Raw genomic sequence first — 124,498 nt, 5'->3', positions numbered from 1 at the left:
ATCAACTCCGGCTCATAGTATTCTGAAGTCGTCTCTAATGCAATGAATAACGATCAACAATAATCTAATACACACATTGTAAATGAATTCGACAGACATAATCACACTTTTATTATAATAGAGACTCAATCCCCACTTCAAACACCCAGACCACCTGGAAGGTTTAGAGTAATGTTATAATCCCAAAGGTGTGATTGTGATAAATATCAGGCTAAACACTTACTTTGTTCTCACGTCACAGCTGCCTTTAAATCTATCAATCTTGATCCCATGAACTATGTGTTGATGTTATTTACTTTACAACACATTTTGCACGTTTACGAGAACTCTTTTGGTTTACTGCCACACGAATCAATGTGACAATAATATGAACAACATCAGTGGGGTCCTGATCCAAGGAGAAAAAAAGGACTGCAAAGGGTCATCCCGTTTCAACTCGCATTCCTAGTAAGATGGACGAAGAAGGAAATGAACGATAAAGTAGAAAAAAATGTGAAATTTGCCGACAACATGATCATAACAGAAACAATTGTCTTAACATATCTTCATCTTAAGTTTTTCCTTAACCAAGTGTAATTGTTTAAGTATTTCATTGATAATGCAATATAATATTTTTCTATAAATAAATTGTTAAACAAAAAATCTTATCATTTTAAATTAAATCTAATGACATCAACAAACTAATTATATTTAGTAATATAATTTTATTAAAAATAATTATATTAAAAAATTCAGATTTTAAATAAAAATATTCACCTAAAAAATATGTTAAGTAAATTAAATAATAAAACAAAAATAATTATATTTAATAATATCATTTTCTTTTAAAAAAATAAAAAATAAAATTATAAAATTTAATTTAACGAATAAATAATGTTAAAACCAATTAAAAAAATTATATAATATAATATTTATATTTTATAACATTTTAAATTAAAAAAAAGGAGAAAGTGTATTCACGTTTATTTGAGTTTGCAGCTGTCCGATCTCTTTGGACACGTAAAGTGGTGTGAATCAAAACACAACTGCAAAGTGATATATATGAGAAAAAAACAAGACTCTTTCAATTTTGCCAAATACATTTAAAATTCAAAAATAAAAATAAAAAACTTAGCAACACCCCAAAGAGACTCTTAATCATTTTTTAAAAAAAGTAATGGCATAACAAAATCACACAATTTGTAAGTGCGGGATTATGGGAGAAAAGTTATTCTACTAGGAGGTTTCTTAGTATTTAAGCACACGCCGTGGAAATCACTTTGATTAATTCTTTGTTTAAAATTATCTTTAATAGTGGCATAAACAATAGTTTACTTTTTTAGAGCTCAATAATCCCAATTTTGTATGCTAATGCTACAAATAATAAAAATAATAGTCCATGACATGGGCTAAAGTATTGAGGTTGTCTATCTTGGATGTTTTCTCCTTGATACCGGTCCAGTTACCAATCAAGAGTACGGGCCACGTCAGCATCGGCGTCTGTCCCATAACTCATTTTTAATTTTTATTTTCTGATAGGCCAAACATGACTAATTATTCAAAGAACCATTGACCCTGCAGCCACGCCCAAATGCCCTGCCATTTATTAGGGAGGCTTCTTCTTTCTTGTTTCTTCAACACAAATAAATGTTTTTACTTTTTTTTTTTTAATTCTGTTTGAATTCCTTTCTAAACTTTGGTTTTAATTTTGTTTCAAAAAGTAATTTGGTTTTAATTCTCCATTTCTTTCTTTCTTCCAATAAATTTTAATTTCTTTTGTCATTCTATTATTGATATAAAATATTTATTAATTTTATTGATTATTAATATTTATCAGATAACCTTATTGATCACTTTTTATAAGGTTTTCTTTTCTTATCTAGAGAAAAAAAAATATTATTGCATCATGTCTTTATTAAAACTTTAATAAATTAATTCATCAAGATTAAAAAATCAGTAAATTTAGTTAAGACTTGAAAGTAATAAATTTATTATAAATTAATAGTATTTATTTTTCTAAAACTACCCTTTGAACAAACTAACAAATATTAGTATATTATGTTTCTCTCACTTGTCATGTCACGTTGTTATATAATCGACATTAATTAAGAATATTTTTATAGAAGTATTTTAGATTAAAATTTATAATAAAAATCAAGAAACATTTTCAATTTAAACTTTATAATAAGAATATTTTTAATAACTAAAGTTTGAATCAATGTTAAGAATCAAATTTGAAAATTTTTCAAAGAATAAAAATATCCTTAATTCTGTCTTCTGCCTTTTCTTCCCAGATTCCCAAGCAGAAAGTTTGGTATATTACAGACGGTTTTGGTTAATAAATAAAGAGTGATTTAATATATAATATTTAAGAATTTAGTTTAAATATTTTTATCGTCTAAGATATTTTACATGGTAACCACTTGTATGGTTTTTGAAAGCTATGTTATGTAAGTTAAGTTGTTGAATTTTGTAAAAATTATTTTAAAAGCCATATCTAAAATGAATTCTAATTAATTGTTAGCATCAAAGTTTTTATGTGTTCAAAATTAAACTCAATATATAAGATTTACAATACATCGTGTGGTATTTTTTAATTAAAAAAAACTATTTGTTAATTTTTTAATAACTAATAACTTAAAGTAATCATTAAAAAATTGAATTGCGTATTTAATTTACTAGCTCGGATAATTAGAATAAAAAATAGTATAAATCATAAAATAACATAAAGAAAGCGTGTGTGCAACGACGAGATTTGCCCATGCTTGCACACCGGGCGTTGCCTTGACAAGAAAGTCATGCCTTTTTTATCTTTTGACTTTATTACGTAGCAAAAGAGAAAAAAGAGAGAGAAAACAAGGTTTGGGTCAAAACTTACCAGACCAGACGCATTTCAGCTTCGAGTTTAGACAATCTACAGTACTTTTGAAATATACATGTTACATATTTTCAATGGTTTGGAGTGGTTTTCTGTCAGGTCAAACGTGGATTAGGGGAGTGTTTGGAGTGGTTCTTTGACACGCTTTTGTTAACCTATTAATTAATAAATAAAAAAATCAGCCTTAGTGTTATTTTACTTTATTCTTTAATTAATAACCATCCGTGTAATTTTTTTAATATTATTAATTAACTTTGATTATAAATGAAAGCTTACTTTCAGCAAATAAAAAAAAAACTAATTACTCCTTTATATAGTTAATGAACGTCTAGTAGATTTTCTCCATTTTTAATTAAGGAAATTACTTTTATGCCAATGAAAGTGCGACGATGGTTCATTTCTTAGAATTGATGACAAGGAGTGGAGGTAGATATTTCAGCATATGTTAGCACGCGAAAAAGTTAAACTCTCCAAACTTTAAAGGGGTTAATGATCCAATAAATCGATCTATATATGGCTTAAGCAACCAACCCATCCATGCTTTTATTTTGTTTTTTTGTGTCTTGAGAATTAGTTAAAGAAAGAGAGGGGATGACAACAATCTCATGGTGTTTCGGTTGAGGTTAGATTTGGCTTCTTGCTCCTTAGGAATGACATTTGACTAGTTTGAATATTCAAGTTGTTTTCATTCACGTATATATACACTTTTCTGCACCCTTCTGAGGAATGAGAATGTGGGGATTTAGCTTCAGCTGTTTTGGTTTGAAGAAAATTGAGAAGGAAGATTATATGCCACTTTTCATATGCAAGCTAGCTACATTAAAAGTTTATTACGGAAGCAAAGCAAGGAAGAGCCAGTGAAACTTGTTGCAGGTCTTGAGAAGAATATTTCCAGCACGTTTCATCTCTCAGATTATCGAGTAAGTTATTTAGAAATGACAACAACTACATGCACTTCCACAGTCAAAAATGTTCTTTCCTTGTAGCCAACTCCTTCTATGTGTACGACAAACTTTAAAAAGTTCTAAGCAATTTCACCACGGAAAGCTGCTACAAGTGCACTGCACATGAGGAAGATTGCTTCTTCTATATGTATCCAATTAACATGCATATACATATTAGATCATGAACCATGGAAACTCCCTTCCTCTCCCTTGGTTGATTGCACATATATATTTCTAGTTCTTGAAACAACACGGTTATAGCTAGAAAAAAAATGCTTAGAGTTGAATTGGTAGGGAGAATATATGAATATCTTGGTTCTTATAATTTGGCAGGTTAAAGATGGTCATAGTCAATGTCACCAACGGCCTAGTATCTACAGTAGTGATTATAGTCTTGATTTTCCCAGAAGTTGCATCACAAGCACTCTCACCCAGTGATTCTGTTGCAGGTAAGATTTGGTTTCCTCGTAGACTCAATATATTCCTTCTTCAGATTTTCTAAAATTGCCATGCACTTATGGGTATTCAAGTATATACTGATCTCGAAAAGTTTGCATAGTTAACGTGGGATATATGAAATTGTTATTGTTAGTCATATGATTTTAAAATCAGTTCCTTGTCTAATGTCAGGAAATGCCCAAATGGGTAAGAATTAAATAACATACACGTCTACTAGACTAGACGCAAGGTGGATAGTAATAAATTGAGGATATTTTTTGTTTGCTCTCTTCGCAAATGAGTGAGTATATATATATATATATATATAGGAAAACCCAAATTGAAATTAGTCTATATAGTATGTAATATGAATATATTCATTAACGTTTTATACCAATTACTAATTATGTTATCCTTCACGCTTTAAAAAGCAATGAAGAGCAGATCTGATACTGATTATCAAAGTTAGTAATTTTAAATAATCTATTGTTATTATAGTATATAAACGTAAAGAACGCATTGGAGTATCATCAGTTTTAGGATTTCCTTGTCAAATCGTAATAAGTGCTAGAGTACAATTTTTGTATTTGATGGTCCAAAGTGAACAATAATGGTTTTTCTTGCACTATACATGATTTTGAAGTTTGTATGAACCCAAGTTTCATTTTTTTGCTTTTGGCTGTGGCATTGACAATGAGAAGTATTATGTCTATGGTTGATGCAGATAATGTGTCAGAAGCCATTATACAACCGGATAATACTATTAGAGTGGACCCTTTAGATCATTTCCAAAAATACAGAGGAGGATTTAACATCACAAACAAGCATTATTGGAGTGTAAATCTCTATTGTCCCTTTTCGTTTCTAAATGTAATTTCTAATTTCTAACATCAAAGATGTTATTAACATGTCCTTAATATTTTTGTAGTCTGCGATCTTCACTGGAGTATATGGATATGCAATTGGGGTGCTCTGCATTTTGTGTGGAATCGTGTGTGGAACTTTTTTGGCAATATCCACGGCTTGTCACAAAAATGACGGAGGAAGAAGGATGAAGAAGGTCTTTCCTTGTAATTATAAGAGTTGTGATCTTTCACTAATTCTTTTGGCTATATTGCTCACCATTTTTACTATGTAAGCGGCTCATCCTTGTCTCTAGCCTAGTAACAATGACATTTCTGAATTGGGGCATCTTTTTTTTACCCTTCCAAACCTGAAAGGGTATAAACCAGTCCACATATATAACATTCCTGATAGGCTTATTTTAAAGGTTTTAAGTAGTTGATAATGCATTAAATTGTGGACAAATTGCAGCCGTGAAGGCTCCAAAAACCTTGACATTGACCCTTTTTAAAACTTTAGGCAAGAGTTAAAATAGTCTTCCAAATTGAAAACGGAATGGTCATAGATTTATCACAACTTGGACACGGTGGACATAGATACAAAGAAAGGCATGAGCTGTGTAATATTAGTACCATAGACAAGTTTAGTTTTGAAAGTAACAGTGAAAGTGACCAGTACATTTACTTGATGTATGTATGCATGGCTCTTGTTTTTGTAGAGCTGCAACTGGGCTAGTTCTTGCTGGGAGTGCAAGGTTCCATTCTGAAGCAAAAAATTCAGTTAATATTATAATCAAGACAGCGAATGAGGCATCAGAAACGATACACAACACAACAGGAGTGTTAAAAGACATGGAAAGTAACTTCATGGAAGCCAATGTCAAAGCTGATGCTTCTGTAAATCTTGACTCTACAACTGAGAGACTTGATGATGCATCTGCAAACATTGAAAAACAAGCTAGGAAGAATAGGCGTCTTATTTACAAGAGCTTGAAACTAGTGTAAGACTCCCTTTGTTTCTCTTACTCCTGATGAAATGTAAAACGAATAATGCATTTCGTGGCAATAAGGAAATCTTTTTATCGCAGGTTTATAATTACCACGGTGATTATAAGCTTGAACTTGGCTGCTGTAATAGCTTTGTCAGGTATTCTAAGTTGTTCTATATGCTTAACATGAATGACATGTATCTTCAGATTCATGAGAATTTCAAATTTGTACATCTTTTTTTCTTTTTATTTCTACACATGATACATGGTTCTCATAAAATGTTGGAATTTTCTGTGAACAGTTTCTGGAGTACTGAGGTTAAGGCGGGCACTATACCTGTAAGCAAGCTAAATTTTATCAGCTTGAAGCCATAGAATCAAGTGTATTGACTACATGTATGATATGCGTCAGAAATCTAAAATCTTGTTTTGTTGTTTTCCTCTTCTTTTCCACAGGCTTGTTGTATTATGCTGGCTGATGACAGTGATATGCTGGCTATTCTTTGGAGCCTATTTCTTCTTGGAAAAGTAAATTCATGCCCTTTCTGAATTATATTTTTTCAACACTTACATTTTTTTTCCAACAATGAATATGTTTATAAGGTGGAAGTTTGAGTTTAATTATGAAGAGTTCTTTTTTATTGTAGATTTTCTGGTGATGTATGCACAGCTCTTGACAGCTTTCAAGAAAATCCCTATAACAACAGCCTAAGCTCAATCCTCCCTTGTGATGAATTGCTCTCGGCAAAGTCAGTTCTATCTGATGTCAGTGCTGGAATCTACGTCCTTGTTAATAAGGTAACTTTTGCATAATCACAATTCAAAACATCAGTTCTTGTACATTATGACTGCACATCAATCAACAGAGCTAAAAGCATAAACTGAGCCTTCTAGTCTTATAAATAAGAGTATAACATCAATTTGTTCCTTCAAATGACACCACCAACCAATTTGGTAAAAACAAACTTAGTTCCTGACTTTTACAACTGTCTATCAATTTGTCACTAGTTAATTTGGTGTCTAACATCATGGAAAACAAATTTAGTCCTATTTCTTACAATAGTTAGTCAATTTGGTCCTACCACACACTAACTTCAAAGTACCAAATTGACTAACCAGCACCAATGCTAAGAGCCAAAATGTCTCAAAAGTTGCCAAAGTGAGGGACTAAACTTATTTTTTCACAATATCAAGGACTAATGTTTTAGTGTTGCAATTCTACTGTTGTACTATATTATTGTTTATACAATATTGGCGTTCTGATGAAGGAATAATGTTTTGGTTTTGGTCATTGTCCAGGTGAATGCAAACATATCAGCCATGCAGGCAACATCAGCTGTGAATCTTGTTCAAGTTTGCAACCCCTTCTCAGCCCCACCCAAGTATTCATACCAGCCAGAAAACTGCCCTGCTAACACTATACGAATAGGAGATATCCCAAAGGTAATATTGTCTTGATGAATTATATTTTTGCCCTTTATTACTACAAGACCAAGATGTACTATAAGTACTAACACCATCATTACCCTGATGCATTCAAGGTTTTGAAGCCTTTTTCTTGTCTAAATGTGACTGATGGAACCTGTGACAATGGAGATTTAATACCCGGCAGTGAATACATGAGAGTTGAGGCTTACACAAGTTCAATTCAAGACCTACTGAACGTGTATCCGAGTATGGAAGCCTTGTTGAAATGCCAAGTGGTGAAAGATGCATTCTCTCAAGTCCTTGTTAACCACTGCAAGCCTTTGAAGAAATATGCTAAGATGGTATGGCTAGGATTGCTGTTTCTTGCAGTGATCATGGTGTTGTTGGTTGTGCTATGGACTATAAAAGCTAGTCATGAGCACCGTTATCATCTTTCAGATGGTTCTGTGGAGCCTCATAGTGCACCAACCAAAGCCTTGGAATCGGGACCAATTAAAGAGATTGAGATTTGACAACAACTAAATTCATCAATATTATACTTAGTCCAAAGAACTTAGGAACCGGGTACTGGAATGCAAATGCGCAAGCATCTTCCAATAATCCCGTATAGTGTAACATTTTGTAGGTTGTACATACTACATAGTCAATACATACACAAGTCAAAAGATAGACCAAGGGCATCTAGAATTTGCCTTTGGTGATATAATTTTCACATAACTTTTTGTTCAAAAGAAAAAATTCACACTGGGGACCAACCCAAAACAAAAGACCATCCAGATGCACGAAAATCATCAAACAACAAATGAATGAATCATCTACATTTACAAGTTGTCCTTTTTTTCCTCCTGTTTTGCTTAAATATATTTAGTCTGCGTAAATAAGATAATATTCATTTTTGTTCCCATAAAAAATATTTAGTCAGTCTTTTATTTATTAACAATTTTTTTTTTTATCTTTTGTTTATGCAAACAAGAAACGCACGCCACATTTTCATTTTTATTTCTAGAAGAAGGCAATATATTTTCTAGAGACTAAAATCAGGCATGTTGTTTCCTACATTCTACTGTTATTTTATGCATTTTCCATTACATTCTGGGAAGCTCTTTCCAGGATGAAATAGGAAGTGCAAGAAGAAATAGTGGAAGTGCAGGAAATAGTCCTAATCAAGCATTCACTGTTAGTCAGGACTGATAACATATTTAGCTTCATTTTTTTTTATCATGCAATGTGTCCAACTTCCTCAAAAAACAAAAACTCAGTATCTTTACCGGGCCAACCGAAATTTGGGCCTGCTCGTAATCTCGTTTTACCCGAAATTCCATGAAAATGAATGAATACACAATACTAATATACAATACACCACATGAGGCCAATGATGTAATACAATAATACTAGAATTGAATGGAAAATGGAAAACAAAGGTAATGATGACGATGAAAATGGTGATGGGTGTCCGTGTCCGGTGAAGCTGAGTGATTGTTTAGAGGAACTTGTGAGGTTGACTCTCAACTCTCACTCGCACCATCTCAATCTTTCTTCCCAGTTTTTCTCCAACTTCTCAAGGATGACCCAACGCACTCATCATCTTCACACTCACAATCACAACCAAACGGTTAGTAATTTTCAATTTGTATTCCTAAACTGCTTCTGTTACTTACATCCTTGTCTGTTCTGTTTTTAGTTGAAAAGGTTGTTTTTTATCTGGGTATCTTCAAGTAAGAAGACAATAAACTCACGAGTCAAATAGTCAAATTCATTATAAATTTCTCTCTTTTTTTTTTCTTCTTGGTGGGGGTGATTTGTATTTTTGAGTTTAATAGAGATGTATTGTCATGTCATCTAGTTAGAAATCATTTTGATATGATTTTTTAGGTAATTATTATAAAAGTCAACAAAGATATCATTTCCATTGATGAAGTGTATATTTTATTTATTTTAGATTTTTTTGGCAAGACAATGTGTATGCGTATTTTTACTATCTTGCAGATTCTTTGGAAGGAGTGCCACCGTATCCCTTATACAAGCGCATTGCTTCAGCTCTGTTGAGGTGCATGGAATCTGAAACATTTTGTAGGATAGGCGGCAATTTAGCCATGACCAATGAATTTGAAGATTCTTCCATTCAGCAGAAGCGTAATGAGTGGCACAAATTGATTGTAGAGAAGGGGTTTGAAATAGAGAATGTAAATGCAGTGTTAAGTGTCGCATTTCTTTGCTATGCTCTTGTTCATCTACCGCAGAAGCTGGTTTTAATAAGTGTACTTTTGTTTCAACAGATTTGAAGAATGTTTTCTTTGAACTTCATGTGCAAGAGCCTTCTTTTCACAGCTAAATGGTATGTATTTATCACTCTGTACCCTATATGATGAAGTTCAATGTAATCACGTCTGGAAAATGTGTTCTTTTGCATAAACCGTGCTTCTTGGTAGAAAAATTATCTATTGCCACTGAAAAATTATCTATTGCCTGCAGATGGCCTAAAACCAATTGAAGGGAGGTGTGCCAGTGGGAAATACAATAGGTTTCAATATTTTTTTTTTAATTCAAAATATATTCTTAGATATGTATAACTGTTATTTCAATTCCTAATCTTTACATTTCCTCCATTATAAAAGAGTGTCACACTATCATACGTTAACATTTGTGATTCACATTGAGTTGGTATTAAACCACCAAATTAAATGTTTTGTTGTTTGGATTTCTGGAATTGAGTCTTCTAGATGTAAAAGACATGAAAGTAACATTGAGTAATCAATTGGAGGCAAACTCAACCAACTGAACAAACAGTCGGCTTATTTTTTGAAACTTTGAGGCTTGTTATAATCAAACCAATTGGATGTCCGATTCGGGACTATATGACATGACCAATCAATAAAAATACTCTAACACCAAGAACAAAATTTGAAAGGGTTTGTAGCTTCAACTTGTATGGGCTCAAATTATTAAGATTTGGCCTTTGAAGATATGAGCGGTTTGATTCTCCATTAGGCCACCTATACCCCTCCCCTACCTAGGTGCATGTCCTTCCAATATAACTAAAACAAAAAGGAATCAAATGCCTTTCCCTCCTGTCTAGGGAGCGGAATTATGTGATATTTTCATATTTTAAATTCTCTCAAAATAATCTTCATAACGAAATCCACAAATGCACTCAATACAATATTATATCATAATCACTTGAGCCATATCATATGGACCTTACCTTACTTGGATCTTATCTTCTCTTAATATTTTGCTACCAATCTACTATGAGCTATATGCAGCCCATTTTATTTTTCCATTCACTTTTTCATTTTTGATTTATTTTTCCCCCTAATTTGGTTTCCAGGATTAAATCAGGAAGTCTAATTCTCTTTAATAAGTCTGTGGTGTTTGAAGTTCAGGTAATGCTTTGTGTGGTTAATAATTAGTGCTTCAGTCTTAATGGCTTTGCTCTCTTAACTTCACCAGTATGTCGGGAGTAAGACAGTATCCTACGTCCTTTGCCTTGTTGGAGGCAGAAAGCCTTGGAAAAGTTCTTCCTGGAGTTGAAAGTAGTGAAGAAGGTACTGAACATCCTGATTATAGACAAAGAAGTGGAATGAGCTTGTATAGCTATACAAATAATCATTCAGAGAGTTGTTCAATTTCAAATGAACAACCAAAATAAACAAAATAAGTACTCCAAGAGGTAATTTGTCCTCATACTGTATTTATACATCCAAAAAAGTTTTTAAAAGGAAAGAACCACCATTTAATCTATGCCTAAAATAATTCCAGATTTTATACTGATTTTTCCACAGTAACACTTGCATAGCATTACAGGTGTAAAAGTCTACCGGAGGTTTTACACAGAGAAGGAACAGGCAAATGGTGTTCTTGCACTAATTGTTTCAAAATTCACCCCTCAAATTGGATTTTAAAATCATCTACAACTCCCTTATAAGACTGCTTCTATCTTGTCCAAATGATTAATTATTAGTTTGATGTTGTCTTTGATTTGTTAGTTTTTATTACTTTCTGATGATCATAGTATTTATTACATATGCTGAAAAAAATGGTTTACTTAGTAAACAGTAATTAATATAATCATACATTGATGTGTTGCATAAGAGGGACAGAAACAGATAATAACAGCTACTAATGTTTTTGTACCTGCATATGTTCATGTTTCACCTGACTGCAGGTGAACTAATACTTAGTGTTCTTATATGAGGGTGAATTATGTTTCTAAGTGTAAGAACTAATTCTCAAGTGTTCTGGCTTTTATGTTGTTCTGCTTTTTTTCAGGAATTAAGGCATGAGGGTGTTCAAAGCCTTCTAGGTCTGATGCATACCACAGGGACAATTCCTAGCGCACTTCCTCCACCAATATCAACTCTATTAGCATCATTTAATTTGCCATGCAATCCAAATGTAAGAACCTTAGGAACAAACTGCTCCACATTAACAATAAGTGTTAATTTTGTAGGACTTTTCACTGTTTTCGCTATAATAAATTTTTTGGGCCTCTATAGGATGACTTTATTGATGCTTTATGTCAAATTATATATGTAAACTTGTGATCATTATTCAGGAAAATGGGTTGACTGAAGGAGCTCATGCATTGGCCAAGCATGCTTGCAGGAGTGGCAGTGGTTATTGGGATTCTCTAAATGGAAACAGTAAGGATTTTTTAAATAGAATTTTTTAGATTTATCTTTGTAATTGCCTTTTGATCTCCATTCTGTCTTGGTTATCTAGGTTTGTCAGCACATGGAATCTGTTTCCCATAAGAATTTGATACAGTTTAAAATCAGAACTTCATTGAATTCCGCATAGACTCCACACAGATCTAGTAGATGAACTTCCCAACCAGCCTTAGATCCAAGGCTCTCTGAGAAAACAATTCTCGGTCCTGCAAAACAGAAAAACAGGATAGGCATCAAGCCATCAAGTACTGTTAATCATGTTTGGAACTCCCCAAACAAAAGATCAATAATAGGAACACATACACACTAAAAAGAAAATGATAGACACAACATTTATGTGATTTGGCACCTCTTGCCCATGTCAACAAAAGCACTCCAATAAAATATCCACTATCTCAACAACATCATAAGTTTTGTGGAAAACTTGAAAACCATCCCCAAATGTGTATCACTCTATACACCCGAGTATCTCTCCACTCAAGAGTTATACGGAATGATAAATATTCTCTTCTCATTTCACAAGAGACTCTCCACTACTCAAGTGACCTCTCTCACTTGCTTGTGGATTCCTCCTCACTCTTCTCTTGGGTATATAGTGGATGGCATGCCTTCTTCCAAGGATGAAATTAATTACTCTTTACATTTCTAAGACCCTTGAAAAGTAAATCTCTTCTTCCTAGAGTCGTGAATTAATTTCATAACAATTACTAATTGTTATGAAATTACCCACTCATTGGAACCATCATCTTAACCTTATCCTTTTTATTTTATTTCATTTGAACAAAACATACTCCCTAGTCCATATAACTATACCACATACAGTTGAATAACTGCTACACAACTTTCCTACCATATTATTTCCCCATCATATACAATTAGATAACTCTCCTAAAACTAGACCTATTTCTAATTCTGGCCTGCAATTTTCTTATTTCTCCTAGAGCACACAATCCACGTTTTGGGCTTGGTCTTTGGATGATCCAAAACCTAACATCTTGACGTTGGGGCTCGGGCGCCGACATAATTTTTCTGTAAATGTTTTCTGAGTTAGGTTCATAAGTTTGCTGAAATGTTAAGTGAGTTTATTAACAGTGTGTTGCTTTCAAATAAGTTGATCATGCTTTCATTGATCCGGTCTTTTTCTATGTTGTTTCTAGATTCTAATAAAAATAAGCTTGCTATGATTGTTATTAACCGCTTAATGGCATATTGTTGTTGGCTGAATGTGCATACTGTCCCACCACATGGAGTTGTCTTTGAAATAAGGGTTGCTGGTGGATATGGTGCACGTTGGACAGAAGATGGAAGTAAGGTGTGGATACCCACTAAATTCTGGTATTTATCTGCTTCCATTACAGGTTTATGCACGGTATACTGTCCTATCTTGTCTCATAATTTGAAGTAGGACTATGTTCAAAGTTAAGCATTTGATGTAACTTGTGTTAGACTCATCCACTATTCATTGGCTGGGAATAAGGTTTCAACCTGGAGGAAAGTTTTGTACTTTTCAACTTGCAGGATTCATTGTTATCAAACTTGGTAACAGATAGTTCTTGTCTATTTAAAATAAATTCTCTACCCATTTCTTTTGAATGTTTTTCTTTTTCCAGTTTATTTGATTTTTAGAGCCCTACATGCAAGATGGTCACTCAAAGGGATGGAAGCACTAGTTCTGCTGGCCAGGCCACAACAACTGCACCTTTGTAATTGAATGTCACACGTTTTCCTTTCATCTTGTGATGGAACTGGGTTTATGGCACAGTATTTGTTTTTCTGTCTCTACTTTTCAGCTCTGGACTTTAGCTAACAATCTAGTCTAATATCTCAGAGTGATCTACTTAAGTAGATTTGTGTATAATGTATATAGATGGTGCATTCAGTATAAGTGTTGCTTGTTTCATCCTGTACTTTTCGGAAAGAAGTATCCGTTTAGCTCAAGTTGATTATTAAAAGTTGCTGACAAGTTCCACTATGACTCCTTTTTTATTGGGTCCGTAGCTCCTTTTAATCTTTATCCATTTGACTTCTAGTAGTTATGGGTCCTTGACATTGCCATATTGGGGCTTGATGGTCGGTTTTATATCTTCATGCCTTTTATTCTTTTTCTTGTCGGTGTTTTACATGAGCACATCTTGTGATACATTTATTTTGCAACAATAAAGACCAAGCCTCATTTCACTAGGTAGAGGTGGCTAAATAGATCAATTTTCATTGGAAAAAATTACTGTGAAAGAAATAAGTAACTTTATACTCAAATATTGCGGGTGTAAAGGTGGTAAAATTTTATTTCACTTATTCATAAATTAGCATTTTGAAGAGTTTTTTTTTTTTTTTTTTTTTAGTTTTGGGAAATGTTTTTATTTTCTACCAAACGTAAGAAACTTTTTATTTCTGTCACTTTTCTGGAAAATGAGATTCTTTTGATATTATAAGTAGGATTGACTCAAGAGTAAAGCAATTAAAATTTAAGCTTTAGTGTTAACTAAAAGGTCTTATATATTACTTTTTTCTTTAAAGTAAAATAAGTCTTAATTTTTGTTTTAGACCTCAAATTCTGTTGGATCAATCTTGATTGTAACAAAATGAAACTTCATATGCAAGAAACAAACTGTAAAACTTGATTCAGGGATTACCATGTGTAGTTTATTTTATTTTTATTTTATCTTAAATGTGATTTTAATACAACTCACAATTTTATTTTTTATTTTACATTGGTGACATTACAAAGTATAAACTCCTATAACCTGGTTCACTGATGAAGGTTGCAAGCAGTTTTCCTTGATTTTATTATTTTTAAGTGGCATATGAAATTGTTCTTCAAAAGTGTTGTTGCTAGTTGTGGTGGCAATTACTAAATCAGACGACCTTGGCCTGTGTTTGAGCCATTGGCACAATAGCTGGAACCTATCACCATCATTACCTTTAACTTAGCCATGGCTCACATCCATATTCTATCCGTCCCTATTGTCCCGCCACTCCAGTGAATTACAGTTATACATACACACACGAGACACCAGCTTCTGTTTCCTGTTTGTGGTTGTCATGCATACCTAAAACTCTTGCATAGGGTTGCACGATTGTTGTAGTACAAGCTGGGAGGTAAACCAAGTTGTACTTGTCTATCTTTGTTGCATGTAATTTATGTATATTTGCACGACTAACAAGCACAAGCAAGTTAGTTAAACTGTCTCTAGCACACTAGCACCACGCATAGAGACATCTGAATGAGTCATCAAAGTCGATGTCTTCCATTCTCAAAATGTTACACTTTCAGTGTCCTATTTCATCATGTTTAAACCAAGATTCGTGGAAAGTAATAAAAAAAAAGAAACAAAATAAAACAAAAAGTGCCTTAATATAATATACAACGTTTTAGTGAACTTAGGTAAATTTTGTATAGGAACAATCCAGAGGAAAATTTAAATTAGATTTGGACACATATCCCATTCTTGGATGCATCAATCTGAGTTGTTTCCTGCACTCTTTTTGGAATTTTTCTTATCTTTTGGATTGATAATTCTGAAAGTTAAAAAGAATTATCTTCTTGTAATTTTACATTCTGAATTGAAACATTTCGAAAGGAAAAAAAAAAAAAAAAAAAGATCTGTGGGGGAAGTTAGTGGAGGCATGTAACGTCAGCCTCCCCAAAGTGCTGCCTCGTTATGACAATCTTTGAAACAAGTCATGTGACTCCAATTTTCCATCAGCACATGTAATTATTGCTTGCATATGAAGATAGAAGACTTTGATGAGATATTGAGATTAGATATATATATGCAACACATTGGTTAGTCTACACCATTGCTGATCGATCTCCATTTTTGGGAACAATTTTTTTTTCTTCAAAACTATTTCTTTGCAGAAGTTCTACTTGGAAATAATTATTTTTCAAACATAAATTAAACCGAACACATAAATCACTAAAAAATTATAGGAATTGAAAAAAGCAACTGACCTCAGTATGCTAACTAACGGTTATTCATATTTTATATGCATCTTGGGTTTAGAGATTTATTACAACTTTGTAGACCCACAATTGAATCACGTGAAGGACTAATTTTTCATCCACAGTCAATCTTGTTGCCTGGCAAGATTCGGACACGTTTTCAATTTTTGCATATAGTTAATGGCAGTTGATCAATTGATGAAATACGTTTTGTGAAAAGTTTTCAAGCAGATGCAGCAATTCTCTTTGTAATTATTTTTCCTGCACATTTACTGATAAGAAGATTAACTGATTGCCTCTTAAACTGGAGTGAGATAAAGAAATTTCGTGATCCTTGAATTAGCTAATTAATTATTTTGTTAGAGAAGTGACAATAAGTTTAATTAGTCTAAAAGTCTTATTAAATAGTGAGTGACGGAATTATATCATCAATATTACGTACAAAATCGTGAAATTTAAAAAAGTTAAGTTGAAAAATCTTGTCAAAAAAGTATAATCCTTTACAAACTTCGTGACATAACTTTATATCTTGTAGAATGTGATGAATAAGGCGACACATGTAGTGGACAAGGAAAGTTGCAAAATCATGGACCACCATCAATAGGATCGCCCATAAACCTTTTTAACAAAGTAAAATAATTATTAAGAAACGGTTGAGCCTATGGCAAAGACATTTTCTCCAATGATTAGATGGTATGTTGGTAACAAGAGCTTTTCTTAACCTTGTCTTCTTGCCTAATCATTGGTGGGGAATAAATTCCATTTGATACCATATCATTTTGAGCTATTGTTAAATGCAACTTAATGTAAACACGCATGGATGCTAAAGTTCCTTATTAATTATATCCAACAACATTTCAAGTGTTGTAGATTTTTTTATATATTTATTTTTATAATGATTAAAACAACATTGTTTTATCTAGAATCTATTTATTTTTCAAAAAGATTTTTTTCCTGAAAAAATAGCTGAAAAGGACAAATTTAGTTTGTCCCTAACACCCTCTTGGTGTGCATTTGATTTAATATTTATTTTAAAAATAATTATTTTTAATAATTAAAAAAAACAAGTGATTATTTTCAATAAATATACATTTTTTTTCTATTTGCTTTTCTATCTCATTTTCTTCTTATCCTTCACTTCCTTTCCTATTGCATCAGAAATTATATATCACTATTTATCTCTCTCTTCCTTCTTATACACTAATTTTGAAATGTACGATTATTTTTCCTAGCTAGACCATAGCAAATATGTCTCCAGGCTTAATATATAATTTCATTTTATGCCTACCAAAGCTTACAGTTTTAAGCTTTTGAATAGTATCTAAGTTTAGTTCATAAACAAACAGCCCATGTCCTCCTCTCTGTCTTTTGGCTTTTGATATTTAGTAATAGGATCATACTATATGCAGAAAAATTAGGCAGCGATAACATATTGGGTGTTCTAGAGTAGAATTAAAGAGTATATCAAAGGATGACCACATGCCTGAATCGGAAGCATATTTTTCTAGACTAAATTTTTATGCATATGCTATATAATTTATTTTGATATCTGAACTTTAGAAGGTGACATATATGATACACCCTCAAGATGCCTATCCAAGCGGGAGGGAGGTCATCAGGCATCTCTGTCGTTATCATCATCTTCTTATGGCACCACATTTTGTTAATTAGTAAGCAACCGGCAATATATATAAGAACATTGTATTAATGCCTAAGGGGAAGAAAAAAAGAAGACAACATAATAGTAATTCCTAAAAGAGGGAGCTAGACATTAAGAGAAGATACAATTATTAACCTAGTGCCTGGAATGGAGTATATATAAGAGTAATTTAAGATTAATAGCGAGGTCAACAAAGTTTTAAATATCTAACAGCACAAGTACCATTATAATATGTTATATAGTATTTATCTATATCCTTTATCATCATCTATTTGTTTGCATTCACTAAAGAAATATGTTGTTTGTTATTTTTCTTTTAGAATGATCTGATTGCCTTATCGAGTGATTGAGGATTCCTAACCCGCATATCTTATGTGCGGGAATTTATGTTCTATCCCTTCCAAAGCAACTTGTGGGATTAAACTAGACACTAGCTACGATGACAAGGAATTGATGGGTTCCTTTCGTCTGCCAATGTCTTGGCCATCTTTATTCCTATGCATGCGACACATGTATTGCAAAGTAAAGATATTTGATTTGTGATCAATTTTGGTAAGTTTGTGACTATTTTGATTTTTTCTATTTATTATTATTGGCTGAAATTTCTCTCATGCTGATTCCGTTATTATAATAGATAATAGACCCAAATCATTGTTTTTTTTGTTACAAGAGTACAAGACCCAATTAAATCATTTAATAATAAAACTTAAATAAAATTTTATTTAATAATAAAAGTATATTTTTAAAATATTGCAATACTATACATATACACATATATTATTAATTCCTCTAAATTTAAATTAAGTTAATCATCCGTTGACACTATATCCTGTTCCTATCTAGCTACCACATCTTAATAATCTAAACAGTGGGTTACTTTATATCACAATTATCATAAATATAATGTAAAATATCATTTAACGTACAGAGTGCAAGAGATATACATATGCATGCCTGGCTTTTGCAGTAGTGAGCCTTCGATATTCAGAGTATCAAAACTCGGAAAGCGAGGAATATATAGTAACCGGAAATAAGGAGCAGCAATATAATAAGCTTTGTCAGTGTCGCTGTTTTGTTTTCCTAGCTTCTTTCTAGTCTGCAATTCCTTTTCCTTTCTTCGAAATTAAAATAATTTGAACAATATAAACACAACTACTATTGAAAATTATGTAAGTCTATAGTGATCGTTTATATCACTTCACCAATCCAACATAATTGGGGTTAACATAATTAAATTATAAATGGACTATAAATTTTTATTCATAGGATGATTCATTTGTTTTATTAAATAAAAGGATGATTCATTAGTTTCAATAAAAATTCTTTGCCTTCCAAAAACAAAATTCCTTGTGTAATTTTTGCTCAAATAAGATATAACTAAGCTTAACTAATGTCTCGGGATTCAATTCAATATAATTACAACAAATATCTCTTTATTGTAAAATGTATTTAATTTTCTTACTTTATATTTATAAAAAAAGGCATACATAAAATAAAAAGGAAGCATAATTCTTTACTAGTACAAGATAATAAAATTGTGAAAGTTTGAATAAATAATAAAACAAAGTAAAAGAAAATTAGTGTATTTTTTTTCAAATAAAAACAAAAGGCTTAATTATATATATGTGTAATTATCAGTACATATACAGACGCAAAGTGATTAAAATACTAACGAGAGCGATGACAAGTTGTGAAAAGGGCCCTGTATATAATTTCCAAATCACGGTTTTGTGTTGGCCATTCCTCCATCCACCTTTTGATTAAAATAGTCAAAGGAAGAGGACTAGTCCATTGTTGTCCACCATCCTCCATATGCATAATTTTCCACAAACATCAACATGGACATAAGTCCTTACACTCCTCCAAAGAAGCTATCATCACATTCCACCATCCACTCCAATAACCATAACAACATCATTGCCGATGAGGCTACAACGTTAGATCATAACAACATCATGCACCGCAGCAACCACAGCCACACGTCCACGAGCCGTTCTTCTGACTCAGGTGAGCTTAGTGAAGACGGAAAATGGGCCCCCAAACTTCTCAGAGAGTGTGCAAAAGCAATATCAGAGAGAGACTCAACCAAAACACACCATCTTCTTTGGATGCTTAACGAGCTTGCTTCGCCTTATGGAGATTGTGATCAGAAACTCGCCTCTTATTTCTTGCAAGCCTTGTTCTGCAGAGCCACGGAGTCTGGTGAGAGATGCTATAAAACTCTTTCCTCCGTGGCTGAGAAGAACCACTCGTTTGACTCAGCGAGGAGGTTGATACTCAAGTTTCAAGAGGTAAGTCCCTGGACCACGTTCGGACATGTGGCCTCCAACGGGGCGCTTTTGGAGGCCTTGGAAGGCGAGCCAAAGCTCCACATCATCGACCTCAGCAGCACCCTTTGCACGCAGTGGCCAACACTCCTTGAAGCGTTGGCCACGCGAAATGATGAGACGCCTCATCTTAAACTCACAGTGGTGGCCATAGCTGGGTCGGTGATGAAAGAAGTTGGTCAACGGATGGAGAAGTTTGCAAGACTCATGGGCGTGCCCTTTGAATTCAACGTCATTAGTGGATTAAGCCAAATCACCAAAGAAGGCTTGGGGGTTCAAGAAGATGAGGCTATAGCTGTGAATTGCGTTGGAGCATTGAGAAGAGTCCAAGTTGAAGAGAGGGAAAACTTGATTCGTGTGTTTAAGTCTCTTGGTCCTAAAGTGGTAACCGTTGTTGAAGAAGAAGCTGATTTTTGCAGCTCGAGGGGGGATTTTTTTAAGTGCTTTGAAGAGTGTCTCAAGTTCTACACACTTTACTTCGAGATGTTGAAGGAGAGTTTCCCTCCAACGAGTAACGAGAGGTTGATGTTGGAGAGGGAGTGTTCGAGGAGCATAGTTAGGGTTTTGGCTTGTTGTGGTACTGGTCATGAGTTTGAAGATGATCATGGAGAGTTTGATTGCTGTGAGAGGAGGGAGAGAGGGATTCAGTGGTGTGAGAGGCTGAGGAATGCGTTTTCGCCAAGTGGATTCAGCGATGATGTGGTGGATGATGTGAAAGCATTGCTCAAGAGGTACCAATCAGGGTGGTCACTTGTGGTGACTCAAGGAGATGAACATATCTCAGGGATTTACTTGACATGGAAGGAGGAACCAGTGGTTTGGGCATCAGCATGGAAACCCTAGAATATACTTACTTGAATTCAATGAATGTGTGTGTATTGATGATCATTGTATCTATATATTATTATATATATATATATATATATATATATATATATATATATATATATATATATATATATATATATATATATCTGTGTTTGGTGTATGGTACCATTACTATATATATATATTGGGGGGCTAGGCTAAAGCTAAAGCTAGCTAACCTTAAAACCAAGGGACTGAAGAGAAGTACACTGGAAATTAAGGTGCTCTCTGGGGATATATACCAATACCAAGAGTATTATTATTAGATGGAGCTAGCAATGGATGGATGGATCTGGATTTTTCTTTTAACTTTCTCGTATGATTCTTGCACACTTTGTAATTTTTCTCCCGTCCAAGTCTCCTTTAAAGGGCAAGACTTTTTGCTTGGGAGTTTGTGTTGTTAGACTTTTACACCTTTTTATTATAGTTAAGTTAATATATTGCTGCTCTTGTTTGAAGGTGTTTGCACTTGTGCTCTTTTTGTGAATTCCATGCCCGGCTTCCTTCCCTTTTTGTACATGGATTGTTTCCCCGAGCTTATTTTCTTTCAGTGCTTTGGTACGCGTTGTCCGATTTCAATAGATGATTATATATCTCAATAATGTTATCTCTCTGCACAAAGTATTTTATGCATAAACTCTTAGAAATTCAAGATACTTATGTACAGTTGATGAGAGGAGAGGAAAAAGAAACCAAGAAAAATGGGTGTTGGTGATGAAATTAGATTTTGCAACTTCAGTTAGAAACCAATCTTATCCATATGGAAGTACATTGTTGATCATATGTACAGTAATACTAAGAAAAATACTAGACACTAATTACACGAATTTCTTTTGAGATTGACACTCGTCATATTAATATTTTTTTTATCTAAAATTATACACTTTTTTCTTCTTATTATTATTAGTATGACTTTCTCTAAAGAAATTAGATATATTTTTCTACTTTTAGAGTGGATCATGCATAATTATTTTAATAACAAAATAAGAGAAGTGATTATGTATAATTTCCAATTAAAAAGTTGCAATGTAATTAATGTTAATATTAATACTGTATAAGTTAGTGTATATAATGCTGACAAATAAAATATATGTTAGTATAATACCTTTTTGAAAGGGTAGGGCAATGTTTTATTCAATGTCTCTTTCCATTTTCTAATTTATTTATTCTTATTAAAATTTTAGAAAATCACATTTAATAATGGTTAGACGTTAATTTGATATCTTTTATCATACATTTATTAAAATTTGATTCTTATTAAAAAAATTACAAAATGTACATTTATTAATTTGTGTCTCATTATATAACTTTTATCTTAACAAAAAAAAAATTAACTATTTGTATAATGTATCATTCAAACAGATAATTTTATCAATATATAAAAATTGGTATATTATTGATAAATCATATTGTTAATATAACATATTACACAATTAATATAAGTTTAATATATCTATACTAATAATTTAATTTCATTAAACAAATATTATATTAACAAAACTAATTCTAAACCTTGTATTTATTATTGATTTTTTTAGTATATAATGAAAGAGAAATTAGTTTTTGGATTACCTATTGTTAAAAAAAAGTGTAATTAAATAAAAATATATCTGATGGATTATATATTTAATCATTGTGACATTCCTTATCAAATCATAAAACTTACATCTCTTTCTTTATAAGTACCATATATATAATGGTCCTATTACAAATTAAAAATATCACATCCAGTATCATATTCGTGACAAATTGCACCATAACTTTTCGCTTAAGACCATTAATTCCAAAACATCTCATTCAGTACCTAATTAATTCAGATCGAAATAGATAGAAACATTATGTATGACAAAGTATTCCACACAATTACATTCTTGGAATTCAAATTTAAGATAATTAATTAGGCCAAATAGCAGAACTTTTAAATAGTGTTTTAGGTGTTTTTAATATATTATTTTCAATTAAAATTAGAATTTTATCTAAGTAATTAGTGTTGACCTTTTTTAATTATATAAGTTATAAAGGTAAAACTTAAATTCAATTAAAAAATAATATCAAAAGCATTTTAAAATATTACACATAAATTTTATATATCCTAGGCTAAAATGGTACGTGGCATGCCCACGATGGTTACATTATCATTTTTTATCCGATGGATTTATCATGGACAAAATCATATTAAATTGTAATAAGTTTTTTTCTATTTTGTTAATTTAATTTTCCAATTATAATTTTTTGTTTAATTAAAATAATTTATAATTAAATATTTTTAGGGGGATTTTAAAAAATCAAACAAATCCTTATATGCATAACAATACAGCAGAAATAAGAACAATGGGTTTCCAAATTTTGAAATAAATAATCAAATGATTTTACACACTTACATCATAATACATTACTTTATATATCACTATCACCTCATAGTAAATTAGTTTCAATTAGTTCTACACAGAACAAAATACGAAAATAAGCTAAAATCTCGATTAAAATGGGATGCAAATTCTTTCGATTATAGGTAATAAAGTTTTCTGCTAGAGTTTTTTTGTTTTAACGACGCCAATAAGATTTGAATGACCTAAAACTTCATGTAAACTGTTAAAATTAAATCTCCTGTTAGAGTATGACTCAAACTTGTGCATTGATCACCTACTACTATATGATATCAATTGGTTTCTAATATCCAAAATCAAATCTATCTAGTTTTAATATTAAGGCACCTGCATATGTCTAATCCTACAAAGTTGAAGGAAGGATCCTAGTAGAATAAAATGTGTTATGTGAGTTTTACACAAACACATGAATATATCTGAGATAGGCTCGAAAGAGTTTCTAATAAACTGTTCAATGATTCTACCCTTCTACAGGCTTTCGCTTTAAAGAGGCAACTTGGTGAAAAGAGAGAACTCCATGAGTGGGAAACACGGAATCGTACATGTGCTGTAATTTTCAAAAGTTATCCGCGTCTGGAATTTTTATTTTTATAATTCTTATAATTTAAATTTTAATTCTCTTTTAGTCTCTTTAGTTTGAAAATGGTTTTTTAATCCTTATTATTTATATTTTAATTCTCTTTTAGTTCTTATAATTTAAAAGTGATCTTTTTTATTTCTGTATTTTATATTTTAAGTCTCGTTTAGTCCTTACCATCAAAATATGAATAATATTATCAATTATAATTAACCACAAAAATATTAGCAAGTAATTCGTAACTAATTTATCATAAAATAATTTTTAATAAAATAAATAGTTGATAATTTATAACTAATTATTTTTATATATTTTTGTAATAAGAACTAAAAAATAGTTAAAATACGAATTATAAGAATTAAAAAAATTATTTTTAAACTATATGGATTAAAAGAGAATTAAAATATAAACTATAAAGATTAAAAAACTATTTTTAAATTATAAGAACTAAAAGAGAATTAAAATATAAATTATAAAAAGTAAAAAAAAATTATATAAAATAAAATATACGAAACTATAACAAATGAATAATTTAACATCTTCATGTATATCATTCCTAATTAATTACGTGTTTACAGTTGGGAGAGGTAGAATTAATATAATTAATGAAAGAAAAAAGAAGAGGGCCCCATGAGAGACCTTGGTGGTTAGCGACTGAATGGTATGTGTGGCTTTTGGTTCAGTGATTTGAATAGCATATTTGCTTTAATGACTGAGCTCTTGCCATCCCTGCTTTTTAGTTTCTATAGGCCAACATTACATAGTGGCAAGCAAACTTTTTGGATTTAGATCGGACTTGTTGGTACCATTAGTACTCTTTTATACGTTACTTGCTTATCACACCCGCAGAATAACTTACATTCTTGGTTTCTCTCCTTCGTACACATAGATATATACATGCACAAGAATGTAAACCACAGCATAAATACATTACATGCATGACAACCGATATTTTTTTTTTTTTTATATTTTCTTATCACTTCTAACGTTGCTTATAAACCATGATTGCTTCATCTAATGGTCTATAAGAAAACCCAGAGGTAGCTTGGGTGGAACATAAATGCTTCCATGCACTATTCAAACAGTAAACGAAGAAGAACAATATCAAAAAGGAGTATATAGATACTTAAAAAGAATCTGGGTCAAGGAAAAAGGAAATAGTAAATATGTCACTACATATAAGGCTTTTTGTTCCCCTTTTCCAAAACTCGATTACTACAAGCTAAGTCACGCTCAATTTTCGAAAGTGAAATTCCCAACACACAAATGGCATATATTATGGTTTGGTATTAGTGTATTTTTTGTCAAATAAAAACTATAAATTTGTATTAGAAGTGTAATTTGTCTTAATGACAACTTTATTTGTAGGAAAACAAACATATATTATATTATTATATCACATGTTTATATATGTAACATGTAGCTAATTCATCTTATAACATTATTGATCTTAAATAAAATTTAATCATTTTTTATTTTAAAAAACTTCTTTTGGTAGTACTAAGAACCAAACATAGCATTGGGTGAGACTAACTAGTACAAAAGACCTTCGTATGTTTTAATTCTTGTTCTCTTATCTCATACCTATATGTTTAACATTGTGTTTCAAATATTCTTTTGATTTGGGTTTTATAAAAGTTTTTGGTAAGAGATTTAAAATAAAGCTTGTTTTACAGCGTATTTGCATTGTCTTAAAAACAGACGATATTCTACCTTTTGAAAAAAATTACGAAAAATTAATTGCTTCAAAATTCAACCCATTTCTTATTTTCCCTATGTTGTATAGTTATATTAAAAAATAACCATGAGACATTGAGCCATCAATAATCCCGTTCTTATTTTACCAAGAAGAGACATTTTCAAGATGCAACTTGAAAAAAAAAATCATCTTAACAATTGAGACGTAAAAATAGAACTAAACTATTAAAAAGGGGGAAGGGGGAGGAACAAAACATAATGTTCATGGTGAATAAATTAATCATTATTGAAAATAAAGACCTTAGCATAAAAAATATTTATATTCAACGAATACCATATTAAACTTGTTCGATCGATTGTAACAAAAAAAAAAAAAAAACTTTTTTGATCACAAACAACAAGTGGAGCTTTGATGATGTGGAAGCGATTTTCAGCCTAGCAATGAACGGTGGAGACCACTTGCAAATATTTGACACTCAAGTCAATAAGAAATCAGAGGAAAATCAATAAAGTTCTAAATCATATTTGGAGCGCACTCCTCTTAAGTAATCTCCATCCGTAAGAAGAAACAATTATCATATATATACATGCATGATAATGTTGTTTAGCATATAAATGATTGACTCATACTTAATTTTAAAGTAGAAATGAAAGATAATATTATAGGATTTATATTATTCATGCATTATTCATGCACATTACTTAATTAAACTAATTGAGTTAGATCTCTTAGATGACTCGTCCTTGATTTGGATATCAGAAAGTTATTTATAACCAGGTGTTCAAAAAAATTATAACTCTAAATCGAGAATATATGAAATATAAATAAACTCAACCCAAGAATTAAACAACTAAAATTCAAGCTTTGAGTCCACTAAAAAGAAATATTTGCTATCAACCTTTATAAGACAAAAAAATGTTACGTATTATAAAAAGACCCAACATATCTTTCTTATTTAAGATAAAAAAAAATCATTTTAAATTTTATTTTAGCACCTACTCACTGTTTGTTTATCATAGGAGGTCAGACAACTAGAGAAGAATGAATTGAAATTATAAAAATTGACTGGGATACTCATATTATATTATTAAATAATTACTAATCTACAGGTATTAAATAAGTGCTCTCATTGTGTAAAAAAAAATGCTCTCATAATAATAATAATAGAAAAGTGCTTTGTATGCTTGGTGGTTGGATTAATGTTTCTTTCTTTTTATGTGTTGTGTATAATTGTTTGGGCCATAATTCAGAAATCAGCTGTTGATTTGTGCATCCGACATAATTGTTTGTACACCTAGCATAATAGTGCAATTTCCATTTTGTCCTTCTGTAAAATTGATACGGATTGAACAATCCGTATGAGACTTACGGATTGTGCTTAAGTAAGATCCGTATGAAGCTCATGGATTGCCCAATCAGTAAGTGGCCCATACAATTTTTTAAAAAAAATTATTCAAAAATATGTTTTACGAATTAATTTAAAATTAATGGCTCATAAACTTGTAACTTTTGCATTATTAACATGATACTCTAACCAATTGAATTAATAGGATAATTATGTTATAAAATAATTAATGTCACTATATGTAACACTAAATTTTTTAATATATATTTAATGTGCATGTAAAGTTAGATAATAAATTTTGTGACGATTAATTTTGATCCAATAATTAATTTGTTTACATATATAAATTGTAAATAAAAATCATAGGTTTATTAACATAATGCTACTAATGTATTTTTTGACCTTATTATAATTAATTTTGATTTAATAATGTATTTTTTTACATATATAAATTTTAAATAAAAATCATAGGTTTCATAAAATTTCATATATGTAAACATATTAATTATTAGATCAAAATTAACTATCACAAAATTTATTATCTAAATTTGCATGTGCATTAAATATACATTAGAAATTTTAGTGTTATATATAACGACATTAATTATTTTATAACATAATTGGTTTATTAGCATAATTGGTTAGAATGTCGTATTAGTACTAATGTAAAAGTCATAGGTTTGATTCCTGCTTGAGTCATTAATTTTAAATTAATTTGAAAAACATATTTTTGAAAAAAAAATTAAAAAATTGTATGAGTCACTTATGGATTGACCAATCTTTATCAATTTTATGAAAGGACAAAATGGGAATTGTGCAAGTTATGCTGGGTGTACGAGTAATTTGCATGGTGCCTGGCAACACCCAAAATAGCCCGAGCTATCCGGACCGGAACATTTCGAGTTAAATGAGCCCAGGTATTTTTGGGCTTAACCTAGATAGAGCGAGGCCCATTTTAGTGAAGGATGTCAGGGTCGAAAATGGGCAAGGGGAAATTTTAATCTAGGGTTTAGTTTATAAACCCTAACAAGGTGTATTATGAATCTGAAGTAAGGGATCGAGCCTCGGAGGAGGGAATCGCAGCGAAGTCCACTATGGTATTTCTTTCTATTCTGATTATCTTCACCTATTGTTTTAGCATTTTGTAGTATTCTATCTGTGATTGTTTCGCATTCTACGATGTGAAAACGAATGCTTTCGCATTTCACCCTTTCAATTTTTTTAATAATGATCAGCCTACGCCTAACTTGGATTTATCTTGGACTTGTTCGTTTTCATGAGTTCCCCAGTGGTAATGTTGTTGATAAGTACAATTTTGATTGTGAAGCTGAGACACTGTTTTAATTTTAAATTAATTTGTAAAACATTAATTGCTCCAGGTCAAGCCATTTTGCTCGTGTAATTCTTTCAGCGGTAGAGATTAGATACCCTTTAATTTGTAAAATGTTTGATTTGGATTAACATCTCAGAAACTGAGCCGAATGGCATCTTGTGATCCATGTTGTGGACTTCACCTAATGGGATAAGGCTTTGTTGTTGTCTTTGTTTGATTTGAACTGTGATTTAGTTTAGTTATGGTGAATTTGACTGTCATTGTTTCTGTATGTTTGTTTGAATTTTGCCTTTTCTTTGATTTTATACTGTGTTTTGGCGGTTGATGCTTACGAGTTACGTGTGGTGTGTTGTGTTTTATGCAGCCGAAGCAAATTCACGAGATTAAGGACTTCCTCCTCACTGCTAGGAGGAAGGATGCACGCTCTGTGAAAATCAAGCGGAGCAAGGATGTGGTGAAGTTCAAGGTCCGTTGCTCCAAGTACCTTTACACCCTCTGTGTGTTTGATTCTGAGAAGGCTGATAAGTTGAAGCAATCACTTCCTCCAGGTTAGTTACTCACATCACAACTATTTCTGCTGACACTTTTTATAGCTATATTATGTGATTATGGCACTTGGTTTTGAGTGTTTTCTCTTTTAATTTTGAAAAAAAAAAACAGAGTGAAAATACATTTATTTAAAATTTAGAAAACATTTTCTCTAAATATATTTTCAAAAACAGGTCCAAAACTAAAAACAACAAATCAACTTTTTCTGTCTTTTCCGAAGAGCTGAGAATGTTGTGGCACGGTGACACCGTAAAGTACTTTCTTCTCGATAAATGATTTCTAAATCTTGAAAATTTGAAACTGAAAATTATTTTTAAAAAATAAAAACAGAAAATAAACGCTCAAAGCCACACTAGGTAGCTGAATTACATAAATTGGTATATTTCTACTTTTGATTGTAAGTTGGAATAATTCTTCAAATGGGAAAGCAAAGGAAGATTGTATTGTGGACAAGAAAATGAAACACCTTACATTGCATGTCTCAAAGTTTTGGATGATGTGCTTGATGAGGAAGTTCAAATGAATATTTTATGTCATTGTCTTATAAGTATAATTGTATATGATTCATCTTTGCAGGTTTAAGCGTGCAGGATGTGTGATTCTTACTGCTGTATGAAGATCAGGTTTTTCTCTGGATTTTGGGGATTCATAGTTAGTAAAATGGTTCAGAGAATTTTCGTATTTGTTGTTACATTCGGGATCATGTTAGTATTTTGTTTAAGACGGATCCAACTTGCTTGGGGATTATGTGGCTAGTTGATTAAACCTCGTTAATTTGACGTCAATACATTTCCAGTCGTTTATGGATTCGTTTTCGGCCGAACTGTAGATTAGGATAGGATCCTTCTATCCTTATCTACAAAACTGTAGATAAAAACATTTTTTGGTCAAAATCTATTGCCAACTTGTCACCTCAGACTAAAACAATGCTTGTCTACAAGAAAATTGACTCGAGAATTAGTAAATGAATGGTGTAAAAAGATTTAGAATTATTCTTCTAATTGCACACACGTCATCTATTTGACAACTTATCACCTCGTTGCAAAACTGTCAAAATCATGTTTCAAATAAATTTTAAACAAAGATCAATAGACTCATTTACTTTTACCAAAATACGAAATTAATAAATTTGAGCAAAATTGATATCACAATTAATTCTTTTAAAAATCAAGTTTAGATAATTGAAACATACACTAAAAAGTTCATTCGCTTATAGTAGTCTAGGGAGCGTGTTATAAACTTATAATTTCTGAGATAACATTAACTACTGAAATTATTTACGGATTGTCTAATCCGTATTAGTTTCGTGAAAGGGTAAAATATCCGTGTCAGTTGTATGAAATTGCAAGATGAGAATCGCTTACAATTACTACTGAGTGTACCAGCAACTTTGCCTTAAAAGGATGTTCTGCTGTAACAATTTGTTTTGGAGTAGATTAAATCAAATATGGGCCTTTTTACATATGGACCCAAAGTGTGTTGATGATTTATTAACGGTTGTGTTCAGTGTGTTGATGCTTTGCAAACTAATCTACTAATCTAGAATAATTCTTGCATTCTGACATCATTAATTCAAAATAAAGATGTTTCAAACTCTTTATTTTTAATATATCTTAAATTTATAAACTATCGTATATAGTTCCTCAAATAACAAGACGCTAAAAAATTGGCAAGGCAATGGAAGATTCGAAGTTATATACTACAAAACTCAAGACAAACATGGAATTGTAATGGGTGCTCGGAAGAGTTTGTTCAAAGCTTGTTTGAACTTGTAACAATGATTTATGACCTTTTTAAGTTTTTAACAAACTTTTTTTAAATCATAGGAATTGAAATCCGAGGTTTATAACATTCACCTACATTGTTCAACCAATTGAACAAGATCCCGTGGTTAACAAGATTGTTTCTAAAATGCTGATTGCAACAAGTTATCTTTGGCTATTTCATTTTCAGTATCAAGCACGTGATCTGTGCTTCAACAAGGATGGATTTAAATGTTGTGATTTTTTGTATAGGAGACATTATCCAGACAGAACACATGGTCAGTGAAACGTAACATTAATACTTTTTAGTTTTTCGTCACTAAATTTGATTGCTAATTCTTTAATTTTTAACAAATTTTTTTTTCACATGAAGGCTTCTTACTATGGCTGGCTGATGGCTCCTTCACCTTCTCATTTTGTCACATTTGTAGTTGTGCTGTTGTTGGCACCATGAACGTACTGTAATGGTTTAGATGTTTTTCCGTTGTTGATTGGTTTTTTTTTTTTTGTGGAGAAAAAAAAATTATGGTTGGGTTAAGACCTACTATATGTTTAGGTTTACCATTTAATTTTTATTTTTATTTTCCCTACCTATCAATTTGATACAATTATGGTTTTTGATCATGATTTGACTTTCCGAATGTAACTTTTTAATTTTGGGTTGAAGCATTAATTGTATTAGATTAGATTATTGGGTGTTTCTTTGACCATTCAGCTTTCCACTTTTGTATTGAAAATCGCAGGGATGGATTTTCCACCCCATGTGCTATATGCGACTTTAAGCAATTCAACATTTAAAGTTTATTATTCATGCTCATGCTCCGGAGTCTGCCAAAAAGAACATTCAGCAAATGAAATTTATAACTAGGAAATGGTAAAAGTAAAGGCTCACACACCGCAAAAATACAAATTTATTGTATTGATTTATTGAGAATTCGGTTAAGGAATGAGGATCTCTATGATATACCTAACAAACAATGGTTGTCCCTGCATACAAACCAACTGCATTAGATAAGGGCGATGATTGAGCCACAAGTTATATGAGTACTCAATATTCCACGTTAGTCACGAAGATATTTTAATCAAATTTAGTGAACTAGAATTATATTTTATTACCTTTGAGACTTTGATGCATATGGTTGTAAAATTCACCGCTTTTATGGATCACACCAACATTAGCAATAAAAGCGATCACACCACACCGTGCTCATCCGTCCCTAAATAATTACCTCCGCTCCGCAGCATTTCCATTAGCAAAATTATTAGTTTTTTACTTAGTCTCTTTTTTTTCATGCCAAATCCTTAATTGATTTGATTCCTAAACAGTTTTACAGTGGATTTCGATACGAATTATACATAAATAATGGCAAATCCTACTAGAGTTTTAAATGCTCCTAACTTGCTCGGTAGACAATCTCTTCAGGAATATCTCATGACACTTGGGAACTTATTAAGTAGCTGTGATCTGAGTTGAATTATAATAGTTTGAGTATTATAATAATTCTCTAGGTGAGGCTTGTACTAATAACAATTGGAAATGCTTTCCTGTGTTATCACTTTTTTATACTTCAATGGAACATTTGTTTTGTGCATACTTTATGGAGTATGCGACGCAGGCAAGTAGTGATACTCCTATGGAGTTTACTAGACCTGTTTCTATGTTAGTGGGGCATTCATATATCCTGATTGAGATTGATTTCATTCATAGTGTTCATGCCGTGGAAGCTAACACTTGTTACTTTACCTTTAATTAAACTTTTAGAGCAACTAATAATGACAACTACCTTCATATGATTCGTTATTTTACTAATTGCTCATACCCGCTTTCCACTATGTGGATCAATTTGGTCGCCCCCGCTCAGAATAATTAGGTAATCAATCACACTAACTCAACCAATAAGCCAATGTTTTCAACTAAATACTACTCCTGGTGTGTATTACGATCAAACATAACTAATTAATTAATGCTTCTAAATGACGTTCCTTGTCAATTTTTCTCAGCACATTTAATTTAATTGTTGAAACACTTTTTATTTTACATTAATTTCAAAAAGAACAGTGGACAAACTAGAAATTAAATCCGAACCTTCTATGAGCGAACTTAGTTGTCTCGTGTAAGCTCTTGGTCTTAGCCTCTTAGGTGATCAAATTTTCTTGATGGTCTTGTAGTTATTCAACAAACATGAATATATATATATATATATATATATATATATATATATATATATATATATATATATATATATCTTCTAACATGTTAGAAAACGATTATATCTTAATAAATATTCTCTTTTTTCTCAAAAAATTGCAAAAGTGGTTATTTATTTAAAAATAAAATGAATTAAAGATGCATCTTTTCCATGTGTTTCAATTAAAAATAATATATAAGGGAAAAAAAACTCTTTGGCATTTAAATGGAGTTTAATTGTTTATTTTTACTTACATGTCTTCGTTTGATTCAAGAGAGAAGAATATAAGCATGTAAAAAAAGAAACAGATGGTTTGAAATAAATTTGCAGAATTTTTCTTAATCAAAATCAGTTTAGCTAAATTTTAATTAGTTAGAAGTAATCTCGCAAAACAGAGCAACTTTAAGGCAGGTTTTGAGAGGTACGGTGTAATTTTATTTTTTTTTCGATATCCGGTACGGTGTAATGTATCCAAATATAATTAGACACCGTGCCACTTTTTAATATGTAAGTATGTAACTGTAAAACGCGAGATTAACGATAAAGGAGGAAGATACTTTTTAGCTGCTTAGTGGGCTTAAGTAAGCAATTGCTTCTGTACTTTTTAAACAGACAAAGAATGCATGTCACATAAAGAATTTTTACAGCTTGATGACAGATACATTATTCATTTTTTGTATGATCCATAGACGAAGTTACAAATGCTCAATTATATTCATTATATATATATATATATATATATATATTATTTGTGTAAAAAAAAACTATAATATTAAATGATGACAAGTTGTCACATTATTTGATAAATTATGTATTAAAAGTAAAGTAGTATAGTTTAACATGTTGCGTGCATCATAGAGTTTGACTCGTTCACGTCGTGAATATGTGCCCCTTATGGATGTCCCTAGTGATGGATGGTTGAGGCAGCCTTTCTTTCTAATTCCTATTTCTATATCATTGTTGGCAATCTAATTCTCTCCATTAGCCATCTTTTTCTTCCTTCATGTTAACTTAATAAATGCAATATGGGTTCTTCTCACCCAATCTTAGCTTATATAAGAACAGTTGTAAAAGTATGATGACAAATTAGTGCCCACGTTAATAGTGTGGGAATCAAGTGATGCTAATTGTGTTTTTTCCTTGTCCACAGTGCTAATTGTGTTCTAGGCTTAGCTAAAAGGAAAATAGAAGAAAAGCGGGTCCCGATAACATATATTTATACCAAAACTGCTAATATTAAAATATGAACTTAAAAACCACCCAATCACCTATGCATGAAAACACATTAACACGTACGTACACTGGCTAGTAGTCTAGTACAACTACAATTTATAGAAAATGGTTGGAGAATTATATAACACATTAGCATATCAAATATCCTCTAAAAAACACACACACATCAAATAACTGACTGACTGCAGAATTAATTATATACTTCCCATCTTAATGGTTTGATGCGTGAATATAATTATAATATTATTATATATTATATGCCATGCCAGTGGCTTTGGATGCCAGGTTGATCAGGTAGTAGAAACTTGGTCCACACTCATACCATCTTTTCTTTTTATTTGTTTTTCTCCTCTTCTTTCCTTGCTTGTTCTTTTTGGCTAATATATGGTTCCATTATGTGTGATGTGTATGCTAAATCCCATCATTTTTCTTTTGTAAAGTCCCATAATCTTTTAGATTATGATAAGTTAAAGTTGAAAAAGTATAACAATTGAAGATGTATGTTAGGCAAGGATTAACAGCATATATACCTTTCATGATTTTTCACTTCGCTAAACTATATGTATAATTATATATATTGATAATCTTTATAAAAAAAATGATATTTTTTCTCCCTAGTATTGTAATAACAAATGACGATTTTATTGATTTCATAGAATAAAAAAATAAGAGTAATATAGACTAATTAAGACGTTGACCTTATAATAATGTATGGAATGAGTTACATTAAAATTTTATACAAATTTCAAATTATAAATTAATATTAACTATGCATTGATAAAACAATTAGGATCTACTCTTTTGAGGTGTGACTTTAAAAAGAAAACAACCCCCACCCTCTCCAATATCCTCCTGTCAAATGTATTATAGTTATTTTAGGTTCGAAATGATAATTTATATCCTTAATATTTTTAAATACAGATTCCTTTTTTTTTTCTGTACCTTAATTATTATTTAGTTGCTAGATTCATGGTCAACTGTTGGAGATAATGTCATTCACAGGTCGGATATAATGTCACAGGGAATGTATAATCAACGATTTTGTGTTGGTATCTAAAAATGTTAATTAAGTTCACAAAAAAATTATAAATGTAAGGATATATACCTAACATGTGTAGCTTTATAAAATTTGTTTGTTTGGTTTCTTCTTAATATTTACCTTTTTTAATTATTTTTTTCCTTAACCACGATCCATTAGGGAAAAAATTCTAGTTAATTTAAAGTTCAATCAAGAAATAATAAAATTTAATAAAAAATATTTTTATCAAAAATTAAACTTAAATAATATCTGACTGATTCAATCTTAACTTTAATATATTAATCATGTTCAATCATCTTATTTCTTTAATTGTTTATTTAAAAATATTTTATTTTAATTTAGCAAAGAATTATTGTAAAGATATGATGATAGAAAATCGTGATTAATTTACATTTACATATACAAAATTTGAAAGATGTGCAAATTTAAGACTCTCACGTAATCAATTTTCTAAATTTATAGTTATTTTTAATCAGTAAATATTAATAGAGTTAGTATTAATATGTTATGTTAGTGAGGGAATTTGAACCTATGACTTTTTTTTTATCACTTCAGCTCTTATGTTTCTCCTCCCAACCACCTTATGATTCCACTAAATTTACAGTTATAAAATCTAGGCTCCATTTTGGTAAAAAAAATTGTTTAATTTGATTATTTATTTTTAAAATTTTTTATTTTGATATGTTATCTTATTAAAAATGGTATTTTTATCTTTAAAAAATTTATTTTGATATTTTATCTTATTTAAAAGGTTCAAAATGATTTTTTAACAATTTAAATATATTTAAAATGATAATTTATTTTAGTGTTATTCAAATGACAGTTGAATATATTTAAATAGTTGAAGGACTATTTTAAAACTTTTAAATGATATAAGGTATTAAAATAATTTTTTTTAAAGATAAATGATTATATTAAACCTTTTAAATAAGATAAAAAAACCAAAGTAAATTTTTTAAATATAAATAATCATTTAAAAAATAGATAAGATAAAGGATCAAAATGGTTGTTTGGCCTAAAATTTATCCCTATCAACCCACTAATTAATTAATTAATTAATTAACTATACAAATAATAAATAAATAAATAAATTTTATAATAGAGCAATTAATTTCATTCAAAATTGTTAACAAGATAAACAATTAATATACTAATTAAAATTCCACTTTATACATCAAGACAGGAGCTGGAAAGGAATTAGAAACAATTCAAAATTTATAGAAAAAATTAAAATTCTTTTATTTATTAAGTTATTATTATTTCCCCTATACAGTAGTTCAATCCGGTCACGAAATTCCCAATCCTAACTTACCAAACATTTTTATTACTTATATTAGGAATGAATAAAAGCGCATTGTTTCCACACGTTTTTATTTACTAAATTAATATTGAATTTAAATAAATATTAAAACTAAGATAATAAGAGTTTTAGATTGTTTAAAACATATGGAAGGATTGAAAAGTGTCTTATTTAGACTATAATTTAAATTTATTTTTTTTGTGTAAAATTTTCTTTAAGTCAATGATCATTATATATCATAAATTAAATTAATCTTTAATCTAATGGGTTAAGAGACACTTATAATATATGAATAAAAAAATATTATTAGTAATAGAAGGAGGTTGGTACTTAAAAAAATCTTTATATCTTTTATTTACAGAACACATCTAACAAAAGCACCCCCGAACACAAGATATTTTAAAAAAAAAAAATCATTTAAATTTATACATGAATCAATTCAATAAAAGAAGGGCACTCTAATTATATTTTATTTATACTACTAGGAGGTGACCCGTATTTTGTTGGTAGCCGACACCCCATTTGCCTTGGTCCTAACTCCTAACACTAACGCTACATGGCACATGCACCCATTTGCAATCACTCGTATGGAAACTTCAATGATAATCATTCTACATTATAAAAAATAAAAAAACCAAAGTATTCCTCATTTTCTCAGAGGATAGGAAAAAAAAAAAACATGTCAAAATTAGAATGAGATTTAGAGTCCCTAGCTAGCTAGCACAGTACCCTTTTGTCCCTCTTAGAATCAATCAGTTACAACCTTTGGATTGAGTGGCTTGGCAACACCTCCATACGTTTGAACTGCCCCCACAATTGTTCTGGGTTCAATCCAACGCAAATTGAGTGGGTCAGGTCGCAAGTGTTGAAGAAGAGCATGTGTGTAGAGATGTGTTTGTCTGACACTGACACCTCTTTGCGTATCAATCATGCAATAACCTGCCGCCAATTATACCTCTTCTCTTCAGTCTTTTTTTCTTTTTCTTTCCTCTTCCAAAATTCATTCCCTCTTAATCTTATTTTATTTCTTCTTCCAAACAAAAACCGTACCAACCCCCAAACAATTTCTGGAATTTCCACGAAAAATTTGGCGCAGGTTGTTAATTGTTATGTACACCTAGCTGTACAGTACAAGTCCCATCTCTTTTATTTATTTTTTACTTTATTCGATATTAATTATATTCCTGTTTAGTGAATACTGTCTTATTCCTTGGTTTTTGTTCTCCATTTGAAAATTGCTACCTAAACCAGCCTATCCAACTCTGAATATTTTCTTAAACTGAATCCCTCTGTCCTTTCTTGTTAAACTATGAATTAGGCCATATTTGTTACAAAGAAAATTAATTCCCCCGGGGTTTTATTATAATTTTGTGCCAAGTTTGTTGTCTTTTTTTTTTTTAATCGAAGAGGGTTTGTTCTTATTGGGGATGCATATTGAGGGTGGTGGAGGAAAACAACAATGGCGAATCTGGTTCCGGGGGTGCTTCTGAAGCTTCTTCAGCACATGAACTCGGATGTGAAGGTTGGTGGCGAGCACAGGTCTTCGCTTTTGCAAGTTGTGAGCATTGTTCCGGCACTTGCAGCAGGGGGTGAGCTTTTCCCAAACCAAGGTTTTTATCTCAAGGTCTCTGATTCCTCTCATGCTACCTACGTGTCACTCCCTGATGAGCATGATGATCTCATTCTCAGTGATAAGATTCAGTTGGGTCAGTTTGTGTTTGTTGATCGCTTGGAGGGTGCTTCTCCCGTTCCCATTCTCAGAGGGGTTAGGCCTGTTCCTGGGAGACACCCTTGTGTTGGAACCCCTGAGGATATTGTTGCAACTCATTCCCTTGCTTTCCTCGATAATGGTAATGACAAAAATGGGGCTTGTTCTGGTGGGGGTGACGTGGATAGGTCCAAGTCTCCGAGGAAGGTGTTTGGTGGTGGGGTTGGGGAGAAGGAGAAGAAGGAGAGAGTGAGATCAATTGTTGTTGGTGGTGGTGGGAGTGGTAAAGAGGATGTGCAATCCAGCAAGGCAAGTGCTGTTTTCGGTAGGAGCAAATCTCAGCCTCAGCAACCACAGCCAATCAAGCCTGCACTCAAGATTCAGGTCAAGAAGGAATCCTTGGCTAGATTGAAGTCAACCAATTCGCGGTCCATTCCTTCGTCGCCGAGTAGTTGCTACTCGTTGCCGAGTTCTTTTGAGAAATTTGCCAATGGGGTCAGGCAGCACCAGGGAAAGGTTGGGGCTAAGGTGGGAGTGGCGGAGACGGAAAAGGCTGTTCGTGGGGCTAGTAGTTTGGTTGGGAAGAAAATTGTGGTGGGAAATCCGATTAGAAATTTGGTGCAGGGAATTGAGCTGGGGACAAAGGCTCTAAGGAAGAGCTGGGAAGGGAGTATGGAGGTCAAGACTAAAGAGTCTTCCAAAACCAGGGTTGCAACCAAGTTTGATTCTAAGCCTGAAGCAAGTGTGAGTCACCATTTCTCCTTTTAAGCAACTCTTGATGTCAAATGCCTGGGCTTGCTGGATTAAATTGTTTCATTTTGTCTTGTTTTTCCTTTGAAAATTTATGTAGAATACTCTGCTATAAAGTTTAGTTGGTTTCAGTCTGAGAGACCTGGATTTCAATTCATTACCTCCATGGATTGAGTCAATTAAACAATTTTATACATTTTTTCTTTCATTTTATGGTCTACCAGACGCCTAGGAGGAGAAGCATTTCAACTGAAAAGTTTCTATCTAAAGAGGAGAGCAGGATCCAAGCACCAACAAAGCCCTCTAAGGAACAACATAAGATTCAAACACCTACAAAGAAGGCTAATGCTAATGGAATTGTGGAGGAACCAGAAAAGTCTAGTAAGCTAAGAACTTCCATTGGAAAGAAATCAGCTGAAGTTTCTAACAGCGGACTCCCTGGAAACTTGGTCAAAGTTTCTCTAAGTAATAGAAAAGTGACAGATGCAAGTGTTCAATGGGCTTCACTCCCATCATCTATTTCAAAGATTGGAAGGGTATATCCATTAAGAACTCCTTTGCTTTCACGTTTTACTTCTTTGATTCTTGGCTGTCACAGAATATATTTGAAAAAAATGGTCTCATGAGTTACACTGAAACAACTCAAATGAGTATCATGTTAGATTCATGAATACTACTATATAATAAGTATGCCACAGGTATAAAACTTGGTCATATGATCATATCATTGTTCCTAACTTATATCCTTACTAGATGATTATTCAGAAGATTATATAGCATACTGAATCCTTCTGTTCAGATGAGAAATTCTTTAACTGTATTTTGTTCTTATTCTATGTTGACATTTGTGACAGGAAGTAATGAAACACAGAGATGCGGCACAGATAGCAGCAACTGAGGCTATGCAAGAGGCTGCTGCTGCTGAGAGTTTACTGCAATGTCTAAGGTATGAATAACTCAAATCAGGAGAATAACTTTAGGCAATTAATTACGGACAATTCTTCTGGACTGCTGAAATGTTTAGAAGTCTTAGTTTACACTGTTACTCAATGTGGTCAAGATTGTGAACCTAGATATATGACTGATATCTGTACTTCTGAGCAAATTCTTTCTTTATCTACTGAAGCAAAGCACCTCTTTCACTGAAGAGGTAAATCAGTTTCATTCCAAAAAATTATTGTTGATACTTTCAATGAATTGTGTTTTCCAATTTCCATCACTTCTTCAATATTCTATTTAATCATCAGATAGTACTAACAAGAATATTGAAATTGAAGTATTTGAATTGGTGGCATAAATCCTATACTTTATTATTTGCATTGCTATGTAGAGATTTTCTTCTTCATTCCGTCCTATTTTGGAGTTGCGTTTTGCCTAATCTATTATCAACTATCAAGAACGTATTGGTTAACAGGCATATATATGTTCTATCATTCCTTGGGTAACTCTAAACATGCATACAGTTGTATGTACTGTCATTATAAATTCCTACTATTATAATTGCTCAATTCATTAAGCCAGATCTGATGGAAGTTCTCTTTACATTTGAATTATTGTGCTTGGAGTGATATAGCATCTAATCAATCCATTGGCCTTACTCATTGTTCCCAAGTACAAGTAGTTCATTCTTGGTGTTCATTTTAGCTATGCATATCCCATATGTAGTTAGTGGTTTAGGGTTATTCTCTTTGAGTATCTGTTTTTTCTCCATTACACATTGCCATTCAATGGTAAAAATTAAGAGGTGGGTAATTTTAAGTTTGAACTGACTTGTGGAAAGGAGAAACCACATGTGGAGAGTGTGACATTTTTTAAATCAAAATTAGGCAAAGATAACCAACTCCAGATCACATTCAGGTTACTTGTAATTTAACCTTTATTTATTGTGTGTAATCAAGGCAGAGATTTCTTGGACGCTTGTTGGAAATATTTGGACAGAAAGGGAAGAAAGTGTATATGAATGCTATTTGTGTTAATTGTTATCAGAATTGGCTTGTAGTTTGATTTGCAGGGATACTTTTGATAGACATATCATGTATATATTTCACATTTTTTAAGAAAAATTTGCAATTTAACCTAAAGTAAGATGCCTAATATACAGCAGGATTTCAGGTTTATCCATAAATATTGTTGTTGCTACATTTGATAGATTATTATGTTAGAATGTTCTAATTCTATGCTACATACCAAGTTGTTGCTGACACTTGTTTGTGATGTTTTTGGCAGAACATATTCAGAGCTAACTAATTCTGCTAAGGAACATAACCCACAGCCAGCAGTAGAGCAGTTTTTAACTCTTCATGCTAGCCTGAATAGTACCCGGACAATTGCTGAATCCTTGTCAAAACCCATTCCAGATGGTTCATCTCCAGATTATGAAAGGAGCACAGTGGAAGAAGCTCTAAAAGTAAAATCAGATAGACAAAAACAATCGGCTTCCTGGGTCCAGGCAGCCTTGGCCACCAATTTGTCATCATTTGCTGTTTTTACAAGAGAATCTCAATCATCCAAGCTTCCAGCTTCAAGCAATTCTCAAAATCAAAAGACTGTTGTGGGAAGTCAAAACATGTTAGTCCTACACAATTCCAGTGAAGATGCTTCATCAAAAGTTCATGCAAAAACTCGTCTGACAGCTAATTCCAAGCATTCCTCACAAGGAACTCTTCGCAAACCAGGTGATGGGTTATTAAATGGTCAGAAGCAACTAGTGCAACTTCCCCCAGAATGGGTTAGAGGAAATGGTCTCAATGAGGTAGTTAATTTGGCTGAAATGTTACAGTTAGAGTCCCGAGACTGGTTTTTGGGATTTGTTGAGAGGTTCTTGGACAGTGATGGGGACACTACCTTGTCAGATAATGACCAAATAGCAGGTATGCTCACTCAACTAAAGAGTGTTAACGATTGGTTAGATGAGATAGGATCGAGCAAGGATGAGGGAGAATCATGCCAGATATCAACAGAGACAATTGACCGGTTGAGAAAGAAGATATATGAATATCTTCTTACACATGTTGAATCTGCTGCTGCTGCACTCAGTGGTGGATCACAATCGTCACCTCAGATCCAAACAACACAAAGTAAAGCCAAAAGGTGAATGAGTACATAGCTTAGCTTAACGATGCATGAGTAGATAGGCAGAGTGGGACTAAACTCGGTCACTAAAAGTTGTCCAAGGTCCTCTTTAAATTTCACTTATTTTTTGCCCCCTCTTTCGTCTGTTTGTACATAAATCCTACATGGGGTTTGAGGTATAGATGGAGTCTAATTATTTAGTAGGGGAGATAGCAAACATGATTTATGAGGATATTTTCTTTCATTTTTCTGAATATTGTTCAGATGAAATTATACAAATTGAAACAATGGAAGATATAAGCAGATATGATCTTTTCTAATGCCCTTCCTTGAATTTTGTGGTTCTTACATAGTTTCCCAAATCATGTACGATATAACTTCTGGTGCCAAAGTATAAAGCCTAAAGCATATCCATTTCATATTTCACCTGTCAACTCTCTATATCATTTGATTTTGGTGTCTTTTTGGCGCAACCATAAATGGCATTTTCACGAAGAGAATTATGTACCAATCACACGCATCATCTTAACTGCTAGGCTGCATCAGGATAAATGAAAAGTGAAAATATCTCTTATAGTTCTAGATTTGCCCCTTTGGAAATTCTCTCTTTTAATTGGGTTGACAGTATAGGTTGAAGATGTGACAACTTATAAAACTACAGATAATAAGATAAAATGTAACACTATATATGAAATTAGGTGATATTTGCTCCACTAGTTGTTTCGTGACCAAGTTAATGATTTATGAATTCTGAAGTATAGTTGTTTACCCCCAACAATACTGCATCAGCTCGTCTAACAAGAAAATAGTGCAAACTTTTACCAAGAGAAGGATGGTTATTGGCTGCAGGAACAATTCAAACGTGCAGCGCAAAGTCGTATCATGTAAAATTAACTTTGGTTAGAAAATATGGAGAAGGTCAAAGTCAAAGGATGATAAAAATGTATGCAATGGAATTTTGGAAAACTGAATGTTTCTTGCTGGCCAGTGCCAATCGGGCTGACCCAATTTTCACAGATATAAAAATAGAGTCAGCCTGTTCAAATGGGGACCAGAGTTGATTTTGACTCACTTATTCTTAATAATCATCTATCCTTTTAGTTGTTATCAAGTGTTTATCTAAAGTGGAATGTTGCGTAAAAGAACATTAAAAAAATGATATCCCAATTAAAACAGGAAAAACATCTTTATAAAAAGTCTCGAAATTTGTTCGAATAAAACAGGATCCTAGTCGTCTCGTCTCCTTATTATATTTCAAGTAAGGCTAATTAAATTGAAGCACAAGAAATATAAGTATTGGGAAAAGCCACCATTGAAGCCGCAATTCCTTTGGCTGCATTTTTAAATGTCCCTTGGTTTCTTGCCATTGTTGTTTCTCGTTGTCCTTAATTCAGGAGGAACTCTCTTCTCCACTTCTTATATATCAATCAAGAGTATATGTCAATTGCGGTATCCAGATACTGATGAGCTTGAAGATAAATCATAACCCCTTATTTTTCTTTTAGTTCCTTCTACAAATACTGTTAGTCCTTACTCAAAAAGTATGTAGCTAGATGTTCCCAAAGGGATCGGGATTTTCACTGATTACAACACAATTTTATCTCAATTATATAATTAAGTGTACCACTAACATAAAATCTAAAAGTTTTTCAGAGTGTATGATAGTGGTACACTTGAAAAAGTGATTAGAATTTAGCTTCATTGAGTATCTGAAGCCTGATAAAGTTTTAATTTGAGTTTTCAGGTGAAGGCTAGTTCATTGATGACCCGCAGTACACAATGTGGAAGAATTCATGGCTTAAGCCTAATAACAGGAGATGAGCATTAGCAATTCTAGCAAGGGCTTTGATGTCTTTTTTCAATAATTATTTTACTGTTTCTTGAGTTATGATTGGTAATGTGTCTTAACAGGCACCTGTTCATACTAGAATTACTAGCATAGAGTCTGCATTCTTATAGTGCGTGTAATTTCAGATTGAAAAAGAATCTTTTGGCAGCCCCTTGTTCCTCCTTTTCCTTCTTTTTCTGCCTCTTCAAAAGCTTTTTTTTTTTTAGAATAAAAAAAAGTGGTTGACCAAAGACTGATGCTTCAGCACTATTTTAATCTGAGCCTTAGCTGCATTTGATATATCGCTTCTGAATGTTACCATTTAATGTTGATGATTACGTATAAAGGATCAAATAACAATAGAGGAGGATGGAAGCGAGGGATGATAAATATGAAAGTAGAAGGGTGTTTTTCCTCCTGATTGTTCCCCACTATTTTGTTCATGACTGTGCATTTTTATTTTGAGTAGAAGGTAGCAGACTAGCAGTTATTCATTTAATATGTTACTCCTCTTAATTGTGATTTTGCAACTTATTTCGTTCTAATGATGGTTTGGCACAAAAAGTGGTCTTGTAAATCGTATAAAATAATGTCGGGAGGACTAAATTATTTAGAGATTAGAAAGAGGAAGGAAGCAACATAATAGAACACAGTTTGGAATATAGGACGGGGAAGATGGAAGTAACAATCCAATAGCAGTAATCTTGCTTTTGAAAAATGTTTTGTGAACACAAAATTGGAACAACGAAAAGCTGTTTCTTTTCATTTTGAAATGTATTATTAAGATGCATATTAATGAAAAAGATAAAGAATAAGGGTGAGATAATTCAATGTCAAGTACTATGTTCATTTGTTGATGTTTGAATAATGAAATTGTTTGTGTTTTCCTTTCTTGAGTCAATCACCAGGCTTCCTAATTCACGTAGGATTCTTGTTTGATAATAATTGATAAGTTCTGAGTTTTGATTTTGAAACTTTTTTGCGAACAGAACCCAATATACGATGGCATTGATGATTATGTAAGCCGGCAACTGTCTCTCTTAATCTCTTTTCTATTTATGTGGATGGATCTTGAAATACTTTATTGTTTTCCATATTTCTTGTTATGATGTGTGACGCATGAATTTCTTTTGCTAAAGACGAGAAGTTGCTACTACTAGTAGTCTACTTGAGATGGGTTGAGTTGGACCACTGTCCCCTGCCCCATAATTATATGCCATTAAGAATCCTCCTTTTTCATATGTAACTAAAATACAACCTAGAAGATATTGGTCAAAAGAAATATATTAAGCTTGTGGAATTGTGAATTATGTCAAAGCCTAACTCTATTAGGGACTTCATATGTGGTTGTGATGCACAACACATCCAAAAAAAAAATCTTTTGCAAAAAGATCAATTAGAGAGTCTAATAATAACTTATAAAAATGGTAAAATATACAATTGAAAATGACTAAGAGGTATAAGATTGACTTCGTAGTAATAGAAGATGAAAAAGAAAAAAATGTCAAAGGTTTAATTTTCTCAAGCTAACAAAAAACTAACCATTAACATTATGTAATAACATTTTATAATTAGTTTACATCGTTGGTTTGCTGCATCAAATGAAAGATTAATTCAAGGATAAAACAACTAAAACTTAAATTTTAGATCTACTAAAATTTATTATTAGTTTTTTAAAGTAAAAAGGTCTTAATTTTTATTTTAGGCCCCACTTTTTGTTGGCCCGGCTTGATCATATGTGAATGTTGTATAGAAATGTTAATATCACATATTTGCTGCATTAAAAAATGCCAGAAACCTATCAATTTATAGTTTTCCCTAGCTCCAATACTGAATGAACTCTGAGATGTGCACCATGATTGTGGCAAATTATGCAGCAAGCAAATCTTTATTTCCACCTTTCGTTGTGTTGTACATCGTAGGACCCAAGCTGCAATTGCACTATCCGTGCCTAACTGGCAACTGTAGTGGATATGGACATTAACCATAAAGTTGACTAGAATCATCTTATTTCTTTTGGATCACAGCTGCAACTTCACTGGTCGATTGAATTGAACTCTCTCTTACATCAGATAATTTGAATTTACTTCTGATGAGAAAAATATGAAATGTAACAATCCATCACCCCTTTATTCATTACACAAATTCAAAGCAAAAGCTGAAAAAGTAAAAGACCAAATGAGCGTAAACAACAAAGCAACAACAAAGTGTCGGGGAGTAAAGAAAAGAACACCATTCTGCAAATTGACTAATGATTCGGTTAACTCTCTTACTTAGTAAGGAACTATAAGGTTTGACTTAGTTATTGAAAAAAAAGAACGTGGGTTTAAATTATTGTCATTGATAAAAATTAGCATATTAATAACTAATATTTGAGGATAAAACTCAGTGTAGCCATCACATTTGGGACTTTCAGTAATTAAAATAGAGAAAATAGCAATTAAGATGAAATGAAAAAAATATATTTCATTTTTAAATAATGAAAATAATAGCGTTCAATTTAATTCCTTTTACTTATGTTTAACCCAAACATAAATTAACATATTATCTCTTCACTCCCCTTAATAAAGCGGCCGGTAGTGCGACACGTTTGCCAGATACGTTATGGAAACAATTAGCCATCCAATTTTATTTCCCTTTCACGCCCACTCCCCAACTTGGGCCAAATCCACTCACAATAATGTCAACTCGTGCAAAATTTAAGTCAATATTATTATGTTCTTTAAGGAAAGATTTTAAGAATGATCGTGTTATTGTTATAGAATAGCATGTGTAAATATGGCCTAAAAAAAGCGTGTGTAAATATTGTCCAAAGGCTTTTTGTAGTGTAGTTACCATGTAACACCTTTTTCAACAAAAAAAGAAAAGAAAAAAAAATATAATGTCCCTTAAAATAATTCGCCAAAAAAAATAAACACTTTTATCAAACAACAATGCTTAGTTAGAGCTTGTTCGATATAGGAGAAATTGAAAGGGGAAGAGGATCAGAAGATAGAATTGTTTTTTTGTTTGGTAGAAACAAAGGAGAGGAAATAATTTCAAAAATGGTGAGACTTTATTGTATTATTTATCTCTTCATTTTTTTATTCCTCTTCAACCTATCAAAGTATCATCTTTATTTTTCATTTTACCCTTCATCTAATTTCAATCATTATTTCTATTTTTATTTATTTAATTTCCCTCATCTCTATCAAACATGATATTAGGGAAATGACGTAAGTATTTTGCAAATAATAATAAAAAAAGACAAAAGCTGCAAAAGACGTCAACAACTACGTGAAACATAATACAAAAGCGATACCCTCCTGAACAATCTTTTTTGTTTTGTTGTTGGCTTTGAAACTATTTTGTTTTTACCTTTCGCAATGAACGAAAAATGTTCATCACATAAAGTAAAGAATAAAAGAAAAAAAATCCATTGGGGCATCAATCAGTAAAAGGCTGATATTAACCGGTGTAAAATTAAAAGGAGAAAAAAAAACTTTTTGGAATAGATAAAATTGTACTCTCCATGATATTTTATAAGTTCTTTTATGATTTCTATAATAATTTTTTTTAATTTCTTATATCAATGTCCCAACCGGTATTCTTTAACAGGACTCTTATGTAATGTGTTTAGTAAAAGAGAATAAAAATAAATAAAAATATGAAGAATGCAAATAAATAAGATTTGAATTAAAGTAATGATAAAAAATAAAAATAAAAAGTTAAAAAAAATAAAGATGAAGCAAATATCAATGTTATATTCATTATATTAAAAAGATTTCTACTTGTTATGTGACAATTTTTTCTTTTTAGAATTATACTGTCAATTATGAAAATTACATTATGTAACTTTTTCTTATCATATAATTATTTATATTATAAAAATAATTAATTATGCTGCAAACCTAAAATTAAATGTATATAATTTTTGAACAATTAAATTGATACAAATCAATTATATTGATAAGATAATCAATTATGTGACTAGCCTAAATTCAAACCTAGCAGGATCATGAGTTTTTGGGGATAATTTTGAAAGAATGATTCCTTCTCTAAGCAAGTTATCCAAATTATGTCTCTTTCATTTGGATGTGAAAATTATAGAGGTGCAGAGGATTCAAGGAATCTCGGGGAAGGAAAGCGTTGAGATTAGTTGGCCACGTGGCACACATTAAGAGTCACTAATATCTGGTATTGGTATTGCCACCTCAGAAAATAATAAAATGAATAATGAAGAAGAGGTGAGGTGAGGAGAGAAAAGCAACTTCCTTTTCAACCAAATAGTGCCAACCCCTTTTCAACCATAGATAGCTTAGATGCTGCATATGTTCTCTAAGGCTTCTTCTGCTATGGCCACTTTTCCTTGTTCCAGGGTTTGCCTCTCCCTCTTCTGCTATGCCCAATTTTATTCTTTGATTCCGTCTATTGTCTATCTCTTTCCCTTGTGATTATTTATTGCAATATAATTCTGAAATTAGTTGCTTCTTGGTTTGTCATTATAACCTATCTGCAAGTTTGTTTTACTTGATATTTTCGGTCCAGAGTTGGCTATTGATTATTTGCTTGTTCTGTGTTTCTTAGGTGAAAAGTGGGTTGTGCGTGTGGCCAGATGTGAGACAACTTTGCTTTAGAAAAGGCATGCTATATGGATTTATGCGGTTGTTTTCTACACCGTTGAAAACGCTCCGTGGAGCTAGCCGCTCGCTGAGAGTGACTCAATTTTGCAGTGTTGCCAATATGTCTTCCTCATTGCAGATTGAATTGGTGAGAGCAGGTCTCTTATCAGTCTTTTCTGTTTTCATAGTGCTATTGGATTACAATTAGGTCACCCGTGCTGATAAGTTTTCTGAAGAAATATGATGAAAGCTTAAGTTCTGACGTTATTGTGTTTTAAATTTTTTTTGTTAGGTACCTTGCCTGAAGGACAATTATGCTTATCTGTTACATGATGTGGACACGGGTACAGTTGGTGTTGTTGATCCTTCTGAAGCTGTGCCTATCATAGATGCCTTGAGCAGGAAAAATCGAAATTTGACATACATACTCAACACTCACCATCATCATGATCACACGGGTGGAAATGTAGAATTGAAAGCAAGATATGGGGCAAAGGTATTTATATGACTTTTATGCTGAGATTTATTATACTTTGTATTGATATTCTCCGTGTATTTTTGGTGACATCATTTTATAATAATATAATAAAGATGATGATGACTATGACAATGATCATAACAATAGTAGTACTGTTTAAAATAGCAGATCAAAAGTGAGGTTTACACTTTGCTCTGTTTGTCTTTCTAACTTTTTATCATTTCCATGGTACTGGTATCTTTTATATCTTCCCTTGGCAAGTAGAAACATCTTTTGGTTTTTAGGATTAAGACTTAAGAGATTATTACCTTTACCTTTTAAAGGAGAAGTTCTCTTGGTACTTTGTCCAATCTAGCATTCATGTTAGACAATAATAACTGTGAAATTCAGCAAAATAATTTTTTGCAAATTTCATCTGATTATCTATTGAAAATTTTGACATATTAGGCACTTTGATGATTGATGAAGCACTTTAGAACTTAGAAGAGTTGAATAGTTGATTGCTCTTAGGGTGTGTTTGGTTTAGAGGATGGAAATAGAAGAGAAATTTTTTAATTAAAGTAGAGTGTAAAAGGTGTGGGTCCCACAAAAAAGTACAAAAATGCTCTCAAATATTATTTCTCTTCTCTCTACCAAACACACCGCTAGAGTGCTACTTTGTGTATTTTTATTATGCCTATTCAAGCAAAAGGTCTGAATTTTCGAAAAGCAGTTTTTGATATATTTTTTATATGCTTACTAGTTACTACTTTGTGTAGATGTTAACACTTCCATGTTGCATTACAGGTGATTGGTTCAGGAACTGACAAGGAAAGGATTCCTGGCATTGATATCCACTTGAATGATGGAGATAAGTGGATGTTTGCTGGCCATGAGGTGCGTGTAATGGACACGCCTGGTCATACCCGAGGTCACATTCATGCCCTATTTGCATTAGTAATTCTTCTTAATGTTGTAAAGTGTTAAAAAAATCTGTTTTCTATTGTGTGGCTCATTTTTCTAGTGTTCTATTTATTTATACTGTATGCAGGCCATATAAGCTTCTATTTTCCTGGATCTGGGGCAATTTTTACTGGAGACACTTTGTTTAGCTTATCATGTGGCAAGCTCTTTGAAGGAACCCCACAGCAGGTTGGTTTTAATTGTACCTGTCCTTTTTTTTTTTTCCTTTAAAGGTTTGAGATTTCTATCCAGTGATAAGTTGTTGCATCTTGGGATATGTATTATTTTTTATATCTTGTTTTATCCCCTTGCCAGAAGTGCTTGAAATTTTAAAATAACCACACGAAGGAACTTGTTACTGAAATTGCTATTAGATAAGGACTTTGTGATAACCACTATCCTTTTGTGTAACTCAAAACTTGTGAATGTAAATGCCTTGATAAAATATGGTACAATTATTTGACTTATTTCTGGAACGCCTTATCTAAAATCAGGTTAGGACTTCCCTATGTCTTTTCCATAACCAATATTATATGCTTTTGTTCTTAAGTTGCAGATTTAGAATATTCCTTAGACAATTTCCCCCAAGTTTGCAATCTATATGTATGAAAAATTGAATCAAATTATATGTTGCTATGGTATTTATCACTATATATTAGAAATTGATACAGGAATACATATTTGTTTAGTTATTGTTGCACTAATGTTTTTATTTTTAACTTGCGTACCTTTTGCCAAATAATGTTTGGCTTTATAAACTTACCGTGTTGTTGCTGATGCAAAGTGTATCAAGTCAGTTACTTGATAAGCTTGTAGTTCTGGTTGCATCTTCAATTATTGAGAATTTCGTCCATGTTGCAGATGCTATCTTCTCTTAAAAAGATCATGTCTTTGTCAGATGATACAAATATATACTGTGGACACGAGTATACATTGGTTAGTTACATTTACTCTTGTCCTTCATGTTCTGTGCTTCCCTTTCCTGGCCTAACTGCCGTGACATTGACTTTTTTGCTTTGGTGTTTGGCAGAATAATATAAAGTTTGCATTGTCTATCGAACCTGAAAACGAGGAGCTTCAATCCTATGCTGCCCAAGTAGCTTACCTTCGAAGTAAAGGCCTACCCACGGTAAGTTTTACACTGCACCTCTTTTTCATTAATGGTCTGAAGTGTCCTCCCTCCATCTTCCTCTCTAACAATTCTTAACTAATCTTATTCACTAGTCAGATATCATTGTTACTAACCTTATATATCTTTGTTTGTCTCATTGTGTGTTTGAATCCTTTGCATTTTGCTTGAACCAAATTAATATGTACTGTTTGTGCAGATTCCCACCACACTGAAGGTGGAAAAGGCTTGTAATCCATTCCTTCGTACATCCAGTGCTGCAATCCGGCAATCACTAAAGATTGCAGCCACAGCAAATGATGCAGAAGCCCTTGGTGTCATCCGGCAAGCAAAGGATAATTTTTAGATTATTTACTTATAATATTTTGAAAGTCTGAAGAAACTTGTTCTATGTAGGGTAGGGTATGAATCCATCCGTGGCATAAAATGTGCTTGATGCTATGTTCTCAATATGATTTCAGAAATTTTGTTTCCATTTGGGAGGGTCTGTATGTACTTGGTGCCTTAGAAAGTTGTGGTGCGATTTAGAGGTGTACAATACATACATGACACTCACTCAGTTGAGGATATGTGGCGGGAAGAAGGCTAGCTAGCAGTTTAAAGTAAACTCCTTGGCCAATGGCGACCCACCCCCACTTCCCTCAAAGGAACAAGAGCCATATATGGGTCTGGACTCTGGACTGAGTTTTGCTACCAAGAGCGCGTATAAGTGGCTTCTTGAGGATCTATCTGCAAGTCTCAACATACAAAAAAATTAGTAATATAAATTATTATTATATTGACTTACCAATTATATATATATATATATATATATATATATATATATCTGAATAATTATTATTAATATAATAATAATTTATATATATTACTTTATATCTCTGTAAAGTATATATCAAAATATATATTAGAGAAGGAATTAAATTATACATGTGTAATTTTGTTTAATTATTATACCGTTTAATAATTTTCAATTGGATAATATTTTTATAAAATTTACCGTTGGATCGAAGGTTTCTTTCACATAAATAATATATACAAACTTTTAATCTAAAATTATTTGTTACCTCATTCATATAAATTAAAAATTAAAATTGATGTAATATAAATTTTTAAAATATGAATCATTTAGAGTGTGTTTGGATAGAGAATTTTAACTGAGAAAAATAATTTATCAGAGAATTTAAATTTCTGTAATTTAGAATTTATTGTTTGGATGTTTTTTATGAATAATTTAAAATTTTGAAATTTTAAAACTGAATTTTAAACAACTATAAAACTGGAATTTCAATTTCCTTCTAAAAGATGAGAAATTAGAATTCTGGTTTCCTAAATTAATGATCCGGTGTGAGCATAAAGGAACACGTGTAATTAGCACATCAATTATATTTTTTTTTTCATTCATTTTTTTCATTCTCATAATTTTAATTTTTTTATCCAAACACAAAATTTTAAAAATAAAAGAATTTCAATTGAAGTATTTGAAATTTTTAAAATTTAAAATTTCTCAGAATTTTAAATTTTTCCATCCAAACACATTCTTAGGTATCTTTTTATTAATGATTAATTTTGACAAAATTTGACACAAATAATCTTGATAGCATATAGATACAATTTATTAATAAAAATTATATTTTAGATCAAGTTATAAAATAATGTACTAGTTAATTAAATTATATCGGTGTAATTTAATTTCTATCCTATTTTTAAATCTTTGATGAGACGTGAATTTGAATTCAATTGTAACACTTTTTTTTTCACACTTTTTTTATGCAATTTCAACATACCAAATTAGAATTTGGAGGTTAAACTTGTAAACTTTGAGAAACTATAATCGTGCAATTATGATTATGAAAAATTCAATTCGTACAATTAAAATTTGAGAGATTAATTTTTTTTTTACACTTGCTATACCTAAAGGATCATAAGTGTTCTGTCTAAAATAAGAAAAGGACCACAAGTGTGTAACTACTGTGTAAGTAAGCTTTATTACATTTAGTATTGGGGTATCATTTATACAAACAAGTGAGATGTTGCTCGGTCTTATTCTTCTATCTTAACAAGGTTAAATACAACAATTTTTTAAATCTTAAATGTATCATCTTATAATTTTTAATTTTTAAAAAATATTATTTCATACAATTTCAAAAATTATACTAATAATTTTTTAAGAAGGGCATTAGAAAAGTTTATGATATAATCTATCTTATTCTTGAAATTTTAATTTGTTTACCAATAAGTCATTGATTTAAGTAATATTGAACTTAATTTCTTTCAGTAATTTTTTAAGTTTAAGTTTTATAGGAAAAAAAATATGATAAAAAATAATATCTCATTAATGTCAGTTAGGTTTTTTTTTTTTTTTTTTTTAAAGAAATTAATCAAAAAGTTTTTGTTTGTTTTGTTAAGCGACGGTGCAAAGCTCAAGTCAATAATCAAGCTGAAACGCAGCGTCGTTTAGGAGGCAGCGAGCATTTGGTATTGCCGTATTGGTGACGTGGCTCATCGTGACATGCAAACTGCCACGTAACAAAACAAATCTTCGTCTCAAGCAAAATCAAAATCTGAAGTCTCTTTCATTTCTAGGGTTTCAAACGCTCACAAAATTTCTTCACAGTAATTGAATCAACTACTTTTGGGGATTTCGTAATCTAGTTATCCATTGTTGCTGCTCCCGGATTACAATGCCGCCTCCTTCCAAATTCGTGGAAGGCGAGGAGTTGGGAAGCCCCACCAACAACCTCTGGGTCGGAAATCTGCCGCCGGAGGTCATAGATTCCAATCTCATGGAACTATTCGCTCCGTACGGTTCTCTGGACTCACTCATCTCCTATTCCTCGCGCACCTTCGCTTTCGTCTTGTTCAGGCGCGTCGAAGACGCTAAGGCCGCAAAATCCAACTTGCAAGGCGCATGGCTCCGTGGGTTTCAAATCAGAATCGAGTTTGCCAGACCGGTTTGTCAAAACTGAAAATATTTTATTTTATATTTTATTTCACTATGTGGCTTTGTGTTGAGAATAATTAATTAATTAATTTAATAAATAAGTGATTGTGTGTTTCAGGCAAAGCCGTGTAAACAATTGTGGGTGGGTGGTTTTAGTCCCGCTGTTGCGAGGGAAGATTTGGAAGCCGAGTTTTGGAAATTCGGTAAGATTGAGGATTTTAAGTTCTTTGTAGACCGCGGTACTGCGTGTGTTGAGTTTCTCAATCTGGATGATGCTGTTCGGGCCATGAAAGTCATGAACGGGAAGCGGTTAGGTGGAGGCCAGATTTGTGTAGACTTCCTTCGACCACAATCTACGAGAAGAGTAATGCTTTAGTTTTTCTTCTTCTTAAATTCAATTACCTGTTATGTTACAAGCATCCTTATGCCTCATGGTTGTGTCTGTAAAATTAGTCTCAATTTGGTTAGTGCCTTAGTGGGCTGTGGTTGTTTTAAACTTATGTGGAATGAGAGGGAGGGAGGGAATCAGGTTTGATAATCTTTACTCAAATGCTACCAAATTGAATTGGTGTATGTGACGCTGTGAAGATCATAAGGTTGCACTATCTTACGAGTTAAATAGTAAATCTTTACAACCTTGATCAATATTCCATATTTCAGTAGCTTTTTAAATTTTAGTAATTATAATAGAGGACTTTGGTTGCTTTAATTTAAAGCTTTGTCTGATTTCTTCAATGATGTTTGTTGGATGTGAGCTATGCCAGCTTTGATCTATTTTCATGTTTGATATAGAAATTGTTGAATTGGGTTGTTTCCTTATAAACCTTTCTAAGCCTTAGTTACTTTTTTTTTGCTATTTAATATTTTCTCTTCTGCCTGTTACTCTCATGTAGCTAATGTTCCCTTTACTGATTTCTATAGGATTTTTTGGTTGATCATGGGCAGTTTCAGACTAGACCACAGGTTAGAGTCCCACTAACCTAACTGCATTTGTGTTTTGTCCTCTTTATATGTCTTTGGATAGATGTTATGTATTTATGTTTTGGTTAGATGATATATAACTCTTACTTGGAACCTTATTAGTGTTCCTTATAAATGCTCATTCTTGTGTCACAGCATTTACAACCTTCAATTGGGAGGAATAGTCAACCCAGCAAAATTTTGTGGATAGGTTTTCCTCCTTCTTTTCAAATTGATGAACAAATGCTCCACAATGCCATGATTTTATTTGGTGAAATTGATAAAATCAAGATTTTTCCTTCTAGACATTATTCATTTGTTGAATTTAGAAGCACTGATGAAGCTCAGCGTGCCAAAGAGGGTCTTCAAGGACGGCTTTTTAATGATCCTCGAATAACGATTATGTATTCAAGCAGTGAGCCGGCACCTGGAAAAGATTACCCTGGCTTTTATCCTGGAGGTAAAGAGCCGATACGTGATGGATTAGTTAATGAGTATCCATTTCGACTGCAACAAACAGATGTATTTGGTCATAATCGTCTGATGGTTCCAAATAATTTTCCTGGACAATTGCCACCCGGACATAATGTCCCAATGGGACCTTTTGGTTCTCAAGGTCTTGAACCTCTTATTTCCGGTCCTGATTTTAATGAGATGGGTCCAAGCTGGAAAAGGCCATCTCCTCCTGCCCCAGGAATGCTTCCTTCTCCTGTGCCTGGTTCTGGTATTGGGCCTCCTACAAGATCCACCTCTGGTGCATGGGATGTACTTGGCATAAACCAATTTCAAAGAGATTCTAAACGTTCGAGGATACATGATGCTTGGCTCATTGGTGATGCTCCATTTCCTTTAAGGTATATAGATGACCGTGGATTAGGACTAGAACAACCATTTGCAATTGATCCAGTTATTGATGGAGGTGGTTCTGGTCCAAACAGTCACCTTGGTCCAGTCGGCACTAGGATCACATCTGGAGTACCTGATTCTGTCCAACCTGATATTGATCATATATGGCGTGGAATTATTGCAAAAGGGGGAACTCCTGTTTGTTGTGCTAGATGTGTGCCTATTGGAAAAGGGATAGGAACTGAGATGTGAGTATAATTTTCCTTTTGCTTGAATGTCTTGGTCAAATTTTAGAAATTCAAGGGATTGGATGAAGGAAATTGTAATCATCCTTAGAATTGTTATTTTTATCCCCTGTTGGTTTCTTTTTGCATTTACATTTCATTGTTGCTAGCTTGGTCCTCATGCAGCATATAATTTTTTCTTTATTGTGCGAAATGTTTACCTTAACATGAATTTTTATTGTTTTGTGCTGCATGCAAGCTTTTCGGTTGTATATTAATGTTCTTCCTGTCTATGACTGGGAAGCATAGTGTGTTTATTGTTCTTGGCTTCTTGCATATTGTTCGTAAAAATAATGTTTTATATCTTTTTTTCTTCGGAAAATACTGATTTTTAAGTCATCTTCTTTTGATTCTCCATAGTCTCGTGTTCCTGAAGTATGGTTTAATATTTGTGGAAAAATTATGGTTTACACTCTCCAAATCAAAGTTTGGATGGTGCAAACAATAATCCAAGCGTATACTTAATGTTTTTGTTAGGGCTTTGGATAACAAATTATTTTGAGGGTAATTGCTAACGGTTATCACTTTGTTCACACTATAAAATCTGCATGTGTGCAAATGGACATTTTATCCTTCTGTATATCCTTATGCCCCCACCCATTCTTGTTTTTCCTGCATAATGTTTTGATGTCCCTCCTCTATTTTGCTGCTGTAATTAAAGTTTGTTCTGTGCTCTTGCTGCAGTCCTGGTGTTGTAGATTGTGCTGCTAGGACTGGATTGGATATGCTAAAGAAGCACTATGCTGATGCAATTGGCTTTGACATTGTTTTTTTTCTTCCTGATAGCGAAGAGGATTTTGCTTCATATACTGAATTCCTTCACTACCTCAAAGCAAAACATCGTGCTGGTATTGCCAAGTTAGTTGATAACACCACTTTATTTTTGGTACCACCTTCTGATTTATTGACCAAGGTTTTTAAAGTCACGGGACCTGAACGTTTATATGGTGTGGTTCTTAAATTTCCATCAGTTCCAAGTAGCACATATATGCAACAAGCAATGCATTTGCCTTCACCCTCTACTCAGTATATGCAACAGATTCCCCCTTCACAAGTTGAGTATGGTTCAATATCTGCAAAGGAGGAACAGGTTTTACCAATGGATTATAACAGATTGTTGCATGAGGATTCTAAGCATCTTCCAAAACCACTTCATCCGGCTACAAGTGTCCCCTCTTCATCTCATTCTGTTCCTTCTGATTATGCTCTTACTCATACTGCTTCTGTATCCCAAGCTGGAGTTACATGGACACCTGAACTTATTGCAAGTTTAACTTCTTTACTCCCTGCAACTACACAATCATCAACCCCTGGCGGTCAAATGGGAATGGCTGGTCCCTCTACTGTGAAGTCACCTTTTCCTTCTGTTGCACCTAATAATGGAAATCAATCTCATTTGTGGAAACAAGATAAGCAAATTGCTGATCCTTCTAGTCATCCTCCTCAACAGTTTGGGAGTATTCATAATGCTCAATATCAACCTTATCCACCTGCATCTTCTACTGACAACCCTGCTCAAGTGGTCTCTGGCAGTTCTCGTTTCCAAGATACTGCTTCCAGTCTTAAGCAGCTAGGTGCTGTTTTGTCTACACCCATGACTAATTTCATCTTACCTCCTCAAAATGGACAGGTAGCTGTGTCCCTTCAAGTCAGTCAACAGTATCAGGAAGTCCCACACGGCACTGAGAAAGGCTATGGAGTGGTTCAGGGAACAGATGCCTCTGTTTTATATAGTTCTAAGGCGTTCCAACAACCTAATAATTTTATTTCCTCATCTAACCAAGTTGCCAATGCTGGATCACAGCAACAATCTGTGATACCCTATACAGTGGACAAAGTTAATTTAGGGCCCACAAATCAGCAACTTCAACCTGCGTTATTTGGAGTTGGCCAGGGAGTGTCAGAATTGGAGGCTGATAAGAACCAGAGATACCAGTCAACACTACAGTTTGCTGTCAACCTTCTCCAGCAGATACAACAACAGCAAACACAAGGAGGGCATGGGCCAGGAAATCAACAATAAGAATTGTTTTCTGTAAGTAATTATCCTATCACTAATTCTTTTAAATGAAGAAATCCTTTATATCATAATAAAATTAGGTTGATTATTTTCTTCACATCTTGGGATTGTGATCATATTGTATTATTTTCCCAAATCAGTTAAGCCATAGGTGTAAACTACATTGCTTGTGACCTGTGGCATAACTTGATTGCAATTTTTTTGGCTAAATTATCTCTAGGTTCTAAATCTGAAAAGTATCTAGTAATGTGAGAAATATGTAAGTCTGAGAGTTTGACCTAAAAAGGATAAATTAAGCACTCTTTGGCAAATGCCTGTGTTGTTATCCAGTTCTGTGAGGATTGAGGGTCTTTGGGAACAGGGTAATTTTAAGGGGTTGGGTAGGGAGGGACTTGAGAAAATGCAAGGCCTAACTTGTAGATCTTGTTAGCAATTTTTTTCAACATTTTATGTTTGTATTTGCCTGTGACCCATATTCTTGTGTTCTCCTGAAATTAGATCTATGATGCTCTCCAAGAAACAAATAAGTAATTATTTGCATATAAACGGGTAATCCATCTCATTTTTTTGAGTAATTGCATTTCCCCTATATGGAATACTAGATTTATTCAATATAGAATAACAGATACAATAGTTTGATTAAGATGTCAACTATTGTAATCTATAATTCAATTTGGAACTGTGGCTATTACCTCAGCATAAATGAAAATGGACCTCAGAAAATGGAATGCCCTCTAGTTATGATGATGGCATAGATGAAAATTCTATAAGCAACAAGTTAGCTCACCTTTGCAAGTTGATGTGTTCTTTCAGGAAAGCATTCTATGGGAAAGAACTTGGGTGGTTCTGCATGCTGTTTTCTTCCTAATTTTGTGTGCAGGGAAATTTTTAATCTCTTTAGCAACCAAAAGGGTCATTTATGTAGAAATTTATTTTATTCTCTCTCTTTTAAGTTTTAACCGAGAAAGGGTATTTTTTTGGTGACTAAGTATTATGTTGCTTTTTCATTTTAATTTTGACTGTGGATTAGTTGGACCTGAATATTTGTTTCTTTTCTCATTTTACAGACATTTCTCAGTTTCTTCTTCTGCTGATGGTGCTACTACTATGATGCCAAGGGTCTCAGTTATTGAAGATGTCTGCTATTGGTTTTTTTACTAGGATAATTGGCAGGCTTGACTTTTGGCCATATAGGTCATTTTCTATATTTATCTTTTTTCTTATGGTATCCCCTTTATTACTCGTAATTTTCTTACCATTTTTTACCCTGAATGAATGCTATGTTTTTGACAAAAAAATTAAGATTTTAATTATTTGCTTTTATAACATTTTTATATCAAGTTTACTTATTGGTTCTCGTAATTTTCTGAAATGGCCAACCAATGTTGGTTATTATATCAAGAATGGGTACTTGAAGGTAGTTTTTCATCTTCACTTTTCTTACCACAAGTTCTGAAAAACTTGTTCTTTGTTTCAAATATTATATATTTTTTTTCTAACTCATGTTGCCATATCTCCAGAATACGAATACAAACCACTTCTTTTCCCATCACTTCCTCTCTACTGCACTTTTATACGCACAATTTTTTGTGCTATTGTTTAGTTTTTTTTTTGGTCAGCCAGTGCTGGCGTCTAGTTGACAGAACAGATTTGTGTCTCTCTTTTGAGTAGTTCGCTAACTGTTTTTTTCATGGCTATTTAAAGTGGGATGGCAGTGTTTCTCTTCCCATGGAATCACATGCATAAAAGTTTTCTAAAATGCATTTTAAATAACTTGGATTTCTCCGTTCAAATTATGCTTCCCAATTCAGTCCTATTAGTAGCTATCTTTCCCACTGACACTCTTGCTGAATTATTGTAGTAAATACGCTTATAAATGACTCTTAATGTGCCATTCTAACCCGTGGTCTGTAGTATGTAAGTGTTTATTCTTTCTTTGGTCCATGAGGGCCAGAACCTTTTACTGAATCCATGTTGTGAAACTATTGATACAAGTTTTATATGAACCATGTGAAAACCCCAAAGCCACCCATTTTGTTGGGAGAGTCCAAGGCCGTATAAAATCCCATGTCCGAATCCCATGCTTTCAATGCATGTCTCAAGTCCACTATAGCTTGCACTTGGGTCATAATATTCCATTACACCTGGTGACTTTCACGTGAGCTGGTTGTACACTAACACTTTGACTAGTCCTGGGCTCCTGGGCTCGTGAGCTGGTTGTACACTAACACTTTGACTAGTCCTGGGCCCTAGGCAAATACTACTATTCTAGTATCACCACCCTTGATGCTCATTTGCAACTAAGAGATGGTGGAAAGCTCTAAAGCTCAGTTTGGATGAACTTCTCAACAAGGAACTAATGATGAAAAATTTAATCTGTAGAATGTAAAATGAATATAACTTTTCCAATTTGTTAAAATCAACTTATGCGTCGCAACGACTTTGGAAACTTTCTCATTTAACTACACAAGTTGAGCTGCATAAGTTGATTTTCACTTGTAGGAAAAAATTGATTCAGTTTACTTCATTAATTTATTTTATTTTCTTTGCTTTGTTGGAAAGTCACCTTAAGTGCGGTCACACATGGCCTGCCTTAATTGCAACTTTGAGGGGGTTTGTTTAGTAACACATTGGCAAGAGATATTGCTTAAGTAGAACTTACAAAGTTTAGGCATTGTAATCCTCGCCTCCCAAGCCGCCTTTGTGGAGTTGAGTTAAGCCCTAATCCCAAATTTTAAGTTGTTATCAGAGGCTTCCTTAGAACCATTATTGGGCAACTTGCATTGCCACATTCCAAGCCTATATGGCATTGGGCATGAGGGGTGTTTTGGAAAGCCATCGTAATTGTGGTCATTCTTGGCTTGCCTTAATTGCAGCCTCTTTGGCTGCCTTAATGGCGGCCTCTTTGGGTTGCCTTTAATTGGAGCCACTTTGGATGCCTTAATTTTGGCCTCTTTGGGTTGCCTTTAATTGCAGCCACTTTGGACTGCCTTAATTGTGGTCTCTTTGGATTGCCTTAATTGCAACCCCGAGGGGTTGTGTTTAGTTCCACATTGACTTGAGATATGACTTAAATAGAGGGGGTCTATTTAAATAGAACTTATGAAGGTAGGCTTAAATTATAAGACGCTTGAGAAATTTATACAAACTAGCCTCAAGTCTGATACCAATTTGTTAGCAATGGATGCTTAATAATAGAAGAATGGAGGTTATATGTATCTACGGGTGCAATGCTTACAATTGGGTTATATATATTTGAGATAAGCAACATAAACTAACCAAAAACAGGAAAAGAACTCAAGGTAAAAAGATGAACTTCTGTGTAAATACAGAAGCCCACAGCCCTCTTAGTCTCTCTCCTAGCCTTCCTACCTTTTATGCCTTATTTTCCCTTCTATATTTCTTTCCTCCATAATTCTGACTCCAGAATGTTAATTTTGCCCACTGGCTTGTTTGTTACCCTCTTTTCCTCCTTCATAATTGGACCTTCCAGTGCATGACCTTCAACTGGCTTGTAGTGCTGTTTTACTGCTCCCCTTATCATTTTCATTTTTTTTTTTTTAAACTTCTGCACACAAGCACTTGCTTTCCTTTTTCCAAGCAATATATACTATAGTAACTGGAAGAGGTCTATCCGGGTCAGCATAATTTTCTAGTATGTGATGAGTTAATTTTATAGAACAACCTAGCCTACAAGTTACAACAGGCTGTATTTAATCCCGTTGCCACTTCTCTATAATGCCCCTCCTCCAATGGTAAGGTTTGCATTTTTAATTTTTCTTTCTATTCTTGGTAATCTCATTAGAGATCAAAAGTGGATTTTTTTTTTTAAAATTGAAAATGAATGATCCTGTCACAACTTGGGTTCCCCACATATTATGCCCAATATGTCACCGATGGGTAACCATCAGTTATATATATATATATAATCCTTTTTCTTGTCCTGTTTTGATCAACACCATCTGTTCATTGTTTTTGAGTTTTCTTGCCGTTACCATTTTTACTTTTGTTATAATTACATCTTCCATCTACCGCTACATCTCACTTAGTAGTTCTTGTTGCCTTGTTATAATTACAACATCCAGTTTCTAAACCTCGTTCTGTTTCAAGCCCTTTTCTTTTCCCTCCTTCATTTGGGATTGCCAGTCTGTTTCACTTGCTTGAAATCATAGTTATCAGACCCATAATAGTGGTGTGGAGCAGCCAACACCAAAAATGGGGTAGTAGATGGTAGGATGATCGATAAGCCAGTACTTTTTACACATTAAATAGTTAATACTATATATATAAATGCTCAAATATAGAAAAATATTCAAAATTTATAATTAATAAAAACTCAGTACCTAAACAAAACATACAAGTAGATAGCAACAAATATCAAGGAAACAAAGAAAATTAACCCTCAAGAAAAAAAGAAAATTGATAGTGGGTGAAAGAAAAAGAGGAAAACATCAAAAAAAGAAAGGAAAATAGAAGTAAAAGAGGAAGCAAAAGGGAAGATAAAGCACAAAAAGAAAAAAAAAACCTGAAGGAGTGGAAGAGAAAGAGAAAATCAGATGTGGGTTGCTGGAAAAGTTAAGGGGGTTGCCAGAAAAATGAGTTGAGCTGGGAGAGGTTGTGTCGCATGAAAGAATGGAGCATTAATTCATGAGGGTTTTTCTCCTTTGAAGCCGATGCACTAAACCCCCCAATAACCCACTATCGATCAAAACGTAAGGTCATTTTAGGGGTTTGATCTGTATTTCACAATAGTACCTGCTCTGCCTCTGCTATTCCACTCCAAGGTAGCGGCTGCAATAGTCGCATTATTAAAGTGCGACACAACAGTCTCGCCGTAGCGACCTAGGGCTAGGATGCGGCACTATTTGCCGATGTTGATAAACAGCTTGAAATGCATTATTATTCTGTTAACTAATTGGGAAAATATGGCACTATAGCGGCTGTGATGGTCATCATTAAATTGAGATGCAACAGTGAGAATACATTATCACGTAACTCTAGTTAGCTCTATATGTTAAGAGAGCAGTGTTAAACTGACTCTCAGTTGGAATACAATTAGTTAGTTACAACTGTATACAGCTGTCAGTAGAATAAGCTCTACTATAAATACACCTGGTAACCTAGGGCTTGGATGCACCGCTCTGGCACTATAGCGGTGCTATTTGCTGCTATTGATAGCATAGCTTTAAATCTCATCATTATTTTTTTAAATTGTAAAATATATGGATGCTAAAAATTTGTTGTGTTCCAAAAAGAAAAGGTACTGTGTCTTCTTGTAGGTAATTAAAATAAAATTTGCAGGCGTGTGTTATTCCACTGTCGGATAGCAGTGTGTTCAAGTTGTATCTGAATTTCTGTGTACAGGTGAAAATAGTGCGGGTGCATCCCTGGTTATTACATATCTAGTAATTGTAAAAATTGTCATAAAATTGGCCATTGATCAATAAAATTATGCAGTTTATATCCTGTCTTTTTTTTTCATGTATAGTATTGATATGAGGTATTTACGTTATAAATAGAACTGGGATCTTTTCATGTATAGTATTGATATGAGGTATTTACGTTATAAATAGAATTTCACTGTTAGTTGTAGGGTGGCATTTATTTTCTATCCTTTATTGCCTATGTACTTTGAGGACACAACAATTTGCACGGTCCCTTTCTATGTTTGTCTCTTATTCATAATTTTTTCTGATTGCAGTTACAACACATTATCTATTAAATTCCCTGGAATGCTGCTTGCTAAGTGTACATGTTTCTCTCCCTTGCCAGCTTGGTTATTCTTGATTTGCTACATAGTCACTAACATTTCGAAAGCCTTGTCCAGGTATGTTAAGAAAATTGGCAATGTTATGTGCATAGTGATGTTAAATTCTGTTCATATTTATGCTGTTCTGTAGTAAATTTTTGTTCATGGCAACCATATATGCTGATCTATAGTCTGTCAAATGGTGCAGATTCTGTTTAAATCCTGTTATATATATATATTTGGTAATGTGCTTTAGCTTTTCATATTGATTGATAAATGTTAAAACATTTAAACCTAGGATACATAATTTCTTGTAGTAGAATTATAGGTAGTGTTTTAGGATTTTGATATTTTTTTTCTGCAAGCATCTATGGAAATACATCAACATTAGCCCTGTATTTGTGGGAATGATTCAATTCAATGGTCGTTGGATGATTGATGTTATAGTTATATTTATCAGTTTGCACTTCCTCTTCAGTCTTCAGTGAAATACATTATGTTTTAGGTTAGAAGCAATTGCTGTTTTTGTGCATTGCAGTTGAATTGTCATCAATAAGATGGGGATTGTCTGTTGAACTTTAGTTCTGTTAGTGGTTAGGAATCTTATTGATAGGGAGAATTGACAGTATTTGGTCCTTCGGAGAATTAGTAAGTATTTATAATGCTCCCTCAAAATATGTGTACAGGACACTCCGTGGTAGAACTATTTCATTAAGTGACTTTGTCTCAAATATGATTTCACATGATAATGGATACATCGACTTTGTAGTATGTAACAATCCCCATCGTACACATCTTAGAATGCTTGCATAATGGTTAAGATGAGTCTAGTAAATACCTCATTTCTAATAGACCTACTTTTGCTTATTTTTGTGCACTAGCATTAATTTTGTCCATTATCTTATTTCTGATTGGTTTAAATTTTATTTCTCTTAATTCCATCATATGCTGTTTCATTTTCTGTCTCCAATATTTGTCATAATGTTTCTGTATTTTTTTTTTAATTGCATTGATACCAATGTTTTGACATAAAATGTCATATTACAAATATCCTGTACAAATAGTTCAAGACTCAATATCTGTGCTTGAACTTCACTATACTGCAATGCATGATGATAACTTGTTTTAAATGCTGTTTCCCATTATTTTTAAGATGTAGGCTTTAGAGCACTTTGTTTGCCCTAGAAGGTTAATATTAGGGTTGGGATCTCAATCACACTATAACTTATTTCACTGATTTGTAATTTGAACTATGTAAGGATCTTTAATGTGCATCCAAAGATTATGTGAAGACACTTTCTGTTCAATATTGTAAATTTAGTTGGCGCTATTTACTGCTTTACCAGCTATCATACTCGGGGATCGGTTATCAGAAAAATTTTGGTACCAAATGCCAATTCTGACTTCCCCTTGTTTCTCCTACGCTTCCTTGTTATCACTCTTTCATATCCAATAGTGAGAATACACAATTTATATTCGGGTTTGGACTATTGAAGGGTTTTAATTGTATTTCTTTCTATTCTGAATATAAAAAATCTTTATATTACTCGATTCGCATTCAATCTACCAACTGTGAATCTATCCTAATCTACCTACTGGCTTTAGAGTTTCGAGGATAGGGCTTTTAAATTGATTAGAAGCTTACGAAAATTTCCCTCCTAAACGTCCTTGTTAATTTTTTGTTCATTTTAGGAAGACACGTTAGATGAAAAATACAAATCCTTCTATCTCCACTTTCGATGTTTATGGGCAATGCGTTAATATCCACGTAATAGCAATAAATGTGTATGATTTGTCTTGTATTCAACCTTGTAACTCCTAAAATAATAAAGGATAACTTTCTTTTTAGAGATAATAAATAAAGACTAACTTAATCAAGGATGATTAATACATATTCATAAGAAAAGTCAACACCTGGGCTGAACTTTTGCTCATTAAATGCCCCGAAAAAAATACTAATGGCTATTGAGAACTTATGATTAGATTTGATTACGTACGTTCTTAGTAATGTTCTATCCTCTGATGCCTTAAATGCAGATTAATGTGAATAAAATAGAGGCATTGCAATTCCATCTGTAATGCTGGCCCAGATGGATTCTGTTATTAATGCAGGCAAAATTCAACAGGATAACGTTTTAAAATGAAAATTATAGTACATAATTTTAGTATTTATTTGGTCTCTCTCTCTCTCTCTCTCTCTCTTTCTCTCTCTCTCTCTCTCTATCTATCTATATATATAAGTGTAGAGTTTGTTCTATACCTAATGTCGAGTATCAGGTGTTTTGACAATTGATGATTTCTTAGAACATGATTACTTTGATCCTATTTTAGCTTTATGATCCCGAAATTTCAATCTATTCTCACTAGCGTTTGGTGAGCGCACAGCACCTAGGAATCTTGTTAAAAGAAATTGTAAAATTTTACTTCAAAACAATTCCTGCTGCTTGTACACATTCAAAGTGAGAAACAAACTTCCAAGTTTATTCCCATCGTCCATTACATTTTCAGATTTTGTGTTCTTGTGTCTACAAGGATGGATGGGTGCTAATAGTTGCAAAAGAGTGTTGAGTGCATTAGTGCAAGGTACTTAGTATTAAAACCATGTTTTTCTGCTCCCGATTAACTTTTTGCTACACCTGTCTGAATCTCTCAAATATTCCCCAGAGTATGAACACATTTTGTTTATTCCTTTTTATTTTTAAAATCCCATCCAAATCATGAATTATAAGGTAAGTTCTGGGCTCAATTAAAGTATCGTAACGTAAAACTTATAAACGGATAAGCTGAGTTAAAAAAAATTGATGGTAAAACTTCTACTTTGTGTCTCCCAACTTCATTACGGATGTATCCTTTTGTTGCTGTTTCTGTGAATCTTATGACATGTGAGTAGAATATTTTTCATCACGTTTCATTACGTATGCCTTAGAGATTCTGATGTGGTGCAGTGCGATTGTTAGTAGTTCAAAAATATATGAAACGATGCAATAAATTACTTGCTGGGACCTTGTTGACATAATTTTGTTTGCATCGAGTGAGTTGTACGGAAAACCTCTGCTAATTCGGTTTTTGTATTAATGACGAGTATTTCATGATTAAATGGTAGAAGTATTAAAATCTGTAAACATTTCGACTTATTAAAAGCCGTTTAGCTGCACATTAATGGGCATGCAAAGGAGTGTGATAGCAATGTTGTGACCTTCAGAACTTCAATTAGACTCATATTATGATATTGTAGGCCCAAATTTGCTAATGCCATCTGGTTTGCCTTTTCTTTTGTTAGCTTTTTTCATTTTTATTAACCCCTCTTTATTTCAGCGTGTTTTTTAACCCAGATAATAATTTACTACGAGTTCCTTTTTTTTATTGGCCTAAATATTGATTAGTGATAAGATTTACGCCATACAGAAAATGAAATGAAATGAATTATTAACAATAATCGACATAACATCCCAATCGATTCGTTTATTCTCTGTATTAGGTTATTGGTACGTGCGTCTGTACTAAAAGAGATGAATGTCTGTGTGCCGCATGAGGTGACGAGGATCATAATACAATGAAACTGATTATCTTTTAGGTTCGGTAGCCATTACCAATTTTTTATCATTTTTTTTTATTGCTTTCTCCCTTTACCCATTTTTTTCCCATGCTGAATTTTTTTTTTTTTGTTCCTTGCGGAGAATGTTCGCAACAAATTTTAATCTCAGATCCTGCAGTGTTTTTTGTGTTTTGTTTTTCCGAAAGGGGGTTGCGTGCCAGAGGAATTGAAAGCCCATGTGACTCTCTGCAAAGTGCTACTGTAACAATTATTTTTTAAAAAAGGAAGAAAAATCAACGTTTCGGTGATTACTTACCTAGCGTGTCGTTTACTTTGGTTGGGAACCACGTGATTACAAATAAAATATTTTTCAAGCATTGACAAGTATCAATTATTATTATTATTTATCCAGAGGAGCTTGCTTGAAAAAGACTAGTAGCATATAATTGGCGTTCAGCGCAAAACTAGAGCTGCACATTAGCAGTTATTTTTTAAAAAATCGGCTATGGATAATGGAACTATAATTTTTATTCAAAAAACGAAGATTTTTTAGGTATTTTTTAAAGTTTGCCATTCTTGGAAGATTAGCAATGTCGTTGTCCCATTTTTTTTTTTCGGCGTGAAATTCAATTTTCATAAATAGAATCGAGCGACTAAGTATAATTATAATCTTCTGTGGATTCTGTAGCTAAATTCAGCAATCAACGCTTGTCTGGTAAACAGTAAAAGCTTTTATAAAAAGCATTTTTAAGCATAAAACTAAAATATGTTGTTTTGAGTTTTTGGTATTTTTTTTATGATAACATTTTTAATTATGAGTATAATTTTATAATTATTAAAAGCCATCAGTTTTTTTTTAAATAATAATTTGTTCACATTTTGTTCAAATAAACTTAATGTAGTTTTTCTGAATTTATTGCATTCTGGCGATGTAAATTCACAATCAAAACTTAAAGTGTGCTGAATAAAAGTTTTTCAAAGATGTAATCTAGTAAAATAATGCTTCAAAAATAATTAGGTGTCTAATAGAAGAATAAAGTTAATACAACTGTTCTCGAAATTAAAGTAGAATCGATACATTCACAAATGTGTATACATAATAATGTTGTAGTTTTCAATACATTTTTTTTTGTCTTTACTGTCGATCTATTGTAATTCCATATACATAGATGGCAACCCCACAAGTACAACTGATATATGGACTACTTCTTGATTGATGAACTGGAAAGATATGAAACAACTTGTATATCCAAACAACTAGAAAGGATCAAACAAGCGTTTCAAAATGAGCATTCCAAAATAAGATATTTTCATGGTCCTTTCCAATGCTATCAAACTATTTGTCACGTCAACTCTCATTTGTTTTATTTGACTGCCAAAATTAACTTTCAAATTATGCAACTCATATTTTTTTCATCATTAAATATTAATTGTTAATATATTAATTTTTAGGTAAAATTATATTTTTGGTCTTTCATTTTATCTCTAATTTCGAATTTTGTCCCCTAGTAAAATTATTAATGAATTTTGTTTTCTTATCTAATCAAATCAAGTAATGTTGGTTCCCCGGTCCATAATTGAATGATAACGGTCACATGTTTGATTGGATGTCAACTCCATAGAAGATGAAATACATTGTTGTTTTCATTGATCGATCAGAACATGACACGTGACGGTCAACATTCCTTTGTCAGTCAACATTCATTCAATTATGACTGGGGGCCAACATTATTTGATTTGATTAAATACGAGAACAAAATTTATGAATAATTTTACCGAGAGACAAAATTCAAAATTGAAGATAAAACAGATGATCAAATTTATAATTTTGTCTAATTTTTATTAGTAAGAAAAATGAAATGGATAATCTTTTTCTCCTTCTCAACTAACCTTATATCTGTTATGGAAGTCATGTTAACTTACTACCTTAGTCTTCAAGAACCGGTCAATTTTTATTACATATAAAATGAGTGCGCAAAGTTTATAGACTTGCAACATCGGGAGTTGCTTACCAACATTTGTTGATCTATGCTCATCCTCACTCCTCAGTAATCATTGTGACTGGTGGCAAACTCCATTATCAGGGCGATTAAAATGCAACATAGATGCCGCATTGTTCAAGGATCAAAACTATTTTGGTATGGACTTTGTATTATGAATGAATGGAAATATTTTGTGAAAGCTAAAACATCTTGTCAGGTTGGCTCTCCAGAACCAGTTGAAGTGGAAGAATGTGGCTTACTACAACATGCCTTAACATGCATAAAGGATCAGAATCTTAACAATGTTGATTTTGAGATAGATGCTAAAACCATAGTGAATGATATTTACAACACCTCAACTGGATGCTCAGACTTTCAATTCTTAATAAGTAAATATACAAGTGTTGTTTTTAGTTTTCTAAACTCCATAGTGTTTTTTGTTTTCTATTCATAGGAATAGATTATGATCCTAAGAAATTTGGAACATTCAAACACTTTATCCAACCCATTAAGTTTAACTCCCCTGATAGTGAGTTTTGTAAGATGAAATATAAATTATGTCCCTCACAAATTAACTAAAGCGTCAAGATGTGAAATGCCTTTTATTAAAAAAAAAAAAAAAAAGCTATGCCTCACATGAGACATCATCCCCTCTTCCTAATTTTTTTCTATTTAAAAAGTTTGAATAAAACATGGCCTTAATGACGATGAAATATTTTGCACATGAAGCGGGTTAAAAAAATAAACTTCAATATATAAGTATATAAGTATATAAGATAAGATGTGAAATGGCCAAATTGGAATAGGCGCGAGTGTTTTTGATTTTTGACATTATTTTGAGTGCATTCAGATATTTATTAAATATTATTAGTGTCGCAGACAGACAAAGTGAGAAGAGTATGGTCTAATGTCTTGAGCTGGAAGCTTCGGTTTCTCTCCATTTTCTCTTAGGGTTTTCACTTTCACCCATTTCTCTTCTCTTTCGATCTGCGCCCAAAGGTATAACCTCGCATGCATTCGTTCCTAATCCTTTCAAACTCTCCATTCAACCAACTTTAACTTGATGCTGCTACGCTTAATTGAATTCCCAGTTTCCAAATTGTCTTCTCATTTCTTTGTTTTGTTCTGCAGTTAGACATTGCTAGGGTTTTGGAGTAGTGGATTAGCTCTTTTAGGATTAAGGAGTGTTTCTATCTTCATGGATAAAGACAAATCTCTAGGTTTGCCACCTCCGTCTGGACGTTATTCCGGTTACTCGCCCACCAGAAGTGTTTTCAATGTGAAATCTGAGCCGTCGCCGTCGTCATCGTCGACGACGTCGTATCCGCCACTGGCTCTGGGAACCACCAGTTCCGAGTCTAGTCATTTTGGACATGGAATGTCCACGGATTCTAGTGGGTTTAGTCATGATATTAGCAGAATGCCTGATAATCCCCCGAGAAACAGAGGTCATAGGCGTGCTCATTCGGAGATTCTCACTTTACCGGATGATATTAGCTTCGACAGTGACCTTGGTGTTGTTGGAGCTGGTGATGGGCCTTCGTTCTCCGATGACGCCGAGGAGGACTTGCTTTCAATGTACCTTGATATGGATAAGTTCAATTCATCGTCGGCGACATCCACCTTTCAAATGGGCGAGCCGTCTAATGCTGTGGGAGCATCGGCTTCAACGCCGGGGTCAGGGGCACCCAACTATTCTGCAGAGAATGTTGTTTTTGGGACTATTGAAAGGCCCAGAGTTAGACACCAGCATAGTCAATCCATGGACGGGTCAACCACCATCAAGCCTGAGTTGCTGGTCTCGGGTTCGGAAGACATGTCGGCGGCTGATTCCAAAAAAGCAATATCAGCTGCCAAGCTTGCTGAGCTTGCCTTGATTGACCCCAAACGTGCAAAAAGGTGTGCTTTATGATTTCCTGGTGCATTATTTCTCATTCATAAATTAGGCAATATATCACTTGTAAATGTCATGTTTAGCACACTTATTCTCAAATCCATTGCATATTTGTTAACTCATTTGTAGTTTATACTCTTTTGACCAAATTAGGAAGGAACTTAGGATTTAGAAAAAAAAAAATTCTAGAAAATATGCTAGAAATAGAATTACAGATTAGTTATTGAAGATGTATTTATGACAGGAAAGTTCCTCCCTTATGAGATTCAGAAACACAATAGATGGGATGATAAAACTTGAGTTGCAAGAAATGAGATGATGTTGTATAAGGATGTTTTTATCTAGGATCTCTAAAGTGAGGGAAGTGTGTACCTTAAGAAGATTCAATGCAGTTATAACTGTTGTTTATAAAATCTATGCTTGAGGTTTTAGCAACGACATAATTTGTTATACATGTTTGTGTATTTTATCACAATCTCAACCATTGATTTTTTCATCAATGTGTATAACTTCTCTTTATCCTCAGAAGTTCAATTTTTTCTCTTTGTAGGAGCCAACTTCTTTTAACTAATATGTTGTTTGTTGCTAGATGTTGCAATCCTTTGTGGTTGTCTGATTGATATTTATATGCATATTTTTTTTGTCGGCACTCGGCGAAAAACTTGTATATTTATATATGTACGGTAACAACAAGTATAAGACATATTAAAAGCTTTTAGAGGAAAAGAACAAAAAACACTGACCTCCCCCAGAAATCCTCGTGAAAAGGTTACTAAATATTTAATAGTAATTGCCATAAATATAAGATAACCGCTAACAAGAAACCCCGTAACTAACGGTCATCCCAACACAAATGTTATCAGATCTAGAGATATAATAACCAAAATAAATCCCCCAAAATTAATGGCTCCACTACTGAAGCACGTCCCGACAAAAAAGCTTTAACTGTGCAACAGAATCCCATGGGAATTTGGTGACCAGCACAAACAACAAAATGTTGCATTCAAATCAGCAATAAAGTACCCAAATTATCCTCCCACTGACAACAGTCCTCGTGAAATTATCCCTTTCAAAGTCAACCAAGACCAAGATTGATGCATTTGATCCCTTTCTACAAATATGCTTCATCCATAATGCAGTACCAGGCAGAAGTCAAGAATACACCCCTCATCACAAAGCTTAGTTACGCATGCTCTCACCGAGTAAACGAACAGATATCAATATGTCAATTTTTTTATCCAGAGCCAAAGATAGAAGGTGATGTCCTGCAAAATTTTATCATGGTCAAAAAGTGCTTTCTTGAAGACAACCATTTCTTGATCTCCAGATATTCCACACCACCCCTGCTTACATGATCATCTTGACTTCCTTCCCCGTTCTACTTTTTAGATGAAGCTGGTCCCTCAGTTTGCCAGTAGTGGGATGAAGCTGAACTAGGCAACACTGTCATTTCGTTCAGCCAGGAGTAGTATGTGTTCCAGACCTGTGAAGATGCCGAGCATTTGACTTACATGACACTAAATCTAGTTAACTTTATGAGTTATCACAATTAAAGGAAATAGTGAAAGATAGGAAGGCTTAAAGCTCAGTCTTTGAGAGTCTATTAAAAAGAAAATGTTAGCATCCTATAGGTCATATCTCTAATTGGCTATGCAGTAACAGTGTTTTGGATGTACTGACATAGTATGTTACTTCCTAAAATTGTGTTTTGGGTCATGATGATTACTCTGCTTAAAATGTACATTTTTTGGCCTTTTGATCCTCTGTCCAGTGGCCCACACTGAAACACCCCTAGAGTAGAGGGCACAAATGCAGAGTGTGCTGGACCTATTTTGTTTTATCTCTTGAACTTGAAAAATGGAATAACGATCACTGCTTCTAATCTTGTGTAACAGGATATGGGCAAATAGGCAGTCTGCTGCGAGGTCAAAAGAGAGAAAGATGCGATACATTGCTGAGCTTGAAAGGAAGGTGCAAACATTGCAAACAGAAGCAACATCTTTGTCTGCACAATTAACTCTCTTGCAGGTATTGACTTTTGTGCCTATTATTTAGATGAATGGTGTATTACTACTGTAATACCATATCACCTTCCCACTGAAAAGCTAATGGAAGGATTATAATTAAAACATCTTTGTTGATTATGAGCAGAGAGATACAAATGGCTTAAATTCTGAGAACAGTGAACTGAAGCTGCGGTTGCAAACCATGGAGCAACAAGTTCACTTGCAAGATGGTAAGATCATATGTAATAAATGTTTTTTGAAGCTAGTGCTCGACCACTTTTATTGCTCTCCTTTTTGTTACTATCTTTGTACATATCTCTGTTGGCTGGTGAGCTATTTTAAACCATATGATCTTTGTATGTAATATCTTGCTCACAATGGAGTAATACATACATATGTCTTCAATGAAAGTACTAGTGTAAAGCTGGCAGCTAAATTTTTGTGGTGAGTTTCTAGTTTTTTTCTTTGATGAATAAAGATGAAATATACTCTCTTGCCTGAAAGTCGAGTTTCATGATTTTGTCTGAAATATGTAAGTTTGAGCATATGGGAGGTCAACAGTTCATATTGATTATCTCAAATATTATGAAAATTGATTGAATCTTTTTCTTGTAGCATTAAACGATGCATTAAAAGAGGAAATTCAGCATTTGAAAATATTGACTGGGCAAGTTATGGCACCTAATGGAGGACCTATGATGAAGCTTGCTTCTTTTGGAGGGGGGCAGCAATTCTATCCCAATAATCATGTCATGCACACTCTTTTAGCTGCACAACAGTTTCAACAGCTACAAATTCACCCTCAAAAGCAGCAGCAGCAACAACATCAGCATCAGTTTCAGCAGTTTCAGCAGCAACATCAGCATCAGCATCAGCAGCACCAACAATCAAGTGACTTGAAAATGAGAGAAACTTCACCTACTCCATGCCCCAAAGACAATACTTCGTCAGATGTAAATCCTTCTGGAGCCAAGGATTGTTGAGAGTTGAGACTGCTCATTGTCTTCTCTATTTGCTTCGTAGATTTTCCTTTGTCTTGTGTCTTAGTGTGTTTAGCCTTTGTTATATTTTTTCATTCTTAAACAGTACAAATGGTCCTAGTTAGAGATTGAGAATAATACATTTGCATCTTTGGTATTGTGTAATATTAAAGTTGTTTAATACTCTAGTTAATTTCTATGGATATATAGGGGTAGGTTCATGTGTGTTTAGTTTGCCTTAAAAGCAGGGAGATATAGGTGAAGGAAATCGTAGAGGCTGCAAAGGAAAAGGGGGTTTGGTCTGCCCACTGTCTTCTTGGATAGCAAGTCCCCTAAAATGCTATAGCAGGGTGGTGGGGGCAATTATCAGGATAAAAATCATGATGTTTTTGTGTGGGTTTTGCGGTTTTCAGCCCAGGAATTGTGTCTTGTGCCTGGAGGTTGTAGTATAGCTTTGCGTGAAAGTGCTGGGTGGCTGAGGCCTCCGCGGTGGCTATACAATACTCATTTCATGTGTAACAGTTTGAGTTTGTATGCTTCCAGAAGGTATCAGGTTAGAGAGGTAGAACTTATGCGCCTAAGCGTCTGGGTACACCTTGTACACATCCAATGCTTCCTTGCAATGATAAATATCTTTTGTTGTTAAATAAAAAGTAACAATTTAAAATATATCTATACTTTTATATGCTAACAGGCTATTGAAGTATATATTATTAAAATAAATTTATACAATCAGTAATTATATTTACATGGTGTGAAGTTATTTTAATTTAATTATTAATCTTGAATTATATTATTAGGTATATAACTATAAATATTTGAACAGAAAATTTCATTATTTCATTGTCTATAATAATTTTATTTGACTTCATCATATTACCTCTTGCCAAATTTTATACTTAAAAAATGTATATATTTTACTTAAATAGTTAATAAAAATTAATCTTTCATTCTGAAAGGGTACAAAAAATCAAAGTTGATTTATTCCAATAAATCAATTTCAATTTTTTTACGAAAGAAAGTTAAAAATTATTTTAGAAATTTAAAACTTAATTTAACCAAACATAAACATTTTATAGGCGTGGAAGTTGTAAAGTCTATCTTATTGATTACCATTATCAATGTACTTTTACAATGAGAGTGAGAGAGTGAGATAATGCGATTCCACCATTTAATATGACTAGAGGAAAATCCTAAATACACACACTACAACATCATAGTTGAGAAAAGAGAAATGGATAGACGAAAGAACAAATTATAAGGTTTTAATTAAGGGTAAGATAAGGTGGCAATATGGTTATGAGCCACAGTTCCAATCCAAAGCTTCCCTTGCTCCTCTCTGACTTCGCTGACCAGCTTCATGACCTCACCCTTTTGATCTTCAAGAACTTCCAAAACCTCTCCCTTGTCGTCCAGAAGTGAAATCACAGTGTACATTTTCATCCCCATCGCTCTTGCTAACAAGCTCATTCTTATGGGCAAACGGAAGTAGATGTTCCTCAACCATGGATTATGACTAAGAACTTCTTGTGCTGGAGTGCGACAACAGTCTATTGCCACCCAGAATTGTCCCTTTTCGTTTATTCTTACGTTGTCTGGAAACCCCGGAAGGTCAGCTAATAGTTCCACACTTCCACTTTTAGGACCCTCTGTCCAAAGCTTCATTAGCCTGTCATCGTGTCATTTTGGAATGAATGTGTTACGTTATACATATTACATATAGAGCACATATTGTATATATTCTTATCTAATTACAATATATTTTTTCAACCCAGAGTATCTCTCACTAATTAAGAGCTAAAGAATAATTTCTCTATATGCTAAAATCTATCCAAAGGATTGATTTCTTTTAGATATTTTTCTATATATATGGACTTTAAACTCAAATTTTGATAGTATGTTTAAAGGACATGGTTACGTGGACTATGTCACATTATATTGATAACCTAAACTATTATGAATGATAACGGTATGTAATATGAACCATGATTTCTACTTGACTGGTAATGTAAAATTTTGATTGGAAAGTGCATACAAAGGAAATTCGTGCATTCTTAAAACCAATTTTTTCCTCTAATCCATTTTCGAATTTATCATTAATTTTTAGCTGGGATTTGTGTTAGGAAAGATATAATCACCTGCAATTGGTGGTTTCAGTGTAGAGAAGGAAGGAGTGGTCTTTAGAAAATTGCACTCCATTAGGAAAAGCAAGGCCATCCAATACAACATGAGTTGTTTTAGTTGGAGGATCATATCGGAGGAGCCTGCCAGTAGCTTCTCCTTCCAATAATATAAAGAAGTGTGCACTGTAAACAAGTAAACAATAATCCATTGAAAACAATAAGGAGTGCATGAATATATTAAAATAATGAGTGAATGGTATATATAACAAATGCTTACACTCTGTTGTATCTTTTGCTGGTGTCTGTGAAGAAGATGGATCCGTTCTTATGAATGTCAAGATCATTTGCGAAGAGAATGGGCTTTCCTTCAACATGGGTTGCCAATGATGTAGCGAGTCCCCCATTAGGTCCAACCACAAGAAGTCCATAGTATGCGTCTGCTATGTATAGATCTCCATTCACTTTGTCAAATCTTAGGCCTAGGGGACGCCCACATGTTTTCTCATGCTTCCATTGCTTCGCAGTGGTCGAATCATTGCCCCTAAAGCAAAGCTTCTCCGTCCTTTAAATTAAGACACAATAGTACTAATGTCATCAACATCAAATATGAATCAATAGATATATAGAATAATAACGTTTTAAGAATATGTTTAGCTATATAACATGTGAATTAATTTGGTAGATTGTTAAAAAAAATAAAATTGTACGATACCATTTATGTCATTTACTGAAGATAATATTGTTTGAGTGAAGTATGAACAGAACAACAAAACAAACTTTGGACTTGAAACTATTGGTTTAGCTAAAACAAACTTATGTGAGTTGATTCAGTATTGGGGATTGTTCAATTTATAGACTGAATTTTGGGTCAAAGAGAAGAAGAAATGAAGGTTTTGGTGATAGTTACCAATTAGATGTGACAACTGCAAATGTTTCCCAACCAAGTTGCTCCCCCATCCATCGAACAACGCGTCCATCGGCTAAACCAGTGTAGGGGCCACGACCCATGTGATCGAACTCGAGTGACTCTGGTCCAAAGACTTGATTCTTGAATTCTGATTTCCCATGAAGTGCTAATCTGCTCATGTTGTCCCTAGGCCAATTTTTCATGACTTGGTGGTATGGTGCAATGCTATGCTTCACGGGTCTGAATTCATGCTCAGACACTGGACCCAGATGAAAAGGGTCCATCATAACAAGGCCTAAAACCAGAACAACAGCAAGAACAAAAGGGTGTTGGAGAAATGTTTCATCCTTCATGAGTAGTTTTATTTTTATCTTCTCCATGCTGGAACGATGTATATGGACTTGATGGCGAGAGAACGAGAAATTAAAGCGGAGAAAGCCAGGGTTTAGGTGCAATGCTGATTGTCTAACTTGGTAGAACTAGAAGCACTCGGTGGAATTTCGTATTTGAAAGATTTGAGAGAGTTGAAAACATGCGTTGTTCATGACAGCATTTTAAGGTTGGGAGTAGGTTGGTCTATCGTTGTCCATGATGATCGCATTGGAAAACAACATTTGCTTTGCTGAAAGTGTTGTTGTATTTTTATTCCCAATTGTCATTTGTGCTGACTCATGAATAGACAAAATGACATATAACCGTCAGGATTATGAACTTATGATGCTGTTGAGCGAATCTCGGTGACGAATAATGTTATATGCAAACAGGTTCTTTGCAGGTTACTTATCTCGATTTCATGAACTAACAGCAACATGTGTAGCCCCAATTGCTTCTACCAACAACCGTGCTTTAATTGTGAACTAGGATTTGGTACGGACATTTCTGACTATGCACTATGCTACACGTATACGTATTTAGGCAAAATGAAATTTGACCCTCACCTTAGAACTCTTGTTTATACTCACTATTGCTACCTAATTGTAGCAAAAGCAAGAAGAAAAACAAACTATAGAATTGGCCATTTTATCAAAATAAACATGTCTAAAAGTGAACAATTATAATAAGAAAAGGCAACGGAGTTGCCATGATCTTCTTCTATTCCATAAAGGTGATTCATTTTCTGTCAGACAAACATGAATACATTTTAAAAACTGCAAAAATGAAGAGTGGAACTGGTCGTAGTTGACTGCTAAAAGACCGAGAAGATGGGATGACTCTGCAAGTACAAATATCTTACTGCCTGTCCTTACCACATTAATAAGTAAGTATTCATTTAACTATCCATTTTCAATCCATATGCTAACAACTACCTTAAAGCAATTGTTAGGAAGAAGATGTTCTGTCATAGAAATCTGTCATAGGGGCAATTATCATTCTAGTAGTGATTATTGTAATGGGAGTATGGTTATTATAGTGGTTATTATAGCGGTTATTATAGTGGGACTGCAAACTTACAATTGCGTATAAAAGTTCTAAGAATCAATGAATAAGACAAAGAGAGAGAAGAATTTAAAAAATTAGTTTGTAAGGAAGTTTTGTCCTCGAAACCAAGTAATATAGTTTTTTTCCCCTCTCCTAACAACACACTGGATCAATACAAGTTATTTATTAATCAGACAAGAGATAATCACTTTTAGATATGAGACGAAATTGATTATATTGTTCTGGGTTGAGGGAGTGATGGCCTGGTGGAGGAGGTTTGTCGGTGTGTTGTGCTTTGCGTGTCTGAGGAAGACGCCGAGGATGAGGGGATGGACTGGGACAAATCTGCTAGTTTTTTTAAAAACAATTAATGATAATTTTTAGCCGTTATTATTTTACATTAATTAATTCAAAATTATAAAATTGACAGATTGACTAACGTTGCCGACGGAAATAGGAAAAAATAAGTAAAATAAGATATTTTAAATTAAAAATGTAAGGATTTATCTTCTTTTTATCTGATGAGCTTGGGCGTGTGGAATGGAGGTGAGAAGCATGTGGGAAGCTCTGCAAGTCCACGGGCAAGTAGTGAAATTAGGGATGGGGCACAAGGATGCGTCGCGTAAGTTGTCTAAGGTCTTCACCTTCGCCGCTCTCTCCCCCTTTGGCGACCTCAACTACGCTCGTCTTCTTCTCTCCACCAATCCCACTCTCAACTCTTACTACTACAACACCCTCCTTCGCGCCTTCTCCCAAACCCCCCTCCCCACCCCTCCCTTCCACGCCCTCTCCCTTTTCCTCTCCATGCCCTCCCCACCCGATAACTTCACTTTCCCTTTCCTCCTCAAATGCTGCTCTCGTTCCAAACTCCCTCCTCTTGGTAAACAGCTCCACGCTCTCCTCACCAAACTCGGCTTCGCCCCGGATCTTTATATCCAGAACGTCCTCCTTCATATGTACTCCGAGTTCGGCGACTTGCTCCTGGCTCGCTCCCTGTTTGATAGAATGCCTCACAGAGACGTTGTTTCCTGGACCTCCATGATTGGCGGCCTTGTTAATCATGACTTACCCGTTGAGGCCATCAATTTGTTTGAGAGAATGCTGCAATGTGGTGTAGAGGTGAATGAGGCCACGGTTATTTCTGTTTTGAGAGCCTGTGCTGATTCTGGAGCCTTGAGTATGGGGAGGAAGGTCCATGCTAATTTAGAGGAATGGGGAATTGAAATTCACTCTAAGTCCAACGTTTCCACTGCTCTTGTTGATATGTATGCCAAGGGTGGGTGCATAGCGAGTGCGAGGAAGGTGTTTGATGATGTTGTCCACAGAGATGTTTTCGTTTGGACTGCAATGATTTCTGGCCTCGCCAGCCACGGGCTTTGCAAGGATGCCATTGACATGTTTGTTGACATGGAAAGTTCTGGGGTAAAACCCGATGAGAGGACAGTGACCGCGGTTTTAACAGCGTGCAGGAATGCAGGCTTGATTCGCGAAGGTTTCATGTTGTTCAGTGATGTGCAAAGGCGTTATGGGATGAAACCTTCAATTCAGCATTTTGGCTGTTTAGTGGACCTTCTTGCTAGAGCAGGGCGTTTGAAGGAAGCTGAAGATTTTGTTAATGCAATGCCCATTGAACCTGATACAGTCCTTTGGAGGACCCTCATATGGGCCTGTAAAGTTCATGGCGATGCTGACAGGGCCGAGCGGTTGATGAAGCACCTTGAGATACAAGACATGAGGGCTGATGATAGTGGAAGTTACATACTTGCTAGCAATGTTTATGCATCCACGGGAAAGTGGTGTAACAAGGCAGAAGTGAGGGAGTTGATGAATAAGAAGGGACTAGTGAAGCCGCCAGGAACTAGTAGGATTGAGGTTGATGGTGGTGTGCATGAGTTTGTGATGGGAGATTACAATCACCCTGAGGCGGAGGAAATATTTGTCGAATTGGCTGAGGTGGTGGATAAGATAAGAAAAGAAGGGTATGATCCCAGAGTTTCAGAGGTCTTGCTTGAGATGGATGATGAGGAAAAGGCCGTTCAGTTGCTTCACCATAGTGAGAAGCTGGCTCTTGCTTATGGACTAATCAGAATAGGTCATGGGTCTACAATCCGGATTGTGAAAAACCTAAGGTCTTGTGAGGACTGTCACGAGTTTATGAAACTAATCTCTAAGATATACAAAAGAGATATCATAGTAAGAGACAGAATACGTTTCCATCATTTTAAAAATGGAGAGTGCTCTTGTAAGGATTATTGGTAGCTTCAGAATTGTCCTTGTGAAGAATGCCCACTGTACTGTCACATTGACAAATGCAGATGCCAAAGAATGTTCCACAGTAGCATGGCAAACAAAACATGCGAACAAAAAAAAGTTGTGAAGAATGTCCCGTGTACAGTCACATGACCTACTAGCTTTGATGCCTAATACGGGCATTGATGAATGCAAATGCCAAAGCTGAGCCGTGATCGCAGATTCTGATCAAATGTCAATAAACGGGAAATGTTGTTATCAATAAGGTTCGTTATATTGGATAATGAGCATTCCAGATCGGATATACTTCGATCTATAATCCATGACAAACGTCCACGTTCAGAGTGTATATTAGTCATCATAATAATTTTTGGGACAAATTCATTGGTTTCTAATTTCTATTCGGTTATGCCTAATAAAACTAATTCAGAAAGTATATAAAAGAGGAGCAGCTGCAATCATTCTTTGGAGGTTCTTTGGTCAGATACTGTGAGCAATTTACAGAACTGCAGGTATGGGGTAAGGATGTGTTTGTAACGCTACGCTGTGCTTTTGCATAATGATAATTATGTAATTATGTGTATTGCATTCTTTTTTTAGTTAAAGATGTTGACAATAATATTGAGTGCATTTAGTAATCATGAGGGCTTTTGCATAATTATGTGTATTGCATTCTTTTTTTAGCTAATTTGTATTATTGAGTTTATACTTTGATCTAATCGCATATTGTCAAATCATTAAAAGGTTTAACAATTATTGGTTATTATTTTCAAAGTTTTAACTTTTTGGTTAGCTGACAAATACTTATGTAGATAATATTGTCAAAAAACTTTAAGAGTGAATCAAAAGTATACTCTTTGATAATTATTGGACCCTTCTTCCTGCTGAGACATGCCTAATGTATTCATGAAGTTAAGAATAAGAATGCAAAGCTGCGTATTCTACTAGGACACCTTTCTGCTCTTGGTGGTTTATGTAAATATTGTATTGTCTAGATTGAATGCTTTTACAATATATTTGTTTTGGTGTATGGCGTCACAACTTTTTTTCTTCACAACTTTAGGCATCAAACGATCCAAATAGTCAAGTTAGGAAGGTCATTGATAATGAGTTTCCAGCAGGTGATAAACCTTTTGTGTGGGCCTTCAACCTTCAACTCCCAACCAAGGATAACTATAGTGCCATCGCATATTTTACAACCAAAGAGACAGTCCTTGAGGATTTGCTAATGGACAAGTTCTTGAAGGGTGGCAATGCATTCAGAAACTCGAGACTTAAGCTGATTGCCAACATTGTAAAAGGTCCTTGGATTGTCAGAAAAGCTGTTGGAGAGCAGGCTATTTGCAAATTGGGCGTGCCCTTTCCTGTAAATATTGCACAGGGGAGAATTTCATAGAAGTAGATATTGATATAGGGTCTTCCATGGTTGCAAGTGCAATAGTTCATTTGGCATTTGGTTACATTTCAACATTGACTGTTGACTTGGCTTTTCTTATTGAGAGCCAAGCTGAATCAGAGCTTCCAGAAAAAATATTTGGTGCTTTCAGATTTTCTGAACTCGATCCTGCTTCAGCTAGAACAATTGAGCCATCAGATGTTGTGAGTTGTGACAATGCACAAACATCTTTACCTACTAGATTGTGGAAGTCAATTGGACAGGGCTTTTCCCATATTCTTCATTCAGGTCCTCAAGAAGATGGCTCTACTTCTGGTTCAGAACATACTAACGATGTAGATCACAAAGATAATCCAATTGACATCACGAACTGGTGAGTTTTATGTAGTTGTGATAACCATTTTGATAACTTGATCACAGATGCTTTGTAAATGTAAGTCCACTGCTGAAACATTCTGTGTTTAAAACTTCTGCTTCTCAACTCAGAACTGATTTATAAACATGCCCGGTATGTACATAGGCTGGTTTAGCATTCTCTGTGTGTTTCTAACTGATCTTGATAGCCTTTCACGTCAAACTACAATTACTATTACAGCATGCTCTCTTTCCTTTATAATGTGGCTTTATCTCCAAAGCTACATCACTACAAAAGACATTAGGAATATAAGTAGTCGACATATACCTAAATCATTGTTTTCCCAAATCCCAAGTATAAACATTACCTTAAGTATCTATTAAGTTAGCTGTCCCCTTACTTCATATGACCTTAAAGGCCTTATATTTCCTACATGTTTTAATCATTTTCTATTAATGATTTTGTTTGCAGATATACTGGAGGAATTGAAAGGGGTATGGAGTTCCATTTGAGGTCATTATTCTTTTAGCCATTTTTTTTTATGATTCGGTTCATAGCATCTGTTGTATGTCTTAATTCTTGCCTATGGCAGCATTTTGCAATACTACAGAAAGGTAGAAAACTCAAGAGTGGCCCCATTTTTTTTGGCTGGATTATTATGTATATCTTTAAAGTAAATTCTTCTGTTTATAGTTGACGAGTTAGTCTTTGTCTGGCAATTAAAATCACGACATTTGTTTGTCTGGGGTAATTTTGTGGCTGTCTGAATTAGAATTGGTTCAACTTTTTAAGCTGGATATTATGAATATTTTCCTTGACAATTATTCAATAAATGCTTCTAAATGGGAAATAAAAAAAAATTGACGTCTAAAATGGACATTACTTGGTCAGCTGGGCATAGCATAGAATCTAATCTATTATTGAAATTAGTTGTACCTAAAAAACCGAACTGGACTAAGTGTGTTTGGTTTCATAAGTAATGATATATTATAGCATTTCATAATTTTTGTTTACTAATTTAAAATTAATTGAAAATTAGAAGTATGAAAAAGATTCATTAAATAAGAAGTGAGATGAACAAACAGTTATAATAAAGAATGTGCAAACGAATGTGTTAGAAAGTAGTACTCCTGTGTTGCTGGCATTTCTCTATAAATTATATTGAAAATGTTGAGGTCCTATCCCCAGTAATGCTAATTACCTTCCATATTTTGTAACTTAGGCCCATGTGTGAATGCCCGACGTTTTTATTTAAAACCAAATGGAAGTATGGCTAATTTTGTAATGGAACAAAATAACTAGAGTAGTCTATTCGACTCAACTGTTTTTCTCTGAAAATCTCATGAACCTATGTATTTTTATTTAAATTTCTATTGTAACTGCATTCTTAGAAAATCAAATTCATGTTCCCTGAGCAACTTTCATTAACTAATTTAGGTATTTAATAGAAGCAATATTTTATTTTTTTAATATTAAAAATGAGAAAATAGTAATTAATTACTTTTTGGCCAATAAATGGTTAATTATAAAAATAGATGAGTTTTGTTGTGTTAAAACAATATAGATTTAATCACACAAAAAAAAAACAATTAATAGATTTAGAGCATCGCCGATTAAATACTATGTTACTCCACAAAGATCTCCAATGATCTTAATGAACTCATTCATAATTAAGACATATTATGATCATAAAATGGTCACTATTTCAAACATACTATCTATACTAGTTAAAATTTATTAAAAAATATAAAATTGAGACAAAAAATCGTTAAATAAAATACAAGGCCGACTAAATTTTATTATTTTCAATAGATTTTAAGCAACAAGAGAGAATACTTTTTAAAGAGTGTTAGCATTTCTAAAAACAAACATTTTAATTTGAAGTTAGATAACCTAAAAAAATAAAATAAAGTTGGGATTCCTTATTATGAAGATTTTAGTTTCGTTGACCTCAGCTCTATACAACAATGGGGAAAAGGAAAATCAAATTTTCTCTCATTTTCATACTTGCAACACTTTTTTAGGTATCGGAATGTGTTTGCAAGTATATTCTCAAACTACACACTTGCCAAGGAGCATAAGCATAACCTATTACTAACCTTCAAGGAGAATCAAGATTTGTCTCCGGTTGCAACAATTATTTTAAACGAGAAAGTTATTTTCTCAATGTATATTTCGTGTTTAAAGAATAGAATGTTTTTTTCTTATCTGAAAAAGAAATAAAATTTATGATAAAGAGGGGAAAAGAAAAACTATGGAACTTTCACATGTACCTTTTCCTTTTGAGATTACTGATTAAAAAGACTTGCATGCATATTTCTAAATATTAGCCGCTAGTTTTAAACAATACTACCAGCTTATTCATTCATTCATTTATTTATCATAAGCCACAAAAGGAATTTCAAGAAACTAATTGTTCTTGTTGTTGACAAGAGTCAACTAATTGTAATTGGTAGCGTATGTGTTACGCTTGGATATCTTTGTTACTATTTTGTTGCCAGCCACGAGTTGTAATGTAGTAGTTTGTGCATAAAATTCCATATACATGGTGAATAAAATTCCAATCTTGAAAATATAATCAGAAAAAAAAAATAATACTCCATGCAACTTTTGAATTTCGTTATTCATTCATTCATGAAAGGAAAGGAAAACCGCACTGCAAGTTTGTGCATTCATTGCCTTTCAACGGTAGTTAAAATTACCTACGAAAAAACACCTCTCGGGAATAATTAATTAACGTGCCAATTTTCAAGAAGAATTTATACGCATCAAACTAGAGTATGAGGTTTTGCTAATTAATCTTGAGTGAAACCAAGCTACCAACCCGGTTACATTAATTTCCTCTATGGTTTAACCACCAAGCCAAGGTTATCTAAAAAATCAAACCAATATGTGACTATATAAATCCTTTTGTAGTGGCCAGTGTTTTTTCACGGCCACACACATGTGATGTGGTTCTCATCATTTCTTAGTTCTTTTCTAATGAGACACTCCAAAGTACGTCCCAATGCACCTTCTGATGATCAATCACCCCAACTAACGTACAATCCGCAACTTGATCATGGAGGGTGGTCTAGGCGTGGTCGTGAATTTTGTGAGGCAAGAAGAGCGTTTCTGAATAGTTACCATTTGAGTTTGGAAAGAAAAAACAATGGTAGCTTCAAGGAAAAGTTGAAGAAGTCAGTGAAAGAGGTTAATCAAGTCGCAATGGGAGTTGTTTTGGGCATGCGTCGTGGGGTCTCCAAGAGAAGGGTTGGCATCAAGGTTTTTAGGATCAAAATGTCTTCACAGTCGCTGGTTCTTGTTACCTTAAGATGTTTTATCCCATGGTTGAACAAAACTAAGGTTATGTAAAGATTATAATATATATATATATATATATATATATCTTTTTAGGTGTTGTTTATATTGTTATTTGATTAAAATTGGAGTTTTGTCGATTAGCAAGATGAAATTACTCTAATTTTAATTAGAAAATGACACTAACAACACCTATAAAATTGTATTTAAATTTTATCCATTATATAATAATCACGTATCTTGTATGTGGACGTAATGTTTTATATTTTTTTATCTGTAAAAATAAAAAATCATAAAAATAATTTACATAGTTAAATCTCTTTTCATAAATCAATCTTACAAAGAATTATCAACCTATAACTAGAATAAGTTATCTCGATCATGCTTTCCTAATCGTTGAACTGTTGCCTACTAGATTTGTGACAACACATGTGTACTTAAAAAATCTGTCCAAAACTGTTTTACTTTGTTTCTCCACGGACCACCACTTCATTTTAGATTAATTGAAAATTTCAATATTTGAAAAAGAAGTAACCGGCCAGGTTCCAAAACCACTTCATATAAACTAGTAAGTTTTCCATAGACTATAATTTGCAATAGGAAAAGTTAAAGAACACGAGTTAATCAACAATCTTTCTATTTAATCCATACAAACTAACATGATATAATAAATTAAATTATTATCTTTTAAAAATCTAAATTATTATAAGAAACATTTTAAAAAAAAAGAGAGATTTTTTTTTTCAAAACAAAATTGTTATGAAACTGTGGCCGTGTGATTCCTGAGTTTGATAACGATTCATTCCATCCAATCATTTAGAAAGCATGGGATGATATGCCAACTTGTTGACTAGCAAAATATCAAATGCAAGGATAGTTAAACATTTAAGTGTCTCTTTATTTCAATGTTGGAAAATTGGCAAACACACAAATTGATAGTAATTGAGATTAATCCATATTCACAATTATTCAAAATAATTAGTTGTATCCGATTTTAAAACATACATATAAGGCAGCTGTCTTTACTAGTGATAGAATATCTAGAAAATATAGTGGCCACTCAAACATGGTTTGTACTTTGTTGATGCTTCCACAGCCACACACAAGTTTGACAAGTTAACCCCACTAATCCGTGTTGTTTTTCTATTTTCCTTACAGAAACTGATATGCAACATCCAAATCCTTATCTTTGCATCCCCACCAGCTCTTAATCCTCATCCAGACACTTCCTTTTCTGTGTTCAACAGTTTCTTCCCACATTAAATACCAACTGTGTATTGTACTACAAATGTTAACTATGTTCTTCTTCTTTTTTTGTTCTCATCTCCACACCATGTCCTAATCTTTCTACACCACATCGTTCTTCATTTTTGGCTTTACAAAACTACCGTGTCTGGTAAAGGGTTCGTTAACATTTCCAGTGAAAAAAGTTGTTAGCTAAAAGAAGACCAAGTTTTTAGTGTTGTAGAAGGAAGAGAAGAGTTAACATGAAAATTCAGTGTGATGTGTGTGAGAGAGCTCCGGCAACAGTGATTTGTTGTGCGGATGAGGCAGCTTTGTGTGCCAAATGTGACGTTGAAGTTCATGCTGCAAACAAGCTTGCAAGCAAGCACCAAAGGCTTCTTCTTCAATGTCTATCAAGCAAGCTTCCAAGATGTGACATTTGCCAAGTAAGCACCTCAAATATATTTGTGTCTCTTCTAATTTTATGTTATAAAGTCATCTCTCAATCAATTCATGTGCTAGTTTTATGTTGAGCTTGTTAGTTTTTACTAATAAATATGTTCATGATATTATACCATTTTACTAAAACTGTGTGTGAGACTGCCGATTACTGTGTTAATTGAAGCATAAGCACTACCAATGAAGTGAGTCTCTCTCTCTCTCTCTCTCTCTTTTGTTTTCCAATTCAATCTATTTAAGCATCAAGTGAGAATTCTTTTTTGTTTCTTAAAGACATTGTTAAATACACTTTCTGCTGGTGCATGGTGAGAATGTTGCTTGCTATTTTCTAAATCCTTGTGAAATGTATTATGTAGAAACTTGTAGACTGAATTATACCCTTGACACTGGGATCTTGAGTTAGGTTAACTGATGAGATCTGGATTAGGATATTTCGTGTATAGTGTTATGAATTAATACCTCTACTGATGGATATTGTAATAAGTTTCTTAGAAGTATTGCTCATTTTGTTCTTTCCTTTCTCCTACATATACCAACAGGACAAGCCAGCATTCATATTTTGTGTTGAAGACAGAGCACTCTTCTGTCAGGATTGTGATGAACCAATTCATTCAGCCGGAAGCCTTTCTGCGAACCACCAGCGCTTCCTTGCTACTGGTATCCGAGTGGCATCGAGTTCTAATTGCACCAAGGACAATGAAAAAAGTCACTTGGAGCCTCCTACTAGGAATGCACAACAAGTTTCTGCGAAAATTCCTCCTCAGCAAGTGCCTAGCTTCACTTCCTCTTGGGCTGTTGATGACTTATTGGAACTAACAGCCTTTGAATCACCTGAGAAAGTAAGACAGCTTTATTTCATAATAATAATTTGAGTTACATAATACATATACGTGATGAACTAACTCAACTAAGTAATTGGAGTGTTATAACTGAAAGGTGTTAATAGTAGCGTTACATGTTTCATTTGTTGTCTATAGACATCTTTGAACAGCCATATAGAACAATAGCATAGTCGTATCCAATCATCATGGTACATGTGAACATTATAATTGTGTTTAATGTGGCTGGAAAATGTGAAAAAATTGATTTATTTTTTTCTTGATTGTATCCCATCAATCCAATTAGTTTTCCGTTGATTCTTTGTTGATCAAGAGATTGATAAGGACAAAAATTACATTGAAGAGTTTTCCTTGAACTGATGCTGTATAAATGATTGTCTTGTGCCTCCTTACTTATTTTGGCACTGCCTGTGCATAATCAAGCATTCAATTTTATATGAAAGAACCATCAAGGTAGTAGAGGCTAGTTATGTTTACAGAATAATTAGGCAGCAGTAGGTTAATAAATAGTAAATAATAAATAATTTTGTATTGAACCCCGGGACTTGATTTCAGTTTTATTTTATTTTTGATAATTTGATATATACTTTGAACTATATGCATCTGCACTTTATTCTGTTGAAGGGCTAATGACATGGAAATTTTGATCCTGGCCTTTATGAATAGTTAACTAGTTACTTAATGATGATGTGCCTTTTGCCTTATAATATTTGTAACTCCGACTTTATTTCTGTGTTCAGAAGGAATCTCTGCAGTTTGGAGAGCTGGAATGGCTTACAGATGTGGGTATTTTTGGTGAACAATTTGCTCAGGAAGCCTTGGCTGCAGCTGAAGTACCTCAGCTTCCAGTAACTCATAACAGTAGCAGTGTTGCTTCATACAGAACTTCCAAATCCTACATGTCCCACAAAAAGCCTAGGATTGAAGTCCTAAATGATGATGATGATGAGTATTTTACTGTGCCTGATCTTGGCTAAGTGTGTGGCTTGCCATATGGGATGGTGCATGCATGATTGGAAAAGATTAATTATGGGAAAATAATTTGTTTTTTCTTTTTTTAAAAGCTATTTAGTAAATTGTCGAAAAAGATTATTGTTTTCTCAAAAAACTATTCCATTCAGACATGTTGATATGTTGTATATTCAATTATTCATACTTCACTAAGAACAACAATTTTCACAAGTTGTGTGGAGTTGATAAGTATTGTACTTGAGGTGTTTTTTTTGCTGGATAGCATAGAATCTATGCCTTTGGGGAATAAATTATCCTTGTCCTTATGCTTCATACACTAAGGGGGATTCTCCCACGGTCACATCTTCCCCAATCCCCCACCAAATTGAGACATCATCTTCCCCAATCCCCCACTAAGGGGCATTTTGTTTGTATGCATCCCTAATGTCTGGAAGAGCGTTTGTATGCATCACGTTTTCACAATTCAGATGTTTGCGACGAGAATTAAACTCCTACAATACTTAGCATGTCTTCTTATTTTAAATTTAACTTAATCTTGGAACTATATCAATAGGAACCATATAAATAGTGGTAGAATGTATATTTAAGCAAACAATGTTGTTGAATTTACTCTAGCGGGGATATCCAATCGAGCCCTAGCGTTAAATTATGAAAAAATAAGGGAAGAACCGACAGTTATACTCCCTTTTGTTTCTAAATATAAGATATTTTTAACTAATTCATGTATTTGGAAGAAATGTGATTAATTTAAATAATAACATTGAATTTATTAGTAATTTTTATTATTCTTTTAAAATTACACTTAAAATTATCATGATTCCATCATCTTTCTCTTTCCACTTAATTCTCTTTACACTTAATTATTTTATACTAATTAATGATTGTGTGTGCTAGTCTGATTCTTTAATCCTTGTTATAGAGAGATAATTTGTCTTTTTAATTCATAACATTTATCATAAAGTAATCAAGAGTATATTGATTAAGAAATAATTAATGTAAAAGATAATTTAAAAGAGTCTTTATAAGAAGGGACAAGTAGATTTGAGAAAAAAGTGTTATATACAAGGGTGATAATCAAATTTCTTTAATAATTTTTTAGTAGCTTCTAACTATGTTTAACATAAGTCATGTTCAACAAAACATTTAAGTTATGTTCTAATTATTTCTTTTGATAATTGAAAAGTTTATTTGATTATTTGGTAAACAAACTTTTATAATAACTTCTTAGTAGTTTTAACATTTTTTGAAACACTACTTCAAATAAAAATTTTAAAAATTTTATATTTTTTTTCATTTTTATCCTCTATATATTTATTCATTTTCCTTATTACCTTTTTAAAATAAATCATGATTTTATTATTTGTCTATCATTTATATTTTTCAACTACTTCAACAATTAGTTTTATCAAACACTTTTAATTTAATAAGTTAGTTTTTTTAGCTTCCAGTTATTAACAAAATTTTTAACTTTCAACTTCTAATTAACTTTTCAACTAATTTTATTAAACATAGTCATAATATCATAAACAAAATCTTCAAACCCTATTAGCATTTTTTTTCATATCATTAAGCTTATGTTAAAGTTTTCAATACTATTATTATACTTCTCTCATTATATTAGTTTTACTAAAATATTTCATTCTTATAAAATTATCAGTCCATGTAAATTCTTTTCGTCTGATTTTCAATTATGAAATTATAATGTTTTTTTTTTTTGGGAAGTTAGGTTTGAGTGATTCCAACCCAAGTGTATGATATTTGTCAACTAAAAACTTAAGAAGAGAGATACGATTTTCTTTCTACGTTTCACTTCCGCTTATGCTTCTTCTTCATGTCCGCCCAACTCTTTCTCTGCCTCCTCAACCATGTCATGCATTCACCACCACCATCACCGCGTGTGTTCAGCACCACCCAGCGTCGCCATCACCTATTGTTTAAGATCTATTCACCTTCATCTTCTTTATTATTTTAAGGATATGGATTAAAAAATTAAAAATCATATCATTTATTTTAAAGTGTACTTCTAATTTAATTATATATGTTGTAGTTTTAAATTCTACCAATAAATTAAAATATTATATTTTTTATGATTATTGTTTATTTTTTAAGGTTAATTATGATTACAACTAAGACTTACTGTTTGATCTGTGTATCACGTGCAATTTTGAATCGATTATGTCTTTTGAGGTATAAATAAATGAGTAGAAAACAAAAGGCTAATGAAAAAAATCTAATTACTTTTTAAGATAATTAACTTTTTTACTAATTAAATCTATTATTGATTAATATAATAATCACAGTTATGTAAAAATATAATTTTTATTTAATATTTAGTGTTTTGTAAATCTTTCCTTTAATGATAATAAAAATGTTGTTAATATTTTTATTTTGTAATCAATTTTATTTTATGTATTAAAATACCTAAACTGCAAACATTTTTTTACAACCAAAAGCATGCATAATTTATTTGAGCTTTTCAAATCCGGACATTTTATCTGATATCATTTTGGATTTTGTTGACAGAAACAAAATTAACAGCTTTGGTTCATGATCGACTATTGAACACAAAAAGGTAAATGATTTATAGTCTCAAAAGAAGAGAAGCTAGCATAGTCGATTGGCAACTTTGCAAAAAGAAATGAACGACAAGGTTAGTTTGTCTCTTTACAAACTTGATGGAATAATTTGGATTGAGAGAGAGAATCTTTCTACACTCTCTCTAGTCTCTAATGATAGCGCCAAGCTCAGAAAAATCTTGGTCAGCCCTTTAGAATTTATCTCCACTGTGCTGATGCTCTTTCGGAAACAACAGATTCTCTTTCTCATTTTTTATTTATTTGTTCGCTTTTCTTAATTTGCAATTTTGGATTTACTAATCTACCTAACTTTGATAATTCAAAATTTGTAAAACTTTTGGATTGAATTGGGCCCGGGATTGGATCCAAAAAATCCTTCAATTCCTTTCTCTCTCTAAAAAATCTCAATGTACATTTTTATACAAAAATAAAAAAATTGTGTAAATAGAAAGAAAAAATAAGTGTTTTCTTTTGGTATGGAAGAATACTATCTTTGTCTCTTTATATTAGATTCATTTAATAAATAACATTAAATTTAGCAATATTATATATATATTGCTAGACTACGCTGGAATCATGCCTCAGCTTCAACACCATCTGTGTGTTGTGTTCACTCTTCAGATGATGACACAAATAGAGTAAAGCCAATTAGTATCGATTCAGCGGCTGTTTTTAACGATATTCTCACCGCCGCAGGAACCAAAATCTACGGATGATCCTAACGCCAACGCCACGTGTCAGAGCTCTTCCTCTCCTTCTGCTCAGTAACTGCATGGACATCACTGTGCCAACCTTGAATGGGTAATCCTCATTCCCTTTCAACCACTTTACACTCCATAGTTCGTAGAACTAGCATGGAATATAATGTTGCACAGATTGCATTTAGTAGTATGTAGTATGTTACAGCTTATACTTTTTTTCTGTTGGAGATTCTTTCAAGGACTGAGTTGATTCAAATAAAATGGTTGGATACACTGTTAATCTGTTATATTTAGTTACCCTGAATGAATGTCAATGAAAAGTAGTTAGTTAATACTGTCACATTAGTATGTCATGGTAATACACTCAGTCACTCCCTAAAACTAGATTCTACATAGCTATTTTCTTTTTCTTATTCCTTATTAAACATGTAATTTGTGATGGGACTATCTCATTTTAGTATGTTTTATTTGCTTCAGATGGCTTCTAGGCTACCCGGTGGTCTATCTGTTTGGCAAGGAGCATATTTCTGATGCCATTTATAATCTTGCAACCAAATATCTTCATATTTTTTATGCCATTTATCCATGCTTTACGTTATGAAACTTCCATTATATGTTTGATGTAGAAATTGTTTTAAATTCTCCAGAACATAGTTTGTGTTGAAATTTTTGTTCAGAAAAGCAGAGTAGGAAAAAAGAGATAACAAGGATAATGTGATATCCACTTTTAGATGTTTTATGCCAAGAGTCAAAGAGGTGTGATGTATATGCTTGCCAACTATTCAATGTTCAAACTAATTGGGATTTGGAATTGTATCATTGACTTACAACCTATATTGGATTAACCAAAGGTGGCAATCTTTCATTTGTTTTTCTTGTTAAACAATTTCTCACAAATTGAGTACATTAAAATTTGAGTTCTTGCAGGAATAGTACTCTCAAGAAAGGGACTCAAGCAGAAAAGCTGTTAAGGTAAAAACTACATTTTTGGATTTGTTAATATCATAGTCAGTTAGAACCTTTGGCAATCGAACTAGAGGTGTGGCTATTGACAAATTGAACTCCATATGGGTGGACTTTAGTTGTAGTGAATGGATATGAAATCCACTGAAAGCATTTTGTGACCTGGGCCAAGCTAAATCTTTGGTAATTGTGTGAGACTGCAGTCTGTTCTAAATCTACTTTAAATTTTTCACTCAGTTATGCATTTGGTTTTAGTTTTGATAATCATCGTCATCATCATCATCGGTTAGTGTGACAGATTACACAAATAATGGATTAAATTTAAAATCATACGAATGCTATTTAGTCAATCGGCAGATTATTGACATTTTAAGCACTTTCGAACAGTTTTTCACTGCCTTGTGATCTAAGCATGAGAGGGAGCAATGAACAATGGGCAGAGGCTTTTCTGGCTCGCATGCAAGCAAAGTGGGAAAGGTGTGCAAGTGCTTGGAAGTCGTTAAAGATGGAGGTTATTGAGTGTCATCCTCAAGCTATCGTGTTATAAATGTCCCCCTCTTCTAGGCTCTACCTGTCAAAATAGAGTTGAATCCCACCAAGTACAGGGTCTGTACTTAAAAAAAAAAAAAAAAGGAAACATTTATCAGAAAATATATTCCTTAGTTGGATATCATACCTCATTGCAACTCGCTAGCCACATGTATTATATAATAAAATTGGGTAGTTACATGGAGTTCCGAACCAAATGAACTTTATGTATTGTATATCTTTCAAGAAGACGTACTAATCTATTATATTGCCAAATTCTACTCTGTAAGAAATAAATTGATCTCCTCACGCACACGCATGATGTTATTTGACACTACTTTTGAAACGTGTAGACAATATCCACGAAATAGAAATGTGATTTATGTAGAGCTTTAGGTATTGTAAATAGAAATGGCATGTTCAAAGTTCCTTATAAGTGATGAATACGACCCATGAATCATTCTTGTTCGTATTACTGATTTTTTGAACTGCGTAAAGACGTAAAGTCAATCGGTTGGGCTTTAGCTCCTCTATTTTCTTCTTCAAATGATTGGTTGCAAAAACAGTTTGCTGCAAACTTAAATTGAACAGTTAGACAGAAGACAATTTCAGCTGTTTAAGTTGCAACTATGGGCCGAGCTTATGATTCAAATTTTCATTCAATCGCTAATCTCAAAATTTGAAAGAAAGCGTTATTTGGCAAAACCTGAAAACAGTGCATAGGAGAAAAAACAAAAGTTCCCTCCTAAACTTATAGCAAGCAAATCCAACGGAAAATTTAAACATTAGGGGAAGAAAACGAAATCATGCTAGCACTTTTGCATTTTGCCAAAAGATTCTATGACCCCCCTTTGATCAGTTTCAGTGCAGCCTCCTCTTTGGGAAGGGCCGGAATTGCTCCCTTTTGGGTAGTTGTAATAGCTCCACATGCATTTGCAAACTTTAGTACTTCTCTTAACCTTGGTTCATCCTGCAATCAGAAAGTTAAAATAAGTCAATCACTATTTAAAAAGGATCTTTACAAGTATCTATTGTAATTTTATCAAGACACTTGTATTTCCATTGGGGTAGCTAAGCACTCACTTCAAGTATGGACTGATCATCGACAATCTTGGCCAATAAAGCACCAACAAAGGAATCACCGGCACCAGTTGTATCAACTGTATTGACATGGAAAGCATCTACCGATCCTTTGAAACTCTGGTTTTATGAAAAAACGGGGAAAGACTCATTAGTGTTTCCAAACACAATTATTGCAAATTGAGATCAACATTCTTCAGTTTCAAGGCAAAAGTACAATACACAACATTACAAAACAAAAAAATATATATATATATAAAAATAAAAAACTGAACGCAGAAAGCATAAAATAAAAAACTGAGTTTATGCAGATAACAGATGCTAATGATATATACGATGCAAAAAAAGAATAGCACTCCACCAGAAGGTGTAAGTGAATAAATATATATAGCCATCAACAATTTTTAAGGTGAGAGATGGCTTCATGACAAAACGTTATGCTTAAAAGTTTAATCTTTACAAAGGTGAGATGGAAATTCCAGAGCTACCATGAATGACATAACAGGTGAGAATAAAGTGCAGAGCGGTTTAATTTATTTTGATTTGATAAAAAAAAAAAAGGGAGGGAAAGAATGTTGAGAAGCAGAGAAACACGTGGTGGCCCAGCCTGAAAGCAACTTTGTTTACAAGCCTATCCATTGCAAAAAGCATACAAAATGACCGCGACACATCAATGACATCAAAGCTAACCAAACAAACATCTACGGATCTACCATACTGTGACAGCACTAAAGCAACTAACGTTCAACAGAATAGTAAAATAACAAAGGAATAGGTAATTAAAGTGAAGGGTGGGTTTGTACCTTGGTGTAGTATCTGGAACCATGTTCCCCAAGAGTGACAAGGAGCAACTTCAAATTGGGGTGCCACAATGACAAAGCAGATTCATCATCAATCTTGTCACTTCCTGTGAGGAACTCAAGCTCCGCATCACTGACCTTGATCAAATCAGCCTTCTCCCAAATGCTCAGTATTTGCTTACGAGCTTCCTCAGCCGAAGGCCACAAAGGTAGACGAAGGTTGGGGTCATAGGAGAGCAAGCACCCAGATTCCTTGGCTACTTCCATTGCCTTCAAGTGTGCTGATCTGCATGGCTCCACGATCAAACTGATTGATCCGTAATGGAAAACTTTTGCCTGAAAAGGTCAACTTTCACTTAGCCACCCACCTCATACTGCTAAATGGTGCTAGTATATATATATCACTTTAACAATGGTCAATAATGTCCGTTGAATACATAATTGATTTAATTGTACCAGCATGAAATAGGCCGCTAAATCATACATTTTTTTTTAATTATTTGTTAGTGGCATAGTACTTGCTAGTTGTCAGGCTGTAAAATATGGACCCACAGACTGGTAGACCTTCACTGACAAGCTAAGGATAAATAATTATACCGTAAAATTATTTCCTTCACTTTGGAATCCTTGTACATTATTCTGACATCCCCTCTATCTAATAAAAATATACTTACGCTCCGCTCCCTAAGGGGTGTTGATGTAAATGTAAAAACAAAAAGAAGCTAAATTTGATTCTCCTAATGTCGAAATATACTGTATGTAATATGTAATGTGACTCCTTTTTCATTAAGAGCAATAACTTAGTCCAAAAGAAAATAGACATGCCATTGTAAGGCTAATGTTGTTATTGAGAACTTAAAAAAAAAATTGTTATTGAGAAAAAAAAATAGACAAATTAAAGAATTATATTAAACATTTTAAAATTGACGATTAAAGAACTATATTGAAAAAAATTAAATAGAAGGATCAAGTTAAACAAATTAAAAAATAGAGATAAGAAAAAAAATGCTGCAACTTTCAAACAAAATAGAGAAATAAGAAAAATTATTTAGTATGAATTTTTAATTACAGTAAAAGTTAACAACTTTGTTTTAAATTATTTTTTTTACACAGATTGATATAAGATGGAGGCAATAACACCTTTATCGGTTCCACCGATCACTGCGTATATCTCGGGATTCAAACAAACCACAAAATTCAATGCAGCTAAAAAATAAACAAATTTACAACTTTTCTAAATATTTTGAATCAAATCCGCAAAGTAAAAAAATCATAATAGTATTAATTAGTTGAAGAAAACAACTTGTGAAAAAGAAAAGAGAAAGCCTAGAATCGCGTGGGAGTGTTGGTCAAAGCCAACACAGCAAGATATAGCACGGTGACTAAACAAACGCAGAAATCCAAACCAGCAACAGTCAAATACATAACACCACCAAGCGCATAATCCATCGTCCTAGCGCGTGGACAAACACGAACGGCATAGAAAATCTTATAAAAAGATTTGTTTTTTGACAGAATAAAAAAAATTAAAAAATTGAAAACTCCACGACCTTCGTTGTGCTCTATGTTTGTTTTGTTGGGTTTGAAGGAATCCAATTACTACATGTACATGTTTTGTTTGATTTGCAGTGATTTACGGTTGAAATTATTGCTATGTGTATTTCAATACAAATTTAACCGATAAAAAAAGTAAAATCTTGATTCTTTTGCGGACTGATTTTATGCACTATTGAATCAAGAGGCACGTGCCGCCATATTTCATCAACCCCACCCACTTACCTACGCGACCTTCATTAATAGGTAACGGTCATTTTTTCAGATTTAAAAAAAAAACAAAAATCATCGAATTTCACGAACTTTAAATGTGAAATTGTAAATCCTAGATCTAGTAGCAGGGCCCACTACACGGAACCTGACGTGGCAGTATCTACCACCCTAAGCCCACGTGTTCCCTCACGCGCGTGACCTCACGGATTCTCCCCTCACAGATCACACATCTCAACTCATACATGGAACAAAGACTTCGTTTTCAGGGAAAAGGTTAAAAATTTTCCGAGAAAGTTAAGAGAGGGAAAAGATGCATACAGATCTGATGAGTTCGAGATTGAGTTCTTCGGGCTTGAGGAGCATGTCGGCGCTGGGGTTTCTGTAGAACATGAACTCACGCTCCCCGTCGGCGCGTAGGGTCACGAAGGCCAGGGCGGTGCGTGCGCCCTGGTCAAAGTTGATGCCGTCGGCGCGAACGCCGTTTTCCTTGAGGATTCCGGCGAGCATGTGGCCGAACTCGTCGTCGCCGAGCTTGCCGACGAAGGCGGCTTTGCCGCCGAGGCGCGACACGGCGATGGCGACGTTAGCGGGGGCGCCGCCGGGGGCCTTGAGGAAGCCAGGGGCCTCGGCCAGGGACACGCCAGAGACGGTGGGGACGAAGTCGATGAGCATCTCACCGAAGCTGACGATGAGGCCGGTGCCGGTGGCGGGGACGCCATTGTTCAACGCCATGGGGAGAGAGAGTGTGTTTGGATTTTGGAACACTGTTTTCGAGAGAGGAGAGAGGAGAGTAAAAGAGGGGTTTGGTGGAGATTATATAGAAGGGGTTCTGTTCTGTGTTAAGGGTTTGGCTTTAATTATTATAGAGTATAAAGTATTATTAATTAACTAATTAAACTAATGCAATTTGATGGGCAATTTGTTGAATTTTGGTGATAAGTCATTGGTTTCGGTTGGGGCGTGAATGTTGATGGATTTGGACTCTAACCTCGGTTTTAAATTCAAACTTGCTTTTCGAATCCGAATATTTCATAATTTTTTTTCATAAATTAGATGTATCTTTTATCAGAGTAACATAGCCATAAATTTTATTTTTTCTTTCTTTTTTTATTTTTAAATTTCATTGATATTTTATTTTTTTAATTGCTGTTATGAAATAAAATATTATTATTTGGTTAAACGTGAATTAAATCGATAAATTAACAGCTCAGCTCACTTAACCTATTATAACACAACGAGTCAAGTTAAATATTTTTTTAAATATAAAAAATTAAAGAAAGTTTGGTTGACTCGGTTTTTGAAAATCCTTAATGAGCTAACCGGAGTGAGCTAGATTAACTCACTTTTGATACATTTAATTAAAAACATGTGTTATGTTTAAACATAAAGACTAAGAATTTTTTTTTATAGAAATTAAAATATAAAAAAAGTATTTCCAAGTATTAAAACATATTTAGCCTTATTAATAAAATATTGAATCATTAGCCCACTTGTATAAGTGATATCTAACATAATAAAAAAACATCAACGTATTAATACAATAATACTCAAGTTGATTTCTTCTAATGAAAAAAAAAAAAAAAACCTCAAGTTGGTAGTAACCATTAGATATAGAATTTCTTAAATGAAAAGTTAAGTTAAAGGGTATTATTGTCTTTTAATTTTGCCATTGTTGGTGATATCATTGAGCTCTCACCCCTCCCCCACCTCATCCCCCTCATTGGCAATCAGGTGCCCCCTCCAATTGTTAGTATGTGGAAAATAATTATGGACTATTTAAAACAGCCAAAAATGTAAAAGCCATATGTGTTTCTACTACATTAATATCGCTCACTTCAATTTCTAAACTGATTTTAAAAATTAAAAGATTAAATTAAATTATTTAATAATTAGAAGATGAAATCAAATTTCAAAGATAAGTTAAATGACTAAATCAGTATTTTAGAAAGAAAAAAAAAAACTCTCAACCTTACGTAATTTGCACGTTTGTACAAATATATATATATATATATATATTATCATTACATTGACGATGATAAAAAAAAGATATCATCACATTGATGTTGTATCATCAGTATCATGCATGTTTTACGTTGTCGTTAAACGTAAGCGTGCATGTTTTTTCAGTTTATGATTTAATAATTTAAAAAAATTATAGATTAGTTTTAGTGTAGATGAACTTTTAAATATTAAAAATAAGTTATATTTCTATTTAATAATAATGTGAAATAAATTAAAACATGCTTTATTGCATATCACTTCAAAATAAGCACTAATATAATATGACTAAAAATACCATATTACGACCAAATCATGATGAGAATCAATTTTTTATAAATAAAAATTTAAACTAAAAATAATTTTAATCATACATATAAATAAGATTATTAAACTTCAAAGTTTACTCGCAAGACTTTTATGGACTCAACTTGTGAAATCAACTCGTACACTCGTAAACTCGTAAGAGTTCACTTCATATAAAAATAATAACAAAATATTTATAAATAACATATCAATTAAACATTTCAATAATATAATAAAATAAAATAAGAGATGTTATTGTAATAGTAGATCATGATCATCGAGTATTAGAGATAAAAAAATTGGTATTTGAAAATAACATAATTTTTGGTGAGTTTTTTTAACTTAGTGACTTGTTAAATTCGTTGATAAATTCAAAAAAATCTATCAAATTTACTCAAACTTTACATAGTCTAAAACTCACAAAAAGGATAAATAGATTTATAAACTCTCGAATTAACAAATTAATTCAAGAGTTTGATAATCATACTTATAAAAATAAAAATTATAAATATAATGTCACCAGATACGGTAATCGAAATGAATTTCAACCAATTCGATTAATAACATGTCATGAAGTTCGAATTTTGTGGCTCAGAGTCCGTCACATAACACTTTTTTTTTACAGCTCACATAACACCTATTAGCTCATTACATTATGGTAAAGGATCAAATAATTAATAATATATATTTTTGTAACACTCAGTAATGAATTTATTAAGTTTAATATTAGTTAATGTTTTCCTCTTTATTTTTCACTTCATAAGTGAACATAATAGCAAAAGCAAGCTAAAAAGATGAATACTTTTAAAGAGCATAATTTGTAATTGCAAAGTCAGCTGGAACAACTTCTGCATCTATAAGAAGGAATAGCTGTGCATTCTTTTAGTTAAGTTTCTCAAAATATCATCTACTCATTAGATAAGAGACTTTGTTCTGAATTGAGAGACAACTAAGAACTAAAATATAAATTCCTTTTAATACTATTTTTAATTATACAGACAAGAGGAAACTTTCGAAATCGAAAATGAAATTACATGCTTAAAAATTTTAAATTCCTTTTTGTAAGTATAAATCATGAATTGGAATTTTTTTTTTGTTGCTAAAAGCCAAATTGCTTCTACCCGAATTTCCCAACCATATAAAAGGACATGTTTGTGGTTAGAACGTTTATTCATGTGCATGGTTGTTAGTGTTGTTTCAGTTACAGACACGCAACATGTCAACACAAACGTTGCACCTCTCGTGCACATACCATAATATTACTCCCTCTATCAGAAAATAATAGTTGTATTAATTTGTTTGACACGTAAATAAAAAATAATAATTTTATAAAATTAATCTAACTTATATTATTACTAATTCATTTATAAATTTTTTGTTAATCATATCATTTCCTTACAGTATAATTATAATAGGAGGTAGGGAGTACCATTTGCTTCGTGTCGTCTCTTAGACGTAACTTTAATTTGCCGTACTTACACGGATCATTCATGCATCCTTTGACCTACCTTTCCAACCCACTTTTTAGCATTACTTCACCTTCACCCTTTTTACGTAAAACTAAAGAAAATACTTTCAATAAAACAATATGTCCAGTGTCTTTGGTTTGGTATTCGATACCCCTTATGTGCCTAAATTTTAATCTTGAAGTTTATAATTGTTGTTTCCGTGTCGTTTCACAATTTTGTTGTGAATATATTCGTAAAGGAGGATTTGGAACGTAAAATCAGACACAAGGAATTGTCAAACATATGAGATGAATAAAGGTATTTTTATTAGTTACATAATTATTTGTTTCTTTAATGAGTTTAATTTTATGTATCATTAAGGGTTTTTTTTTTTACATAGATAGTTAATCAGAAAGTTGTGTCACGTGTCAGATTTTAAAATACTTATTATCAAAATTAATAAACTTATTACATATAATATTGATTAAATAATAATATAAAAAAATCTACATTGTTGATGTATTCTAATTATTTATTCTCTAATTAGTTAATGTTTAATAACAATTTCACTAAAATTAAACAATTTCGATCACTAAAAGTCATTTCTATCAAATAATTAATCATTTTTTTTTACAGGAAACCAGATAATTAATCATGTTATAAGCTTAATTCAACTTTACATAACTTTGTTTGGACCGAAAAACGCGAAAAAAACAAGCAAACATGATCGGTTTAAAACATTGATTATTGATGGACCTGAGAGGCGGAGCCAGCAATGTCACGTATTTTCTCTTTTTTCATCATCTTTGGAATTCAGAATCAATGTTGTCCTCCTCCAGAATCTGATTCATTCATTAACAAGTTTTTATTTTCAAAATTATCTTTTTTTTAAAGCTCTCTCTCTATTATACATGTGGAATCAACTTCCGTGACAGAAATAACAATAGAAAAATGAAATGTAATTACCACTAAAAAAAGGTTTTTCTATATATTATACTGGCATTTCTTGATTCCCCCTTTAATTTCATTGTGCGACCAATCAGACCATTCAGTATTGATGAGGGAACATGCATGATTACGATTGTTTTGGATCAAATACTTTTTTCTAGAACCAGTAAGAACATAAGCATACCTAAGTTCTGAGAGAAGTCAATATGAAAAATGGTCTTTCGATCTCTCTGGACAAATCAAACTCAACAAATATTTAAATTGAAAATAGAAATATAAAACTGACTCATATTTTTAAAAGATTCTCATTCTTTTTCATATATTTCTTTACATTCAAACTCCTCGTAAATAAAGCGAGAACTACAATTGCCAAATATTAAAAAAAACTGCAAAACTTTATATTTTTTTATTATTTTAATTATTTATCTTTTAAAAAATTCATTTTAATCCTTTATCTTTTAAAAAATATCTAAAATGATCATTATGTTAATTTGAAGTTAATGTTATTAACAATATTGAAATACTGCTACCTAAGAGGCGTCACAAACACAAAAAATGAGAAGAAACACTGCATGAACAATCCTAATCTTCTTTTTGATAAAAAAAAAAATCCAACAAATGTACATGCAAATCATACTTCATAATCAGATTTGGGTGAATGACACCGTGGACGGTGGATTTGGTGATCTCATCAAAGACAATAATCTTGACTGCATGAACAAAATATGAGAATTCATTTCCAATAAATTAGTTTCATCATTCATAATCCTAATCTTCCTTTTTATCAAAATCCAACAAATACCCATGCAAATCATAATTCATAATCAGATGACACATGGACACTGAATTTGGTAATCTCATCAAAGGCAATAATCTTGATTGCATGAACAAAATATGAGAATTCATTTCCAATAAATTAGTTTCATCATTCACAATCCTAATCTTCCTTTTGATAAAAAATCCAACAAATGCACGTGCAAATCATAATTTATAATCGGATTTGGGTAAATGACACCGTGGACAATGAATTTGGGAATCTCATCAAAGAGGTAATCTTGCTATTGTGTGTGATGTGAAGGACATGCACATGTAGCAATGACGGTGAAGTGGAAATTACGTTCCATTTAGGTCTATAATAAGCTTTGATTCATTATTTTTTGAGATTTTCAGTAGAAGGATTCCATTTGAAAAAGGTTGGAGAGCGAGATGATGGGAACAAATTTGATACTCAAAGGAGATGAAGTTGATGAGAAATTAGTGTTAAAAGTTTCAGGCTTTAAGAGAAGATTAATAGTTTTAAGGAGAGAGAAGGAGCTAGAACAATTTGGGATCAAGGGATTTTTTTATTTTTTCATCTTGTGACGATTTGTAGCTGATAATATTTAAATGTTTTTAACAGAATTAACTTTAAACTGATAAAATGATCATTTTAAACTAATTTAAAAAATAAATAATTAAAATAAATTTTTTAAGAGATAAATAATTAAAACAAATGAAAAAAATAAAATAAATAATCAAATATATCAATTTTTCCTGGAAGAATGCATAAAGACTTTTTATAGTTAAAGTGTAAATTGATTTTTGGTAGCCGTGGAGGAGTGAGTGAATGAGTAATGTGTCTGTAATAGAAAGGGATTATTAACCAAAATCAGAAATGAACATTATAACACTAGGCGGGGTGACGTGGAACATTCTGTAAAATGGTGCATGATGGGAGAGCAAGACTGCAAGAGCAATGATGGTGTGCAGTGCACAGAACTAACAGAATCAATATGGGTGGTGTCTGTAAGTCAAGGAAAATATGATCTGATCTATATTCTAAATTAGTAAGTTCATCCTGTACTTCTATGGCCTGCATTAATCTTTGTGCATCTATTATAAAAAAATGGTTTATAAATAAGAAGTTTTTTTTTTTCATTCTGTATATAATAAGCTTATACATATTAAAATTCATGAATACAATTTATGATTTCTATCATGTTCATCGAGATTGTTTTAATAACAATAATACATAGCAATCTGTAAAACATCATTTTTGTGTCTATTTTTCTTCCTCACAGTATTTATTTATGTACATCTTAAATTTCACTTTTAGTTTTACAAATTACATTTATTTTTATTTTATTCAAAAAAGTGATGAAACAATGGCCGTTGTTTCCGGTATTGCCACTATTGTTTTCTGTGTATCTCATTTTATTCTGAAAACCTATTACAAAATGCAAATTGTAGTTCGTACTTCAGAATGAGTTCTGCATGAACTATTTTATCCGGTGGGTTATGATAACGGGCAAGGTTCCCATAGCAAAAGCCCAGGCCCGTGTTTACTTCATTCGGGACTTGCGAACAATTGTCGAAACCAGAAAAGTTGTTAGGGGTCTGCAACTCAGAAACCATGAAGAAGAGAAGGAAGGCTAAAGAAGAAAAGCCAAGGATAAGGAAGGATTATAATTCTCATTATATATATATATATATATATATATAGTGCCTTCTACCAACAGAATTGTGATTTCCTGATCCTCTAGGAATCTTTACAATAACAGAACAAGCACTACTCAGCACATCTCGCTGCCAGCTCAGCATTTTAGGGCTACCCTTCTTCCATGTTTTTTAACTTGTAATTGTTCAAAGGGAATGAGCCAAGTAGCTGCATGTTTGAATTTCGTTTGAACTGAAGTGTTTAGGGACTTCTGCTCAAGATACCAAATTTCTTTTGATGCTCTGTTTCCCGTGTGAGAGAATTCTGGAAAAAGGAAATGAAAAGCTATTCAAAGTTGATATTTTTTCATTATTTTTCTTTTTCCTTTTGGTTGGAACATTGACTTTTGGACTCATTTGCTTGGCGTCGACTGATACATTACTCAGTTTTGGGGTGCAAAGCCTCACTCTGTTATGATAGTCAAAAGTCAAAATTATGGATTTTTATTCTTCTAAATTTATGGCGTTATTTATGTTTGATTCATAATAAGCTATGGAAAATAAACAGAGAATAGATTTTGGAATGCTTCTTTTAGTTAAAAATGATATTATGAGTCATAATTTTCTGGTTAGTTTTTTCTCTCCGTTATATGAGCCAGAAGAAATCAAGTAGAACATATAGTCCTGTTATCATATTCCACTTGATAAGTATGGCTACATAAATCATTTGATGTCGTACTCATTACGCTCCATGGAAAACCAAATTTTTAACAAATCCATATAGAGTAAGTTTTTTTAAAAGAAAAAAAAAAACTCTTAAGAGTTTCTGATCTTTTTTCTTTTTTGCTTTGTTATTCGATGGAAGTATATTTTTTTATATATTAAAAAAAAAACTGTTTGAAGATGACTGATGTTTGCCATACCATGACACAATAATTTATCATACTTTTGAAAGACATAAATTCTTCCTTCACATTGACTGTGTTAAAAGTCTATGGGTTCAGCTTGGTAATTGCCTAACTGGTAATCCATTTTAACTGTTGTAGTATAGTGTACTTGTCCTCTATAAATGACTTTGACTTGTACGGTTTTCTTTCTCTGATTCTTCGTAGTACTCATTATATTATATACCATTTGTATACTTCCCCTCTGCTGTTAAGCTTTCTTCTAACAAAACTTAAGAATTTTGGATTTAGGACAATATAGTTGTTATCCTTTTATTTCATAACTTTTGTCTTCAATGAAAGAGTATGTCATCAATTTTATACTGTTCTATAGAGTATAACCTGGCAATGAAAATCTTATATAGCAGATCTTTTGTTGCTGCAGTTGAGTTTGGGATTGATGGCTCCATTAATGTTGAGACAGTAGGAAATGCTACTGTAGTGCAGATTAGTAGCAGCACAATTGATGAGAACAAAGTAGGCTGCATTTCTTTTAATCCGAAGCTGCAGCACATGCATTCTATAATGCATATGCTACACGTGTTGGATTCATCATACGTGTTAAGTAAGCTCTCACGACCAAGGCGTGATGGAACTAATATTGGACGGGCTCTTGTTTGCAACAGAGAAGGTTACAGAATGCCTGACAAACGTGAAAAGATTGTAAGGCAAAGGGCAGAGACAAGGGTTGGTTGCAGGGCAATGATTTTGGTTAGGAGAGTAAGTTCTGGTAAATGGGTTGTTACAAAGTTTATAATGGAACACACACATCCTTTGACACCTGGAAAAGGTAGAAGGGATTGCATTTATGAGCAATATCCGGTGAGTTAGTGTTCTTTTCTGTTAATAGTTACTTTATGCTTGATAGATAATAGATTAGATAGTCACTCATTCAGTGTTGTTGACTCTCTGTTGGGCCCATCATACAAGAGTTTGAATTTTGCACCTCCTAATTGAGTTCCCATCATATACCTCTACACAAATTACCGAGAACTGCTTCCCTTGATATATAATATTTATGCCTATAGGCTATTGATCGCAATTTTAGAAGTTTGAGTTTCTGTATTAAGATGGATGAAAAATATTTCGACAATATCTTCTGTTTGGCGTAGTATATGCTTGTGTTAGTCCATGTGAGACCTTGTTGGTGAAGAGTATAATAATAGTCTTTCAAAGAAAATACAACACATAGTGGAGTGGACAGTGTGAAGGTGATGGAAAACATAGAACAACAGAGTCAGAGATAGCTTGAGCTCAGTTACCTAGTCTTTTAATTCTTTTCCACTGTTCAGGTCGAAAGTGCTGCTAGAAATATCGTGCAATAGTATAGTTGCTGACCTAGGTATCTTCTTCGCTACAGCTTTAGGTGTCAGCTGAATTCTATAGTTCAATTTGCCAAGCTCAATGGAACTCAATAATCCATTGGATTGGTTTATATGCAGTGATATTTTTAGTTGTAGAAGGAACTAGTTCAGTCAATGTACAGGTCCTTTGAATTCATTCTTCTGAAGTTAGACTAGCAATGTGTGACTCATAACAGGCATGCAAATGCCTTGACAGAATTAAATTGTTCCACTTGCATTGTTGATGTTGTACAGTTTGATCCATGGCTCTCTTCTTTGTAATTAAATAATGTTGAGAATGCACAGTCCGGATGTTCATGTTATTTTTCAAATTTCAATAGGCAAACTTCCATCAATGATTTTACTTAATTGGCTACATTTCATTACTACCTAACACGACAATTTTGCAGTAATTACGAGAAGAGTTGAATCGGGGATTTTTTTGGGGGCAACGGTTGAGTCGGGCAACCATAAACGAATTATTTGGTTTATTGGATATGATATTCTAGGCAAAATATATAAAATTTCGCATTGCAAGTGACTAAATAACAATAACGAAGTTGAAAATAATGAATTTTTAAATGTATATTTTGAAACAAACAAATATAGTATAATGTTATGTAAATAGTATATAAGCGAAGAATTCCCAAATTATTTATAGCTAATTATTAAAAAAAAATATTTTGAAACAAACAATATCAATATATAATGGGGAAGATATTTCTGAATACGGATTGATTGTGAATCAAATCAGAGATATTTTGAGATTGCATCCCTCCTGTTCAGTTCAATTTGTTAGGAGACATGTTAATATTGTGACTCACACTTTAGCTAGAAACTGGTGACTTAGTAGCCAGTAGGAATGTGTTAAATTCATTAATGATTAAACATATAAATCATAATATTATTATTATCAACGATATTATAGTAGTGGCTAGCATGCATGTTTGGTCTCCGTTTGGAGACCCTTGAACTTGCGTTTGCAAAAGGAACTACTCAGCGTACGTTGAGGCCGTGAGGGGGTCCCTACCATTTTTCCAAACATGCAGTACTTAGTTACTATTTGGTGTGTTTGGATTTTCGTTACAGATTACTTTCAATGTCAATCTGTCAAATTTTTTTTATTTTATTTCACGGTGCATTGAACTTTGTGTAAACCCCAATCCAAATACGCTATTGATCTTTTGGAGAAAATCCACTGTGAACATTATTTTTAGGGTTTAACATTTGCAACTCAAAATATAGACCACTCGATTAGATTAAGGGCTGTAATCTCTGTAGAGAATCTTATCAATTCGAAAACTAAATATCTTCCTAATCTGAAAGGGCAGAAAAAGGGATGCAATTGAAGCAAATACTGATAATAATTAACTTCAAATTACCATTTGACCTGAGGTTGTAAAATAACCAAACTCTCTAATTGAAAAAAAAAAAAAAAAAAACCAATGCTATGATAGAATTGAACGCGGATGATAAGCTTTACAATCAATAAAATGAGATGATAGCTACCTTACATCCAAGTGTAGTACTTGCATGAAAGAATGAAAGCTAGCTCCACTAAGATTCTGAAACACAACTCTCAGGAAATAGGAACTAAAATAATGTAAGAGTTGCATCCATGCATGATGAAACTCATCAATTAAACAAAGCAAAACAAAATTTACTAATAACATCTGCTTCCTTCAAATTTCCCACGGTTAAAAGTTGTGTTGCAAGAACAATCTCTCTCGAGGAGAGGCAAGACCAATCTCTTCATCAAGACTTCTCAAAACACCACCACCTCCTCCAACATTGCTCAAATTCCTTCCTTCTGCATTTTTCCCCTCGACTTCGGCCTCCGAGCCCGATCTTCTTTGAGAAGAAGTGACACTGGGGAAAGTGATCCATGATGGTGCTCTAAACTCAAACCTCTGATCCTCCACATCAGTGCTTTCTGAGGCTGACCTGTTTGAAGATGATTTCTTGTGCAATCTGTTACTTCCCAAAACCACCTCAGTGGGCAAAATTGGCTGCTCAATACAAGGGCTCCCCATTAACTGTGCAAGTGCTCTCTCCAAAACTGTTGTCACTTTGTCCATTGAAGGCCTATCCTTACCTCTCATTCTCACACTTTTACAAGCCACATTAGCTATCCTTCTCAAGGCATCAAGATCAGGAGGAGGTTTCAAAACTGGATCCAAAATTGCAGCTATATCTCCTGACTTGATCAGAGGCACTGCCCATTGAACTATGTTCCCTTCTTCAAATTGCATGTCAATGGCTTTTCTACCACTTAAAATCTCCAAAAGTAGAACACCAAAGCTATATACATCAGACTTTGTGGTAAGATAATGAAGCCTATAGTATTCAGGATCAAGATAGCCAAGAGTCCCAGCTGGTAGTTCAGCTAGTGGGGAGCTACTATCTGCAGGACCAAGTAGTGACAAACCAAAATCAGCCACTCTAGCATTGTGTTCTTCATCTATGAGGATGTTTGAAGACTTGATGTCTCTGTGAATCACGGGTGGACAAGCATATCCATGCAAATATTCGATTCCGCGAGCTGCTTGCACTGCAATTGTTACCCTTCTCACCCAATCCATTTGCTCTTGCATCACCTTGTTGCCATGTAGGTGTTGATGCAAAGAGCCATGAGCCATGTACTCATAAACAAGGAGCCTCTCTCCACCTTCTTCACAGTAGCCTAGTAGATTGAGCAAGTGTGCATGGTTCAACCTAGAGAGCAAGTCAAGCTCGGTGTGAAACTCCTTGGAATTCTTCTGCATGTTGGGAGACACTATGGCCCTTTTAACAGCAACAACAGTACCATCTTTGAGAACTCCTTTGAACACACATGAAAAACTTCCCTTCCCCACTATGGACTCTTCTTTGAATCCACTAGTTGCCCTTTCAAGCTCCTCGTAGGGGAACATCTGTGCCCTCCTAATCTTGAAATCCTCCAAGTCCGGTCGGATCTTGCATTTCTGATCCTTTTGGTTTATAGAGCTCCCTTTTAGTTTCTTCACCTTTGGCCCTGAACACTGACAATTTCTTAGCTTGTAGCGAACATACAAAACAGCAGTTATAGACACAATGCTAACTAAGAAAACAGCAAAGGCTATCTCAGCAATAAGCACTGGCAGCTGCATAGACCAGAATCTTTCAGTTCTCTTGCCAAAGGCAGCATTGGAATAGGAAGAGGAGCAATTGGAGAGGCATTCAGGTGAGGAACAAATAGAACAATTATATTCACACAGTATGTCAGATTTCAAATTGCATCCACTTCTCTGATACATCTCAGGAGGACAAGCAGCACTGCAAGGCATGCAAATGTGAGAATCTGGGGACTTGCAAAGACCATTTTGTTGGGTTTCATAGTAACCTGGAGAACATGGAGTAGACCTACACATTCTTGGTGAAACAGGCAAAGGGAGAGAGGTAGGGAAGCCAACACCCCAACAAACAGGCATAAGAGATTTCTCAACAAGTACTCCACAGGTGAAATAATTCCCAGCACCAATCTCAAAGGCCTTAATCCCACTAGGAACTGGAGTACCTGCTTTGAAACTATAGCCCCAACAAACCACACCACGATCATAGCTCCTAATGCCACATGCATGGAACTTCCCTCCCACCACAGAAAGCATGGGATCAATTGGAGCCAATTCAACATTACCTTGTCCTTGCCCCGAACCCGTCAACGAAATTGAAAGCTCTTCCCTCAAATCCAACAAGCTCCTCCCCCAGCAAACAGCTCTAGAATTCACCCCTTCTAAGATTCCACACACATGGTACCCTCCAGCAGAGATCTTCTGGAACCTCATGCCTTGAGGGATCATGCTAATAACTTGGCTACTAGTCTCATCCCCCCAACAGAACACAGTCCTATTCTGAGAAAACAAGCCACAATTGAATTGAGAACCTGCTGAGATTGATTGAACCTGCCCATCAAACACATAGTTGTTGGTCATGTTGTAGCCCCAACAATCAACCAAAGAAGTGTTCCTGTGTCTTCCAGTCAATGGTTTCCTCAATCCACAAACGTGGTAGTCACCAGCACTGATCTCTAGGTACTGAGCTCCCTTAACCATAGGCTGTGGCACACCCATTTCAACATGGCCACTGCTACCCCAACAATAAGGTTGGTTAGAACTCATTAAAAGCCCACACACAAAGCCATCACCAGCAGTTAGACCAAGGAATGGAAAATGCGTTGGCGTTCCATAAATTATGGCTGAGTCTATTCCATAACAGGTCACAGTGTGAGATCCATCTGATTTCAAGCCACAAAATACTGACCCTTTGTCGCCATAAGAGACGGCAATGGAAGACATGGAACCAAGACTTGAAATTTGCAACCACAAGCATGAAAAAACCACAACCTCAAATAGAGTCCCAAATAAAACTGGCCATAGGTTCATGTTCAAAGCGTATATATATAAGAATTGTGTTTCTGAATATTAACTAATAATGTTGGTCGGATATATATATATATATATATATATATATATATATAGAGAGAGAGAGAGAGAGAGAGAGAGACCTTTTGACTACTCAACAAGCAATACAGTTTAAAGGGAGAGAGCAGGTCTAACAATCTTCATATAAATAACCAAAAAACAATGTTACCTCATGATTTATCACAATTTTCATGGATAACTAGCAATGAAGGGAAAAGAGGCCAAAAAAAGTGGTGGGGGATGTAAAACAACTAGTGGAATAAGGCCACTTTTGTTGTTGGATGTAAAATTGTCAGCCAAATCAGAATCTTCATTGTGGGTTTGTATAAATAAGCAGGCAGCAATCAGCAACACAGAAAGCAAGGAACTTTATTGGATCTTCTGTCCACTTTTGATGCTTACAAGAGAAAATTCCAAGCTTGTTGCTGGTTTTTGGTGAGAGATGAAATTAATTACGAAGAAGAAAAGCCAGCTCCATCTTGTGTGTGTTTCAACTGTGCTGGAGTCAAGAGAAACTGTCATAATAGATTAAAAAAAAAAAAACTGAAGGTGTTTTGCAGGTTGAAAGGGTGGGGGAGAAGGTGCATTAAATGACACAAAACTGCTACTTCTGAATATGTGGAAATGTAGGTAAAGGCATTAAATACGAAAGTTAATGCTTTTTGATATTTCCATGCCTGGACTGCCAAATTTTACTTACATCAAGAGAGGTATATTTATCATGGCATGGGAACAAGAACAATACTACATTTTACACCCCGAAAACATTTGCGATTTGAATTCTTTATTCTCCGGGCTTGTGGTTAGTGAGTTGTGGAGTTTCTGTTTCTTTACTCACCTTACCTTTTTACATAAACTTTAATTTCTTGTGCATTTTGTTATTCTTTTTCCTCATAATTATCATTCTTATCATGTTTAGTTTGTTTTTTACGGTCAAATTATTATTCAAAATAATAAGTAATCTTTTTCTTTTTCTTTTTTACATTTTTTGGTGTATAATTAATAGTTTCTTTTATTGCTTTAATTCATTAATCAATGTATTCATTAACGATTTAAAAGTAAAAAAGAAAAATAAATGAAAATATTTTTTAATTATAAATGTATTAAATATTATTACACTTATCATTAAATATTTTGAACTTTTCATTAAAGGATGTTAACCAAACATCACTAACACGCTTGTATTTAATATTAACCGAACAGTTTCATCGTAATGAACACTATTAGCTCTTTGAGAGATTAAAATTTTTTCACAAACATCGACCCCTTGCATTGAGAATAATCCCTAGTCCATGTCTTAATCATAGTTAAAGTTGATTCCTCTCCAAATTTAACAAGTTATAATCGAATACTAGAAATCAATTTCAAATATATATTTTAAATTCAAATATTTTTAATATTGGTTTGATATATCCCTTATGGTTTTAATATGATAATTTAATAAGTTATAACTCAATATTGAAAACAAGTAATTTTGAATTTATATTTTATCTTTAAAAATTAAATACACTCCTAAAATATAACCGATATGTTCTCTTAGGCCTTTAATATCAATGGAAGAATTTAATTTAACTTTGAATCCTAAAAAAACTTCTTTTTTTTCGATTTATCATTTTCCACATCTTTTATTCTAACCTAAATTTCAATGTTTTCCTAAAAGAATGTCAATAGTTAAAATCAACAAAATATATATAGTGTTTAAAATATTTATATAGAGAAAAACATATAAATCATGTTTATATTGTTAAATACTGACATGCATATGTATAAATGATATCAACCTTTGCAGTATAGTATCTGACTTTCCGTTGTGTCTACCCTACAAAGAGTGAGATAAAACACTTTTGCCCGATCAGTTTGCAGACTCTACTTTCATCCTCACTATTTGTAGAAAGCCACTCTTTCTTTACCGCAATCTTTAGAAAGAAATAACACGCATTGGTGTTGCCTTCAGGATATATAATAACCTGTTAATCGTGCAAACAGGGCCAAATTACAATCGAATCTGGGACCATATATGTTACTTGTGATAATTCATATTAATATTCAACCGCGTTAATCCGTAATAAGAAACCACATGCTTCTTATCGCTTACAATGGGCGAAATTCTCGATAATCCGAAATAGGGTTATTCGAGTTAGCTTGTTAATTTTTATGAATTTACAAGTTTATTTGTCTTCTGCAAGTTGACTCTTGAATAAACTCTTTTTTTTTTATATCACAAAATAAACGAGTTAATAAGTTAAAAAATTAGACCAAAATATAAGTTATTTTTTTATATGTGTTTAACATTCAAAAACATATCTTCATTTATCGTTTTATTCTCTAATATAAAATTTTCACCTTTAATAACATCAAATCCTTATTCTTTAATAATATCAAATCCTTGATGAGAATGATCTACCATTACTTTAACATTTACAAGTTATTGTCTACTAATAATGTATTTAAATATTTTTGTTAAATATTTTAAACTTTATGATTTAATGTTTTGTTTTATTATATTGTTGAAATGTTTAATTAATATGTTATTTATAAATATTTTATTATTATTTCCATATGAAGTAAACTCTTATAAGTCTATGAGATTTATAAAATTATCACAAATTTACATAAATTCTAGAATTTGATAATCTTAATCAGAAAGACAACACCGGCGCTTCTTATCCGCTTATGGTGCATGTGCCTCTGGACTGTGAGTGCTCTATTTCAAACTTGAACAGACATGACATTTAATACTCTTATTAATTTTAACTTCTTATTAGGGTTGATCGAATGAAACTTGTTAAAACTTAAAATTTATAGTCAACGTTCGAGTGCATGGATCAACCGGTTCCTGACAATTGATGGGTTTTTTTTTCTTTTCTTTTTTTCCTCTATTTCTTTTCTATTTGCACTATTATACTATTTTTGTTGTTGTTGTCATTACAGATGTTGTTATTGACAGAGATTTTCTTGACATATGTAGTTGGGATTTTTGAGGCTTATAGGTTCTCTTATTGTTTTTTGTTCTATACTGTGCTGGGTGCCTGACAGCCTGAGTGTGTTAATGTTGCAATAAGTGATTTTGAGTTCTCACCGAAGGCTGGAGCATGAAGGCAGTGTCGGAAAGTGAAAACCAAAAGAGAAAGAAGAAAAGAAAAACTGAACGATAGAGAAAGAGTTGCCGAAAAAAATACTTTTAATATTTTTATATTTTTTTTGGGTGACAAACCTGGCCAATCATTTTAATAGTACACGGGTGTATCAGGAAGTTCAAAACTTCACCTTATAACGATTCTGTGAGGAAGACGATGACATAAGTGTCCTACAATTTCATTAAAGAAGCATGTGCAATACATGTGTTGTGTTTCGTTTAACATGAAGAACTAGGGTGCAATTATAACAAAGTCGTTAAAATTAGGGGAGATTTATGTAGGGATAAACTAAGGAGGGGGTGTGCATATAATAAGTCTTAAACTCAGGAATGAATGTAAGTGTAATATGCTCTAATGATAATTTTCCAACCTTAAGGCGTGCAACACAGTAAGGAATTAATATTTTGAACCAAGCCTATAGCATAGATTTATTAAGCTTAGTACTTGCTTGACATATTTTACTTCCTTGTTCAACCTCAATACTTACGTAACATATTATATTTTTCTGTTTAAAAGACATATCAGTGGATTAAAAGGATAGTATTTATAAACTATTTTATCTCAAATCTCAATTCCTAAACGATGTACATAAGATTTTTTGGTGTACAAAAACAAACCCTTAATCTAGATTAAGGGGTGGAAGTTTTTTTTTACTTTGATACGATGATAATCCTAATGATGTCAGCAGACTAAAAATTGGAATGAATAATAATATATAGTTGGCCAAACAATATAAGTCAAACAGCATTTTTTTGGTCGGCTAAAAAGATATATTTGTCATTGAGAAATGGCTTCCTCCTCAATAATCAGTCTTCAGTGATATACCGATATGCTAAACCTCGTGATTTTCACGTAGGGATATCCTAAATTTCATATGCTCTTCGTTGGTTTTGATCAATTACATTCAAACTCGTTGTTTCTAGGTAGGTGGTCTCAATTAGCTCTTTATCAATCACTAGCATAACATTTTGTTTACTTTTCTTATTCTCTGTCAGTCAACTATGCTGCTATGTAGTATTAAACTATTGGTATGCAGGTTCTCGTATATTTTTATTCAAAATTAACTTTAGCTGTCTAGTTTACAACTATTAAACGGTAATCAAAGTTGTGTATATTTAGATTTGAAATAGCTAATTAATTTGCTTTTTTGGGATGCATGCTAATTTGCTTGTAACGTTATAAACCTAACAATGCTATTAATTCAAACGTAAGAAAAAAGACAACGCTATTAATTATCAGTATCGAATCCCACGTAATGAATCAACAGGGAAAACAAGAAACAGATTTTCTTTGGTTTATATATATATATATATATATATATATATATATATATATATATATATATATATATATATATATATATATATATAATGAGGAATTTTCTTTGGGTTTGTGAGCTCATAGGGTAGCCTCAACTGGAATAAATCGTCATAAGAAATAAAAATAAAAAAGGACTATTATTTCTTATCTTGAAATTTCTTTTTGCTCAAATTAAGATTAATACAATGGTAAGCTTTTATAAGAGAAAGTGAATATAAAATGGGAAAAGGACAAATTACATTGTGGGATTGAACTGAGGCACTCATAAGTAACATCTCACAGTTTAACTAACTCACACTAACCCAATATTTTGAAAATTTAAAAGACATTGAATATTTTTTAAATGATCAATAAAATAATGAATAGAAATTTATTTATTAACATGCATTATATTTTATTTTTGAAAAATACCAGTGAGTGTCCTTCAATATATTTTTTTTTACCTATATTACCAATACAATTCATCATAGTTTTTAATTAGAAAATATTTATTGATAACTTAATTAATATGCCCTTAAAATACTTTGCCCGTATTATTACCTATCAACTTATGGATCCTGTTTGCCCTACCATTCTGCCTCGAGCCCACAAATCTATTACTTTTTTTATTATTGATAATCTATTACTTGATCATGAAGCAGGAGACTTAGTATAATGCTATTAAGAATTGCAATGTACCTAAAGTGGCTAAAGTGCGTGAGTACTGAAGTTGAATTGATAAGTTCAAGGTATGGACATGATTTCTTAACGTATAAAACAAAGAATTACTCCAGCAACGCCTTCTCTCTTAAAGAATGGATAACATTTAGGTGTATTACTTATAGATATTTATTGTGATGTTTTCTAATTTAAATTAGAGTTTCATATGGATAATCCGTGTTAATTTTTAATGTCATTTCTATTGTGCGAGTTATGAAGACGAAATTATAATTTATGATCTAAGAATAACATTAACAAACATACTCTCTTAAGTTTTGTCCTGAAATAGTTATGAAATGTAATTTATAGAAAAGAATATCATTAATCATTAATTAGAACATAAGTAAAGACGCTTGGAAGCGACTCAAATTAACTTTTCATGTTATCTGTCTGTGTATCACCACTCCCAACGTTTGACTATTCTTGCCAAAGAGTACTATATTTTCATACGTCCAGAAAGAAGAGTTCTAGTTTGAAAAGATTAACAAGGATAAAAGCTTTAAGAGTTTTTGGGTTGGAAAATCCAGAATAATAAATATCTTGACTGATTATGAACGATTAACTTTTTTCTAATTATATCAATCTTATTTCAGCATACCGACAATATTATATCTTCCTAAAGTTCATGCACGAGGACTTTTCTTTTGGAGGATGATCAATTGATGTAATTTGCATATTCGATAACGGATTGATTCAAATATACTTTATATTTATAATATCAAAAAAAAAATTAAGTTATCTTGTGAAAAGTAATTATTAACTAATTTACTAGGCAATTGGTTAGAATCTAGGATCAACAGGCTTATCCTCCAACATGCCAATTTGGGAAACACATTCATATCCTTCCACCATCACACGTTTTAATGTAAAATTTGTAATTAAGATTTAATTTAGACACATTTCAATTAAATTTAATAGTTCAAAATTTATTCTACTCAACTTCAAAACACAATACAGTAGACAAATAAGTCCTTCGCGGAGCACAGGTAGAATACGCATTTTCACGAGTAGAGCTCAAAGACATGTATAAGCTCAAAGGTAGGATACCCAGAAAATGTTTTACTACTCAAATATACCCAAGTTAATTGATTGATGAGTTCAGTCTAAGTAAATTCTACGATATATGATCAGATCAACGTAAATATACAATCAGAGTGTCTCAAAGCCCAGTACACCTTAAAAAAGAAACAATAATTTCTATCATTTCTAAATACTATGAACTTCATGGTTGACTTTATAACTCTAAATAAAATCTACCTGAAAGGCTACCTTGCATTTTTATTATTCTGTGAGTATATTTCTTGCAAAACAATAAAGCAACCTGCAGCCAGTTAACATGATTAACAGAATCATCTTAAATTTCAATTAATGATATTGAACATTTGGGGTTGGACTGCCTCAGAATATACTCCAGGCGCAGAAAACTAAGTTGCAAAACAAAGCTAGCAGCAGCAGCAGCAGCAAAATACAAAATTCTTGGACGGGAATGTAAGTTGTTGATTTACAAAAAGATTAGAATAGGAGACAAGGATAGGGTTATCTCCAATCTTTCATGTAACCTTTCAAGGCCTGTCTCACTAATCCTTATGGTTCTCAAAACAAGCTGAAGTGTTAGTTGTAGTTCATACGTACTAACTGTCATCCTTTTGATTCATTGAGAATTCTGGAACTAATGCTTTCAGATAAAGCATACGAAGCACCTCGTGAAATCACTGAACAAGAACAAAAGAAAGAGGTGGTAGCATCAAATGAGTAGAAAAGAACTTCACGATCAAAGTAATATATTTTTAACAAATAAGTTAATAGCACCTAAAAAAAAGTATGAAGAAAGTCTTCCACAAGCTAGGCATAACTATGCACAGTATGTAACCAGGTATGCAAGGGTAAAATTGAACAAGTTGGCTTTTATGTAAAAGACAAAATGGGTAAGGTTGGAATGTGTATCGATATGACGATATGGCTAAGAGTTTCTAATTTATATTGTAACAGGCCAATCCTGCATTCCTGTGGCTTCAATTGGGAAATAATGAAGTTCGGTAATTAGAAAATGTAAAATGCACAGAACAATTTCTAAGATGTTTAAAATATCATGTAATTACTTTACCAACATATGAATCATATTATTAAAGAAATTGAATGCTGCAAAAGAATTGAATTAATAGGTTTACTTTTAGGTTTGGTTACTCGTTGTATTTAATGCAGTAACTGTTAAAGCGCCTTGGAGATTAGCCTCATGGATCTTCTAGGTTGGACTGTCAAAGCTTTCTTCAGGCTTCTTAAGAACATTCCAACAGGTTTATCACTGAAACATTGGACTTCGGGATATGTGTTTCCTCTTTTTGCAAAGTTTCATTTTACACTCCTGATCACCACACTCTAGGCCAGACTTCTTAAGTGGATCATCAAATTGGGAACATCTGGAAGAAGCACAGTATGAATATGCTCAAATCAGTGTGGTATAAAACTTAATTAACTTTGAAAAATGTTGCTGAGAGGAGTAATTATTCTGAACTCTCCCTTCCATTAACAATTTTGCCGACTTTCTGCAAATAACAGGATGTTTTATATACTTAGTGAATTCATAAAAACAAAGATAAATATTCGTTGCATGGGAGCCACAAGCCAATATGCCTGTAAAGGATTCTCAGAACTGTTAAGATCGTCAATAAATGAAGTTCATATTCTCTTCCCTCAAACCCTATACTTTATCCCCTTCTCCAACACACACAAACATAAAAAAAGTAAAAAGATGTTTTCACAGGTATGTTACAAAGGATTAAAAAAGTACAATCATAAAAATTGAGGATAAAATACAAATTAATGAGAGCTCTATTAAGCAACAACTAGCAAATAACGAGAAAATAAATACTGATCAAACTACAATGAAAAAGATACCAATTTGAATAATAAGCTTACATCTTCAAGAAGTAGAAAGGGTAAGGAAACTGTATTTAGTAATAATATGAATCATTTATTAATGGGATTAATTTCACATTACACTATGAAAACCATGAGCCTATTAAGCCTTCCAACTGGAAAGAAAACTAAAAAGTATACATCTATATCTGGAAGGCTAGAGATAGCACCATACCCATTCTTCAGTTGGTGATGGGAGATTCTTCCCATTGGTATCCAACTTTATCTCGCTTGATTTTATTAGTCCACCCTGTTCCACGTCTAAAGAATTCTTAGGATCACTTAAAACTTCTGAAACTTGTAGCTCCAAAGAACCACTTAACAAAGCTCCTGGACATATCATACCAGGGTTCACAGGGCAAAAACCATTTAGCATAGCACAATCTTCAGAAATTTCATTATCAGGCTTTGAACTTTCATGCCCTAGTGAGTTGAGACCTGACTGTGAATTGCAATCAGAACCACATATTGACTTAATGAATGCAGTATCAGTAACAATTGAATCAAGGGTTTGCTTAGATACATCTTTAGTGCAATATTCGGCACCAGAAATATAACTGTTTGGTGCACCATAACTAACATCCGTTGAGACAGTGGATTGATTTTCATTTACATTTTTTTCCACATTTACTGTCATGGCGCATGGAGTTAATGAATCATATATTGAAGGACAGCAACCTATATTCTGTTGATCAAGCCCTGTAACATCTTCTTTTACCAATTTCAAGCTTGGGGCATATTTGGTCTGTCCATTACAATCATCAAAGTGGCCAGAATTTGTATTCCATATAAAGGAACTTTTTCCTTGTGTAGAACTCCCTCCTAAGCTACTGAGATCCTGCCAAAGACTCCTAAATTCTTTCTTCCTACACACTTTCTCACTCACGCATACCTCATTTCTATACCTGTTAGTCCAATCTGATGGGGATGAATTTAAATCAATAAAAAGATTAATTCCCTCATCTGACCTGACATAAAACTCAAAACAACGAGGAGGTTGATTAGTTGCTTTTAGTGAAGAAGTAAAATCTTTTTCTTCCGAAGAAACACCAGTTTCTACAGCTCCACAGTTATTCTGGTGAAAATTTTTCACTGTCTTGCTTCTTGTATTGCGTAAATGAACATCAGAGTTTCTTACAGGCAACTTTCTCTTCTTTGAAGCTCCCTTATACATTGTATACCCAAGGCCCTCCTGTAAATGATAAACAAACATGGCTTCATAAGTATTTGTTACAAATGATTGTACCATAAAAAAAAAAAAATAGAGGCGGAAGGAATAATTCAGTATACACCTGATATGCCCTCACCCATATGCATTTATGGTAACTTGGTTACAGGCACAATATGTACTACTACTGTCCAGTCCGTAGTATGAGAAAGTACGAATTTATTTAAGAATTAGATCACATGCACACTTTTAGATTCCAACCAATTATGTAAACAATGATTGAAACTTTTATTATTATACTCTCTTTGATCCAGGTATTTAAAAACCCAAGAGGAATAATTTCATCACAGATTTGCTTAACCAATAAGCATATTTTCCAGTAACTATTGAACTTGTGTCTGATTTGAGACAGATTTATCCTTTTGGAGGAATCAACTACACAGTAAATGGAGACGTACATGGTATATCCCCAGCGCAGAAGAAATAAATTTCTTTAAATCTGTCAAACAGTTTCTACACTTCAATGTGCTGCATTAATACAAAAGAAGCATGCCAAAAAAAAAAAAAAACATGTATTGACAAATATCTAGAAATGCTCTAAAAATGATGCAGCAATACCATTAAACTACATCTATAAGTGATTTACAGAAATTTTTTCCTTGTTAGTAAAACATAGTATTACAACCTCAAATGAGAAAATTAGTGCGTGGAATATCATATCAGGAAGGCTAACTTGGAAAGGGAATGTGCTAGATATTATGGATTCAATCAAGATTTAAGAAGTAATGGTTCCTTCACATTTATACCTCATTGAAACCTACTTATCTTTTCTCTTTTTTTTAAAAAATATTTTGAGGGTTTTTCGTTTGTGAAGCTTAACTGAGAACGCGTTATTAAGAAATGAAACAGCTCCCATTCCATTAGTGGTAGTAGTAGTACAGCAGTGAAGGTGCCAAAATAAATAAATAAATAGTTGAAATAGATTTATTTATTTATTGAGAAATAAAGAGAGAGAGGGTACCTGATAAGAAATCTGGCGGAGAATGTGAGCCAAAAATGGAAAACGAAGTTTTATTTTAGCAATAAAGACAAAGACAAAGAAAGAGAGCATCGCAATGACGTTTCATTATTTTTGTGTTCAGTCGAGACGAGTGAAAGGGGCAATTTCCAATTTCTCTGCTCTTTTGGATCAATCCAATTCCAGGGATTACCTGCTCAAGCTCAAGCTCAACTACCCTATCCCTTCTTTAATCCTTTGTAATGGAATTTGTAGCCCAGGAAACGGTTTCAAGTCATTTTGTATCACTATGAGACCAAAAATTACTTATATAAATGTATGTTGGGACTCTATTTTGAATTATTTTAGATTTTTTTTTATAGAATAGTAAATTTTTAATACCCTCACTGCAAACTCTTGATAATATCTTTTAGAGGTTAGTATTATCACAAATTATTATTTGAATTATTTTAAAATTATTATTTTAAAAATTATGAAAATTATAATTGAATGACTATTTAAAAAAAAAAACACTTCTTCTTTTTTATTACTATTTTTTTCTTATTTGATTTCTTTAAATATCATGAAGCTTCTATTTGATTTCCTGTTTTAGAGGGATCAACTAAACTTTGTGATCTTGTAAAAAAAAAAGTAAACTTTGTGATAATTAGAAGAACTAAATGAAAAATCTTCATATCATGAAAAACTTATGAAATCCTGAAAAATTAAATGAAAAATGTATAATAATTATACTTAACGGAAAAAAAAAAGCTAATAAATTACTGAGAAAGTCTGACACGTATGTTTCTCGTATTATAACCAAATGAACTACTAATTTATCTAACTAACTTTAAATTTTTCCATAAAATAATTAAATATATCTTATATAAACTATTTTTCTTTATTTATTTAAAATAAAAGAAAAAAAGGTTTGGACTCTGGGCTGCACATGGTCCTTTTCGACTCTCGTGGTGTAACTTTTTCGGCCCAAAGTTTCTTTCTACGATAAGTAAAGAATTATAACCAACAAGTGCTTTTAGCCGAGTGGTTAATGCCTGTGCCTTCAAGAGTTATCGATGTCGTGGAAAGAAGTATTGATGTAATAGATATCAGAAATTACCTTCTTATGGTAAAGTTTGAAGTAGCAAAAGATCAGGATAAAGTCATAAGTGGAGCCCATTGGATGATTTTTCATAATTATCTAGCAATTCAATCATGGGTTTCAGACTATCATATGTTCAGATTTATAAAATCTTGGCTTGGATTTATTTTTCAAGCCCATGTATGGAATATTATGATGAGAGTGTGCTATTGGCATTATCCTTAGTGGTGGAAAAAACTATCAAGGTTTATATAATAATAGTTGGTGCATCCAGAGGAAGGTTCGCACAATTTTGCATAGAGATTGATCCTGATCAACTCGTGGTAGGGAAAGTATAATTAAAAGACTAGTGGTTCAATGTAGAATACAAAAGGGTTACACTTGTTTTGCAAAAAGGGTGGGCTTTTTCAGGGATAAAACTAGGCATTGCTCCCAAAGCATGTGGTGGTGACAAATTTGGAAGCAAAAACAAAACATAACGACCAATAGAGGAGCGCCAAAGAAGGGAACCATGAGTCATGCAAACCCTAATTCAAAAGTGGTGGCTAATGAGTTAATGAGGATGTTAATTTGTATAAAGATTGGTTGACGATTACTAGAGTGAAATGATTAAATAAAGTAAAAAAAAAAATTGATTGTCCCATTAAAGGAGACCTCAATAATGATTGCAAATAGGAAGGAAAAAAATTAAAGATAAAAATACATATCATGTCTTAAGTATGTCGGATGAGGAGAACATAGAAATAAGTCGTTCATCATCATTGTCAAATGATGATACTAAAATTGTTACAATAAATCATAAAGAAAGTCACTTGAGAAGGAGAAGGAAAAGGAATACAATAAAAAAAAAATAAAGCGACTTAATGGTGACCCTTAAATTCATCCATATGTCCTTAATGTGATTTAGTTTATCCAAAACAATAAGGGAAAAAAGTCAAGTAGGTGGAGACATGCTTAGTGAAAGAACAAGTATGATCTTAAAAAATACTGTGTAACAATTTGTCAAAGAGAAAAAAATATTTATTGTGATACTTGTGAGATTAATCATATTATTTTTACTCCTGAGACTTGTGAGACTTGTTTAACTTTAATTGCTTCGGTTACCAAAAATCATGTTCATAAGAAGCTTATGAGTATAAAGTCATATAAATGTTGACGTCATATAAGTTCCAACTTATCATCTTTAAAATGTTTTGGCATTCCTTAGACCAATGAAATATTTTTTGTCTTAATTTTCAAAAGTAACCATTCGACCACTTTTAATAAATCTTTAAGCAGTTTTAATTTTGGCAGAAGAACAATTAATCATACAAAACGAGACTAACAACACAATCTGTAAATTTAAGAGGGACTAAATACAATATTTTTGTATTACATAACTAAAAAAGGCAATTTTCAACCTGAGAAAAAGTTAAAATTTTAGAGAACAAAAATATATTTAAATTAGTTTAACTAAAAAAAAAAAAAAGATAGCACGTGTTAGCAGCGTAGCAAACACGCGCAAATAGCCGTTAAGTAAATCCAAGTGTCTGAAGTCCACATAATGTAATGCCGGGCTCTACCCTCATCATT

At 33.0% G+C, this 124,498-nt stretch overlaps 13 protein-coding genes, 1 long non-coding RNA gene, 1 other non-coding gene and 3 pseudogenes across 20 annotated transcripts; 14 read left to right on the top strand and 4 right to left on the bottom strand.

The window, feature by feature from the left end:
• Positions 1-3,348: 3,348 nt before the first annotated feature.
• Positions 3,349-8,404, top strand: LOC100811143 (uncharacterized). The gene is made up of 11 exons (XM_006595008.4): positions 3,349-3,777; positions 4,135-4,250; positions 4,964-5,076; positions 5,168-5,373; positions 5,801-6,082; positions 6,170-6,228; positions 6,373-6,409; positions 6,527-6,598; positions 6,718-6,868; positions 7,370-7,513; positions 7,612-8,404. Exons 2-11 carry the CDS (start codon positions 4,142-4,144, stop codon positions 8,008-8,010), a joined length of 1,572 nt encoding a protein of 523 aa, XP_006595071.1. The 5' UTR covers positions 3,349-3,777; positions 4,135-4,141; the 3' UTR covers positions 8,011-8,404.
• A 131-nt stretch (positions 8,405-8,535) lies between these two features.
• LOC106794260 (uncharacterized) lies at positions 8,536-9,964 on the top strand (annotated as a pseudogene).
• Positions 9,965-9,970: 6 nt separating this feature from the next.
• On the top strand, positions 9,971-14,140 carry LOC100819347 (uncharacterized). 4 transcript variants are annotated; one of them, XR_005888039.1, is made up of 4 exons: positions 9,971-11,893; positions 12,054-12,141; positions 13,419-13,480; positions 13,779-14,140. It is a non-coding gene; the product is annotated as an uncharacterized protein (transcript). The 4 variants fall into 4 exon arrangements; XR_005888041.1 differs by having other exon boundaries at positions 9,971-10,881; positions 10,949-11,893; positions 12,054-14,140; XR_005888040.1 differs by having other exon boundaries at positions 9,971-11,043; positions 11,768-11,893; positions 12,054-14,140.
• A 5,315-nt stretch (positions 14,141-19,455) lies between these two features.
• On the top strand, positions 19,456-21,426 carry LOC100818806 (protein SHORT-ROOT). The gene has a single exon (XM_003543525.5). It carries the CDS (start codon positions 19,613-19,615, stop codon positions 20,942-20,944), a length of 1,332 nt encoding a protein of 443 aa, XP_003543573.1. The 5' UTR covers positions 19,456-19,612; the 3' UTR covers positions 20,945-21,426.
• Positions 21,427-27,941: 6,515 nt separating this feature from the next.
• Positions 27,942-29,661, top strand: LOC100500171 (60S ribosomal protein L38). Its single transcript, XM_003543524.4, has 3 exons — positions 27,942-28,073; positions 28,674-28,857; positions 29,435-29,661. The coding sequence occupies exons 1-3, from the start codon at positions 28,071-28,073 to the stop codon at positions 29,455-29,457; spliced, it is 210 nt and encodes a 69-aa protein (XP_003543572.1). The 5' UTR covers positions 27,942-28,070; the 3' UTR covers positions 29,458-29,661.
• A 7,352-nt stretch (positions 29,662-37,013) lies between these two features.
• Positions 37,014-43,908, top strand: LOC100817734 (uncharacterized). Its single transcript, XM_006595006.4, has 4 exons — positions 37,014-38,834; positions 39,065-39,376; positions 39,695-39,786; positions 41,067-43,908. Exons 1-4 carry the CDS (start codon positions 37,842-37,844, stop codon positions 41,932-41,934), a joined length of 2,265 nt encoding a protein of 754 aa, XP_006595069.1. The 5' UTR covers positions 37,014-37,841; the 3' UTR covers positions 41,935-43,908.
• Positions 43,909-47,973: 4,065 nt separating this feature from the next.
• Positions 47,974-51,657, top strand: GLYII-7 (putative hydroxyacylglutathione hydrolase). 2 transcript variants are annotated; one of them, NM_001254324.3, is made up of 8 exons: positions 47,974-48,098; positions 48,307-48,489; positions 48,634-48,837; positions 49,606-49,729; positions 49,850-49,950; positions 50,623-50,697; positions 50,792-50,890; positions 51,090-51,657. In NM_001254324.3, exons 1-8 carry the CDS (start codon positions 48,042-48,044, stop codon positions 51,234-51,236), a joined length of 990 nt encoding a protein of 329 aa, NP_001241253.1. In that variant the 5' UTR covers positions 47,974-48,041; the 3' UTR covers positions 51,237-51,657. The 2 variants fall into 2 exon arrangements, with proteins under 2 accessions (NP_001241253.1, XP_040863758.1); XM_041007824.1 differs by lacking the exon at positions 47,974-48,098 and adding an exon at positions 48,113-48,213 and having other exon boundaries at positions 51,090-51,365.
• A 1,778-nt stretch (positions 51,658-53,435) lies between these two features.
• On the top strand, positions 53,436-64,981 carry LOC100810601 (flowering time control protein FPA). Its single transcript, XM_041008522.1, has 7 exons — positions 53,436-53,841; positions 53,950-54,195; positions 54,753-54,794; positions 54,948-55,885; positions 56,606-57,956; positions 59,009-59,135; positions 63,643-64,981. The coding sequence occupies exons 1-5, from the start codon at positions 53,572-53,574 to the stop codon at positions 57,942-57,944; spliced, it is 2,835 nt and encodes a 944-aa protein (XP_040864456.1). The 5' UTR covers positions 53,436-53,571; the 3' UTR covers positions 57,945-57,956; positions 59,009-59,135; positions 63,643-64,981.
• A 5,021-nt stretch (positions 64,982-70,002) lies between these two features.
• On the top strand, positions 70,003-74,734 carry BZIP51 (bZIP transcription factor 51). Its single transcript, XM_003543519.4, has 5 exons — positions 70,003-70,206; positions 70,339-71,106; positions 72,997-73,129; positions 73,253-73,337; positions 73,723-74,734. Exons 2-5 carry the CDS (start codon positions 70,406-70,408, stop codon positions 74,088-74,090), a joined length of 1,287 nt encoding a protein of 428 aa, XP_003543567.1. The 5' UTR covers positions 70,003-70,206; positions 70,339-70,405; the 3' UTR covers positions 74,091-74,734.
• Positions 74,735-75,158: 424 nt separating this feature from the next.
• Positions 75,159-77,991, bottom strand: LOC100810076 (protein STRICTOSIDINE SYNTHASE-LIKE 13). The gene is made up of 4 exons (XM_003542013.5): positions 77,118-77,991; positions 76,488-76,772; positions 76,226-76,393; positions 75,159-75,756 (listed from the first exon to the last, which is right to left on the bottom strand). The coding sequence occupies exons 1-4, from the start codon at positions 77,495-77,497 to the stop codon at positions 75,357-75,359; spliced, it is 1,233 nt and encodes a 410-aa protein (XP_003542061.2). The 5' UTR covers positions 77,498-77,991; the 3' UTR covers positions 75,159-75,356.
• Positions 77,992-78,819: 828 nt separating this feature from the next.
• Positions 78,820-81,166, top strand: LOC100815249 (pentatricopeptide repeat-containing protein At4g21065). The gene has a single exon (XM_003543518.5). The coding sequence runs from the start codon at positions 79,077-79,079 to the stop codon at positions 80,793-80,795; it is 1,719 nt and encodes a 572-aa protein (XP_003543566.1). The 5' UTR covers positions 78,820-79,076; the 3' UTR covers positions 80,796-81,166.
• Positions 81,036-83,215, top strand: LOC100809543 (protein ENHANCED DISEASE RESISTANCE 2-like; annotated as a pseudogene).
• A 3,776-nt stretch (positions 83,216-86,991) lies between these two features.
• LOC100814727 (B-box zinc finger protein) lies at positions 86,992-89,636 on the top strand. Its single transcript, NM_001255495.3, has 3 exons — positions 86,992-87,507; positions 88,060-88,359; positions 89,100-89,636. Exons 1-3 carry the CDS (start codon positions 87,325-87,327, stop codon positions 89,334-89,336), a joined length of 720 nt encoding a protein of 239 aa, NP_001242424.2. The 5' UTR covers positions 86,992-87,324; the 3' UTR covers positions 89,337-89,636.
• Positions 89,637-92,420: 2,784 nt separating this feature from the next.
• LOC121173354 (uncharacterized) lies at positions 92,421-94,893 on the top strand. Its single transcript, XR_005888043.1, has 3 exons — positions 92,421-92,708; positions 93,536-93,580; positions 93,959-94,893. It is a non-coding gene; the product is annotated as an uncharacterized lncRNA (long non-coding RNA).
• On the bottom strand, positions 94,740-98,707 carry LOC100814192 (probable fructokinase-4). Its single transcript, XM_003543516.5, has 4 exons — positions 98,065-98,707; positions 95,983-96,315; positions 95,183-95,299; positions 94,740-95,069 (listed from the first exon to the last, which is right to left on the bottom strand). The coding sequence occupies exons 1-4, from the start codon at positions 98,476-98,478 to the stop codon at positions 94,938-94,940; spliced, it is 996 nt and encodes a 331-aa protein (XP_003543564.1). The 5' UTR covers positions 98,479-98,707; the 3' UTR covers positions 94,740-94,937.
• Positions 98,708-106,153: 7,446 nt separating this feature from the next.
• On the top strand, positions 106,154-107,052 carry LOC100807928 (protein FAR1-RELATED SEQUENCE 5-like; annotated as a pseudogene).
• A 1,319-nt stretch (positions 107,053-108,371) lies between these two features.
• LOC100807392 (serine/threonine-protein kinase-like protein ACR4) lies at positions 108,372-112,211 on the bottom strand. The gene has a single exon (XM_003542011.5). It carries the CDS (start codon positions 111,546-111,548, stop codon positions 108,846-108,848), a length of 2,703 nt encoding a protein of 900 aa, XP_003542059.1. The 5' UTR covers positions 111,549-112,211; the 3' UTR covers positions 108,372-108,845.
• A 5,807-nt stretch (positions 112,212-118,018) lies between these two features.
• Positions 118,019-122,185, bottom strand: LOC102661248 (uncharacterized). 2 transcript variants are annotated; one of them, XM_006595002.4, is made up of 3 exons: positions 121,849-122,185; positions 119,835-120,851; positions 118,019-119,160 (listed from the first exon to the last, which is right to left on the bottom strand). In XM_006595002.4, exons 1-3 carry the CDS (start codon positions 121,936-121,938, stop codon positions 119,146-119,148), a joined length of 1,122 nt encoding a protein of 373 aa, XP_006595065.1. In that variant the 5' UTR covers positions 121,939-122,185; the 3' UTR covers positions 118,019-119,145. The 2 variants fall into 2 exon arrangements, with proteins under 2 accessions (XP_006595065.1, XP_040864487.1); XM_041008553.1 differs by having other exon boundaries at positions 118,019-120,851; positions 121,849-122,184.
• Between the last annotated feature and the right edge of the window lie 2,313 nt (positions 122,186-124,498).

This window comes from Glycine max, chromosome 13, assembly GCF_000004515.6.
Source record: "Glycine max cultivar Williams 82 chromosome 13, Glycine_max_v4.0, whole genome shotgun sequence".
In the NCBI taxonomy this organism is placed as follows: domain Eukaryota; kingdom Viridiplantae; phylum Streptophyta; class Magnoliopsida; order Fabales; family Fabaceae; genus Glycine; species Glycine max.
The sequence above is the reverse complement of the archived record's forward strand: the minus strand, read 5'-3'. Positions and strand labels throughout refer to the sequence as shown.

Bases quoted from the DNA above. Each gene is read 5' to 3' on its own strand.
- LOC100811143 (XM_006595008.4), top strand. From the start codon at position 4,142: ATGGTCATAGTCAATGTCACCAACGGCCTAGTATCTACAGTAGTGATT. The intron at 6,229-6,372 runs GTATTCTAAGTT...TTCTGTGAACAG, and splicing joins TGCTGTAATAGCTTTGTCAG to TTTCTGGAGTACTGAGGTTA. The intron at 6,599-6,717 runs GTAAATTCATGC...TTTTTATTGTAG, and splicing joins GCCTATTTCTTCTTGGAAAA to ATTTTCTGGTGATGTATGCA.
- LOC100818806 (XM_003543525.5), top strand. From the start codon at position 19,613: ATGGACATAAGTCCTTACACTCCTCCAAAGAAGCTATCATCACATTCC.
- LOC100500171 (XM_003543524.4), top strand. The intron at 28,858-29,434 runs GTTAGTTACTCA...TCATCTTTGCAG, and splicing joins GAAGCAATCACTTCCTCCAG to GTTTAAGCGTGCAGGATGTG.
- LOC100817734 (XM_006595006.4), top strand. From the start codon at position 37,842: ATGGCGAATCTGGTTCCGGGGGTGCTTCTGAAGCTTCTTCAGCACATG. The intron at 38,835-39,064 runs GTGAGTCACCAT...ATGGTCTACCAG, and splicing joins ATTCTAAGCCTGAAGCAAGT to ACGCCTAGGAGGAGAAGCAT. The intron at 39,377-39,694 runs GTATATCCATTA...CATTTGTGACAG, and splicing joins CTATTTCAAAGATTGGAAGG to GAAGTAATGAAACACAGAGA.
- GLYII-7 (NM_001254324.3), top strand. From the start codon at position 48,042: ATGCTGCATATGTTCTCTAAGGCTTCTTCTGCTATGGCCACTTTTCCT. The intron at 49,730-49,849 runs GTCACATTCATG...TACTGTATGCAG, and splicing joins CACGCCTGGTCATACCCGAG to GCCATATAAGCTTCTATTTT. The intron at 49,951-50,622 runs GTTGGTTTTAAT...TCCATGTTGCAG, and splicing joins TTGAAGGAACCCCACAGCAG to ATGCTATCTTCTCTTAAAAA.
- LOC100810601 (XM_041008522.1), top strand. From the start codon at position 53,572: ATGCCGCCTCCTTCCAAATTCGTGGAAGGCGAGGAGTTGGGAAGCCCC. The intron at 53,842-53,949 runs GTTTGTCAAAAC...TGTGTGTTTCAG, and splicing joins GAATCGAGTTTGCCAGACCG to GCAAAGCCGTGTAAACAATT. The intron at 55,886-56,605 runs GTGAGTATAATT...CTCTTGCTGCAG, and splicing joins AAAGGGATAGGAACTGAGAT to TCCTGGTGTTGTAGATTGTG.
- BZIP51 (XM_003543519.4), top strand. From the start codon at position 70,406: ATGGATAAAGACAAATCTCTAGGTTTGCCACCTCCGTCTGGACGTTAT. The intron at 73,130-73,252 runs GTATTGACTTTT...GATTATGAGCAG, and splicing joins CACAATTAACTCTCTTGCAG to AGAGATACAAATGGCTTAAA. The intron at 73,338-73,722 runs GTAAGATCATAT...TTTTTCTTGTAG, and splicing joins ACAAGTTCACTTGCAAGATG to CATTAAACGATGCATTAAAA.
- LOC100810076 (XM_003542013.5), bottom strand. From the start codon at position 77,497: ATGGAGAAGATAAAAATAAAACTACTCATGAAGGATGAAACATTTCTC. The intron at 76,394-76,487 runs GTAAGCATTTGT...ACTTGTTTACAG, and splicing joins AGCAAAAGATACAACAGAGT to TGCACACTTCTTTATATTAT. The intron at 75,757-76,225 runs GTGATTATATCT...ACACGATGACAG, and splicing joins ACTGAAACCACCAATTGCAG to GCTAATGAAGCTTTGGACAG.
- LOC100815249 (XM_003543518.5), top strand. From the start codon at position 79,077: ATGGAGGTGAGAAGCATGTGGGAAGCTCTGCAAGTCCACGGGCAAGTA.
- LOC100814727 (NM_001255495.3), top strand. From the start codon at position 87,325: ATGAAAATTCAGTGTGATGTGTGTGAGAGAGCTCCGGCAACAGTGATT. The intron at 87,508-88,059 runs GTAAGCACCTCA...ATATACCAACAG, and splicing joins CAAGATGTGACATTTGCCAA to GACAAGCCAGCATTCATATT. The intron at 88,360-89,099 runs GTAAGACAGCTT...TTCTGTGTTCAG, and splicing joins CCTTTGAATCACCTGAGAAA to AAGGAATCTCTGCAGTTTGG.
- LOC100814192 (XM_003543516.5), bottom strand. From the start codon at position 98,478: ATGGCGTTGAACAATGGCGTCCCCGCCACCGGCACCGGCCTCATCGTC. The intron at 96,316-98,064 runs GTATGCATCTTT...TGACCTTTTCAG, and splicing joins ATCTCGAACTCATCAGATCT to GCAAAAGTTTTCCATTACGG. The intron at 95,070-95,182 runs GTGAGTGCTTAG...TTCTGATTGCAG, and splicing joins ATGATCAGTCCATACTTGAA to GATGAACCAAGGTTAAGAGA.
- LOC100807392 (XM_003542011.5), bottom strand. From the start codon at position 111,548: ATGAACCTATGGCCAGTTTTATTTGGGACTCTATTTGAGGTTGTGGTT.
- LOC102661248 (XM_041008553.1), bottom strand. From the start codon at position 121,938: ATGCTCTCTTTCTTTGTCTTTGTCTTTATTGCTAAAATAAAACTTCGT. The intron at 120,852-121,848 runs GTACCCTCTCTC...TATCATTTACAG, and splicing joins TCCGCCAGATTTCTTATCAG to GAGGGCCTTGGGTATACAAT.